At 43.1% G+C, this 144179-nt stretch overlaps 1 protein-coding gene across 5 annotated transcripts; it reads left to right on the forward strand.

The window, feature by feature from the left end:
* The first annotated feature begins 16041 nt into the window (after positions 1-16041).
* Positions 16042-91199, forward strand: LOC126036486 (neuronal acetylcholine receptor subunit alpha-7-like). Of its 5 annotated transcripts, XM_049796357.1 has the most exons (11): positions 16042-16205; positions 16421-16524; positions 41085-41224; positions 59674-59718; positions 61475-61584; positions 64034-64113; positions 66659-66826; positions 68824-69018; positions 70319-70405; positions 84436-84545; positions 90235-91199. In XM_049796357.1, coding segments are annotated over exons 1-11 (1563 nt in total). In that variant the 5' UTR covers positions 16042-16203; the 3' UTR covers positions 90757-91199. The 5 variants fall into 5 exon arrangements, with proteins under 5 accessions (XP_049652314.1, XP_049652315.1, XP_049652316.1 ...); XM_049796358.1 differs by lacking the exons at positions 16042-16205; positions 16421-16524; positions 64034-64113 and having other exon boundaries at positions 41119-41224; XM_049796359.1 differs by lacking the exons at positions 16042-16205; positions 16421-16524; positions 61475-61584 and having other exon boundaries at positions 41119-41224.
* The last annotated feature ends 52980 nt before the right edge of the window (positions 91200-144179 follow it).

Here is a 144179-nt window from a genome sequence, read left to right on the forward strand (position 1 = left end):
GGCACTGGGGGAAGCTGTCTCTCCAGCTGCCCTTGGCAGGCCAGTCTGGGAGGGAGGGATGGAGCTTGAGGCCAGCACAGCTGCAGCAGAAAGTGATGCAGCATGTTGGATGGTGTGTCCCTGTCCCGCAGGCCTGCAGAGAGCAGGGATGCTTTTTGAGCCCTGCCATGTGGCCGGGACAGCCAGGGCTGACTCCAGTACAGGGCCCCTGCCTCTGCACTGAACAGCCCCCATCTTGGCTGGGCACTGCACAAACCCCTGTCCCCAGTGAACCCTTGCCATCTGGGGTAGGGGCTGGCAGTGCCCCCTGACCGGCTGCACTTCCACCATCCCCAGCAGCACAGACCCCAGCACGTTGGCCTCCTGCTCACCTGCTGTTGCTGCAGTCCACAGGGCTTGGTTGGATGAGCACCTCAATCACGAGGGGGGCTTCCCCCTGCACAGCACTCTCCAGGCCCATGCTGCACAGCCATCCTGGCCACCTGTGTTGGGCAGTGGGTCTCCAGTCCCCACTCACTGGGCTTAGGGAGCACCTGGGAGAGAGAAGGGTCCAGGCCCACATGGCCACTGCAGCCTTCCTCCAAAGCCTCCATGACAGTGTGCACCTCCCCATGCCCTTGGCCCCTTGGCATGGCCTTTCTCTGCTCCTCCTGCCCCCCCAGCTGCTCCTCCAGCTGGAGTGAGCACTATTTCTCCTGCAAAGCAATGGGCACAGAGTGTAGGGTGGCTAGGCTGGGACCTGGGGATATATGACCCTCTCCAACGTTGGTACTGTGCCCACTCATTACCTACCCTCCTGCTCCAGGGCTCAGGGATGCCTGGTGGTGGACTCACAAGGCACAGGGAAGTGATGGACCCTGGGACTGATGCCTTCCCCAGCCACACTGCTGGCTGAGGTTGCTGGGGTGCACAGCCCCAGCACTGACACCCCATCCATGGCACTGCCCGGATGCATCTGCTTCACCCCTGTTCCTCGCCCAGCTCTTTCCACCTAGTGGCTCTCTCCTCCTTTGCTGACTGCAAGTACTCCTGCTGGAGAGGAAGGCAACTTAAGCACCAAGCAGGGCATGGGGGAAAGGGGAAGAGGGGAGTGGCAGTCCTGTGAGACCTCTGCCTGGGATGATGTCCTTGCATTTCCCCTCGTGCATCCCTTTGGGCATTGCCCTCACACTTGGGTCCGCCTCTGCCAGCCAGCTCTGCAGGCACTGGGGGTCAGGGAGAAGGACCCCTGGGCACAAGGGAGGTCCTTACCTCCAGCTGTAGCTGTGGCAGCAGCACCTCCAGCCTCCAGAGCTCCTGGCACCTGCTCTGGTACCACTGGGCCAGGCCGTGGCTCTGGGAAGAGGAGCCAGAGACAGGGGTGAGGTCCAGTCACTGCCCTGGTTGTTGTACATGGGCTGAGGAGGGGACCTCAAGCTCTGGTGTGGTGCCTTGCACCCCTTGCTTCTCTTCCTCCTGTGTGGGAAAAGGACAGGACAGGGGCTGAAACATCAGATCCTCAGCCCCTGGGGACAAGCGGCCACTGCACACCTGCCTGACACTGCTGGAACTTGTTACTCCTTGCTTTTGTCATGCAGCTCTGCTCCATATGCCATTGGAACATTCAGAGCTCCAGCAGCGGCTCCACCACCACCTTGGCCACCCACTAGGGCCTCTGCTGCCTGCAGTAACGGGAAGCCATGAAATCCCCAGTTCATGCAGACCCTCCTACCACCATCTGCCTCCCTTTGCACCAGCACTGGGGGTCACCATCGCAACTTCTCCAGCCTCCCATGCCCCAGCACCTAGCAGCACTGGGATCACCTCAACCAGATCATTTGCATCTTGCAGTGCCTTCCTGTCCCCCTCCAGCATCCCCAGCCTTGCCAGCAAGGCTGCTCAGCCTGTGTGTGCATGCTCTGCTGTGTCAAAGAGATCTCAGCACAGACCTGCCATCCGCTTTCCTTGGCGAGGAGCTAAACCCAATGAGTAGACTGTGCAGCTTGACATGCATGGGGAAACCCTGGTGACATTACTGATGCACTGGTTACTGAGCAGTGCAGAGCACATCCACATCAGCATTTGACACCTTTGCCAGACTTCCCAAAACCACTCATAACAGACCCAAACCATTCTTGGGGAAAAACAGCTTTATGAAAATCAAAGGCTTTCCTGAAGATTCAAGACAATTGCTTGTCTTTTCCAGGGAACCAAAGCAGATGGTCTTGTGCCTCTGCTCTTCCCTGGAGCCTCCAGTAGCTGACAAAAGCCGGCAGCTGCAGTTTGCAGCGCTGCCTTCAGTACAAGTGCTTTCTTCATCATCCTTTCTACTTGCTTGGCTATTAAGCGTGACTGCCTTTTATCTGTGTTGACACCCAGTCTCAGGTGCTGAGGTTCGGCTTGGAAGTCAAGCCAGTGCTGGAAGGGCTGACTGGTGAAACTCCACAGCAACCTTTGGGAGAGGTGGTGGAAGAAGTAGAGCTGGCCCACCTGCAGGCATACCCGTCTCTAGAGGAGGGATGCCCAGTGCCAAGTTTGCTGAGGTGCAGTGCTGTGACCAGCAGGAGAGGTGACCCCAAGAGGAGGAACAAGTCACATAACTTCATGAAGTCAGAGCATAGCCCGCACCTGCAAGCCCCAGACTGCAGTGGTCAATCCCAGTTTTTCACAGAAGGAAATGGCAGTGAAATAAAATGTTTGCCTTGGAGGTCTTTGGTGGAAACTCTTGATTTCTATATTAATTTCATCTGCTTCTATAGGAGGGGGAGGTGGATAAAATTAACCTAGACAGAGCTGAGGTGCAGGTGTGCATCCTTCCTGTAGGATATCAGCCAGAAGAGCCTGGTCTTATAATCTCTTGGAAAGACTTTTGCAGTGGCAGCACAGTTCAGATGAACAGGAGAGAGGAGGAGCAACACAGACTTGCATGATGAGCTCACTCTTGCTGTTTCCTTCCTTGTCAGCAGCCTGTGAGCAGGGAACCACACCTCCAGGCCCCTGCACTGATGACCAAGCTTGTGTGAACAATGAGCCTGACAAAGAGCCAGGCTCCATCTCAGGAGTGCAGTAAATTACATGCTCTGCCTCATAGCGCCAGTGCCTTCTCATGATTTTCAAAGAAGAAAACTTGTTCATGGTTTATCCTCAGTCCCCGCCTGCCAGGATCCCTGTGCTGAAGCTGGCCATCCCTGCTCACAGCTGGACTCCGTGGCACCAGGACTGGCCCCCAGCTTCCCTTTCCCCAAGCATGTGACAAAGCATCCATAAGTACCTGTCCACCACTGCCTCCCAGGGCAGAGTCAGAAAGGATTATTTTTCAGTATGATTTTCTAGGCTCCAGGGTGTATATTTGGTAGTAAGACATGCTCATTTCTGCCACCTGGCATGGTTAAATGGCTGTGGTACAAAGCAATCCAGGCATTCCCAAGGATTCACTTGTAGCCTAGTTTTGGAATGTGGTTAAGGGCTGAGGAGCACAGAAAGCTGGACTGCAAAGCCCCAGGATCCCAGCTGACTGCATCTGCAGGTTTAAGTGGGAAAATGTAGCACCACATCTCTTGCCTGCAGGCAGCCAAGGTGTAGATGGATTTCCCATGCTTGAGGGACCAACCACCCCTTCAGCCCGCCTCCCATGAGTCAGTTTCAAAATGGGGCTTCCTGGCTCTGGGAGAGGAAAAGTGGTTTCCAGCCCTGTTGTGAAGAGTAGACAACCCCGTGCTGGAGGCATGGTGCAGAGGCATGTGGGATGAAAGGCTCAAAGCATGGGAACAGAGGTTTAGCAATGGCTCCGGTTCACAAGATAAGGAAAGCTATTAAAAGCAAGGGGGACCCTTCATGCAGCTAAGGCTATGTGCAGACAGGGAAGTATGAAGGACCACAAAGTCTTCCAGGTGCAGTGTAGAGACCATTGACCACAACAAGAGGAACATCTTGCAACAGCAGAGTGCAGGGGGTAGGAAGGATGGTTGCTGCATGGCCACAGTGTAGCAAATATCTATTTGGGGATGGGGGGTGTGGCAAACAGGAGGGAAAGTGATTTAATTTCAGATAAAAACCCTCATGCTTGCAAGCACCAGATGCCTGGCTGTGGTGCACAAGAAGTCTGTACTGCTGCCAGGCATGCATCAGGACTCTGGCTCCAGCTACAAAATGCTGCCCATGCTCTAGCCTGGGCCCGAGGCTGGCCAGTGCTCTCAGAGCTGCTGTGAGAGTTGCTGCCTCCCGGTGAGCCCTCCCAACAGGTCTGAAGCGAAGGCTCCTGCAGAGTCTCAGGCTCTCAAGGGCCAGGAGGTCCCTGTGTGTCTCCCCAAAGCCAGAGGAGCCCTGCCCTTATAGAGCCAAAGGCAAGGCAAGGCAAGGCAGGGCATGGTGCTGTTGGGGCTTTGCTGAGCTGCCTCCTATGTCAGCTGAGGGGGCACCTGCAGCTCAGCATCCTGGTGCTGGGGATTTGCTCCAGGGCCACCATCCAACTCCCAGCCCTCCTGATCCCAGGGATCTCACTGGGGCTCTGCAGCACCTGGATGCCCCAGACCTGCCTGCAGAGAAAGGCCTGGTTGCTGTGGGACAGGGAACAGGAATAAATGCCCCCTATGTGGGCAGAGGCTCAGGACTGGCTCTGTCTGTCCCCAGCAGCCCTTTGCACCCTCCCTGCCCTTACTGAGCTGCCTGTCTCTGCTGCCCACCTGTCCTGGCAGTCCCCAGGGCTCATCACCTGCATGCCCACCCCAAGCCCAGGAGCCTGGTATTTGCAGCTCCTCTAACACACAGAGGACCCTTCCCATCCCCCCAAGCAGGCAATATCTCATGAGTCTCATCTCCAGGAGCATAGACAGATGTGCCTGGTGCATAGAGTGAAGTTGTCACATGTTGTGGCCTGGAAGGGAAATAATACTCCAGGGCTGTGTTTTTCTGTCTCACTGTGGCTTGGGGTTACCTAGTCCTCAGTCAAGATGGTGATGAGGCTGTTCTCTTCCTGCCACAGGGAGCATCTGCAGCTGCCTTTTACTTTCTGCTCTGCCTTGAGTGCTGATCCCCTCTGGGAGAGCTCTGAGACCCAAATTAAGGTATGGCCTGCCCAACTGCCCTCCTCGGTTGCAGCCCAAGACCTCTTAGGAGACTAGAAGTACAAGCTGATTGACAGCTCATTGCATGTAATCGAGAAACCAGTAAACTGCTTTGATTGTGGCAGGTTTTAAGCCATGTGAGTTGAACACTGATCCCCTGTGACAGTGGAGGAATCAGAATTAGCAAGCAGCTCTGGGGAGGGATGGCAGTTCAATTAGCATTGTTTCATGGTGTAGTGTTAGCAGCTGTGGTTACAGGCTGTGGTTACCCCAGGGAGAACATGTGCCCTGGCCTGTAACTGTGTTTGCATCCACTTTGGCTTGTCTTAGAGGACATCTTACCCTGTCATTACATAGTGCTACTCTTGGTAAAGGAAGCCCTTGAAGATTTGGGTTTGTGGCCAGGTATCGGCCTGTTTCTAACATCCCCAAGCTGTAAACACTCAAGGACCAGGTCTGACATCTTCATGCACAAATAAGCCTTCACATTTCACAATGGTTGTCCCCGAAAGATGCATCGCCCTAGGCTGTTCATTAAACTCTTGGCCTTCTGTCCAGGGATAAGGAGTTATTGAAAAATGAACATGTGAGGAAGCCTAGACCAAAATGGGTGAAATCAATTAGCTGCAAGTAGCTGAAAGCATAGCTTTTTGTCAACTCGTTGCTCTGGCAAAATAATTTAAGTGTTTAAATAAGCCATGGATGCATGCCACCAACAGGAAACATCCCCCAGTGTCCATGGGAGGGAATGTGCTGCAGGTTTACACCATCCACAGCGTTCAGCAACTTAAAGGTTGATGATGAGGTAGGGAGGAAAGAGATTTGGCCTTGCCCAGAGCTGCACTAGAAGTTAAATACATTTTGGGAGTCTTGGCTGGATGAAAGGAGCAGGGTGTCTCTCCTGGATTAGCAAAAATCCTTTTTCTTCCACCTCCATTAGCAATGTTGGGATTGCTCAGCATGTCACATTGCAAAGAAATCCCTTCCTTCCAGATATTGATGAGGGTAAAAATGCAGTCACCCATTGGTCTTGTCCTGGTTTCAGCTGGGATAGAGTTAATTTTCTTTCTAGTAGCTGGTATAGTGTTACATTTTGGATTTAATACAAGAATAATGTTGATAACACACTGATGTTTTCAGTTGTTGCTAAGTAGTGTTTAGACTAACTCAAGGATTTTCAGCTTCTCATGCCCAGCCAGCAAGAAGGCTGGAGGGACACAAGAAGTTGGGAGGGGACACAGCCAGGACAGCTGACCTAAATTGGCCAAAGGGATATTCCACACCATGTGATGTCATGCCCAGTATTATAAACTGTGGGGAGTTGTCTGGGGGACGCAGATCGCTGCTCAGGAACTAACTGGACATTTGTTGGCAAGTGGTGAGCAATTGCATTGTGCCTCACTTGTTTTGTATTTTCCAATTATTATTATTATTATTATTATTATTATTATTATTGTTATCATCATCATCATCTCCATTATTTTCTTCTTTTCTGTCCTGTCTTTATCTCAACCCACATGTTTTACTTTTTTTCCCTGAGTCTTTCCCCCATCCCACTGGATGGGTGGGAGTGAGCGAGTGGCTGTGTGGTGCTTAGTAGCTGGCTGGGGTTAAACCAAACCAGGTCTGAATATGTAATTTGGGAGTTGTTGCTTTTTTTCATGTAGAGGTTCAAAAAAACCATCTTGCTAATCTGCAGTCCTATGGTAATGAATTTGGTCTTTATCTCTCTCTGGATGTGACCCCCCAAACATGGTGTTATCTTCCCCTTCTGAGGCATTGCTGCAAGCAGCAGCATGAAGGCTTTGTCCAGAATGCATGGTTACTCTTGCTGTGGTACTATTGCATAACAGCCAACATGACTTCGCCATGGGCAAATTGTGCCTGACTGATCTAGTGGCCTTCTACAGTGCAGTGCCTGCATCAGTGGACAAGGGAAGAGCTACAGATGTCATCTACCTGGGCTTCTGAAAGACCTTTGATATGGTCCCCCACAACATCCTTGCCTCTAAATTGGAGAGATATGGGTTTGATGGATGGACTGGTATATCAGTAAGGAATTGGCTGGATGGCTACATCCAAAGAGTTGCAGTCAATGGCTCAATGTCCAAATGGAGACCAGTAACAAGTGGGGTCCCTCAGGGTTCTGCGCTGGGACTGGGACTGTTCAGTACCTTTATTAACAGCTTAGACAGTGGGATTGAGTGCAGCCTTAGCGAGTTTGTGGATGACACCAAGCTGAGTGGTGCAGTTGATAGGTTTGAGGGAAGGGATACCATCTGGAAGCACCATGACAGGCCTGAGGAGTGGGCCAATGTGAACATCATGAAGTTCAACAAGGCCAAGAGCAAGGTCCTGCACCTAGAGGCAATCCCCACTGTCAATACAGACTGGGGAATGAATGGATTGAGAGCAGCCCTGCAGCAAAGGACTTTGGGATATTGGTAGATGAAAAATTAGGTATGAGCCAGCAGTGTGTGCTTGTAGCCCAGAAAACTGGTTGTAACCTGAGCTGCCTAAAAAGAAGCATAGCCAGCAGATCAAGAGAGGTGATTCTCCCCATCTTCTCTGCTCTCATGAGACCCGACCTGGAGTACTGTGTCTAGCTCTGTGTTCCCCAGTAAAAGAAAGACACGGACCTGTTAGAGCAGGTCCAGAGGAGGGCCACAAAAATGATCAGAGGGATGGAATACCTCTCCTATGAGGAAAGGCTGAGAGAGTTGAGGTTGATCAGCATGGAGGAGAAAAGGCTCCGGGAAGACCTTATTGTGGCCTTTCAATATATAAAAGTGGGCTTGTAAGAAAAATGCAGAGAGACTTGTTAGCAGGACCTGTAGTGACAGGACAAGGGGCAATGGTTTTAAACTAAAAAAGGGTAGATTTAGATTAGATATACAGAAGAAATTTTTTATGCTGTGCATGAAGAGACACTGGAACAGGTTGCCCAGAGCAGCTGTGGATACCCCATCATTGGAAGTTTTCAGGGTCAGGTTGGATAGAGCTTTGAGCAATCCAATCTAGTGAAAAATGTCTCCTCTCCCCGAACCTTGCTGTTCAGCTGTCCTGCGCAGAGGTCCATGGATGTGGCTATGCCTCTGTCCTGGTTTCAGCTGGGATAGAGTGAACTGTCTTCCTAGTAGCTGGTACAGTGCTATGTTTTGAGTTCAGTATGCGAAGAATGTTGATAACACTGATGTTTTCAGTTGTTGCTCAGTATTGTTTAGACTATAGTCAAGGATTTTCCAGCTTCTCATGCCCAGCCAGGGCACAAGAATTTGGCACAGGACACAGCCAGGGCACCTGACCCAAACTGGCCAACGGTGTATTCCATACCCATGGGACGTCCCATCTAGTATAGGAACTGGGAAGTGGGGGCAGGGAATCGCCACTGGGGGACTAGCTGGGTGTCGGTCGATGGGTGGTGAGCAATTGCCTGTGCATCATTTGTACATTCCAATCCTTTTATTACTACTGTTGTCATTTTATTAATGTTATCATTATCATTATTAGTTTCTTCTTTTCTGTTCTATTAAACCGTTCTTATCTCAACCCAGGAGTTTTACTTCTTTTTTCCCGATTTCCTCCCCCATCCCACTGGATGGGGGGGGAGTGAGTGAGCGGCTGCGTGGTGCTTAGTTGCTGGCTGGGGTTAAACCACAACAGCCTCTTACAGGACTGTACTCAGCCTATTCATAGGGTGTTACATTGGGGAAGGAGAATGGGGAGTTAAACCACACAAAATTCTGTAGTGTTCAGGCTGTAGTATGTCAGTGCCAAACCCACCTAAGAAGAAAGATGGAAACATTTCAGAGAACTGTCAGTCCAGAATTGTAAGGGGCAATAGTTTTAAACTAAAAGAGGGTACGTTTAGATTTGATATAAGGAAGAAATTTTTTACAATGAGGGTGGGGAGACACTGGAACAGGTTGCCCAGAGAAGTTGTGGATGCCCCATCACTGGAAGTTTTCGGGGTCAGGTTGGATAGGGCTTTGAGCAATCCAATCTAGTGAAAGGTGTCCTTGCCCATGGCAGAAGGGTTGGAACTAGGTGATGTTTAAAGGTCCCTTCTGACCATAACCGTTCTATGATTCTATGAACTGGAGAGCCTGCTACATGTTGTAACTTGGTTTTAAATGGTCTTATGAGCAAGCAAGGCTGCTTATCTGGTGCACTTGCTTGCAGGCAGAGTGGATGTCCTTCTTTGTCCTGACTCCTGCAGTTCATCAGCATTTTGAGTTTGGCCACTGCTGGATATACGTAGAAGTAGTGACTAAAACTAAGCAGGGGCTGTCAAAGCAAGTCACTCAGCTTCAAAGGAGGCAATTAAACAGTAGGAATCAGTCAAGGTACAATTTCCTAGTTATGACTTTTGGAAATGTTTGTATGGAGAACCAACAGCCTTTCAGCTGCTCCATCAGCCCTTCGTTTGGCCTATTTACTTGTCTTCCACCTTGCAACTTACAGATTATCAAGACTGTTAAAACTGCTTAGAACTGAGAAGTGGGCCATATTATGGTGTCTTGCAGAGTAAAAGCCCAAGGGCAAGGGAAATGACAGGATGTCTCTGAACTAGACTCAGTGGATAAAGGGAAGCAAATTTCTGAAGTTTCTGACCATAAAACAGTCTTCACTGTGTTTACATCAAATATACACAAAGGAAGTAGAACCCAAACCTACAATGGGTAAAAAACCTGGGGCTGAGCCAGCAGGAAATGATTAATGCCTCACAGTTTTACTGATGCAACTTTTTGGATTTGCTTTATGGTGGAACTTGATAGGATCAACAGTTATCTTAAAGTCAATGGGTATTGCCTTCAACTTTTTGTTCGTGTTTTTATGGCAACTTTCTGGGTGGTTTACCAAACTGGTGATATTGTAATTGACCTACTAGATAAAGCTGGATAAAACTGTTGATTAATACATTGCATTTGTTTTTAGAAATACACATTACCCATGTCCTTGTGCCAAGCTCTTCCTTTTCTAGGGAAGTTTAGTAGTGAGGAAGCATGTGATTCCCTGGAAACACATCTCTCTTGTCACTGCTTAGGTTGGGAAGACTCTGCACAGGGTTGGCACTGGCAGCTGCTCCTGAGGTGTAGCTGTGGAGAGTCTCAGCACAGCCAGTTTCTAAGCTTGTGCCAGTGCCACTGAGTGTTTATTGCAGTACAAAGCTGTACCCAAAGCATATACAGTACACCGATATCTACAGTTCTTCAGTGCCAAATGCCAAGCGTAATCTCTTTACAGAACTGGTCCTAAGTCACTGTCCCTGCACCCTGCTCAGCACTGAATGTCAAACAAGTGTTGGAGAGCACAGCCCCGGGCAGCAGAAGGCTCTGCCTGCCAGAAGAGATTATACTTACTGTCTCCTCGCTACCGGCTCAGCCTGCTCTAGAGAGCAGGGAACAGCCTCTGTACATGCACAGTTGTCAGTACATCCTTGCAGTTCTGGCTCTGAGCATCAACACATAGTGAAAAGCTGTGGTTTCTTCTTTCTTTTTTTTTTTCTACACAGTCTTATTCAAAACAGTGTGTATGTGGGGAAGGAGGTGGTGGCTTTCTCAGGCTGGATGAACTGCAAGCCCTGGGGTATCACATGGAGCAATAGCAATGAATAGTATAGAATAGAATAGAATAGAAGTAGAATATTCTGACCAAAAGTTAAAGCATGTTATTAAGGGCATTGTCCAAATGCCTCTAAACACTGACAGGCATGGGGCATTGACCACCTCTCTAGGAAGCCTGTTCCAGTGTTTGACTACCCTCTCGGTAAAGGTTTCCTAATGTCAAATCTGAACCATCTCTGACACAACTTTGAACCATTCCCACACATCCTGTCACTGGATCCCAGGGAGAAGAGATCAGCACCTCCCTTTCCCCTTCCCTTCCTTAGGAAGCTGCAGAGAGTAATGAGGTCGTCCCTCAGCCTCCTTTTTTCCAAGCTAGACAAACCCAGAGTCCTCAGCTGATCCTCACAGGACATGCCTTCCAGCCCTTCCACCATTTTTGTTACCCTCCTCTGCACACATTCAGGTGCCTTCACATTCTTCTTAAATTGTGGGGCGCAGAACTGCACACAGCGACTCAAGGTGAGGCCACACCATCACTAAATACAGCTGGCTATGCTGTGATGCACCCCAGGATGCGGTTTGCCCTCCTGGCTGCCAGGGCACACTGCTGACTCATACTGAGCCAGCTGCCAACCAGCACCCCCACACTCCTTTCTGCAGGGCTGCTCTCTAGCCACTCTTTTCCCAATGTCTACTTGTGCCTGGCGTTCCTCCATCCCAGGTGCAGAATCCAGCATTTGGACTTGTTAAATTTCATCCCATTAATCATTGCCCAAGTGTTGTGGTTTAACCTCAGCTGCAACTAAGCACCATGCAGCCGCTCACTCACTTCCCCCCGGGAGAAAATCAGAAAATAAGTAAAACTCGTGGGTTGAGATAAGAACAGTTTAATAGAACAGAAAAGAAGAAACTAATAATAATAATGATAACTCTAATAGAATGACAACAGTAATAATAAAAGGATTGGAATGTACAAATGATGCACAGTGCAATTGCTCATCACCTGCCAATCAACACCCAGTTAGTCCCCGAGCAGCGATCTCCCCACCCCCACTCCCCCCAGTTTATGTACTAGATGTGACATCACATGGTATGGAATACCCCGTTGGCCAGTTTGGGTCAGCTGCCCTGGCTGTGTCCTGTGCCATCTTCTTGTGCCCCTCCAGCTTTCTTGCTGGCTGGGCATGAGAAGCTCAAAAATCCTTGACTTGAGACTAAATGTTACTTAGCAACAGCTGAAAACATCAGTGTTATCAAGATTGTTCTCATACTGAACTCAAAACGTAGCATTGTACTAGCTACTAGGAAAACAATCAACTCTGCCCCAGCTGAAACCAGGACACCAAGCCATCTAGATCCCTCTGCAAGGCTGCTTATCCCTCAGGAGAGTTAACAGCACCTCGCAGTTTAGTATCATCAGCAAACTTGCTAATGGTGCATTCAGCTCCTGCTTCCAGATCATTGATAAAAATATTAAACAGGACTGTCCCTAGAACTGAGCCCTGAGGAACACCACTGGTGACTGGTTGCCAGCCAGATGTAGCCCCATTCACTGCAGCACTTTGAGCCCTGCTGTTCAGCTAGTTCTTCACCCAGTGCACCATGTATCTGCTTATCACACAGTTGAATAACTTGTCCAGAAGGATGCTGTGAAGCACAGTATCAAAAGCCTTACCAAAATCCAGAAAAACTACACCCACTGCCTTCCCTTCATCCCCTAGGTGGCTGACATTATCATAGAAGGATATCGAATTCATTAAACAGGACTTTCCCTTCGTGAACCCATGTTGGCTATGCCTGATGATTGCATTGTCCTTTAAATGCCTCTCAACAGCACCCAGTATGACCTTCTCCATAATTTTTCCAGGTACTGAGGTTAGACAAATGTGTGTTCCCTCATGCCCTTCTTGTAAATTGGAATAACACTGACTAGCTTCCAGTCAGCAGGGACCTTGCCAGACTCCCAAGACCTTTGGTAGATAATTGAGAGGGGTCCTGCTGTAACATCCACTAGCTCCTTCAGTACTCTGGGATGAATCCCATCTGGCCCCATAGACTTAGGAACATTCAACTGATACAACTGGTCCCTTATAATTTCAGTGTCCACAAATGGAAATGCACTGTTCCTCCAGTCATGGTCCTCCAACTCAGACAACCAGGCAGCCCAAGGTCTGTCAGTAATATTATTATCAGTGCCACCCCATCACCCTGCAGACCCCAAAGGGGGGGGTGCTGGACACCATCCAGCCCCACATCTGAGCTGGGGCCCAAGCACTATGTCCACCCTGGCCCAAGGGTCATCAGGAGCTGAACACAAACACCCATCTGGAGATGTGACTGCATCCTGTGGTGTCTCCATGGGTATGAGGAGTGCAACCACCTTTGGCAAATGGACACCCACAGCTTGGAGCTAGAGGCATTGGTTTGATGGCTCAACAAGTAGAAAATCCCCAAAAGCAAGCCAAGTGCTGCCTTTGATTGCCCATAGGAGGAAGCAGGGGAGGCCAGAGGGCTGTCCAGCAGTGCTGGCTTTTTGGAAGAGCCTGTGGGACTTTGTCCTGCAGTCACTAAGGGAGGCACGAGGTGTTATCCAATTAACCCTCTTGCTGCATGTGCCTGGAGACATCTGCCACAGCCAGAGTGATCTGACAGGGCCCTGGGAAGACATAGCTGAGGCCTCGGTGACTGGCGTGAAACAGCAATGCTGAGCACAAGGCAAGAGATGGGTGAATAGAGGGGAGATGGACGGTGCCATCACCAAGCTATGGGTTCTGATGTCACTGACAGATGGGCTGTGACACCTCCAAGTGATAGACAGTGGCAGCCCTGAGCAATGGATTGCGATGACACATCCCTTGCTGCTTGTAATTGGATGCCGACTCTCACCCAGTTGGCTCATGCCCACACTCCAGCTAAGCGAGTACGCAAGGTTTGGAGCGTTGTGCAAGGCTGTTGTTGGTGCTGAGGTCGTGCCTGGGAAGTTGTTGAGTGCAACTCTCAGTGCCTGACCCCAGAGACGTCAGAGGATTTTCCCCAGCCCTTCCTCACTCAAGCAGCCAGGGCACCAGGAGGCGTGCTTGCAGCAGCAGAGGTGAGCTGTGCAAGGAAACCTCACCCTGAGGAGCTGGGAGGGTTTCCTTCTTGAGGGACCCGGGCATTTCTTCCACCCCTCATCAGGCCAGCCAACAATTGTGGCCTGTCTTCCTTTTCTAGCATGACACCCGCTGCTGCAGCGGCAGTGAGAGGGAGAGGTTTGTCATTCCCAGCTCCCCTCAGCCCACCACAGCACATGGAGAGCATGGCCACAGAGCTGGAGAACCACTGTCCAATACGCCTGGACAGCTGGGAGAAGGCCAGCTACGTGATGCCATGCCTCCAACAATTCTGTTACACCTGCATCCTGCGGTGGGCTGAGAGCAAACCAGAGTGCCCTCTCTGCAAAGGGGGGGTGAGCTCCATCTTGCACTCAGTGCAGGAGGAAAACGACTTTGAGGAGCACGTCATCCCACCACCTGTGGCACCGTCAGTCGTTGTCCACCTGACAGGAGGAGGTCCCGGACACCCAGCCACACACAGACTCCATCATGCTCCAGCACCCTGGTCAGTAGCCACAGGGCCTCTGCTGGGGGCTCCAGTAGGTGGCTTCCATGCCTATGTCTGGGCATTCCTCTTCTGTGTCTACCCCACTGTCCTCCATCCCCTGCTGCCCTGGCTGCATCAGGAGCTGGGGCAGCTCTTCGAGGATGCCCAGGAAGCAGCAGCAGTGCAAAGCCTTGTCACATCCAGCCTGCAATACTTTGGCCTGGATGAGGAGGCTCTGATCCAGCTGCTGCAGGCCTCCCTTGGCAGGGGCACCAGGAGATTTGTCCACCAGCTGACTGACACCATTGTATGCCAGTGCAGTGGGAAGGCCCAACATCAGATGGGCCTGGGGGATGGACATGCTGCCGGTGGGTGGGAGGACAGCCCTGCGGCTGCCCCCAGCCCTGCTGTCTCCCAAGGAGGGTATCATGCCCCCAGCCCAGCCCTTCATGGGGGTGCCAGCAGTCCTGCCTGTGCCCCTGTTGCCACCCATAGGGAGTAAGAAGAGCAGCAAGAGGACCCAGAGGAGGCTGTGCCAGGGCTCTCCGCTCGCAGCCGGGGCAGCAAATGCTCATGTGGGGGGCCCTGGCAAGCCCTGAAGAGGAGGGCCAGCAGCTCCAAGGACCCTTCCCAGCCACCCAGGAAGCCACCTCACTGTTGGTGACACTGGGAGGGTGCCTCAGGGGCCAGCTGTGGCACGCACCAGCCCCCTGTGGTCCTGAATCCCAAATCTATTTAACACTTAATAAAAGAAAATGAAAGCATGAAAACTGTGGAAAAAGTCTTAATATTATTAACAATGCTGGTGGTGTTGCTAACTGCACCTGTGCCTATTTTCCCCCCTTTTTCTGGTGCTACAGCTACTGTTTCCTCACGTCTGCTGGGCCCTATGGCTGCTGGGGACAGCCTTGTGAGGGAGGGGGTGCAGCGATGCAGCCCGTGGTCAGGAGAGGTGGGATTTTGATGCTGATGGGTCCTTCTACATGTACCAGGTAATATTTTGTTGTTCCTCATAAAAGCAGGTTCTGCCCAGCTCCAGGCCTGCATCTCTGCAGCTGGTCCAAGGGCAGATGTTTGCAGCCTGGGGGTCTCCAGGGCCAGCCTGTGTCCCGCTGCCTATCACCCCAGGCCTAGCCTCCTCCTCACCACACCCTCTGCCCCCATGTCCCAGGGCTCTGCTCTCCTACCAGCCTCCACTGCCTGGTGCAGCCTCGCTACAGCAGCAGCCAAATCCCTCCTCCTGTGCAGAGTCACAACTTGGTGCTGCTCTCTGCATCAACCTAGGGTTGTACCCTGCCAAGGCAGGAGCCCCAGGAAGTTCAACAAGGGGAAGTGCAAAGTCCTGCACCTGTTTTCAGTGAAAGAGAAGTGGGTGAGTGTGCAGAGTAGGCAAAAGAGTAGAAAAAAGGCCCAAATTATGAATGTCATGAAATGTATTTGAGCCTTTGCCTTGTGTTGCCTTTCACTGGCTGGTGAATAAATTAGAGTGGGGAGGTAGAGGACCTGTCCCAGGGGTGCCAGTTTGTGTGCAAAATTCCACAGTGGGGAGCCAGCAGCAGTGGGCAGCTTGGGAAGAGGGCACTTGGGGCAGTTCCCTGCCTCTGGTGAAAGTGATTGTAGGAAGGGATGCATCAAAAAGAGCAGGAGACTGGTGAGTTTCATCTTCTCCAGCTTCTGCACTATTGATGCTTCCCAGCCACCTCTGCTGGGAGAAACCACAGGTACATGGCAGAGGGACCATGCCACAAGTGCTTGCTGCAAGTTGCACTGGCAGCTGAGAGAGAGCAGAGGGACACAAACTCATTTTGCTGGGAAACAGCTCTAGAGGCACTCGAGTGCAAGCACTGGAATTGCTGCAGACGTGCTGTCTTGAGTTAGGTACAGTCTGTGGGGATGTGGAAAGCATCTCCCAGGCAGCATGCTCCCCCTTCTTGCGGTACATACACAGCTGTGTGCCGGAAAGCACTAGCATTTGTTTCTGACCAAGAAAAGGCCCAGAGTTCCTGGGAATGTGAGTCCCAAGCAAAGTAACCAGCCCCTTTGTGTTTGGATTTACTGAACCAGCACAGAGCTGATTTGGCTCCTGGGGACTGGAGAAGCACACGACCAAACGTACTTCTCTGTACTGATGGGAAGCTGGTTTGATGCCTTATTACTGTAATTGCCAGATCCATCAGTCATTGCAGGCTGTCTCCAAGACTTCATCCTCTTTCTCCCTCTGCTCAGGAAGGATAGCCAGCCTATTTTGACAATGCTCACAGAAAAGTGCTTGGGATTTGTTTATTCTGGACTATGTCTCTGGGCATCCTTGTTCCTGTCTTTCTTTAAAGGTAAGCTCATCTGTGGTTGTCCAGTTTGGGGTTTTTGTTTGGTTGGTTGGTTTGTTTTTCTTTTATTTTTTTCTAAACTCTAGTCACATCCTACCCCAACTCTGTTTTCAGAAGGGCTTGTATCTGCTTGTAGTTTAAACTTTGTTAGGGTCCAGTGCTAGTCCCACTGAGTTTTGTAATCAGTTTGAATAAGTTTGTGGATCTTACAGTGCTGGGCACCTTCTTTTAAGAAAGGAAAAGGTGTGAGAGTTTTTTAAGGAAAAGTGAGTAATTGTCATTTTCAGAAATGAATTTAAATCATTGTGTTTCAAAAGGAGTATGTTCTTGCTCTCCTTTAAAAATTTAACCTATCTGTGATTTTTTGGGATGGGAGATTATAACTCCAGGCTGAGCAGGATGGCTGTGAAAACCCTGTAAGTGTGAGAGCGAAATGGTGTTATTCCACAAAGAAAAATGACCAGAAGAAAATTCTTAACTGTTTACTTTCTATGCATCATTTGGGAAGATTTATAGCTGCAGAAATAGCTAAATTTGCTATTTCTGATTTGTTTTTCTCTTCTAACTTTTTGTATGTTTAATAAGAATCCTTCCAGGCAGTGATGGGTATAAGTTGGAAACATGCAATATAAAAAATAATGGGCTTCTGTAGTCTAAGGTGTCACCTGTGAACAAGCTATCTTCTGAAGTTTCAGCATGTTAGAAACCAAAGTAGGAACTGTGTGATTCTTCCAAAACATGGAGGATTGCAAGGCTAACAATAAAGAATTTTTAAATGAGAAGGGAGGTTGACATAGCCACAGTCCTGAAAGATGTTCAGGGTTCTACACAAAATGTGTTTTTATTGCTCCCTAACAGCTGAAATATACATGTCTGCAGCAACTATAAATTCTAAAGCTGAGTATTCCAGGTGTGAGGGACCATGTCATGTTACTCACAATTTATGCATAGAGAAAGGAGGATTCTATTTCTGAAACAGAGAAGGTGGTCTGCATATTTCAGAAGCACAGGGGCACAGGAAACTTACATATATGTGATGTTGCACCAGACTATTCATGCAAATAATTCCTCATTAGTTTATCTGAATCTGCAAAACAACTATGCATTTCATTATTACAGCTCCACATTTCAGCTGCCTAATGTAGTAATAGTATTGCAGAAAAATATTTCCCCACCATGCTAAATTAAGAACCTTGCTATCTTTGTAAGACATTTCTGTACTACTTCAGGAGCTAAACTAACAAGCAGGTGATGGCAGCTGGTTACAATATAACTCACTTCGCGTGCAGTCCAATTTTAAGCAGTTGTGTATCCTTTAAGTACTGCCTTTTAAATACTGACAAATCACTAATTCATCAGAGGGGATGCTTAGTTTCTCTGAGCAGCACATGAAGACACAAACTGCTTTTATAAATAAATCAGAGATTTTTTTTGTTAGGTGCTTTTACCAGCAGTTTACAAGTATGCACTCTTACAGACAAGTGCTAAAGCAGGATAAAATGAACCACTGATTAAGGTGGTCTGTATTTGACATCTGCTTTGTGGATAGGGTTTTTTTCTTTTTAAAGAAAAGAAAAAAAGGTGGCGGGGTGGGGGGAAGCCCCAGGAATTGTGCAGTTGGGTCACAAGAGAAAAAAGTCAAGATGATCTTAGCATGTTACCAGTAGCAGAGTCTTTTAATAGTAGGCTCCAAATGAACTCCCCCAGGATTCCTCAGTGCACCTACATGGAAGTCACAGCAAGTCCATCATAACTAACATCACTATCACATAGTGCTGAGTTGTATCAACAGAATTCTTAACAATTTTTCAACTACTGAAAAATCTTTCAGGGCTGTTTAACAAGAAAGTTGTGACAAGGACTGGGTAAAAAAGTAAAACAAAACAAAACATGAAGAACTCAATCATTTTTTCCAGTCCTTTCCACAATTTTTTGCTCGAACTTGACTCTGCTTGCACTACTGCTAGGAGCCCCAATAGACATGTTATGTTAGGTCTTTTGAAGCCTTCCTTCCTGAAAAGCCTGGAGCCAGTGATGCTTTCCTGGGACACAGGTCTTAGGAAAAATCAGGAAACGGGCTCTCAGCCTCCCTGGATCCCAGATGAAATTTTTCAGAGCCAGATGTCCCTTCCTGACTAGGTGCAATCCTTGAAGGACCACCCAGAGGATGGAAGGACCCTGTGGGTCCCAGCAGCTACATAACAATCTCAGGTGGGGGGACTCAAAACCCCTGCTCCAGAGAGAGATTGGAAGGGAGGGGTCAGACCCACTCCTGCTCCCTTCTCAGAGCATGTCACAGTTTGGGATCCAGGGTGCAGGTGACCCTGCAAGGGAGTTCTCCTCAGAAACCTGTCCCAGTGACTACATGGGCACCTAGCCTCTCTGAGGAGCATTACCTTCAGCTCAGTGCACAGGCACCTGCTAGGTTTGAACATCCAGGGAAGTTAAGCGTGCACTTTCCTAGTCTCCAGTCAACCCATGCATTCTAATTACTGTGCTTTTATGACCTTTTTTTTTAAAGTGAGGCCACTAAAGTGCCATACATGTCGCACAGAGCAGAGTCAGACCTCTTAGTTTGTTTGCTCTGTGCAACCTGACATCAGGGTTATACTCTGGCCATGTGGCTTTGAAAAGCCCAGCAAAGGCAAAGGCAAGCTGAGGACAGAGCACCTCCTCTGCTGTCTGGTGGGAATGTAAGTGCTCAGCAGTATGGGACAAATCCTATGGCAGGGGATGCTGCAAGCGAGCTAACCAGCTAAAAGATGTAAATTATGAAGTAACTCAGCCTGACTTGGTATACCCAGCTGGTGCAAAGCAGCTGTTCATTGGCTTAAAATACAGAGTTGACTTGCTGCGCTACACTCATTTCATGCCTTCTCACAGATTTGCTGATTTAGATGAGCTCTAGTGATCATTTCAGAACACAACTGGTGATCTCTAGGACCAAATCCTCACAAAGATACTGTTCTTGGTTCACTTCCATGCAAGCAGCTGCTGTTTCTGCAGCAGCAGTAGCATTGGCAAGACAGTCTCAAAAGGCCAGATTCTGCTGCCAAGCTACAATTTCTCTGATGTGAGCTAGTTAGACTGAGGTGACATGAGTTTAGAGATCTCTGTAGCAGGAAGAACCAAGCCTGGTACTTCGATACCTATATATGGAGTCTAAACTTCAGGCCTTAGCTGGGTAGGACTGATGGAACTGCAGTGAGCTGTGTTAATCAATCTGCTTTACTCCAAAGAGACACTGTTGAACTGATGTGAGAAGTCCTGTGCCTTAATAGAGTACAATGTAATGTCATTGGTAATTTAGGTGGTTGGTGAAGAAGCTCCGCCTTTAGATGTCATAAATGTTACCAGACTAGAACCAGGTGTTAAAGTCAGATCCTTTAGAATCTTTCATACTCTTAATTTGAGGTCTGAAGGTTGCATTCACCTCAGTTCCCCACGTTCTCTATGTCAATGCTCTGAGTTGTATCACCCCACTGTGTGATATACAGTTTCAAAGATAACAATGCAGCCGATGCAAGTTTAAAATAGAAAAGATATGAGGAAGACCTTTGCTTGTTTAGTGAGCACGGTTGATGGTTGGCCTCAATGATCTTAAAGGTCTTTTCCAACCTAAATGATGCTATGATTCTATAATTGTGCAAGTAGGACTTTTCTTGCATATTGGCTAAAAAGATGCCACACATGCACCTTTCAGAGATTGGAAATTACTGCCAGATCCCTGCCATTACTACAATATCTGGTAGTACAGACACCAAAGTCTGGTCACTCTGGATACTGAGAGCATGCTAAGGCATCACATAAATATGGAGTCAGATGGGATTAAATGTTCTTGTCATAACACATGTCTGTTTATAGGTGTCACTCTGTGATCAAGATCACTAGTGCAGAAACATGTGTCGACACATATAAAATGGGCAGGCAGAGTCCTAGGCAAATCTCTCAGATTATTTCCTGTGAGTTACTGTCTGCTACAGTAACTTGCTGTACGTGCTTGCCTTTTGAGATTGACTTCTCAGTTCAATGAACCAGACTTCATGTTCAGTTGCTAATCTTTGTGTCTTCAGTGGCACAGCTCTAAGGCTGCTCTGTGTTATTGTAGGCACAGCTGCAACTGTGGAGCTGGCCCAAGCTTGTGAGAAGTCGCCAGGCTCTAGGAAAGTTGGAGGTGTTGCCATGCACACTTGCTGATAGTGATCTGGGCTAAATCTTCTTGTGTTAACTCTCCTCAAATCTTACTAGAAAAAGTAGGAAGGTCCAGAAAAAGCACCTGGGCCCTGACTTCACCAGCACCTATTGTTATATGCACATATTGCTATAGCATTCTGCATGGGGGGGTGTGTGGGGGGGTGGGGATCCAGAAGCAGATACAGTGCATGAGAAAGTAGCATCCATCTGGTCTTTGGGATGATGCCAGATGGTGCCTTGTGAGCCTTCAGCCTTGTTCCAGTGCAGGGGCCTTCCGATGGTCTCAGAGCAGAAGTTCCCATTCCATGCACAGGGTTCAGTCCTAAAGACAGCTCCACACCTTTTTTCTCCATCTGGTTTATTCTCCTAAGACATGTGGCAGACAACATGAGTTAGTGATGGCAGTAACATATTGGATGATTTTGTCAGCAACTGTGAAGTTCCAAGCAGTGAAAGAGGTGTTTTATGTCTCAGTGGTGCAGTGAGAACAGTGAACAGCAGCATCCCTTCTCACACCTGCATGATGAAGTAACTGTTTCCAGAGTCTAAGATTGGGTTACATCAGTCACAAAACAGGAAGTATTTCCAACTGAACATGATGGCTGTGATTTTCAAGGGAACACGTCTACCCAAATACCATTCAATTTTATTGTACATCCTGAACAAAGGGTTAATACAAAATTTCATTTTTATGTCACAAGCAAGAAGGGAGATATAAAGTCTCTCCAGTTCCAGGGTGTGATTAAAGAAGATCAAAACCCTTTGCATAACTCCTGACATGGTTGTTTGAGGATGTGTACTGCCTAGAGATCCTGTGTAATCTAAGAAAAAGAGCAAATCTGCCTGAGACAGGTAGGGATAGCACTGGCAATCAGTAGCATCCATGGGAATGAAAAAGCTAGACAGGAGTTTTTTGCTGTTTTGGGACACACTCCTGAGCAAATATGGCTTGAAGAAAGAGTTTTTCTTATCAGCAAAACTGCTTATATTGCATTGAGCAAAGCAGGTGATAACAAGGCTGAAACCAGAACCAGATGATGTGTTTGGAAATAACAGTCTTCCCACCTGGGGCTTGCAATTAAATCAGTAAATTGCAATAGAAAGATAATTTGTAGTCAGCATGAGTACTTATGCATGTCAACAGTGAGGTGCAGGTGACTCTGTCCTGCCTTGCTATCAATTGGCTTTGCTCAGTTAGAGAAGTGATGGTTACCAGAGCACTGAAATGGATGTCTGCAATCTTTATCACCTTCCAGAAATGGATGTCTTCAGTACTTACTGCATTTCAGAATGTTGCAGAGAAAGCCACAGTCTTCATTTCTGTCCTTAATGCAACATAGATTTGGGTAGAAAAAGGACTTGGAGGAAAGAGGCAGGCTTGAGGAGATCTCATTTCACATTGAGGACCTAAACAGCCTAAAACCAATTTGACAAGACTGTATGCTGTGTTCCCTGAAGCTCAGCTGTGGCTATGTGGAAAAGAATCGCCGGTCACTTAGTTTTCCACCATGCCAAGAGAGAAAATTAAATTGGAAATTGGAAAAGATATGTCTGTGGTAGCTGAGGTGAGAGAGGATCTGATCTATACATGTTCATAGATTGGTAGAATAATTTGGTTGGAAGGGTCCTCCAGAGGTTGCCCAGTCCAATCCCTTTTCTCAGAGCAGGGACAGCTCTATTATGTTGCTTCTTGAGCAGTCAAGCTGGGAAGATCTCCAAGGACAGTGGTGTCCTCTATGGTGAGTACCCTTCAGAGAAAAAAAGGCTCCCTGATGCCCTGGCAATGCCCCATAATGCAACTTATGTCTAATTAGTGCTAACCCTGTGCACCTCACAGACGAGTCTGGCTCCTTCATCATAGACCCCTTCCTCATGGCAGCTGAAGACAGCCAAAAGAGCTCCCCCTTGCTTTCTCATCCCCAAGCTGATCAAAGGCATGTCTCTCCATGTCTCATCAGACATGCTGTGCTCCAGCAGCCCCTTGTCTCAGTGGCCTCCACTCGACTCACTCCACAGGGTCAGTGTATATCCTTATCAGGCACAGAGCTAACTGTGTGTCATGCAGTGGGCCTCACTGATGTTGATTATAGGCTGGCTTTAGAAGAGATCACTGCTTAGTGTTTTCATCACCTTTGAGTCTGTAGGTTTGGGAAAAAAAACAAACGTAGGAAGTCATATAATGATGCAGAAAATACATTCTGTAATTCTTAGCCATCTTGTGCTCTTTTTTAAGAATTTCATCATGCTGAGTCTGCAAAGTGGCTGAGCAAGTCATGACAAATGATGGAGTACATTCCCTTGAATATTGTGGAATTTTAGAAAAGTCATCAGCAAACTGAAATCCAGCTTGAGCATCTGTAACAATAGGAAGAGGAGATAAAAAATGAAATAAATAGTTGTTAGATGGTTTGCAGTTGTCAGTGTTTCAAGTGGCAAATGGACAGCAACTTTGATTTGCACCCATTCTTGTTCAAGGCTTCACACACAATTCATAAAAGGCAACTGGACAGCTTCAAGAGCTCTAAGCAAAAGACTTGCCTTTCTAATATAGCCAAACAGCTATCCTGCAGCATGCTGTCTGCAGCAGTGTTTCGTTCAAGGTCTAAGTCTTCTAATATAGTCTCCAAATATGTTAGGGTCCCCAGTTTCCATTTACTTTATAATTCAAATTTGTTGGATTGATATCTCAGCTCAAGCACTTCAGCACTCCTGTCATCATCAGATCTACTTACACATTGCCTGACAATGACAATGAGACGGTAGGATGAGAGAGAAAAGATAGATCACATGCGAACAGGTCTGTGGGTAAGGAGAGGAGACATCCTTCTCCAGAGGAGGCCTCTTCATAAGTGGGCAAACCATTTCCCCTTCGGGTCAAAATGCTCTAGCAGTCTCAGGAAGTCTGTATGCTGGGGAATACAAGAGAGCAGGCCAGACAGCACAGGATCGCTTTCTGCTTTTCAAGCATCCTGCATCCACAGGCATTGCTACTGTATCACGAGATGACAGCCATACTCCACCTGGACATGAGGGGCACCAATGTTGTTTAAAGTATTTTTGTTTGCACTGACATAATTCAGGAGCATTAGATTGAAGTTGCCAAAGCTTTAGATCAACAGAGTAAAGCTAAGACAAAATCAGGCACCCCAGATCATCATTGTCTGGAAGTACCTCATTTTCACTGTAGTTCATTTCTGCTCTTAGTCAGGATCAGTGACTCAGCCAATGCAGGTTTGGCTGGCAGGGTGCAGCAAGGAGACCCATATATTTCGTATCTGCACTTATCCCAACAAAACCAGGACTCCAGGCCTGTGCCTGAGGAAAAGGCAATAGCATCTAGCATCCTGAAAACAGACAGATCAAGGCTAAACAGCGCTCAGCTGTCACTGAGACCTTGTGACATTCAGAGTCTGGGGAAAAACCCCCACCTGTAAACTTCATGATACAGACCATGCTCAGCCACTTCAATCAGCCAAAAGAAAGCACTTCTTACAATTTCAAGTGTCCTAGGTTAGATGTCCACAGACCTTTGATTGGTGACAAGTCTAATTTGCTCAGAGCCAGTCATTTACCTCATCAGGACAGTATTAGAAGCAGCTTTTGTCTTCCGTGTGGAATAAATTCAGACTCCCTGCTGAGAATTTTCATGCCTCTATTTACAGGTCCCTGGATTTTTTCCAAGGGAAAGAAGTCTGAGGCTTTGGTGGTCTAGGTCTTCAAAGGTCCCTGGAGGACCCTTCTAACCAAATTATTCTACCAGTCTATGAACATGTATAGATCAGATCTTTGAAGACCTGGACCACCAAAGCCTCAGACTTCTTTCTCTTGGAAAAAATCCCTTGATAGCAAAAACTTCTGCTGCCAAAACCTATAAATTATCACCAGCCAGCTAGCAGCACAGCATCTTTCACATAGATAGGCAGCAAGTTTAGCCTGGCCTAGTGAAAGCTCAGCAGTACTGCTTAAAACATGGCTGAGTTTCATCTATAGATGTTTCATGTAAGTTTTGCTTCCCAAGTGGGAAACCATTTCAGATTTGGAGAAAATGTATCTTCACATTTCCCAGTTCAGGTACTAAGCACTGAAAAGGAGGAAAAACAAGCAGCCATTCAAGATGCAGCCACAATTTCCATCAGGGTAGCCCATATTCCTTTCATTGGGCTCTAATACCATGTTTCACATCATCCAGCATTTGTGTTTCAGATACTGGAAAGACAAACTTGCAACTTTCTCTGCATTCCCAGATCCATGTTCACTTTGGACATTTGTGCCTTGCCTGTGCCTTGCAGCCAGGAGGCTTGAGAGATGCGGGAAGAGTGCAGGAGGAACCATCACTAGCCTTGCCAATTGCATCCTCAGTACCTTTGCTGCTTAGCATTACTATGCAAGTACAGCTGGCAGGCTGGCAAGGCAAAAGTTCATTGTTCAGGAAACTAGCCATCTCTGGGATCATAACTATTGCCACTGACCACCACTGCAGAGGGGGAAGGGGAAAGAATCACTGCAATGTCTTTGGGTATACTGGATGGTTCATTTCCATGGTATTACTGTCTGTTACATTTCCACTCCAACCTGTCCTCTGCATTGCACAGAGAAGTTAATATCACCGCTCTTCGGTAACAACAACACACTGAGGCAGTGGTTTTGAGGCAAGATCACCTCTGAACTATGAAAAAAGGAACAAGCTTTCTCTGCCTGGTAAAGTCATGTCTGTGACTAAGGAATAGCACTTGGGAGAACTAAGTTTTGGGTTTTATCTTTGCTCTCTTCATGTCTTGGGGACAAAATTTCTCTTCCTAAGGGGTGCACTTATCTTCCTCCTCTTCCAGGGTCCTGCTGACCCTGCTATGGGCTTCTTTATCATTATGTTGGAACATTTTTGGAGTGGGAAGTAGAGCCTGAAGAACTGTGTTGCACAGTAAACTGAAGATTTCATTGCAGCCTCTATCACTGCTATTACCTGCACTGGGTTTAGGAAAAACACCTTCTTCCTACCTATTTTCTTCTCAGCCCTAACTAGACTTGCCTATTCGTTATTATCATTATTATACCTGTCTGTTCACATACGGCTTTCCCAGGTCTGAGCTGTCCACATGTGCCTGGCATGTTGTTGAGTGGGCTTTTGATGGGGAGCTGCAGATCCCCTGGGACCCTTTTCAGAGCTGTCTGTGAATGCCATGCTGATTGCCATGGCTACCTCATTGACAGCACTTGGTTAGTGAAGTTCATAGTGGTTTCCCAAGAAGACTTTCCCTTGGTTTACTGGTTTGGGTGCTGAAACATGTAGAGCTGAAGGGATGTAACAAGCTGCTCTGCAAACCAGTGAGAGTGGGGAATCCAGAAGCCCACTCCAGTACACTGATGACCATATCACTGGTATCTCACTTTTGTCATACGATTTTGTTTCTTTCTGTTGGCTTCCATTATTGCTCCTCCCCACAAATCCCAGGATGGCTGGCAAGACTCACTTTCAGACAGCCACAGCTCTCTCTGACATGTCTAGCAAGGGGACTCCCCCTCTTCACTAGTGCCCCAAATCCCTCCTCCTGTGCTCCCTTGACATAGAGTATTGTAATAATTACAGTTATATTGCACGGAGCTAATGTAAACTAGCATTACACTAATTAGCCAGTTAAACTAACTAGCCAGTTATGTTTCTGACCTGGAGCAATGAGGCAGTTTAGATAACTATCATACATTTGAGATGTATCCCACTGTTAATATCATAATATGTGTCTCTTCACCTTACACACATATCTCAGCCTTTAAAACATCTGCACTAAGCCAGCAGGACCAAAAATATAATCCCATCCTTTCATTATGTAATGGCCTATATTCTCTTTTTAGCATACTGTCATGTGCCTAAAATCTTTGAGATGAAACCTTTCCTAGCATACACTTTAATACCCCTCTCTGCTGGGAGCTCTTTATCTGCTGTGAAAGAACAGAAATGACCAATATCAGGAAGATTAGGTCCTTTTTCCTTATGAAAACATGGCATTTCTCACATTCCTCTGGGTATCTAATGAGTTTTGTGTGTAAGATGCAGAAACAATCTGCATAGTGAGAGCCGAAGATTAGAGTCAAAGATTACCCAGAAGGGAAGTAGATTAAAAAGAGGTTTTAAATGAAAGAGGTATTCAAATACACAACACAAACACACAGACACAGACACAGACACACACAGGGTTGAGGCAGCTGATGTGATTCCATTGTTTCTCATATGACTACTCCTTCCTGAAGGTGTGATGGCATGCATTTTAAATCAAAGGACACTGAAAGAAATAATGCATTTGCAGCCACAGATAAAAGCAACAACACTGCACATAAGAACAAAAGCAGATGGGACACATTTGTGTCTCTGGGGATTAAGGGACATATGGTAATGACATGCTTTACATTCTTTGAAATCTGCAAAATACACAAAATAAGGTGCGTGGGTTTTTTATAGCTACCAAAGCATTAGAACATGCCACATTTTTGTAGGTGCTGTTGCCATTCCAATTCTTTATGCCAAAGAAGTTGCCTATGAAACAACCTGCTTTTTTTTCTGATACTATTCCTGTTACTTCCCCCATAATTCATAATTGCAAATAGAGCATGTCTGTGTGTCTTCCTGTGATCGTTCTATTTGCATTCCCAAAGAAATAGCTAAAAATCCCTGTAAGAGTACAGTTATAAACTAAAAAGAACATAAATAAGAGACAAGGAGCTATGGCAGAAGAGTTTGCAGGTTGTTAGGAAAATACTTGGAAGTTTTAGGATTTAGCTCTGATACCCATAGGTTTTCCTAAAGGCTTTTTGCTCTGTAAATGTTTCAATTATAACAAGATTGTATACAAACATTACACAACCAAATATAACAATACCTCTCAGTATAATGACCCTGTTTTTCAAAAAAGGCCAGAACTCCACTCAATTTGTTTTAGGAAACAGTAAAACAAACAGGCAAACAAACCAACCAACCAAAACAGAGGGAACGTGGCAAAGTAACAATACAGGGAGAAAAAAAATGACATAGATGTGGTGAAACACCTGCAGAAGGTACAAGGGGGGTGAATAACTACCACAACCACATTATTGCTGCAGTTTAGGTCCTTTTATGAAGTATCAGGGGACAAAATATTTAAAAGCAACAATGTGATGGCTCAGGAATATGCTGTTGATTTTAACTTACTGTGTTCTGCAAAGAGGTTGCATGTGCAAATGATTCTAGGAACTGTTTTTAAGAAGGGAAGAAAAAAAGGCATGTTTTGTAATTCAGAGACATGTTAGCATACCTATGTGTGAATATAAAGTGATAGTGGAAGTATATGATATTTGGTCTGAAAACCATTGGTCCTTTACATACCAGTAACTCCCATAATCTTGTATAAATAAAGTAATAACGTGTGTAAGGCTCAGACCTCTGCCAAAGGAAATGAGCAACAGCTAGAAAACATTCAGCTAGCAGCTGGCCCAACAAAAAGTTCAAAGATTATGAAAATAAAATCAGGGATCACTATGAACCAGGGGTGGAATGGTCAGCAAATACAGGTACCATGGCTGAAAACCTTTTGGAAATCCATGTCCTTCCACCTACCCTCTAATGAAATAATATTTCATTATTTATTCTTTACTGTGCACAGCAAGCCAGAATGTGGCCAACACCAGGAATGCTCAGTCAAGGAGCTGACCGCTTTTGGAGCAAACCTGGGGAATGGGCAAAGGTTGGACTCTTACCTTGTAGCTCAGGGAGCTCTGCATGCAAAACAGCAGGGGGATCAACCAGCCAAGACCAGACATGACAGCACAGCTCCTAGGAAAGGAGGGAGCATCTTGCCTTCCTAGGGATGGCATATAGATAGTCTGTCCAGAGCTAGCTGCAATTTTGACAGCCATTCCTACCAGATGACACTGAACAGCCTCCAACCCCAACAAACACTTCTCTAGATCTGAACCCAAACCCACAGAAGAAACAAGAAGTATTATGGTGGCACAGTAGAGAGAATGGGATGATGCTCAAGCATGGAAGAGGCAATCCATACCCAGAGGATACCACCCAGACAGAGAAGGTGGAAGAGGTTTGTTGTCAGCTTGCAGCTATATGCCTAGAGCCCTGTGTTTCCTCAATGGGCCAAGTAAAATTCTAAAGGAATAAACCAGTGCAACCAGTGAAACAACATGAAGCACACGAGGAAGGGCTTTGCTAGTTTTAGTCAGGTGTTTTTCTTCTTTTCCTTTTTTTCTTTTTCTCTTTTACTTTTTCTTTTCCTTTTTCTTTTTCTTTTTCTTTTTCTTTTCCTTTTCCTTTTCCTTTTCCTTTTCCTTTTCCTTTTTCTTTTCCTTTTTTTCTTTTTCTTCTCCTTTTTCTTCTCCTTTTTCTTCTCCTTTTCCTTTTCCTTTTCCTTTTCCTTTTCTTTTTCCTTTTTCTTTTCCTTTTTTCTTTTTCTTTTTCTTCTCCTTTTTTTCTCCTTTTTCTTCTCCTTTTTCTTTTTCTTTTTCTCTCTTTTTCTTTTGTCTTTCTTGTTATTTATATTTTTATTTATTTATTTATTTATTTTTCTCTTTCTCTTTCATTCTTTTCCCTACCCAGTGTTTTGGGGTATTTGTTTTATTTTTAGCTTTGCAGCCGGAGCAGATATCTGAGTTACACCAAGATCAGCATGTGTTAGGTCACCATAAAACATGCAGACCAATTGAGACAGTTCTCCTTGCCATCGCTGGCAACAGGACATGAGTTCAGTCTGAGCTTGAGGTTGGGCATGCACAGCTGCTGACTTGGAGCTGACATCAGCAAGTACCAGCTTGATCTAATTTAATTGCAATGTCTCAGAGAATTCAAACCCCTTTATAGATATCATGCAGGTTCACAGTCAGGGTGAGACACCGCCTGTGGAAGCCTCAACAGAGGTGCCTCTCTGCTTCTAGCTATGAACCCACACTTTGTCCAAATACATGGATGCAGTTATTAACATGCTTCTAGGCTTGCTCTGAGGAGGTCTTTGCAAATTTTTTTTTAATATACAATTGTCCTGTGTTTCAGTCCTAGTGTCTTGGCCTAACCTGTCTGGGACATTGCAACATGTCTGCATTTAATAAACAGGATGAAATCTCACATGCAGACTATGCGTGTGAAAGGAAAGACAGAGCTCAGAGTGTAAGCTAACAGCAAGATATCTTGCTTTATTTCCTGCTGAAATAATTCAAGGCAAAGATGATGCAGGGGAACAAAGGAGGCAAAGGACAGCTTTTCAGATACATTTCAGAAATAAGACCTTAGGGAACCTGCCATCTTCTGTTTTCTTGCTGCAGGTTCTTCGTTCACATCATAGGACTCCCTGATCCAACACAAAGGATACCACACAGTACCACCCTACTTGGGAAGTTCCCTGGACTCACAGCAATGCATTTGGAGGGACCGACATTTTCTTGTATCTCGTGTGAGGGGAGGTGGTAGCATTCTGCAATAAAGAAATAACTCCTGGGCAGGTTACCTTGCTGTGCAATTCTCAGAAATTCCATCCTAGAAAGAAAGATGAAGTTCAGCTAAAGCATGTATTCCCAAGAGATTGGTAGCAGTTTGTAGGTTGTGTTGATCAATCAGTGGGCTTCTTGCAGACTTCTTTGCACATGCAGAAGCATGGAAGGAGATTGATAAAGGTATTTAAGAGTTGAATGTAGTGCAGAAATACCTCTGTTGTCCACAGAGCTCTTCACAAAACTGCCAGAGGATTGCTTTGCCTTGTGCCTCCCAATTGCCTGCAAACTCCAGGAGCAGTTTAGGGAACCATTTTAGATTATTCAGAAAGTAAAGCTTGAGGGACAATCTAGTCCTTGGTCTAGTAACTCTGTGTCTCCTTTGTACTGAGGAGCCCAGCACTGGACCCAGCACTCCAAGTATGTCTCACCAGTGCTGAAGTAGAGAGGAAGGATCACCACTCTTGACCTACTGGTGAGGCACTGTCTGATGCAGCTCAGGATGCTGGTGGCCTTTGCTGCAAGGATGCATTACCGCCTTATGGTCAGCATCATATCTAGAAGGACCCCCAGGGCTCTTCTGCCAACCTGCTCTCCAGTCAGTGGGCCCCCAGCCTATCCTGGTGCCTGGGTTTACTCCTCCTCAGGTGCGGGACTTTGCACTTCCTTTAATCGAACTTCATGAGGTTCCTGTCAGCCATTTCTCCAGTTTTTCAAGGTCCCTCTCTCTGAATGGCAGCAAACCCATGTCCTGTATCAGCCACTCCTCCCAGTTTTGTACCATTTGAAAACTTGCTGGGGGTGCACTCTGCTCCATCATTCGTAATGATGTTGAACAGCGTTGGCCCCAGTATCCACCCCTGGAGTACTCCAGCGCTGGCTGGCCTTCAGCCAGACTTTGTGCTGCTGACTACAACCCTCTGAGCCTGACAGTTCAGCCACTTTTCAATCCACATCACTGTTCATTTATCTAGCCTGTAAGGCATAGACAAATGTCTATGAGGATGTTCTCGGACACAGTGTCAAAAGTCTTGCTAAACTTGAGATAAACATCATTCACTGCTCTGCCCTCAGACTGTACTGAGATTGTATTTTCCTACTGCTTCCAAGATAATCCAGAAACAAGGGGGACACTGTCTGAGGCAGTGGGACATAAGAGGCTCTCTGTTGCTCAAAGATCCTTTATCTTTGAGGGATCATGCTCTTTGCCAATACTTTCCTGTAACATGCTGTCGTGGTTTCAGCCCAGCCAGTAACAAAGGACCACGCAGCCGCTCACTCACTCCTCCGCCCCCCTCCGGTGGGATGGGGAGGAGACGGAGGAGAGAAAAGAAAAAGGAACTGGAACCTCGAGGGTTGAGATAAAGGCAGTTTACTGGGACAAACACAAAGAAAAAAATTACAACAACAACAACGGCACTAATGAAAAAGTATACAAAAAGAGCGATGCACAGTGCAACCGCTCACCACCCGGGACCCAGCGCTCTGCCACTTCCCCCACCGAAAACAGAGACCACCCCCTGGCCCACTCCCCATTTATATACTGAGCATGATGTCACACGGTATGGAATAGCTCCTTGGCTAGTTCAGGTCAGCTGCCCGGCTATGCCCCCACCTCCCAGGTTCCTGTAAAAATTAACTCTATCCCAGCTGAACCCAGGACATTATCCACCCCTTATTCTATACCATCTACATCATGCCCAGATCTTACATTTTTTTCCAATCAACCACTACTACTTTCCTGGTCTTATATATAAGTATATGGACTCTGGCCCGCCCCGACCTCGCACACACACACACATGGTGTTCCTTTAGCCTATGGGCTATCCCTCTAATGTGTCCGTCGACTTTGGGGCTCTATCTGTTGTAACAGTTCTTCAGGATAAGAGAGAGATGGTGAGATGTTGGGTCATTGATGTTGTCTCTGGAACTTGTGGCTAGTACAGTTGGTGCAACTCATGCCCTTGGTCTGCAGGTCGAAGATGTTGATCTTGAGGAAATTGCTGGGTGCCAGTTCAAGTTCTATCGCTGTTGTACTTGGCTCAGTTTCAGAAATCCATCCTGTAGTCATTTGGATAATTCTCACAATACCCCTTGATATGGCATATAGACACTATGGATAAAATGACATGCATTGACAGGTTATTTAGCAGTTAAATATCATACAGCCCAATTCACTGGCTATTCTCTCCCAAAATCAAATCTCCCTGAGGTACACATCGAACTTCCCCATCCTTCTGCATCACCCACCAGGTGTACCCAGGTCCTTGAGCAAAAACAACACCTTGAATGGGTTTGCTTCTGCTTGAGGGAGGACTAACCCAGACTGTCTTTCCTAACATACTCCTCATGCACACTACAGGGACTTTATCCCCTTCTACAGTACGTGGAACTCTTGGTTGGGCAGGGTCAGCCCGATTGGCGGATCCTCTAGTATTAACTAACCAGGTGGCTTTTGTTAAATGTGTATCCCAATGCTTGAAAGTTCCACCCCCCATCGCTCTCAATGTAGTTTTCAGCATGATATAGTCAATCTGCCAGGCCTCCCACTGTTTATATTTCAGCCATCGCCCTCCATGCGACAGGGGTTTTTGCCGCTTGGCTTGCTTAATTGCAGCACATGTTTCACATTCATGGATGACCTGTGCGATAGTGTCCATGGTCAAGTCCACCCCTCGATCTCGAGCCCATCTATATGTTGCATCTCTTCCCTGATGGCCTGAGGTATCGTGGGCCCACTGAGCCATAAATAGCTCACCCCTACGTTGCCAGTCCAGGTCCACCTGAGACACTTCAATCTTGGCAGCCTGATCTGGCTGCTGATTGTTTTGATGTTCTTCAGTGGCTCGACTCTTGGGTACATGAGCATCTACCTGATGTACTTTTACCACTAGCTTCTCTATCCGAACAGCAATATCTTGCCACAGTGCGGCAGCCCAGATGAGTTTACCTCTGCGCTGCCAATTGCCCTTCTTCCATTGCTGTAGCCACCCCCACAGGGCATTTGCCACCATCCATGAGTCACTATAGAGATAGAGCACTGGCCACTTTTCTCTTTCAGCTAGCTGGATGGCTTTCACCTCTGCAAACTCACTCGATTCACCGTCTCCTTCAGCAGTTTCTGCAACTAGTCGTGTAGGACACCATACAGCAGCCTTCCACCTCCGATGTTTTCCCACAATGCGACAGGACCCATCAGTGAACAGGGCATATTGCCTCTCATTTTCTGGCAGTTTATTATACAGTGGGGCTTCTTCAGCCCGTATGACCTCCTCCTCTGGCGACATTCCAAAATCTTTGCCTTCTGGCCAGTCCGTGATCACTTCTAACATTCCTGGGCGACTGGGGTTTCCTATGCGAGCCCGCTGTGTGATCAGTGCAGTCCACTTACTCCACGTGGCGTCAGTCGCGTGATGCGTAGAGGAAACTTTCCCTTTGAACATCCAGCCCAGCACTGGCAGTCGGGGTGCTAAGAAGAGCTGTGTTTCAGTACCAACCACTTCTGGGGCAGCTTGAACTCCTTCATATGCTGCCAAAATCTCTTTTTCAGTTGGAGTATAGCGAGCCTCAGATCCTCGATATCCCCGACTCCAAAACCCCAGAGGTCGGCCTCGGGTCTCCCCAGGTGCTTTCTGCCAAAGGCTCCAGGTAGGGCCATTCTCCCCAGCTGCAGCGTAGAGCATATTTTTAATATCTTGTCCTGTCCGGACTGGCCCAAGAGCTACTGCGTGAACAATCTCCTGCTTAATCTGTTCAAAGGCTTGTCGTTGCTCAGGCCCCCATTTAAAATCGTTCTTCTTCCGAGTAACTTGGTAGAGAGGGCTTACAATTTGACTGTAATTTGGAATATGCATTCTCCAAAAACCCACAACACCTAAGAAAACCTGTGTTTCCTTTTTATTAGTCGGTGAGGACATAGCTGCTATTTTGTTGATGATGTCCACAGGGATCTGACGACGCCCATCTTGCCATTTTACTCCTAAGAACTGGATCTCCTGCGCAGGTCCCTTGACCTTACTTTCTTTTATGGCAAAACCAGCCTTCAAAAGGATTTGGATTATTTTCTTCCCTTTCTCAAAAACTTCTTCTGCCATGTTGCCTCATACGATGATGTCATCAATATATTGCAGGTGCTCTGGAGCTTCACCTTTTTCTAGTGCAGCCTGGATCAGTCCATGGCAAATGGTGGGGCTGTGTTTCCACCCCTGGGGCAGTCGATTCCAGGTGTACTGGATGCCCCTCCAAGTGAAAGCAAACTGAGGCCTGCACTCCGCTGCCAAAGGAATGGAGAAAAATGCATTAGCAATGTCAATTGTGGCATACCACTTAGCTGCCTTTGATTCCAGTTCATATTGAAGCTCTAACATATCTGGCACAGCAGCGCTCAGCGGTGGCGTGACTTCATTCAGCCCACGATAATCTACTGTCAGTCTCCATTCCCCATAAGATTTCCACACGGGCCATATGGGACTATTAAAGGGTGAGTGAGTCTTGCTGATCACTCCTTGGCTCTCCAATTGGCAAATCAGCTTATGGATGGGGATCAGGGAGTCTCAGTTGGTGCGATATTGCCGCCGGTGCACCGTCGTGGTAGCAATTGGCACCTGTTGTTCTTCAACCTTCAGCAACCCCACAACTGAAGGGTCTTGGGAGAGACCCGGCAGGGTAGACAGCTGTTCAATCTCCTCCGTCTCCAATGAAGTTATACCAAAGGCCCAACGGTACCCTTTTGGGTCCTTGAAATACCCCCTCCTGAGATAATCTATACCAAGGATGCACAGGACCTCTGGGCCAGTCGCAATGGGGTGTTTATGCCACTCATTCCCAGTTAGACTCATTTCAGCTTCCAATACGGTTAGCTCTTGGGATCCCCCTGTCACACCAGAGATACAGATGGGTTCTGCCCCTTTATAACTTGATGGCATTAGGGTACATTGTGCACCAGTGTCCACTAGAGCCTTATATTCCTGTGGGTCTGATGTGCCAGGCCATCGAATCCACACTGTCCAGTAGACTCGGTTGTCCTTCTCCTCCACCTGGCTGGAGGCAGGGCCCCTCTAATCCTGGTTAGAATATCCATTACTCACTTTCTGCACACATGAATCAGAAGTCCCTTCAAGGGGATCAGAAATGAGATCAGCCCATCTACTGCATCTGGGGGACTGCTCACGGGAAACTGAAGCAGCAGTTTTCCAAGAAGAATTCTCTTTTCTGGTTGCTTTTTCTCGCAACTCCTGTACCCGTGCATCCAAGACTGAGGTAGGTTTTCCATCCCACTTCCTCATGTCCTCTCCATGGTCACGCAGGTAAAAGCACAGGTTAGCCCATCGTGTGTACTTTCTCTCTCCTCTCTCTTGGGCAGAGGAACGCTTACTCCCAATAACTGCGATGCAGGCCTGTACAGGTGAGGAGGAGGACAGAATTGCTGGAACTCTCGGGACAACTCCTCTATGGCTGAGACACAGGCCCGTAGGGAGGAAGAGAGACTTCCTTCGTATTGCCGGAGTTGGACAGCCAATTCATCCACTGTTTGTCTGTAGCCTTCTTTCCAGGACATTACTGCCAATGAGTTGGCATAAGTTGGTGGTGCACTTCGTAGAAACTTCTGCCACATGGGTTGTGTGCATTGGACCTCATCTGGATCTGTGGGTGACTGTGCATTTTCTGGATCATTATAAATCACCTCCAGCACGGCTAATTCTCTCCTGTACTGGATACCTCTCTCCATGGTGGTCCACTTGCCTTGGTGACATGTAACTTCATCCCTGAAGGGGTATCTTTCCTTTACACCTAACAGAAGTCGCCTCCAGAGGCTGAGGACTTGTGTTTTTCTCCCAATCGCGTTGTCAATGCCGCCTTCCCTAGACAGAGATCCCAACTGCTTGGCTTTCTTACCCTCTAATTCCACACTACTAGCCCCACTATCCCAGCATTGGAGCATCCAGGTAACAATGTGCTCACCTGGGTGGCGGCTAAAATCTTTTTGCATGTCACTCAACTCACTCATGGATAGAGATCGGGTAATAATTTCAGGTTCTGCCTCTTCTTCCTGTTCTCGCGATGATCCTGGTTCATCTTTGTTGGAGCGGCGGAGGAATGCACATAGGTCAACCCAATATGAGTGATAGAAGTGATTCAACTTTATTTGCACGGATAGCTCATATTTATACAGTTTGCGATAATTATGCCTACTAGTCCTAATATGATTGGTACATTGCTAATGTTTATTCATTAATAAAACACACCCACTTGTGATTTGCAGCTATGCGTGTTCTGTAACTTTCTCATGGGAACTTCTTCAAAAGTTACTTATGAAGTTATGCCAAGGTCACACCGTCCCTGTCTTTCTCCTGATAACAGCGAGACCAGCTGTTGTTTTTCTCCTGATATCAGCAAAGCCAGCTATTTTCGGCCAAGGCCTAATCTTGCTGCTCAGGCTGACATGCTTTCACACAGAACTCTGCTCGCACAACTTTTCCATAGACCCATGTCCTTTCTCATCAAGCCAATTCCCAACACATCTTCATCTCTTGCTAAGCGAACTGATTTCTTTGTGTGTTTCTTTTTCTGTACAGGGGCGACTGATACTGGCACAGGTTGGTTCTCTGGTTTAGCTGAAGTGTCTGTCACCGGGGTAGGGGTAGTCACAGTACCTGTTGTCATGGTAGCGGCAGCCACGGTGCCTGTTGTTGGGTTTGGGGTAGCCACGGTGCCTGTTGTCGGGGTTGGGGTAGCCACGGTGCCTGTTGCCCTGTTTTCCATCTTTTCTCCCTGAGGGTGCTGCCTAGTATCAAGCAGTGTTTGGTAGATACTGGCCAGGGCCCAGCACAATGTAGTGAGTTGTGTGTCTCTGGGTTAGCCACAGCATTTTTCTTTCAAATACTCTATCACTTCATGAGGGTTCTGTAGTTGTTCAGGAGTGAACTTCCAAGTCACTGGCGGTGAGAAGTTCTCTAGATACCTGCCCACATCCTCCCACATGCCGTGCCACCCATGAGTATCCAGCTTTGGGGAAGATCTCTGAGTGGTACTCTTAAAGAGCCTTTTTGTAGCCCTAAGCAAGACCTGAAAAATATTCAGGAGGCATAGCACTAACAGCACACTGGCTTGCGCATCCCAAGGATATTCAAAATTCTCAAAAGCTGTTGTAATTAGTCGGAAGGAGAAAAGGGAGGTGAACGGACGGGGGGAGGTATCCCCCCCTAATTTCCCCATGGATTGGGTGTAATTACCAATAAAATCTGACAGAAGGTGCCCAAAGTATGGAAATGATATCACTGCCTCATACAGATACCAGCTTAACCTCATGACCGGTGAGTACAGCAAAATGATAATCCCAATCACTCTCCCAGAGATGAGATACACAACTACAGGCAATACATAGAGCATATAAGAGTTTACAAAACGCCACCATGTAAACAAATGAAACAACATTGTGACTAACATCTATTTATCTAAGAAATGCGTTTGGCAAATTTGTTTCAACACGCTCTGGCCAGATCTGTCGTTATCTCAACCCTTCGTGCCCCACGTTGGGCGCCAAAAAGGACTGTCATGGTTTCAGCCCAGCGGGTAACAAAGGACCACGCAGCCGCTCACTCACTCCTCCGCCCCCCTCCAGTGGGATGGGGAGGAGACGGAGTAGAGAAAAGAAAAAGGAACTGGAACCTCGAGGGTTGAGATAAAGGCAGTTTACTGGGACAAACACAAAGAGATTACAACAACAACAGCGGTACTAATGAAAAAGTATACAAAAAGAGTGATGCACAGTGCAACCGCTCACCACCCGGGACCCGACTCTCCGCCACTTCCCCCACCGAAAACAGAGACCACCCCCCGGCCCACTCCCCATTTATATACTGAGCATGATGTCACATGGTATGGAATAGCTCCTTTGCTAGTTCAGGTCAGCTGCCCCGGCTATGCCCCCACCTCCCAGGTTCCTGTAAAAATTAACTCTATCCCAGCTGAACCCAGGACACATGCATAGGCAAATAAGTCTGGCATTGCTTTTGGGAGACTGACCTTGCAACCTCAAAATATTGATGTCCAGCTTCCAGCCTAGTTTAAAAGACAAAACAGTGCCACTGCTTTTGGTTAGATTTCTGTGACTGTGGGATAGGCAGTGGTAAAACTTATTCTACCACTACTCCTGAAAGATCCAGACTTCCCCATCACCAGCTAACACTCCATTTAGCACATAGAGTTATAGTGTCACAATGCATTAGCACAAGCATTAGAGGGGGAAAAAAGCAGAAATCTCTCTGGAGTATGAAACATTAAGTATTTGAAGACTACAATTTAAAGAAAAAGTCTATGAAAATACAAGTCTGACTTGTCATCCACCTTGGTTCCTTCTCCAAAGCAGCTAGAGATGGCAGTGTGACTAGCCTAGCCAGGTCTTTGTGGTACCAACAGTTGCCACCCCAAAGGCTCCGCTGCTTCTGAATCTATGTAATTTTGTGAGCAAAACCATGCAGCACACAAATATGTGGTCACCAATGCCAGCTCAGCAGGCTAAGAATAGATCAGCTAAGGCTATGTTAACAATTTCGGATACAAGAAGTCGCAAAGTAATATAATTACATTACAGAAGGGAGAGTTGAAGAACAGATGGAAAACCAGGGACAAAATTGCAGTACCGGGCTACTTCAGCTCACAAAGTTTAACAGAGAAGGGGGCCTGGCTTCAGCATGTTTGGAGCACACAGTACAAAAACAGCTTTCTGAAGCACACAGCAAAGGGTTATGCTCAGACCTCTCGTGGGGAGGCTGCTTTAATGCATCACAACAGTGATGGTACTAGGGCAATCTAGCAGCCCAGCCAACTTCCAGAGAGTGGTGAAGGGCACTTTTCCCTTGTAAAAGATGAGACAGCCAGTTTAAAAGGAAGGTTAAAAGCAAGTATTACATAAGTACTCAAGATGAGAGCAATAGTGCAGGTGGTCATTTCTTCCCTAAAGCACAGGAACATGGTGGAGGGTGGAAGGGGGGGTGAGCAGGTGAGTGGAAGGACAGAAAATTTGCTCAAAACACAGAGTGTCTTCCCACAGAAAAATGTGTAGTGATTTTACTGGTTTCCTTTCCACAGAAGGATCTTGCAAGGAAATTGAGGTCTGCTGAGGCACTGGAAACAAGCACTAAGGCCATAACAGAGGACTTCTTAAATCATTGCCTTGCAGGGAAGATTACTTAAGCTGGTGAAGGAGAGATACTGTGGCCAGAGCTTGTCTTTGCTGATGGCGAAAACATAACATCCAATATTGACATGTCAGCAAGGGCTATTGGAGCAGTGCTTACAGCATCCTCAACCATGACCATGTAGTGTATTAGGCAAGAGCAGAGAGGGCCCATGAAGATGAGTGTTGGTGTAACTTACCAAAATAAACAAACGTACTCTTCCTTCTTGTTCACCAGGCACTGTCATACCTGAAAGCCACAAAGCTCCCTTTAGCATCAGGAAAATTGAAGAGAACACAAATTAAACAGACTTATAAACTGTTCATAAACTAAATTTATTATTAGCTTTAAAAGGCATGGTTGCTGTGTTGGACAGCAGCTTGTTCCAGGCTTGCAAGGTTTGCTGAGCACAGTAAGAGTCTGGGGAAGGCAGAACTTGTTGTTATGGTTTGTTTGCATTGTCAAAAACGTGTTAATAATAACTGTGAAAGCAGTCCTGGTGTCAAAGTGCAGAGCTTTACTCAAGAGTTAAAAAAAGTCACACACAGTGACTGGGAGCTGCAGTGCATAAAAAATGCTTCAGTCCAAAGTAATAATAATTTACAGTGCAGATACCCTGCCAGGGACTGGATTTCTACAGTTCAGGGAATATGCACTCATGCTGACAGAACTGGTTTGGCCTCAGGGAACCTGCAACCCATGACCCTCACACTGTTAGATGCAGCTTTTAGGTAGAGCTCAGGCTGCCACTGGCCAGAGCACCAACACCTACACTGTTTTGGGGGACCCAAGCACCTGGGCAGTGTCCCAGCAAAGTACTCACCTTCCTGTGGGAAGAAACCCAAGCCATCACTGCTACTCTGCCCCATGCATGGTTGTTATGGCAAGGAAACCTGGTCACACAGGTTAGATGGATGCTCTCCATACCCATCCCAAAGCTGGGGAACAGGGGCATCTTGCAATTTAAGCATAGACTGAAATTCTGCTAGCCTTTAACATGCTCATGTATTTGCATGACAGCTTCTGTGTTGAGGCTGTTCCCAGTAGCAGCTGAGTTAAGCATGTAACACCAGAAATTCAATACCATTATACATACCTGTCAGATACTCTAGTCTTCATACCACCACCTCATTAGGTGTTAACAAAGTGTGCAATCCTTTCCATCAGAAGGAAAAAAGGCAAGGGAAGTAACCCTAAGCCCAGAAAGACTGCCACACAAAATTGAAGAGGGTATGAAGGCTTGTTACTGTTTCTTGAGCACAGAAAAGGGGCTGATACATCAGGTCCAAAAAGTAATACCTGTTACTCATACTGGGTAAACACACTATATGTCCAAATAATATCAGCACTGGCTTACAGCAGCCAGTCTCTAGGAAATAAGAGCAAGCAAATAAAAGTGCTCTGACTGCCTTCCAGGAAGCTGTCTGGTGGGTTTGGAGCCGCATCTCCACTTACCATTAGCAGGAGGGGCACCAAGGAAGGGGGACATTTACTCAGAGCCACAAAGGCTGTTCAGTAGATTCTGAGTGCTAATAATGAGTTAGAGTGTTAGTGGTTAATATTTTAAGAGCTCATCAGTCATGTATGCAGAAAAGCTGTGTCTATCACACCCATGTGCAGAATTTTGGGAACTTTGGGGGGAAATGCTTTCAAATTACAAACCTATTAAGTGGGGGTTTTCAGCAAAACAGACCAGCCCGAATGACAGATGCCTTCTTTCTTTTTCACTAGTCTCTCAGCAGGGCGAAAGCCAGAGACACTTGTACAGAGAACTGCTGAGAAACTACAATCGTCTTGAACGACCAGTAGTGAATGACTCCCAACCCCTTGTAGTTGAGCTCCAGCTTTCTTTGCTGCAGATAATTGATGTGGTAAGTTACTTGCTATTCTGTTCTCTACCCATTTGGCATAACAAATCTGATCTCTTGTGTAGGGACCATATTCTTCCTCTTAAGCAGGCTATCAGAGGTGAAAGCAGACTGTCTTTGGCTAAGCATCCTCTCTAAGTGCTGGAGTACATGCTTTGACACTTTGGAGGAATATCCCCCTAAAAGCACAGCCATCTCTGATACAACATGAGCGGCAAGGAGATTAATTATGTAGTTTTTTCTATTTGTTTTAAACAGGAAAAAGAATGTAGTAAATTAGAAGCCACAAATACTACAAATACAAATACTACAAATTATTAATAATACATTCTTCTCAGAGCTATGCGGGATGCAATAACAGAAGACCATGTGCAGCATTCAAAGCTAGCATCACTGCACGCACTTATACTTTTTCATTAGACGTTATAATGGCATTGGCCTCTTCTCTCATTATGTCTTTACCATGCACTGCAGTTGAAGGAGCCGGCCCTGAGATGAGGTTAGAAATAAGTAAAAGCAAAACCTGGAGGCACAGCCCTCTAATTGTCTTGACTGCAACATGCTTTTTCAGAATTGGAGATTTGACCCCTGGAAAATTTTAACATAATAATCCAAATCCCTTTTTTCATCATGAAGAGGATTCTGTATGATAAACCATGATATATAGAAAGAATTTCTTTCATCTACATGGAAAAAACAAGCCAGAGGAACAAATTTGACCACCTTCACCCTGTCAATACAGCAAACTGCTGAACACAGTAGTGCTCCTTTCCTCATCCTACCCTTTCCATAGTCAGTATTATGGGCTGCTTGCCAATAAACCATCACTGTCATAGAGGGAACAAGGAACAGGGAGAGAGATGTGCAAAATTTTGTGCAATTGCAAACCAATTTGACAGAGGCCTCAAATATTTAAACTTTTTAAAGCTCTCACAATCTTTCTGAAAATGCATAGTGCACCCAGTGTTCTCCCTGGGGGGGTAAGCAGGAGCCTGAAAGTATAGCCCCCAGCATCATGCTGTACAGGTGGCAGGTCCAGCCAGTTGCGGTGCTCCTAGAGGCAGGCAGCAGCCAGTCAGGCAGGGTAAGCAGCTTTCTGTTTTGAAATGTTAGCAACTGCATTGAGCTGGAAGAGAGAGGAGATCAGTGCTCTCAACTAAAGTCACTCATTCACGGCAGGAGGTCACTGTCCTCCTCATGAATGAAAGAGCAGAGAAATCCTCCAGCTAATTTCAAGTAAATTTCAGCAAGAAATTCCAGGTTTAGCAGAGGCATCTTAGCTCCAAAGATCTTGCTCCAGCCCTTCTTTTTGTGATGGCATTTTCTTGTAGTAGTTTGAAGGTTAGGGGTGGTAAAGGGGACTTTTTAGCCTTAGGGCTGTGACTGTACATTTTCAGAGTCAGTTAGTCAGGAAGAGAGACCCGTCCTTTCAGGAAATCAACATTTGTTTAAGCACTTTATCTACATTATGTCAATGTCCATTACAACAAATTTAATTCCAGTCTTCCCTTTTGATTGTCCACAATAGGAAAGAGATTATCTAAATGGTCATACATACCAGAAACAAAGTTTTGCTTCCCTTCATCTCTACACACACTACAGATGCTAGAAGTTAATCAGCTCCAGAGTATTAATGACTTGTCCCAGGCTCATGATCTTGCAAACTGCACTCATGGTGTTTTTAAAAACCATCCAGAGTCACCTGAAGTGTTTATCTTGCATGATGCAAAAAGGTGCCTGTCTTCTCTTGGCAGGGACAGAAAATCCCTTGGCAGTCAAGTCCCTGTAGTAGAAAGGTCACTGCGGCATCAACCAGTGGCTAAACCAACTGGCCTGAAAATCCACTAAACACTGCTCCCATGGGTCCCTAAATCAGGAAGCAATGCAGGAATATGCCAGCAACAAGCAGCTTGTGAGCATGGACACAGGCCCTCAGCCTCCATGGCTGGCTGGACAGACTGCAGTTTCTGGATGCTCCAGCTGCTGAAGAAAATATCTGCTTAAAAGGAGGGTCATGATAGCCACAGTGATGTAAAGAGTAGCAGGCAAGGTACAAAGGAGAGGTAACCTCTATTAGCTGACACACCATAAGGCAAATCAAGCAAATGTCTCTGTTCACTCAGATGGGAGGCCAGGCATGAGCAGACTCTGACTCCTTCAGCTGCCCCACCTGGCACAAGACAAAGCAACTGGAGCACAGTTGCTTCTTGCTCAGGGAAAGGGCTAGACAGCATCACAGTCTTGGCAATAGTGTACGCACTAACAAAGCACAAAGCTGCTCTTTGTGAGGACTTGCGTGTCCAGCATGCTGCATTACCATAACAGAGCAGGGTGCTAGGCAAGGTTCCAGGCTGAGGTGACTTCATGTACCATGCTCCCTGGGAAGGCAACAAGGACTCCGTGCTCAGGGGAATATGGTGTGCCAAGGCATACAACAGTACTGCTGGACTCACTGGGATGCTTTGCAAGTAGTCACTGCAATGGGTGTGAGACAGTGGACACTGGACTGGTTTCTCTGCAGGAGGAAATTATGTAAAGAGGATTAAAATAAGTGTCCTGTTTTATTGTTGCATGGAAGGAAGAAGGGGTCTGCCACTAAGACTCACAGCAACTCAATCCTTACCCTTGCCAAGAACTGGCATTACATCTGATGCACTTCTACATGGGACAGGCTCCATGACAGGCCTCCATAAGTCTGTTTCCTACACATACTGTAATAATGTAATAAAATCTAAATTCATCATTTGCAGCCAGCCTACTGAGAACAGGTCTCTTCTGTCAGGTGGCTGGAGATAGGACGAGAGGAAATGGCCTCAAGTTGCGGCAAGGGAGGTTTAGATTAGATATTAGGAAAAATTTCTTTACTGAGAGGGTTGTCAGACATTGAAATAGGCTGCCCAGGGAAGTTGTTGAGTCACCATCCCTGGAGGTATTCAAAAAGCAAGTAGACAGGGTACTCCAGAACATGGTTTAGTGGGTATGGTTGATGGTTGGACTCTGATCTTGAAGGTCTTTTCCAACCTAAATGATTCTGTGATTCTATGATTCTATGATTCTAACAGCATTGATAACAATCTAGATTCACTTTGCTACATAGAGAGGAAAGACAGCTCTGAGGTCCCTGTGGTTTGCCAAATAATAGTGACAAGTGACTTTACTTAAAATCTCACCTCCCTTTCTCACATCCATTCAAAGAAAATTTCAAAGCATGACTACCTTGGATAAGGTTTTCTGCTCCTACCAGCACGTCTTTGCCTGCACAGGATCTGTGTGGTTTTTAGTGCTTAAAGCCAGCCATCACATTCAAAGCCATGAAGCACATGTTCTCTGTTTGTCACAGTTGTGGCAGACAAATGCAACTGAAGGATTCCTTGTCATTAGGGTTAGGACGTTTTCCAAAATTATGTTAATTCACAACTACAGCCATGACAGGCCTCTTACATCCAGAAAACAAATGAGCAGAAAGAGGAACAGTTTATACCCCCTTTAGCAGTAGGACTCAGTTCAGTTTGCCTTGTCCTCTATGTATAAAGACAACTTCATGCTGAGCTCTCTCACGTGTATGCTGTTTCTGAGCGTCAGTTTTGCTTGGAGCCTGCCCTCCACCCTTCCCTGGCAGAAGCCATGCACTCCTTGTGCATCATCAGGGCATTTGGCTGGTGATCTTTCCCTCAGAGCACTGTCAGGCCCTGCAAGCCCTGCCAGCCCAAGCAAGTGTAGACCACATCCAAGAGTACTTGGAACAAGAATTGTCTCTTATTTTGTCTAAGAGCCCAGCCAGTGGATCAGTGTAGACCAATTATGAAATGAAGCAAGACATATTTCACAGCAGAGGAAATGGAAGTATTTTTCCCTTGGCTTAATGTGATAGGACCCTGCTAGTTAGAAACAATATGTCATCATGAATGATGATTTTCATTGCTCCTATTGGCATTTGCAGGGGTCATTATCTGAAGGGGTCTACATCCTTCTTGTGGAAGCACTGGTGAGGTATTTAAAAAAAAACCAGTCTTTATTTTCCAGCTTTCTTTCTGCTAGTGATACTATTTACCATTGTCTTTGTGTCAGTGCATCAGTACCACTGCAACAGTAACCTCACTGCACTTGGTGGTCCACAGGAAAAGCTTGTTTTATTATCTCTCTAGCCTGCATGTTTCCTCAAACTTCAAGTTTAAATGTACAAAGAGAAAAAGAAACCAAGCAGTCAGTCAGCAGACGAGTATGAAGAAAAAAACATAGCCAGATGTGATGGGTTGACCCTGGCTGAACACCAGGTGCCCACCAAAGCCATTCTATCACTCCCCCATCCTCAGCTGGATAGGGGAGAGAAAATATAACAAAAGGCTCGCGGGTCGAGATAAGGACAGGAGAGATCATTCACTATTACCGTCACGGGCAAAACAGACTCAATTTGCAAAACATACTCAATTTATTACAAATCAACCAGAGCAAGGTAATGAGAAGTAAAACGAAATCTCAGAACACCTTCCCACCACCCCTCCGTTCTTCCCGGGCACAACTACCCTCCCGGATTTCACCACCAAGCCCCCCCAGCGGCACAGGGGGACAGGGATGGGGTTTATGGTCATCACACGTTATTTTCTGCCGCTTCACCTCCTCAGGACGAGGGCTGATCACACTCTTCCCCTGCTCCAGCGTGGGGTCCCACCCACGGGAGACAGTCCTCCACGAACTCCTCCAACGTGGGCCATTCCCACGGGCTGCAGTTCTTCACGAACTGCTCCAGCATGGGTCCATTCCACGGTGTGCAGTCCTTCAGGAGCACACTGCTCCAGCGCGGGTCCCCCACGGGGTCACAAGTCCTGCCAGAAAGCCTGCTCCGTGGGCTCCTCTCTCCACAGATCCGCAGGTCCTGCCAGGAACCTGCTCCAGCGCGGGGTTCCCACGGGGTCACAGCCTCCTTCGGGAACCCACCTGCTCCGGCGTGGGGTCCTCCACGGGCTACAGGTGGAGATCTGCTCCACCGTGGACCTCCCTGGACTGCAGGGGGACAGCCTGCCTCACCAGGGTCTTCACCACGGGCTGCAGGGGAATCTTCGCTCCGGCGCCTGGAGCATCTCCTCCCCCTCCTTCTTCACTGACCTTGGTGTCCGCAGGCTTGTTTCTCTTACATGTTCTCACTCCTCACTCCCGCGGCAGTTTCTCTCCGTCCCAACTTTTTCCTTCTTAAAAATGTTATCACAGAGGCGTTACCACTATCACTGATTGGCTCGGCCTTGGCCGGCGGCGGGTCCGTCTCAGAGCCGGCTAATATGGGCTCGCTCTCTCTTGAACACAGGGGAAGCTTCCAGCAGTTTCTTACAGAAGCCACCCCTGTAACCCCCCCCCGCTACCAAAACCTTGCCAAACAAAACCAATACACCAGACTAGAAATTTATCACACATTTTTGTAAAACCGTCTAAATAAAGATTCTAATTTAAGAAGAGTGCTACAAGGTGGATGCACAATGTTGCAGAGATAATAAATGCCTCAAAATCCCCTTCCAAAAGCAAACACACCTCTGAGGTTTCCAGTAGCTAGTGAGTTGTTGGCTTTCAGAGGCTGTACACTGCTAAGCATACTCATTAGCCTCGTGCAGGAAGGAGGGCCTAGCCACCACGCAGCTCCTGATAACGTTGTCTTCTGCAGAGTCACCCCGAAGGTCTGGCTGATCAGTTCCCTGCTTATGGCAAAGTCCTGTACTACTTTTCTCCTCCAAGTTCACCTTCAAGCTGCCACTGACCCCCCAAACCACCCCAGGAGCTGACAGATTGTCTGAGTATGTAATGCCACACAGTTGTTCAGGTGCTCTTGTGGAAATTTCCTCCTGTTTCAGAGGGCATAATGACTAGAAAAAAGGACTGTGAGTTCCCAGTGGGAAGCCACAAAAATAGTAAAAAAAACCCCAACCACCCATGAGTCATTTTGCACTTCCAAAAGCCAAAAAATACATCATTTTACTCTATTTTGGGCTGCAAACCTCAAACAAATGCTGTATCTGAAAAATATAGTATGTACTGTTTTGATTTGAACAGTGCGTAAAATGATTGTACATCCTAGGGACTGAAGGATCATCCCAAACCTGATCACATGCTTGCAAATAGTCTCATTTAAACTGTAGATTTTGTTGCTGCAGTGTGTCAGAGCTCTTGACATGTTTGGAAAGCAACAAGACAAAGTTTCAGAAGAGTTTAGTGGGGTAAGAAAGAACAAAGATTCAGGTTTTCTCCTGAAAACTGGGTCTGTGCCTTGCTGTGAAGGGAAACTAGGGGAAAAGTTTTGCGCATACTTTCCCTGAGCCTTCAGATGCAGTCATTACCACTATAAGCAGCATACTAGCTTAGCACACAGCAGTTTTGATCTTCTCTACCAGTAACTTACCAAAATGTTGGGGTCGAGCTTTAGCTTGTACTGGTTTTCCCCTAAATCAGAGACTGCAGCCCTGAAGGGGTTGGGTTTTTTTTGATTTTGGGTTGGTTGGGGGGCGGGTTTGAGGAAGTGTTTGGTGAGAGAACAACTTTTAAATGCAGGCATCTCTTCACATCAGAGACACCCTCATCAGCCTCCTCAGTTTCTGGGTGATCTGCTCCTCAATCAGCAGGATGCTCGAACTCAGTCCACAAAATTTGGTGTGCAACAAGGTCTTTGCTGGAGAGTTCTCCATCTGAGTGAGAATTGCCAAAGCTAGAGGCTGCCTGTCAGTAGACTCTGTGCCATAAGGTGAAGGTGAGAAGGCAGAAGGAAGGTGATGCCCCACCCTGTGGTACCTTCTGTCTGACACAGCCCTTGTAGTGTCTGTAAGGTATGAATGCCTTTAGCAGTTGATTTATTTGCTTTTAAGTGATTTTGTTTCATAAGCTGCAAGGTAGAGAAGGGCCTTGTTAAACTCCACCAACTTGTGAAAATAACTCCGCCTTCTCATCTGAATAGGTGCTTATTAATACCGGCAAGCGCTAATGTAGCGCAGGCACTGTTTCCCCCTTTGCAAGGTATGACTGGAGGCAAGAGGTGCCACAGAGCTGCGAGAAAGACAGTGCTGGCAGTGGTCCTGCCAGTGGGGCAGAGGAGGGTGGTAGCAAGGTGCGCTGGCCCCGGGTGCTGCCCCCAGGCAAACCAGGCTATCAGCCTCCTAACCATCCTCTCCTCTAGGACAGAGGTTTCTAGGTCTGGCACTGCAGGTGAACTGAAGTGTTAAATTTCTAGCTCTAATTCACATCTTCCTTCCTAAACTGACTTTACAGCATGCCCTCCCACCCTTCATCCCAGCACCATCACACGTCCAAATCTCTGCACTGGGTGTTACATAGCAAACCCAGATCAACAGAGAAGTGATTCAAGAAAACAAATATAAATACGCCAGTACACATAAGCACCTGTTCACATATTATTCCCAATGTAGTATCGGTATTCACTAGATTAAACCATAATCATGGTTTAATGATAGTACGTCCTGTACAAATCTTTTATGGATAGATAACTTCAACTTGACCACTCAAGAATGAAACACAGAGTATATGAAAGAGAGAGAAGTAATAAAGAAAGGATTATGAAGCAGGTATTCTGAATTTTATTTAATTACAAAGCATGAATAAGTGCTAGAGAGAGAAACTGACTCTTTCAACCCTTTTAGATTGAAACATCTTTCTTTTTACTCTCCTAGTAGTACCTTTGCATTTATTTGTGAGCTTCCTGCATAGCCTTTGTGAGCTATGTTTGCTCTGTTTTTCCTTGTATAGACCTACTCTACCAAACCACACATTTTTCCAGAAAGTTTTTTCCCCAATTTGCAAGAGCAAATTCAGTGAGATCAGAGCAGTGAGACTGATGCAATATTGTGTAACTGAGAAGGAAAACAGACTAGACATCATTATAAAAGCTGAAAATCAGTAATTGGTGATCATGAATAGTAGTCGTTAAAATTCGAGGCAGAAAAATTACAGAAAGGTTGCTAGACCAACAGATTCATTAAAGTTAAATCCCAAACTTTCTCTCCTGGTCATAAAACTCAGTATGACCAATTCTGAACTCTGGGAAGAAAAATTAAATAAATTGGCCTCTTCATTAGCATGGAAGTAGCTTGAAAAGTAGGAAAGCCAGGGCTAATTGAGCCATGAATTATTATTTTTGCTGCCTTCTAAGTGCCAGACATTATCAAAATGTCAGTCTTACTAAACCAATTAAACACAATGTGTGAGTTTGCTGTTTGCTAGCACAATGAAGTTAGGCACCATGGCTATTATGGCTTCCCATCTAATACCACGTTGTGCACACACTTGCATGAAGCATTATGATGAAACCTTAACTACCTGAATTTTACCTACAGCTTTTTTCATTGGCTTCTGCCTGGCTCAGGGCAAAGAGTGGAGGGGGCTCACTTAGTGAGCAGCAATTCAATAGTTTGTTTTCTCTCAGCATGGTTCCCCAAGCTATACTTGGTGTCTGTGGCTTTAGCAAAAGATTGGCTGATTTTCTTCTGAGGTTTCCAGTGGTGGTTATCCAGTTTGGGCATTTCACAATAACTAACCAATTTTCTGGCTGCCTGGTGAAAAGGCTGTACTATGCTCTTTGAAGATGTGGGAATTTAAATCTTGAGCCTATGGATATTCCTTAATCTTGGGTAACTAATTTGAGCTATCAAGGTTTTTTAAGAGACTTTAGTACTTTCACATCAGCTTCCCAAGGTGCACAGGAGCAAAATTTATTTAAAGTGAGACTTTTCTGATTATCACTCAGGAACTTAATAGCAGTGGGAGGGAAAGAAAGTCATCCTGTGGTGAAGTACTCTGCTGCTTGAAATGGAAAACATTTTCCACATCTCCTTCCAGGAAAAGCAGCAGGGTCCCCAGAAATCAGAGACCTCTCCTGGTGATGCCTCACTCTTGCCAGGGGACTGTGGAAGCTGTCATGGGGCAGGGGCACTGCAAACGGTCACATTTCTAAAGCCACCAGCTGCAATAAAGCAGTTAAACCAAAGATGTTGGGATGGCCTTGAACCTAGTGTTCTTAGTTTCTCAGTGTTTGGAAGGTTAGTATCTTAACACTGTGTTCTCTGGATGTAACTCCTGAGAGACAGTGACTTCAGCTCCTCAGTGAAAAACTTTTCCCCCATTTTCCATCCCTGATCACAGGCTTTAAGAGCTCAGTTGAGGTTTGGAACAGGCCTATGTCCCCTGTGCTGTGCTGTCACAGCAGTGTGCAAATACAGGAAGAAAAAGCAAAGGCAGCCTTGCAGACAGCCTGAGTGTGAGTCTCTGATAGGTACTCAGGGTTGGGCTCTTTGGGACCTTTCTCAACCCTCTTCCCACTGCTTTCCCTGTGATTTCAAATGCTGGAAAAGGCAATGAATAATTAATAGCTTGGAATAACTATTCTCGTCTAGTCCTGTTTATTGAAACACCGGCCCACTATGCCCAAAACACATTGGGGATGAGGTATCAGGATGGGGGATGATATTTCAGGATGAGGTATCCACCCTGGAGAATATACAAACCACCTACATGCTATGTGTGGATGACTTGGGATTTTAATGGAAGACTGTCTGCTTTTGGATGGTGACATAACATCCTTTCTCCCAGGAACCAAGCAGGTATGTTAGTTCATCCAAGCAGTCAGACAGTAGTGCTGTGCTGGAAAGCCATGTCAGGCCCTCTGACTCAGCTCCTGGGGTTTCCATGAGAAGCATGTGTGAAACAGTGGGACAAAGCTGGTGACTTCATTCTCCCCAGGACCTCATAGCAGTGTGGGGATAGGGAGTCCCTGGAATTTGCAGGCCTTTGTTGAAGGGCTTGAGGTCAAACAGTCTCAAAAGCAGTGCTGGAGTCTATAACGTGACACACTTCACAACAGTCCTGATCTTCAGGCACTGCTCAGAAGCTACATCTTGGAAAAGTAAAATTAGTTTCCTAAAGCAGGTACTCACAGTCCCAGGCTGTAGTCGAAGGTCATGTCACATGTGCAGGGCAAGAACAAGTCTGCCTTTTTCACCACAGTGGCAGTGTGCATTGGAAAATGTGAGCAAAAAGGCAGAGCTTAGCAGACTCTCAGTCACCAGTTGTGGGACTGAGTGGGAGAGCTGCCTTCTCTGACACCCTGGCTGGCAGCAGAAACTTGCATTTTCTTCCCATGTTCCTTCCTCCTGTTCTTGCCTTTGGGGAATGCACAGGTTCAATACTTCCAGCAGCAGCTTTTGCATCCAGGTCTTTGTATTTAACATCTGTACCAAAGCAACTAGTTGGTCTCTGACATACAGGGAGTCAAGGCCTTCACAAGGAACACCTTTCACAGACTTTGTTGGCCAGGCATTTTGTTTCCTGAGGAACATGGCTGGCATCCCAGTGTTTGCAGGCTGTCCTCACACAGCGTGTCGTGGTTTAATCCCAGCCAACAACTAAGCACCACGCAGCCGCTCACTCACTTCCCCCCATCCAGTGGGATGGGGGAGAAAATCGGGGAAAAAAGGTAAAACTCCTGGGTTGAGATAAGAACTGTTTAATAGAACAGAAAAGAAGAAACTAATAATGATAATGATAACACTAATAAAATGACAACAGTAGTAACAAAAGGATTGGAATGTACAAATGATGTGCAGGGCAATTGCTCACCACTCGCCGACCAACACCCAGCTAGTCCCCGAGCGGCCATTCCCCGCCCCCCACTTCCCAGTTCCTAAACTAGATGGGACGTCCCATGGTATGGAATACACCGTTGGCCAGTTTGGGTCAGGTGCCCTGGTTGTGTCCTGTGCCAACTTCTTGTGCCCCTCCAGCTTTCTCGCTGGCTGGGCATGAAAAGCTGAAAAATCCTTGACTATAGTCTAAACACTACTAAGCAACAACTGAAAACATCACTGTTATCAACATTTTTCGCATACTGAACTCAAAACATAGCACTGTACCAGGTACTAGGAAGACAGTTAACTCTATCCCAGCTGAAACCAGGACACAGCGCCTGTTTGAACTCTGTACCCCTCCCAGTACAGGGTTCTCTTAAACTCTCCACTCCCACCACAAGTGATTGCTTCTGGCTCCAGGGATTTGCAAGTGGAGGAGTGTGATCTGACAGTGGCTGGACCCTCCAACATGTAAAGCTCCTGCTACAAAAGCAAGTGTGCATAGGGCTGCTGTAAGCAGCAGATTAGGGGTGCAGTGATACTGTCTCCAGAATGCTCTTCTGGGGAGGAGAATGCTGTGGGTGGTTAGAGGCAGTGGGACCAGGCAGCTTCATGCTGCTACCCAGTGCAAAGGCCAAAGGCAGATTGCATTGCCTACAGTGAAGGGACATGTACCTCTCCAAGACAGAAGAGCGACCAAGAAAGGCATGACCTCAAGGAGAAGCCAGTGGCAACAGATGGGAATGTGGCTCAACCTTAGGTGAAAAACACCTACAAGACATCACCTTCAATCATTCATAGCAGAAAAAGCCCAAGCAACAAAATAAGGCATGAGGGTGTGGGTGTTCAGCTATGAGCTCTTAACTCCTTGGATAACTATATCCTCCTAGGACGAGAGTAAATAACCTCAAGTTGCACCAGGGGACGTTTAGATTGGATATTAGGAAAAATTTCTTTACTGAAAGGGTTGTCAGGCATTGGAACAGGCTGCCCACGGAAGTGGTGGTGTCACCATCCCTGGAGGTATTAAAAAAACATGTACACAAGGCACTTCAGGACATGGTTTCATGGGCATATAGGTGTTGGGTTGACAGCTGGGCTTGATCATTTTAAGGGTCTCTTCCAACCTAAACAATTCTGTGATTCTATGATTCTGTGATCTATGATTGGCTTCACAACACTGGCCTGGATGCATCTCCATCCTGATAGGCAAAGAAATGCTCAGCAGGCATTGGTGGATATTTGTTCATCCTTCGTTAATCAAGCCTATTTTTGTATCTCTCCCAGCATTTCACCTTTACTCTGGGCCATCCCCTCTGATTCCCATCTTCCTCCTGAGGGTGCTTTGTTAAAGGTATTGAGATGAAGTCTTGAACTTCAGATATCTCTTCAAAGTTGATGTTACCATGGCAACATTTATTCCAACTTTTTAATGAGACCCTGAAATACAAAGTCTGTCCAGAGATGCTTACTCAATGTTGCCAAGGCAACCTTGGGTTTTCCTCAAACTGTCTGGTTTTGTGGGACTTCAACCATACTATGCATCTAAGCTAAGTTTTAGTTAATCAGCTGAAGGTGTGGGCAGATGGCTGTTTCAGCAATGGAAAGGACTGCCTGCTGCAGTCGTAGACTAAGCGTACAAGCATTTGAAAGCCTCATCATTTCCTTTTGAAACTCGATCAAAATCCCATGTGGAAACCAATGCCTTTGCTAACAAAACTTTCCAAGTCTCCATGCCAATATCTCCATGTCTCTTGAACATATCCCTCCTTATACTCAGGCACAAAACCAGTGTTTAAAAAAAGAAAAAAAGAAAGAAATTAATGAAAGTAGCTACTTATGGCCTTTGGTGACCTCTGAGAGTTACCTGTTCAATTTGGGACTTTTCTGATCAGTGTCTTGCAATAAATCAATAGCTAATTCAACTCCCAGTTTTGTGGCTCTGTGGGAGGGCAAGGATTGATGATACATGTCAGTCACCTGTTAACAAGGGCTTTGCTACAGAGATGACGTGTTACCATATTGATGTGATTATGGAACCAGGAAGGGCTTTGTTTTTTTTGTCCATGTGCTATGACCCAGGTAATTATGTGGCTGAGGGCAGTTATATTTTATCTAGGTGTTGGCCTGGAAAAGGAGAATCTGCTGACAGGCAGTGGTGCAAAAGGCAGGCAGACCTACGTACATTGCAAGCTTTGGATTGAGAGCAAGGAAAAGAAAACCAAACTAAATCATTCAGATGTCACTACATGTGCACTGGAACAAACCAAACTAACTCTGTCACTCTCCATGGGTCAAAGGTGGCTGTAGGAATAAGCAGATATCTAGGGCAGAGGATTAACTGGGGTCAGGCAGGGATAGAAGGGGTAGAAATTGACCCAGATAAAGTCAGGAAGGATTTAGAGGACAACTGCTGCACTAGCTGGTGACCACAGAATTAGCTTTTCCAGCATTTTTGAATACCTGAAGCAAACTGATTTGTCTGAGCTGAACATCTGCAGCCCAGGGGAACTGCCAGAAGACTGCTGGAAAAGCGTCTCTGGGGGCTAGTCATCTCCAGCCTCACCTGGGATCTTAGAATGGCTGCTTTGGTTGCTTTGTTGCAGGGAAAGCCAGGAGCTGAGACCCTGCCAAACCTGGAGGGAAGGTCATCCCCAAGGCTGACAATGCCAAGTGAGATAGAAACCTTGCATAGGAAAAGCAGTGTCATCAATTGTTTGTGTTTTCTCCTGGGAGGAAAGGCATCCTCACAACTAACCTTAAATCTCTCTGCACAAACCAATGACACACAGTGAGGGAACTGCCTCCAGCACTGCCCAAGCTCTAGAATTAGCTTTTACTTAGGCAAAGCAGTACCAGCCAGTGACCTCCTGGGACAGAGTAAGGCACACACACTCTCATGGTTGTCTGTAAGTATCTTTGTAACAGACAACTACGGTCCTTCCTGTGCCCAGGTATCTTAGAGATGCACACAGTCTACAGGTCATGGTGAAGAGAGCAGGAGCTGTGATTCCTCTGCAGCTCTGGAAAGGCAAAGCAGCCAGCCTACTCCAAAGGCCAAACTATTTCCTCACAGGATACATAGCTCAGTGAACGACCACACCTGCAAAGATGGAAGGCTCCATAAACACCTCTGCCCTTAAAAGACTCTTGCTCTAACAGGGGATGAATTCAGACTCTAGATTCCCACAGCTCTCATCTTTTGGGCAGCCCCAGCAGTCACTCTTCCCCTGGCCAGGCTCCCCTGGGTCCTCCTCTAGAAGGGGCTTAGCAAAAGAGATACACCTGGACAAATGCCTGCCCAGTGTAAAGTGAGTTTTGCTGCTCCTGCAAACCAGGCACTTCCAGCAACTCAAATCCTTGTCTGGAAAACTTTCTGTTCCACCCTGCGATAAGAAGGACCAACCCATCAGGCTGGATCTGTTGATCAGCGCTGAATATGGAAATAACGTTTTCTGTGTTTTGCTGTCCATAAAGCCAAACACCCTTTGAAAGCTCAACAGCCTGAAGGCAAGGATGAGAATAGACTCTGAATGGCCATCAAAACATCCTGAAGTGACATTTTTTTCCCCCAAGCTGAGAGAGACATAAGCAGCCCAAAGCCCTGGTTAGACATTGTGCTCCTGCTGACTGCTGTTAGCAAAAGGCAAGACGTGGAAGCATGCAGGGCATGGTTACACTGTAGATAAACCTGTGAGAACTCTAATAGACAAGCTTTCCTTGACTGCAAAACAAATCTGAGAAGCAGGACAAACATGGTAAGGACAGTAGCCCTGTGAAAACGAGCTAAGCATACCCAAGGTAATAAATTTAACACTACCTGAAATATATGGCTGATGAATTGTTTGGAGTTAAAGCTGATTATCAAGGTCATTAGCATCTCACTTTGAACAAGGAGCTCACAGAGGTGTGACAGAGGAACAGGTAAGGGCAACAGACTGTTTTGTGAAATACAGGAGTCAGCCCTAGATGTCTTCCTTTGCATTCTGTCAAGTATAAACTTACTATGCCAGGTAAAAGGGATTTTTCCTCATAAATCCAGAGTCACACATAAAAGGCTCCTGACAAGAGGCATCTCCACATGTAGGAAACCCATAGGGTACCCAGATCTACATTGCACTTTAGTGCATCTCCATGTGGCTCTCAGCCAACAAAAAGAGGAAGGCCCCCTCCCCCCCTTCCCTATAGGGTGCAATGTAGATGGGGAAAGACTTTGCAAGGAGGACATGTGCAGTACAAGTATAAAGCAAATATTGATTGGCTAGCAACATAAAATATTGCTAAGATTTAATGAGCAATTCAGATGAACATCATGCTCACCATCCCTAGAAGACATCTGAGGAGTCATTGGTGGCCAGGAAGGCATCAGACAGATGGGGAGAGCTGGCCACTGAGGATTCCTGGGCCACAGCCTATGTGTTGCTGAGTTGCTTTCATTTCCCAGGTCAGTTGACACAGATAACTCTGATGACCCTATCAAATACCAGCTCTGTTTTTTCTCATTTTAGGATTTTATACCTTTCCAAGTTGGTGTTTATCCCTTTGAATCCTTCAGCATCTAAAAAACGTGTCTCAACAAGCTTATTCCTGCATGTGATTTTTCTTTTCTTATTTTTCTGTGGACTTTCTTACAACTGCTTTAGCAATTGCAACCAAAGGGACAAAGGGAGTTGCAGATGGACAGGATCTCTCAAGGCGGCTTGTAGATTGCACAAAGAGAGGCACATATTTGCTGCCACACTTTGGGGATCAGCAGAGAGGTGAAAGGGAAATGTATGAACAGTATAACATGATATAAAATCCCAGCTGATTTTTGTGTGGCATCTCCCAGCAGCAGAAGCAGTTTAGGCAGGTCTCAAGGGGACTCAAGAGGAGCAGAAGGGGAGGTAGTGGAATAGACATTTTTGCATGGAAGGCTATGACAAAGGCCTGTTTCATGCCTTAAGTTTGGTTTTCCTAGGACTGGGAGCCTGGCTGTAGAGGATAACTCTGCCTACAGTGCCAAAACAACCAGGAATCCTCCCAATCACTGATGTCTCCTTTTCTAGGTTGGGGTGTTTCTGCAGCTCCAACAACCCAAGTGAGAGAAGAGAGGACATCATGACACAGACAAAGTTCATGCTGAGGGTTCAGCAGTACCAGTGGTCCAGTATCGTGTGTGCTGGGAAGTTAGTAATTAGGAGGCTTCTCCATGCAATTCTGCTTCATGAATTAGCCAGAGAGTCTGCAGTTCCTGCATGGGACAAACAAGAAGTAAACCCAGAGGCCTCACAGAAGAAAGCACACACCTAGTGATGCAGCTCAGTGTGAGACGATGCAGTTTGCTTTTGAGCCGCTCACATCTTTTCTGATGTTTCTGTGGTAGTTTCTTTGCATATATACTGTGAGGGTAGTTCTGGAGGGGAGGAGGGGAGGAAAGAGAGCATGAACTTAACTGGAGGTGAGCAGACTGGTATTTGAATAAGGCAGTTTTGGCTTTGCTATCTTGTTAGCCAATAAGTACTACAAAAAAATAGTGTAATTTAGGATCAGAGTGAATCAAAAAGCCCAGGCTACTTCAGGACTGCGGTTTAACTTGTGATATTGGAGACCAGGCTTTTTGGATGTTGAGTGTCAATGAACAGTAGATGTGGCATGGACTCAAGTGGAGCAGGAGAGGTGGTAGTCAGATAGACATTTGGCATGGAGGAAAATGGCCAGCACATGTGTAGACATTCGTCTGATTACCCCGTGGGACTCGGCACAGGGTTCATCATACCCTGGGCCACCGAGCACTGACACCAATATGAGGATGCTGCAAATGGCGTTTATTCAACTGCGTCAAGCCCTTATATACTGTCTGTCGGTCATCCCGCCTCCTTTAACCGTTCTCTTTCCGTACATCGCGAGATCTTCTGAGCGCCAATCCCTACACACATGCTAACTTGTCTTTTACACTGGGGACATATCCAGGGAGGGCCTGCATGCCCAGGGTACATTGTAAGGTTTAAATGCCTGCCCAGCAGTCTGCAAGTGCAACATCTCCTGCTCCAAACACTGCAGACAACCATATGTGCTTCTTAGGGCATGAACACACACAGAGACACATGGCTAGGTAGCTCAGCCTTCCAGAGGAGCTAGTTATCATCAGGAGCCTGGGAAGTAACTTGATCAGGAGACAGGCTGAGCCTGGACCCATGGGTAGGCAGTGTAGATTCTCCTTAGAAATTTGCTAAGCCAACACATCATCTTGTCTCTTGGTGAAGCTCCCTGTCTGGCTGTTCTTACAGCATAATTGCCAGGAGTGTTTGCATCCTGTTGGTGCCTCCATGTTCCCATACTTCTGCGTTGTGGTTTGATCACTGCAGTCCAGCAATGATGGGCTGCAGCTCGCAGGGTTTGCTGCAGAGTTTCATGGTGGCTTTGATGCTAAAACATCAGACTTCTGTCCTTCAGAGATGTCTTTATCTTCTTTGTAATGTAGCTAATCTTTGGTCTCTGCATGAGTGCTATGTTTCCCCTTGTCTGTGGAAGAATGTAAAGAAAACAATCAAACAAAAATTTTGCCTCTAATTAAAGAAGAGAGGTGTTTCAGAGGCCCAAATTATAGTTTATCTCAACTAATCTGTAGGAACAGGAGTCAAGTCAATGCACCATAGTGTGGCAATCCAGGAGAAAACAGGTTGAAGGTATTCCACTTTTTGCTGTGGACAAGTGAGTCACCTGGACCAGGCCAAAGCTGTGCCTTCCAAGAGAGCTGAGCTGAATCAGAGAAGGAAAGTGTTTCTTCCTGTTATGCCTCTTGGCCAAGAATGTGGCTGCATTATTCAGGCCTGCCCCCAGCTACAGTATCAAAAGAGAGCTTCAGGATGCACCTCAGTCAAAGCTAGGTGCTCTCTGGAGAGGTAAGAGTTGAACACAGGTGATGCTCTGAGGAGGAAGAAACACCTCCCCACAGTGTGGAGACAGCTGGGCATACTGTTAGCCAGCCCCACTGAGTACCTCAGCCACAGCTCCTGGGAAGTGGAAGGCATGCCTGTGGTGGTATTTGAAGCTGTGGCAGGCAGGGGTGTGGATCTGAGTATCTGCAGCACAGTAAATCTGCAGCCCTGCTTCTCCATGCTCTCTGTGGCAGTAACACCACAGGGTCCTGCTCCTGCAGGCTAACTGCAGCACACTGGGCACCCTGTGGCTCCTCAAAGCACTTGGAGACCAGCTAGGTGAGGGCTTCTTTGTTTCTGTTGTGAGTGAGAGCTTCTTCCCTGTGTCTGAACCTACAGACTCCTGCTCTGTGTAGGCACCACATGAGCTCCCTCTCAGGCAGCATTTGTGTCCTTTTACCATGTGCTAGCATTTTCCCATGGACATTCCTTCCCTTTCAGCCAGAGGTAAGCTACATAACACCAACACTCCAAAGGCACAGCACTGCCAGCACCATTTCACGATTGTTCTGCAGTGGCAGCAAATATGACATAAAATCTCTCCAACTACTGCATGCTGTTTGGTACTGGAAATTATCTTGTTTTGACTAACTAGCTAGAAGAAAAAACCTGTGCTTTTGGTAAGATGTCTGTGCCCGGCAAAATAAAAGTGATTATCTATTATGTTCACTTTTGTTGTTGATCAGTTATGATAAATGCAGGAGGTCTGTAGGTTTAAAAGGTAGATAAGAGTCTGGGCCATATAATGCAGTTCAGTGGTTTTGCACTGAGCTCACAATCTACTCCATAGTTTGTGTTTATTTACCCCAAGAGTCTGTGTTTTCTAAAAGAAACAGAAACTCTTCCATCTGTAATCAAACTATACTTTGAGTCTCATCCCTTTTTCTCTTCTCTTCCCTTTCCTTCCTGCTTTTGTTCAAAGGACGAGAAGAATCAAGTGTTGATCACAAATGCTTGGCTGCAGATGGTGAGTAACCTGTGTCAATAAAGAAAAAAGACTCCTTTCTAATAGGAAACTACTGAATGTGATTTCTTAGCTGAAAAGCAAGACTCCTGTCTTTTAACTTGTCTATAATGTGAAACAAGCAGGCATTTTGAGCCCTTTGAAATTTCTCTAGTGCTCCTTTTAACATTGAAAATGAAACACAGGAGACTACATTAATTCTTTGAGCAGACCTGTTGACCTTTGAAGGTTGAAAACAACTGTGTTGTTAGGCCAGTGGATGTAGGGACCTAGTAACAGCCAAAAGTTAGGGTCTTACTGTAGCTGAAGGAGAGATTCTTCAATGGGTTCAAGGCCCTCACCAAGGCCAGTGATGGGGTTTGTTATGAAAGAGCCAGACATCCAGTAAGATCTGGGCACACTGCACTCATGGCTTCTGGGAAAATCCCCACCTCTGTCTGAAACGATGAGCCAGGGGTGCCCCTGTGGAAGGCAGGGCACAAAGAACCCCCGCACTTACCCCCAAACACAGAAGTGATGCAGCTATGCTGTACCACGTGGAGACTACTTGGTCTGGGTGGTATGGTAGCCAGGGACTGCAAGCATCCCCATGCTGCATTGCTGCTGCTGGCAGTGCCCACGCAATGTCAGTGGGAACGTTGCCTTCCCTTGTGCTTTACAAACCTCATCCATAAACCTTCCTCCTCCTTCTTCTGCAACCTGCTTCAGCTGAGGAGTGACTTGCAGTGGTCATGCAGGATAAGCAAGACTGATCTTCACCGAGGGCTTTGGGGGAGGGACTTTCCTGTCAGGTCTGCTTGCTTACTGCATACAGCAAGAGATACGGTGTTTTCTTACAGTATGTAAACCAATCTCTTTAATGACTTGTGCTCAGTAAAGATGCAGCTCTCAGGGAAGAAGCTGTGGGAGACTTGAATGATTGAACCAATTCTGCTTTGACTTTAGCAGCCAAACACTACCTCATGTTAATGGGTGCAGCTGAACAGGCTGTTTCTTCCTCAGCTACCTGCTAGATTTGCAGCAGAAATTAGTTGTTTTCTACTGCAAAAACTAACCCAGACCAACCTATAGGTCTACAGGATTGTTAGGACAGAGCCCGTGGGTGTCCTGTCCCTTGCAGAGGTGTTATTCAGTTATAGCACCGATAACTGTTTCCCTTGCAGCCCTCCCACAGTGCTTTGCTCTAAGTCACGAGGTTCAGCACAAAAGCTGTGCCTGCACCTTTCTTGAATTAATTATTTGTGTTGAGGTGGAGGAGAGGGAATCAGAAACAACCCCTTGGGATATAAAGTTCACTTGCCTGCCTCTCATAGCAAGGTGGTTATTAAAAGAATTACCCAAGCTTTGTAACAGATTAAATTGTTTCCACCAAACAGGGACTCTCAGACCGTCGTCCACATACCACTGATGATACCCAAGTAATTCAAACCACCTCAGCTTAGAACCAGCATGCCTCATGGAGGTGTCTACTGCTAGTGTTTCTGCCAGCCCACCAGGAAAGGTTTGGGATGCCTGGCTTCAGGCCACAAGGTGAAGAGATTAGACACTAAATTAAAATACAGCTCACAGCATTCAGTCATCACACTCTGGATCCCTCAGTATATATGCCAACCTTTCTTAATAATTAAAGCTGAGCATTAAACTATTATCATGCTTCTGCTATTGTTACTGGCAAAATCCATTCTGTTCCCATAATATTGCAGACAACTTAGAAGACTTTTACCAGCTCATATAATCTGATGTGTGTATTTGCCAACAGTACTGGGTTGACGTTTACTTGTCTTGGGATCAGTATGAATACCCAGGAGTGCAGAACTTGCGATTTCCAGCCAACCAGATTTGGGTACCAGACATTCTTCTGTATAACAGGTAAGCAATATGTGCAACAGCCGGTGGGAGCCTAGAACCAGAGCATTAGGTGCTGGAAATCAGCCACACTTCACTAATATTCTGGGGCTTTTGCCATCTGGGTATTTGGCTCTTACTCTTGAAACAGTAACAATAAAAGCAAACAAGTGCCAGCTAATAGATTTTTCTAATAGCCAATCTAAGTCTCCCTTGCTGTAGTTCTGCAGATGCCTTCTTATCATTTCCCAGTGAATGCAGAGAAAACAATCTATATTCTCCTTATAATTACCATGGCTCTCCTGGAAAATTATTATCATGTCTCTGCCAAAGTGTTCCTGCCTGAACTAAACAAACAGATTTTCTTCTCACTTTCCTCATCACTCATATTTTATAAATCTCTTCATCATTCCTTTTTCCCGTCTAAACACTCTCTAATCTGTTTTTCCTCCTCCAGAGCTGAATCCAGCTCTCTAGCCAGCACTTCTGCACTGTTGAATGGAGGGGAAGCTATTTAGACAGATGTTTCCTTAATGCTTTCCAGGAGGAGGGGATTTTTGGTTTGCTCTGACTAACATCTTAGCCTTAGACTTATTTTTTGATCTATCACAAACTCCAGACAATGAACTTCAGCCTTGCTGTCTTACTAGATTTTCACTGATCTGTCTTTCACTGACATTTTTAAGGGTAATACTTTCTAATAATCTAGATTGAATTTCATTCTGTTGGTTTCCCCAGTGCCCCAAGATCCATTTTCTGTTCTAAGACCTCACTAGAAGATATCTGAAGGAGTCTTGGAGTGACCAGGATTGTTTAAGTGTTCTTCTTTACCTCAGCTTTACTCCTCACAGTCTCTTTATTCCTTTTTAGTCTCCAAAAAGGAGGCTTATAGCCTGGGCTATATTACTGTACCTTGTTCATAAAAACATGATGTGGCAAACGCTTTGTGAAGTTCAGATATCTCACCTGCCTCCTCTTACTCAGTTAGTCAGTAAGAAAATTAGATTGATTTTATGCCGTTGGCCCTTGACAAATCTATGCCAGCTGTTTCCACCTCATTATCTTTGAAGTTAGGTTGATGTGTCTGTAATTTCACCTTTACAAAAAACACAACAGAATTCTCTTTGATCTTCCCTAATTCACCAAGCCCTTCCCAGTCCTCCATGAGCTCTCAGGGATAATTGTTAACGCTTCAGAGAGTATTTCAGCCAGTACCTTCAGTTCTCATGAGTAAATTACATCAACCCTGCCAACTGGAATCTGTCTTATCTACACTTCTTTAACCTGTTCCTCCCTTATTCTGCCCTGATCTTCTGCCACTGTGTGACAATTAACTGTGGTGAGCCACAGTTTGTGAAGAGTGAAGCACAGAGGGTGCAGGATACTGCAGTTCTCTGCACTCTGTTGTTTCCTTTCCGTCCACAGCAAGTAATGGATCTTTCTGGTCCTTTGTCTTTTCCTTGTTTCCTTGCATTTATAAAAAACCTTCTTGCTGCCTTTTATGTCTTTTGACAGTTACCACTCAATCTGTACTTAGCCTTCTCAGTTTTTTTGCCTTTGTTTTGTCCTGGGGACGTTACTAAGGACTGAGGACTCAGACCTGAGTAAAGAACAAGTCATAGGAAAAGCGGAGGTTCTGAATTTTCCACATCTGGTTGTGAGACAGGGTGTGTAAGATGGTGTAGTCATGCAACACAGACCTGGACATAGCTGTGACAGGCAAGGCTCTACAGCATCAGCCAGGGGAACCCTCCATAGTTAATCTCTTCCCAAGAGACCCTCTGGAGCAAGCCCCCAGGCCTGCTCCCTTGAAGAATTCTTGTCCTCACCCAGCTCATTACTCCCTTATTTTTCTCAGAATTGCTGGAATCTTAAAGAAATTCTCTTTTCTTGATCCCTTTCAACTAGTTTCTGCTCACAGAGTCTCAATGAATCTCCTCCTACAAGCCCTAAATCTAAAAGAACTTCTCCCCAGTGCCTTCCTCCATTGCTTGAAGCAAACTGTTGGCCCATCTGCATTCTAAGAGACTGCAGAATTGTTGCCTCAGGCCACCATTACTCTTACAACAGATATCTGGGTAACAGATATCTTGATTTACACCGTGACCTGCTTGATTCCGAGAGCAGCCCCAGAAAAGCCTCATTGTCCTGACTGTCTGGTCTTTGGGTACAGCTACTGTGATGCTTTTGCTCCTTTCACCTCTGCCTTTGCTCTGAGACATCCAACAGCTCTGCCTCTCACTTCTTTGAGGAGATTGCAGCATGCAACCAGCATGCCTGGGTGCAGGCCAACAGTGTCTATGAGAAGCCAAGATAGTGATCGAGGGTGGACTCTTCATCCAGGTGTCGGGCCTTAACTCAGACATTCTGTGCATTAAATTCAGCCAAAAGATTATTTTTATGTTGACAGTTACTACATCTTACCTCAAACATCAGTTTGCTTTTTCTTTGTTTTGTTTATACTGTGTTATAGTGCGGATGAAAGATTTGATGCGACATTTCACACAAATGTGCTGGTGAATTACTCTGGATCCTGCCAATATATTCCTCCAGGTAGGGCACAGAGAGCATTTGTTTGCTTTAAGTCAAATAAGTACAAGCAGTTCTCATTCATGAATGAAATCAAGGTGTTTAGAAAAAGTCTGTGGAAATTTTGCAAGCTGTGTAATTATGGGACAGACTCACTGAAATAATTAAGTCCATTATTAGTGGTGTACTTCCACTTCACAAAGCAGTAAATCAGTCTCCTGAGCAGTTTGCTTAGAACACTCAGAGGCCCAGCTGAGATGTCGTCTAAAGCAAGGTGGTGCGCATCCTCACATCACATTTCATGTGCAATCCAATTAGCTCTTTCTTGAGAGTAGAGTCGTGTGACCACCGGAGAATCCAAGAGCAGCAATCCCTCTGCAGTGAAGTCCTCCCTGCCAGGCTGAAGCTACAGCTCCAGGTGAAAGGACAAACTAAGTCCAGTCCCAGCCAGTCAGACTCAAGTCTCAGCCTGCTTTTCAGCTGTATTGCTGCTTCAGTGCCTGTAGGGCCAGCAGCCAGGACCTACCAGTAAATACCCATGCTATCTCCACAGTTGCTCACGGTGGTGGACAAGAAATGCCCAAAGTTTTTGTCGTAGCTGCTGGCAGACTTACCCCAAGCATGTCCACACAGCCCACCAGGGAACAAATGGGTCTCCCCGATGGCTGGTCCTCTGTTGATCCCTATCCCTGAGACCACTTAAAGCATCCCTGTGGTTTCACTTGGAAAGACCCATGGGCAATGTTGCTCTCCAGGGAGCAACATGAGAGAGGAATAAAATTGGCATGTACCAGAGCAGAGCCTTCTCCATCCCTCCAGGTAGGGAGGTTATGCAGAGGGTACCTATATGGGCAGATCTGGTGTCCTGCTCATCCTTTGGTGATCCATAAACTCCATAGTGAATTGGTTACTCAAGAACCCAAGGAAAGAGTAAAGAGAGAAAAAGTAATAACAGAAATCTCTTCTGTAAAGCGCAAGAAATCCTTTGTTACAGGGATTTAACTGCTACCAAACTACTTTGCAAAATTTTAGAAGGAAAAAGTTGATAATCAGGCTACTGACTGGCAACAAGGGCTCACAGAAGCAGCTAGATTAATCAAGATGTTGGAAAGCACGAAAGAGTGGAAAAGATGGTGTTTCCAAAGCTTCATGAAAGTTTTATTTCCCTTGACTCTGAAAGCAGGCTGTACTCACTGCTGCTCTCCATTAAAGAAAAGATAGGTGGAGGAGGAGAGAGAAAGGACAAGAGGGGGACAGCTGTCTGCTGTTAAGGAAAGGAGCAGAGCCAAGATTCAGGAAAAACTGGGAGAAACACCTCCATGTAGCCCATACAAAAATGGCCATGATGGTGGGAGTCAGACCTCCCAGAATGTAAAGGGACAAATGAAGGGAACCCAGCCACACCAGAGAAGCAGTGTTTGTGCAGGGACATGGTCTTGCACACATGGTTATGCCACAATGCCCTCAGCCTTCACAGCAGCAGGCAAAGACAGTAACCAAGGATCTCTGTTTTGGGGATATTACCATCAAAAGTCATAGCTCAAGAACTTACTGCAAAACACCAAACTCTGCTCAGTTAGGTGACTCAGAGCTGGGATTCACATTAGCTAGTGTTTTAGGGAGCACATAGAAACAATTACTGCAAACAGGTAGTCTAAGTGCAGCATTCAAGATAATTTTCCAGTGAAGCAGAAGGTGCCTCTCCTTCACATAGTGCTTCCGAACTGGACAGCACGCAGTGAGCTGGTGAGGTAAGGTGAAGGCTGCAAAGCCGAAGGCCTACAGGAAAAAGGGTTTGCAGGGATGACCTCTACGCTTCACCACCAGCTGCCAGTGATGCAGGCTGCGCAGGTCATCTTCCCCACTCTCCAAGCCCTCCATGCTGCTGGACGGCTGGGGAAGTCCCGCAGCCACAGCTATGGCCCCAGTAAAAAAAGTTTGGAGCATCCATTAGATTGGTTTTTTTCCTTTCTCAGCTGAATAACAAAAAAGAGGAAATAATTAGTTTGCAAAAATATATAAGTATTAATCTCTTAAACTGCTGAAAATCTCACATGAAATAATGATAGTGGACTAGACACATCTAGAGTAAAATTCAAGGCCCAGGTTAACATACAGAAGATAATGGCCAGCACCATGCAAGGGTTTGTGAGTCTAATGCAGGGCCTGACAAAGAGCTCCTTTCAAAGAACTTGTCACAGTACTTCCAGCCACAGTGCATGGACATCTAGGTACCCTACACCCTGTCAGGCCCTCCAGCACTGCCTGTGATCTGGTGGGGCCAGCCAGCACTAGGAGACAGGCTGGGCTGCTCCTGGGTGGCCAGAGTGTCCTGGGCAACCTACCTCAAGGATGCAGTGAAAGAGAGAAGGATCTTCACTGGTGCCCCAGGAAGGGAAGTTATTCCACTCATGGCAGCATCTTCCACCTGTACCACTTGTTTGGGTACCCCATGACTACATCACACAGAGTTTTGGAGAAGAAAGTTGCTCACAATTGATTGGACAGATAAGGGTAGAGGTGAATGGCATCCTGCAAATGTTTGATTCTGACTGTTTTCTCTCCATAGGCATTTTGAAGAGCACATGTTACATTGACGTCCGCTGGTTCCCCTTTGATGTGCAGAAGTGTGATTTGAAGTTTGGCTCCTGGACTCACAGTGGCTGGTTGATTGACCTGCAGATGCTTGAGGCTGATATTTCCAACTACATCTCAAATGGAGAATGGGATTTAGTGGGTAAATCATCTGTCCTAAAAATTTTCACTAGTCTAATTTTCGAAGGCAAACCCCCAAAATATAGAAAATGATCAATCCCACTGGGACATGAAATACAGAAATTAAAAGTTTCTATGTAAGAAGCAGAAACCCCCCCCCCTCACAGCTCAGAGACAACCTTTCAGGCGCACTCATTGAACTGTGTCTGAAAACACTGTGTTCTGAAGCAATTACCTGCAACTGTGTACATAAAAGAAATCTACTGGTCCCGATGCATCCGAGCAGTTTGTCGATACTAAACTTGGATGTGTCTCATGTAGGTGCACAGAACACTAATGTCACATCTACTCTAACACATCAGCCAAAAAATTGATTGGTGTAAAAACTACTATTTCAGCAAAACTGGAATGAGCTTTTACAGAGATGAAGCTCTCTGACCCAGAAAACCATCAAACTGTCTACCAGTTCATAATAACTGTGAATAACTGCAGTTCAGTATGTCTCTTTTCTCTTCTGTGCTTTGGAAGAGGAATCTATGTCCAGAACTAGTTATTCAGAGTGAGATCTTGTGAGTTATTTTGAACTCATTTATATAGCTGTAAGTCAGAATCAATGCTATGTAAATTGATAGAGCTTAGACCACTCTAAGGAGAGCTTGCAGAAGAGACATTTCATCTTCTGGTCTGGATATGCAGAAAAGGAAATAACTGTCACTGACCAACTGCATGCAGTAGTTTTATCATTCAGGGCATCTGAGAAATAATACAGTAAGAAACATAATGGTTCATGAGAATCTGAAGGACTCAATAGGGAAGTCCTCCTAAAGTCCATCTATTTCAGAGCACTACTGACAGTGCTCCTTTACAGTGGTTATTTCTGTCCAATAACTTTTCATATCTGGTTAAGAGACTGGCCTGTGGTTTATCTATCGTCAACCCTGACCAGGGGCGGACAAAACAGGCCCTTGTCTAGGCCATACAGCAAAAGCTTTAAGTAACACCTCAGGCAAAGCTGTGGCCATATCCTTTATGGAGACTTTGCCACGCTTCTGCCAAAACGTACATATTGTCACATCTGTCATGTGCACAGAAAAAAAACAGGTGAGCAGTGGTGGCATGCAAGATACAAGGTGCTGAGTTCTTCCAGCTCCCCTGACATGTCCTGTGCTGCTGCAGTCCCTGCCACGCAGTATCTCAGACAGTCTACTGCAGCTGGGTCACCATGGCCAACCCTGCAGTACAGCTATATTGGACTACTATGTCTCTTAACCTTCAGATATGACAGACTTTAAGCTTAATTTGACACCCCTTTTTAAAATTAAGCCACATCCTCTTTGTTTTTCCTGACAAAAAAAAATAATCAAATATGTATGAGAGAATGATAGAAAAGTAAGAACTGGTGATACTTGTCACACAGAAGATCTGCTGCATGGGCTAAAGAACATGACATCAGCTTTTTGTCACCATTCCCTGGATGCAGGAAAGCAGAATGTACGTTTTACTGAGTTAATCTTTGGCCACTGCTTGAAAATCTTTTCTTATTGAGGTTCGGATGCTCAGAACAGTTTTGATCTGGCTCAGGTGAGCTTCCTTGGCTAAGCCAGTTTCTAATGACTCAGATGGCATGAAAATAAACCCTAGAAAACACAGAAGGTGAACTACGAACAGCAGACATCTTGCACTGTTGCCTCAGACATTGCTGAAGACACTGACACTAAAGTTACCTTGGCTCATTTAACCCTGTAGTGATGTATTTCAGCTTTCAAACAACATTGAACTGAAGCAGATTGTCCTTGTCCCCTTTATTCATCCATGTGTGCATCATTGGCCACAAGTGTCAGAAAATTACTTTTGCCTGGTAAATGATTTGGGGGTGTCTTTTCTCCCTTATCAATTGCCACAGTACACTTCAAAGCACTGCCACACATTGTCTCATAAATTATCAGTTCTTGGCCCATTCTGAGAGGTCACCCAGGAGTCCTGCACCTCTCCCCACTGCTCTGATCTTCCTCTCTGCAGGTGTCCCAGGAAAGAGGAATGAGATGTACTATGAATGCTGTAAAGAACCATACCCAGATGTGACGTACACCATCATCATGCGCCGACGCACCCTCTACTATGGCTTGAACTTACTTGTTCCCTGCGTTCTCATATCTGGTTTGGCACTGCTTGTTTTCCTTTTGCCAGCTGATTCAGGGGAGAAGATTTCTTTAGGTAAGTGCTAAAGAATTAATTTCTTTTGTAAGTACTTCCTATAAAATGGAAAATAAGTATCTCATGGCACTTGATGAATAAAGATTTCCCTAGAGGAGCAATAGAAGCACTTGTTTGGTTGCAGAAGCCAGGGTAACAGCTTTCTGTATGGCATTCACATAACCTGTGCTAAATACTTCTCAAATCTTTTGGATTTTACCCTGAGATGAGGTAGAACTTGTTGCTGGCACAGGCAGCAGTGAGAGTACTCTCTCATCCCTGTTTTTCTGTTCTTTAGTATGTCTCAATGCATTTCACAGCTGATTAACTCTGTTTTTCAGATAGGACGTACTAAGACATAGAGAGTGAGGGGCTGTAGGCAGAAGCAGCTGGGCATTGGATTTTCACCTTCCAAGTTCAGCTCCCAAACCACCAAGCCATGAGCCCCCCCTGAACGCAAAGCAGTAACAGCCAAGGAAGGTCTAAATGAGGTTTACTATTTTGTGTGTCAATAGAGACAGGAAGGGTGTTTCCAAGGGAAGACAGGGGAGAGCTGGAAATACACAAGGCTGGCCCAGATGAGACCCTAAGAGTTAACTGTGCACCATTCCAAACAGGGTAGGGACCTTTAAATCATATGAAGTGCCCTCAGTATTAGAAGAACAATCAGGAATCTGAGCAGCCTGTCTTACAAGAAGTAAAACACAGGCTATGGGGGATACAATTGCTGTCTATGAAAGATAGGATGGAGACAAGGAAAAGAGTTATTTAAGCTGAAGTACAATGTTAACACAAAAATAGGAGATAATGTTCCTGTATCAACCTTATGATTTCTCAGTACCAGGGCAGTTAGGTTTAGCAACAGTCTTTCCAGATAGAACAAAGAGATTCTTTAAAAACAGGCTGCAGCTCTTTACAGGGTGTTATATAATATGCAATAACCAAAAACTAGACTCATGTCTGTGCAAATCTCTCCTAGCACTTAATAACCATCTGGGCTTTGTTTACGCTACGTTTTGGAAAAGCAATGTAGTTTACTGGTTCTGCAAGCTTCATTTCACTTGGCAGGAAAGTTTTCTCCATTAATTTAAGAGGAGCAAAGGTTTGGGTGTAATTGAGAAACATGAAAAGACAGCAGGTAAAGTTGCATCTGAAAATACTCTCCCTTTGTGGAAGTTCTCATCTGCACTGACAGACATGAAGTCATGGGTTTGGCTTAGTCATAGATTAGGACAAGGTTATATTTAATAGCAAAGACATCAGAGGAGTAGCTGCAGAGTTCATGTTCCTTATCCTTCCCCTCCATGTTCACTCCCTGCAGGTATCACTGTCCTGCTTTCCCTGACTGTATTCATGCTGCTTGTGGCTGAGATCATGCCTGCAACTTCTGACTCGGTCCCACTAATAGGTAAGTTGATTTTCTCTGCTCTGTGCACAACATAGGATGATTCTCAAGAGTTGTCCAAAGCCTGTTTGAGAACTGACTCTTTTTGTTACTATAGTTTTGCATTTCAGTAATGTCAGGAATAAATCTCTGTCTGGGCTTTACTTTTTGCATGTATGAAAAGAACCTACATGAGGGATAAAAAAGGGCTCTGGAAATATCAGATAAGATGGTAACTTCAAGGACTGAGGGGGACACAAAATCAACACACAGCATGGAGGTTTGGGTAGGCAAAGCACAAAGCCAACATCACCAGTGCACAGGCATTAGTGGGAGACTGGGATAGACAGAGCCCTGGCTCTAGATTCATTGAACCTGTCCATAAAGTCCCTTCAACAGCACTTTGGATGAAGCTGTGTGCACAGAGAGCTTTTGAAGATCTCAGTGTTCCTGGCTGGAGAAAATTCATCTTTTATTCTTCCGCATCACCCACCCTCCATGCTGTTATGCATCTGTTCCCTGCCTGCCACCTTCTACTCTTCTCTCTACCCCAAAAGCAACACAGGATACTACAGTCAAAATTCAGATACATCACTGGAGCATTTTTAACATGTGCTGAAAACTATGGGACAGATTATCATCTTAGGAACATGGGCCAGACAGGCATTGTTACATCCTCTCTTCTCATAGGACCATCCCTTTACCTTGATCTCATAGGGCCTCAGTTTCTCAACTGTAAACTGGAGAAAACATTATTCCCTGACCTTATAGCAGGGTAGAGAAAATAAATCTGTTCTGGTTTACAAAATAAATAAGTATGAACACCACAGGAAAACTCAGAACCTGTTTATTTACTATCTCCTGAGCTAAGGTCTATCTTTGCATACAAATCATGACTGATGTACATATTCCAGACAGTAGAAACAAACAAAATATTCAATGATATATCTAGGTGCTGATGGACGGTACACCTCACCATTGTATAATTTAAGCTTCACACAAGTTATATCATGAATAGGACAAAAGAGCATTTACTTAGACAACCTCATTATCTCACTTCAAGGATTAAAACATCAGACAAAACTCTGGGGAAGGAGGGTGACTATGCAACACTAAGGGCAACAACTCCCATAAGCAAGAGTTTCTGAAAGCCTCCAAATAACTTCATCATCTTATTGAAAGTCAGCAGGAGTCTTGCCTCTGAGTCACACAGGAGCTTCCAAAAAACTAACAAAACCTCTCCCTGAACATATACGTAGTACTCCACAGAGGCAGATACAATTTTAAGAGAAACTTCGTGTGTAGGAAGGAGGCACAAACCATCTTGGACCAGTCTTCACACAATTTTGCTCTGTGTAATACATAAAAAAAGCCGTTTGGAATTAGTGAAGGAATGCACTTGCCTATGCCCAGTCCACTAGCTTTAAGCAGACCAGTTTCTACTGATTCAGTCCCCTATCATAGAAGGTAAGATTTGTAACAGGAAAAGCTATCGATAGTTATGTATTATCACAGATTTTTGATGCTGTAATAACAGATTAATTTCTACTTATCACAGCATCACTATGTGAACATCACATGTCAGGAGAGGGTGAAGGGTGGTGGTGTTGGAGAACCCTGTTGTATCAAGTCCCCCTTCTCCAGGTGAATATTGCCTCAACTATTAGAACCTCTCACATCTTTTCACTCTTTTTGGATCACAAAGTGAAGGAGATAATAAGGGACTCTCTTCTCATGAGTATGCCTTATTAACAGCATTGTTGCCAGATTTTTCCTAATGCCCAAATAATTAGAGCATATCAAATGTATTAGAAACACACCTCTCAAAGTTGTCATGTAGGTTAAACACAGTCTGTTTCTTTCATCTGTTCATTAGACAAATTTTATATTGTGAAACACTGTAAAAGAATAGTATTTGCACATGGATGCTTTGTAACACCCTGGAGACTGACTTCAGGTATCCAGATGAGGGATGTCTAAACCAATCCTGTAGCTACTGTCATCTGATGCTTCTTTATTGCAGCCCAAAAGCAAACTGAATCTTGACACACTGGGGTGCACTGAGGCTGCATGCTTTGAAACTCAATCATTCCCAGCCAATGTAATCTCCTGTTTTATAGCGTCACAAGATAGTTCATGTTGGAAAGGACCTCAGGAAGTAGAAGACTGTGTCAAAAACCTTGCTAAAGTTGATGTAAATGACATCTACTGCTCTCCCCTTCTCTGCAAATATTGTCATTTTATTATAGAAGGCAATCATGTTGGTCAGATATGATTTATCCTTGCTACCTGTTTGCAGTCCCCACCTTCTCCTTCAAGTGTTCAGAAATGTTCCCCAAGGACTTGCTCCCCAATTTACCTAGGGACCAAAGTCAGAATGACAGGGCTGTAGTTCTGTGGATTGTCCTTTTAGACTCTTTTGAAGATGGGTGCATTGTCTGTCTTTCTCCAGTTGTCAGGGATCTTATCCCATCTCCATGGCCTTGCAACAATACTCTCAGGACTTTTGGTGAAACCTATCTGGTCGCGTGGACTTGGGCACGTTCAGATCTCACAATCAATCCCTAAGTCCAGCCTCATCCACTGCTGGTTGTTTTCCTCATCCTTGAACAATGTCTCTAAGCACAGAGACATAGGAGACCTTGATGGCAAAAGCTGAGGCACAGTACACAGTGTCTTGGCCTTATCTCTGTCTGCTGTCACTAAGTCATCCTCCCCATTCAGCAGCAAGCCCACATTTTCATTGTTCAGCTTTTTACTGTTTGTGTAGTGGTAGAAATTCTTCCTGTTGCCCTTGACTCCCTTGGCAGCTTCCCAATTTTCCTTTTGCAGCCTGCCCCTGCTTTCTGCATCCCCTCCTCTTCTGCACTGGAACTTCACCATGAGTTCCTGGCTTAGCCACGCTTATCTCATGATGTGTTTTCTTATTTTTCTGAGTAATAGAAGAGACATCTCTTGCACTTGGAGGCTGCTGTACATTAAACCCTCACAGTTTTCTTGTACTGCTTTATCTTTCAGAGGTTCCTCCAGTGGGATCCCAGCCACTGGTTCCCCCCAAAATGAGAAGTCTGTTCATGTTAAGTTAAAGGTCTACAGTCTGCTGTGCTCATTGCTCACTCCCTTCATGGTCTTGAACTCCACTATTTCTTAATAACTACAGCCTAGGCTGCCAATGATTATCATGTTCCCAACCAGCTCTTCCTTGCTAGTGAATAGCAGAGTCAGCTGTGCACCACCTCTGGTTGGCCTGTTCTGTACTTGTATCGAGAAGTTATTGCTGACATTCTTCAGAAATCCTCTTGACTGCTTGCATTACCCTGTGTTGCCTTTTCAGCAGCCATCAGGGAGGTCCAAGTCCCCTGTGGCAACGAGGATCTGTGATACAGAGCCTTCCCTGAGTTGCTTTAAGAAGGCCCCATCCTCATATCCACTGTGTTTGGGTAGTCTATAATGCAGTCCTACCACAGCATCAGCTTCATTGGCCTCTTCACTGAGTCTGACCTGTAAGCTCTCATCCATCCCACAGAGGAGCCCCTCACATCCAAGTGGCTCCTTCACATAGAAGGCAACCCATGTTGTCTTCGCTGTCCGTTCCCCTTAAAGAGCTTGTACCTATGCATCAGAGCACTCCGGTAGTGAGAGATGTCCCTCCACATCTCAGCTGTTCCAGTTTCACGATCACATGCAGACTTCCAGTTGCTCCTGCATATTTCCCTGACTTCATGCATCTGCTCACTCTGGAGGTGAGCCCTTCTGTCTTGTTTCACCATTCTTGAAGACTTTTTTGCTCTGGCCACCCAGCACTATTTTCTTTCCATCCTTGTCTAGTGGAAGGTGGCCCTGCCCGTGGAAGGTGGCCCTGCCCATGGCAGGGGGATTGGAACTGGATGATCTTTAAGGTCCATTGCAACCCAAACCATTCTATGATTCTATGATTGCCCACTGTTTCTCCATTTAAATTTGGGCTGTAATCTCCCTTCCACAGTATTCCTAGTTTAAAGGCCTGCTCCAATCCAAACAGGCAGGGAAAGACTGCTCACCCATTTGGCTTCTGCACCCAAACAGCCCTTGTTCAGGAAGTGCTCAAAGCTGGGCTGTGTGGTTTTGCATGATCTTGAGCTCTGAAAACCTTATCCTTACTCTAACAGGGTAGCACAGTATAATCTCTCCACAGTGATCTTATAGGTGATCGCAAATGGGGTATTTTGGCTGCTGAACTGGATATACCAGGTCATGATCACAGTTCTTCAGTGTGATCTCTTGTTCAGTTGAAAATCCTCAGGAATGAGTGTGAGGAAAAGGAGGACAATTGGACAGCTTGTTCAATTTTTGGAGAATCAGCACAGTTAGTGCCAAGTTACAGGAATAAACAAATCTCCTAAAGCATGTGGTTTGAGAAGGATGCAAGTAATTTGATCTTGAGGTGGAAAGGCCCATTGCTGGTTTGCAGAAAAGCCACTGTTGCTGGTCTTCATGCATGTGGGAGCAGATATCCTCTGAAAACGTGACCCCATGCACTTTAAAAATCTGCATTATATTCTTAGGATCTGGGTTTTTAGGAACAAACATGCATCCACACCTAACTGGACCTGGATGAACAGTCCCAGCCTTTCTAGTACAAAACCACTAGCACCTAATATGCTATACCTCTTGTGTTTCTCCACCTTCTGACCTCAGCTTTAACTACTGAACTGTAATAACATGGGAAATTCTCACAGCTACTGTTTGGAGTATCTTTGTTGAGGGAGCAAAGGAAGGCTGGTCTAATATGACACCAAGAAAAGAAGTAGCTTCTGAGGTCTGGTATATTTGCAGAGAAATGTGGGAATCATATCCTGATTCTTCTTAGTTGAGGCTACTCCCTCTTGACCTCAACTTACATTTACAGTAAATGAAGCACCTCTCAGCCTAAATAATCACAAGGAGGCAGGTGGGGCAAGAGAGGTAGAAAAAAGCAAAGTGGTTCCCCTCTTCCTGCATTGTGTATCTGTTCATGAAGCTGCCCAGAGCAGAGACTTACTTCACACATGAAACTTCCCCAGACAATGGACTCCCATTTCTATGTAACCTACTGACTGTTGTGTTAATACACGTTAAAAACAAGCCAAATTCTTTTCTGTAAAGAACAAGTAACAAAGTTTGGCCTAGAAATCAGCAGCAGGCTGCTCAGCACATTTGAACACCAGGACCTTGTTGCTCCTCTACACTGCAACATGGTGGGTAGAGCTTTCCTTTCCACAATGAGCCAGCCACTTTCCATGCCAAGAAATGTTCCAGTTGGACAGGCTGGTCACCACATTTGCCTCCTGCTCTCATTCGGTTTTGCTGGGGCTTGCATTCACATCAGTAACTAGCCACTCCTTGCCCAGCAGCGTGTCTGCTCCTGTCCTTCTCCAAGAGAGCCTCCCTTTTTGGGGGAACAAGATATTTCCAAAGCCCTGTTTTCAGCAGCATGCTTATGTGTGGAGCAAGGCACCATGATCTTTCAAAAGTTGAATCCTGCCCTTCTTCAAACTCATCTGTGATGCCAAAGAAAGGAGAAGTCTGTGAAGGAGAGCAAAGATACATCTCTTTCTATTTAAAACATTAACCACCCATAGCAACAGAAATGAGCTCAGCCATTTGGATCAAAAGCATTGCAGTCTCATGACATCTACAAACACGACAGTTTGGCCAGAATCCAACAGAAGTCAACTAAATGAACAAGGCTTGTTTTACTACAGGGTCCTGGAGGTCCCTCCTGGCACTTAAAATCTCTAGAGGCTAGCTCTGAAAAGACTTTCAGACCATGACTATACAGCAGCAGCTGTGTCCTAAACTTACCCTTTCTAGTATAGCTTAATCATGCCTCACAGGAAGTGTGTCTGGCTGCACTTCTGATTTGACTTACTTTTAATTTCTCTCTTTAAAAATACTTTTATCAAGAGTCTATGTAAGTAGACAGCTGGAGTTTATTACTTGAGGAAAGGATATACAGAAATGCACAGAACTCCAGATGTGTTACACACCTGAAATTACTGGCTTGAGTGCACTAATCACTAGGTAAAATCATAAAGCCTATGTGAAACAGCTCAGGTATATGACAATAATTATTCCTCCTGCTTCTAAAAACCTATGCAATTATGCACAGATTTGTTTCACAGTATAAATGCCAATAATTTCAGGGGGATTTCATGCATCTTCCTACCCCTACCACACAACACCATTGCACCCAGTGTCATGCGTTACGTAAGAAGGGATATTCATGTCCCACTAAGTTGATTTCCTGGTTCAGTGACCAAATCAAAATTAAACAAATACTGTTATTTCAATTAGAGCTTTTGTACAAGCTCAAGTCCTGCCCACTGAAACTAAAGGCTTAGGTAATTCATCCAAGAGCAACATTTGAGGCATTTAGATCTAAACTGTAAGGACTATTTTTATTTCTATAAAGACAATGTGATACATGTAAATAGCACTGGGTAATCAGATCCAGTTTTGGTAATGGGTTTATGACCATCTCTGAAGAAAGGATAACTTCCTTCCTTAGGCAATAAGCATATGCCTGAATTATTTTTTTTAAAGAGCACTGTGGCTCCCTGTTTACAGTCTCCATATCCCTGACCTGTTTCATTAAACTGTGTTTTGCATTTGAAAGTAACCTTGTAATTAAGACTAGGAAATCATGCATTAAGAAGTCGAGTTGGAAGGAACGAGTTGTCCTAACTCAAGACAGATTCCTACCTGTAACTCTTCACCTTCATGACTAGCCTTTGACTAGAGCCTCCTTAAGATTACACAGTTGGTGATTATGCTTAACCACCACCAGTGGTACCTGATAAAGCAGTGACCAGAATCTCATTCATCTTGCACTGTTGTAGGAGTGTCTTCAAAAATCAATGTCTCAATACAAGCTGCTAGTTCAGACTCATGGGCTTAAAAAAATTCAGCTCCTAATGTAATGTTTAGTTACTACCAAACCCAGCCAGTTTTTCAGAAAGGCAGATCAAGCCACAGCTCATGTTAAAAAGTCAGATATGGCCAAAAGCCATTGCTTTGGAAAATTGAGAGCAACACAGTTATGAGCATAACCTGCACAGTTTCTGCACTATTCTTTCTCCCTGCCTGCAATATCACCTCCAGAGAGGGAAAACATTCAGGGCCACATGGCACTGGAAAGTTTGTTGCTGTCCCCACTTTTCCCTCTCCCTCCATGATCCTGGCTGCTTCTTTTTTAAAAAACACCCCAGCCCTAGTACACAGCAGGTTCACCTCTTGTTCCACTCAGCAGTGAGACATAGGCTGTGGGGTCCCTCCTCCACCCACCCACATCCACCTTGCACTCATCTCTGGTTTACTGTGCTGCAGTCCCACAGCTGTGAGAACAGGGTGACACCGTGCAGAGACAGACCCTAAAATGCTTACTTTGAAAACGCCACCCAGTTCTTTAGTCTCATATTGGTCCAAAGCTACTGCAATCTTTGAGTTCAGGCCCCAGGTGGCACAGAAAGTACAGTCACATGAAGAAACAGCTAGGAGCACCCACAGCAGGATGCTTTGACCTTGAGATCAAAGCTGCAGTAAGCTCTGAGTTCACTGCTCTCCCTCTACCCCACCTAGCTCTCGAGGTTGCATCACTTTCAAAGTATTTTGTCAAAGCAGATAAGGCATGCTTCTGCCCAAAAGCCAAATCTTGCAATGAAATATTCAGACCTCTCAGGCCAGTTGGACGATTTGTTTCTTCCATAATCACTTCTTACACCTGGAAATTCAAGGTATCCCTTGCACAGAAGTGCTACATAATTTCTGATTTTTTTTCCATGCCCAAATAAATCCGAAGTGCTGCAAATCATTGTTTCCTTCCAGCTCTCTCCAAAATAACACTATTGGTTTTGGATCAAGAATCTGTATTTTGCTGTAAGAGGAGTTTTGTAGCAGAAAGTGTGGAATACCTGAAAGCTGGCATGTGCAGAGAGTGATTGAAAGAGGAGCACGGGACTCATGCATATGAGGAACTGTCACTTCCTATGACTAACATGTAGATGATGCTTGACTCTTTGGCTGGACATATCAAATAGTGCATAATAAAAATGAAGTTATCTTCACCTCCAGATAATAAAGCTGCATTTCGCTCTTTCTTCTTTTGCTGAGTTCCTCTGCTTGCTTCTTTAAAAATCACAAAACTTACTTGCTGCTTGGGGCTCTAATATCATGACTTATTTTCAGCTGTGTCCCCTCCTTGCCATTCTTTATCATGCCTATGTTATTTCAGTAGAATGAAGGTTTTATGGTGTACATCTGCAGCAGATGCTTGGGGTGACTTCTTACAGTTAGTCATACAGAAACAAGACTGCATATTACTAAGACAAGGAAGAAATGTGGTTCTTTGCCACCTCCAGGAGTTACAGATTGAGTTATGAGCATAAGGCATTAGTCGTTCTGACTAGAGACAAAATGAGATTAATCTCCTGTTATATTTTCTGTCATCTGCCTGTATGTTCTCAGCTGCTGCCACTTCACTTTGCTCTATCTTTTTTTGATTTTGTGGAGTACTTTTCCCCTCCTCCCTTTCATGTTCCTGCCTGGTGCCTTGCTGGCACCAGGACCCTGCTCAGCCTCTTCCATGAAACAGAAGTTCTCATTCACATCAGCTCTTACAGTTTCATGCCCTGTGATCAATGGTGCTTTTCCTGAAGCCATGACTCTTGGATGCTTTTTCTTTATTAAAAAAAAGAGAACAGTTTCACTTTTCAAACACCCAGTTCTATTTTTCAAAAGCACGTGGGTGGAGAAGAGTTTGAAAACACTGTGAAAGCACTGCCCATGCCTTCTACAGGTATCATAACCAAAATGTAGACACAGCATGCAATCCTGAAGTCTCTCACTCTTTTAAGACATTTCTTTGAGGGACTAGCTGGACTGAGATGATGCTCTTTGCTTTCTACTGTCAATGAGAGCTAATGGACAGCAAACGGTGTCCCATCTTACAGCAAATCTCAACAACGATGGAAATTGTTTTCCAGCTTACATCCTCTTCTGTATTTCTTTGCTGTCTGTGTACAACAGTAAATCAGCCAGTGAGGGAACTTCCTACCTTTTCATTTCCCTGGTCTCTGAGAAACTCTGCCACCACCTGCTGCAGACTGCTACAGCATCTGCCCAGCACCAGCCCTTGTCCCTGTCATAAGAGAAAAGAATCATAGAATCATGGAATCCTTTAGGTTGGAAAAGACCTTTAAGATCATCGAGTCCAGCTGTCAACACCAGTATGCCCATGAAACCATGTCCTGTAGTGCCTTGTCGACACGTTTTTTGAACACCTGCAGGGATGGTGACTCCACCACTTCCCTGGGCAACCTGTTCCAATGCCTGACAACCCTTTCAGTTTTTTCCTAATATCCAATCTAAACCTCCCCTGGTGCAACTTAATGCTATTTCCTCTCTTCCTATCAGTAGTTACCTCACTAGAACCTCCTTTCAGGTATTTGTAAAGGGCTATAAGGTCTCCCCTCAACCTCCTCTTCTCTAGACTAAGCAGCCTCAGTTTCCTCAGCTGCTCCTCATAAGACTTGTGCTCCAGGCCCCTCACCAACTTGGTTGCCCATCTCTGGACACGCTCCAGCACCTCAATGTCTTTCCTGTAGTGAGTGGCCCAAAACTGAACACAGTACTCGAGGTGCAGCCTCATCAGTGCCGAATACAGGGGACGAATCACCTCCCTGCTCTGGCTGGCCACACTCTTTCTGATACAGAAGCATGGTTGCAAGCCCCTCTACTGGTGTCTGAGGTTTCCTGCATCCTCCTCATCCAGGAGGTTTCCTGCATCCTTTCCTGCATCCAGGTTCATTAACCTGGACCATTTCCAGAAGGGGGAGCAGTGAATATCTCATTCTGTACATGCTCTGGGGCATTTCTACCATTTTCTGAGAGTTCACCAGAAGCACAAAGCACTCAGCACTGAATGGCTGAAATGACCTGACTTAAAGCAGCTCTAAACCAGTCCATCATTTCACATGCAAAACCTGACATCTTCTGTAAAGAAGGAATACAAACAGGAACACCAGTGGGAGGTATCCAACTTGATCACTGTGAATACCCGACCATGACACACTCCTCCTTCCCCCACTATTTCATAGGAACAACAGGACTGTAACTGGTCACAATGGAGAAGCTCTGCCTTTCCTATGATTAACTCTATGAACAAATCTTGGTAATATACTGCTTTCTGAGTCAGTGGTCTGTGATAAAATCAACAAAGCAAAGCACTCATCTGGAATCATCTTGCTCCTCTCAGTGTTTCTGTTTTATTTACCCTTCTCCTAGTCAGTCCTTAAAGTTAATCCAGTTCCACTCAAGCAGCTTCTCTAACACCAGATAGTGGCACAGAAGGTCCAAAAATGGTACTGGAAGCCCCTCAAGTTATGAATTGCAAGTCATTGCCATCCTTTTGATACAGGTGATGCCAGACAATGCCTGCAAGAACAAATAGCTGTTGCAACTTACTGGATATCTGTGGTTTTATTAGATCCATATATACTATGTCAACAGGACCTAAACTTCTTCTGACAGTGCTGAGACAAAGGCTGACAACTCCCAGATGTTAAAACAGCTGTCCAGGTAGTGTGTTACATCATGCCTTCTTTGGCAAACAATGGGAAGAAAATCAATTGTAGAAGCACAAATACTTCACACAACTTGAAAGAGATCAACCCATCACCCAAAACAGCATTTCTGTTCACACAGAACTGCTGAAGAAAGCAGCATGTAGGTTTGAAAACACATGAAGAGCATCTAGCAGTGACCAGTGCAGACCTTGGTATCCATGGGGAATGCTGCTGTGTAAGGCACATTGAGGGGCTCCAAACACAGGTCTTCTGGTCCCTTTTACTGGCTTGTGGCAGCTGTCCAGGGCAGAGAGTGTGAATGAGCCAGCTCCCCTCCAGAAGGGGTCAGTCACTTCCCAGCTGTGCCTTGGAACAGCTGACATACAGCAATGGGGCCCCTGCTCTTTCAAATGCACTCCAGTCTGAGATTGCTGTTCCTGACACTGCCCATGGTGAAGTAGTTTGTTAAAGCCTCCAAGCTGAAAATGAAAGGGGCTGAATGTCTGTGTAAAATTGAATTTGCATTTACCCCTGCCAACAGACATATGTGGGGGTAGACTTTGTGGGAGTGGCAGCTTCAAAGCCCTACCTGCCTAAGTGCTGTAGGCTTTAGGATGGACCCTAAAATCCTGTCAAAGAAATTCTGGTGGCTGGGCTGTGGCTGCCACTTGGGAGACCAAAGCTCAGTTCTTACTCCACTGCTTGTGTCCCATGCCACATCTCACAGGAAGCATCCTATTTCTGTGCTCAGCAACATCAGTGGAGGCCCAGGAGTAGAGTTTGCTTTCAGGGCTGTGTGGGGGTAGGGTAAGGTGAGTGAAGACTTCAGTCCCATGGCTCCAAGGAAAGTATTTTCCATGCACATTGTATCTTGATCCTTTCAGCAGCTACGCTCCTCTGCTCACAGCGCTGCTGGAGAAGATTGTGTCGTGGTCATATCAGAGTGGGTGCTAGACGTGAAAATGGACGTCAAGCCCTTGTGGCTTTCACCAAGTGATGGGTTTGATCTGGCTGGCATGAGGGCTAAAGACTGCCAGAATAGAGATGGCAAGACAGCAGACTGGAGGAGGATTAAGCCATGGTTTTAGGGAGAAGCATGGGAGTCAGCACAGGAATCTTTCCCACCAGTTCTCCTAACTGCTGCCAGGAAAGAGAGGACATAGGATTAAACCCTGGAAGGAAAGATCAGAAAATGCTGGGTGGTTATGGAAACTGTTTCAAAGCCAGTACCATTTTGCCTTATGGACTTACCCACTCAGTTCTGGGGCCTTTCCTTCCCTTACAGGTGAACTGTTACTGAACACAGGCCCAGCTAGGTCTTGGCCATCCCTGCCTGCGGCTCTGCCCCAGTGCAAGGTCTGGATTGTAAGCACAGAGTCATGTTGTCAGTCAAAGAGTCCCATGTCCAGAAGATCTAGCAATTCCTTTGTAAACAATGGCTATTAGGTCTACCTTGTCTTGCCACAGGAAACGAGGCAACAGCTTTCATCATATCTCCAACTGGAGAATTGAAAGGCTTACGAGACAAGTGTGCCAGCCTTTGCTGCTTCCTTTTTCCCCTTTCATTGCTTGTTCTTCAGGGCTGGCAAAACCCAGCCATAGAGTAGGTCTGGGCTGCTCCAGGGCTTTGGGTCATTCTGCCCCTGAAATGAATATAGCACCTGCACCTACCAGGGCTGCGTAAGTCTACCTGCCAGTTCTCATTTCACAGATATCTTGTGACATTTGATTGCCTGAAACTGATAATAGGGCTGAAGTACTATGCCCTATTTCCTCCATCCTTACTTTCCAACTGAAAACCTCACTGTACTTTGAACAGAAGCACACACACACACCCCCCACCACAAAATGCAGGTGATGAACACCCAGCCATCTTTCTTGCCTATCACCAGGCAAAAACATAAACCATCTTTCTTTATGGGTCCAGAGGTCCCCTACTGTTCCCAGTTTGTTCCTGAGAGAACAGTTTTCCCTGTTTACTAGCAGGGCTCCATGGCAGTTTCCTGACCTTTGCTCCTTGTCTTAACGCAGAAAAAACTCAGTGTGAATTCATCTGCAAATCATTGGCTGGGATCTTGAGTCAGATGATACCAAGTTGTTTCAAAGTTCAGCCAGGTGACTAATTTTCTAAGGATCTGTGAAAAATCCCAGCAAAAGCTATTTTAAATGGACCACTTCAGGCCTTTGAAGTCTGGTGGCACCAAAATGCGTAGAATTTATGGAATTTGTTTAGTGACTTATGGCAGTAATTAAAGCAGTGATATCAATACTGCTGTGTTTCTTTTACATGGGGCATACTGGAATCAGATCAGCCAGCTTTCCTGAAACCTGAGCTCCTGGTTTGCTCTGTTTCTGCCTGGCTGTCGGTTCTGTTCTCTCATGACTAAATGCAACAGAGACCTTTTAATTCACCTCACCCTTGGGACTATTCTTCTAATCTAGCTGCATAATTCACTTTGCCACAGAAAGCCATGCCTACCTCTTGAAGCAATTGCAGCATTGGTTTCAGGAAGGTGTGAGAACCTCATTATTATGAACAAGCTTTTTGCTGCTGAGGCAGTAGGAATTGGTATTAAGAAATTGAGCTGGAACAAAACTTGCCTTGGAGCTTGTGTTGAATTTTTTCCTTTTCCTGCAAGGTGCAGAAGGGAGGGCAGGGGGTGGGAGGAGGCTGAAGTCTTGGGCAGTGTCTCTCCCACATCGCCCCTTTGTATCAGCCAACAATAATGCTCCCTGGTATTTTGCCACAGCAGCCTTCAAATGTCATTAGCCCTGTGGGTAATTCTGCTTCACACTCCAGTGCATCACGTCAATCCTGGCATGAGGAAGCTGTACTGCCACTTCAGAGATAAGGTTTCAGGTGTAAGTTCTGGCTTTCAAGATCTTGATTTCTTTCCTGCATGGCAGGCTTAAATTCAGCAAGGGTGTAGTGTGCTTTTGTAGGAACTAAAAGAAGTGGTTTTGAGATCTGAGGAGGGTGATGAAAAATATGCCTAACCCCTTGTGAGCAGTGGTGGGGCAAGGAAGGAGGTCTGATGACACTGAGGGTGTCCAGCAACATCATGAGGACAGCATTTTCCTCCAGCAGCTTTGCTGGTACTGCAGGGTGGCACAGGACTGGTGATGCTGGTGTTCAGTGGGTCTGGTCAGCTCAGCTTCTTGCCGTCCTGGCAGCCAGCATGGAGCTGGTCCTTAGCAGCAGGCCCTATATTCCTCTCTGGGATAAGAAAAACCCAAACAGTTTATGCCTTCCACTGGTTCTAGCCCTTCCCTTGCTAGAGAGGAGGGAGCTGAGCAGATACACTGAAAACCTCAAAGGCCTCAAATGCTCCAGTGTGAAAGACGAGAGAAAAGGATGTTTGAACGTGATGCAGAGCTTCTCAAATGTAGATCTTGAGGCATGGCCAAGGAATATTATTTGCCTTTTGTTTGTTTTTTCCTCTCCTAACCAAGTTCTCCTTTTAATTACAGCTCAGTATTTCGCTAGCATCATGGTCATCGTTGGTCTGTCTGTGGTGGTAACAGTGCTGGTTCTGCAGTTTCACCATCATGACCCACAAGGAGGAAAGATGCCCAAATGGGTAAGCAGATTTGATGGTAAATATTCAACAGCCAACTGAAAGAAAAAAAAATAATCTAAAAGCTATAGTAAACTAATTAGAGATGAAGGTCAGAATTTGTTCCCCATTAATCTGAAGAGTCAGCTACAGACAGTACGTTTGACACTTAGGTTAGCTATTGGAGGGAAAGAACAAGCACACTAAATCAGGTTTTCTATAAAACCAGTATCTGCTATTTGGGTTTTTTATTTAAACTTACAATAGGGTTATTGAGTCATGGCAGAGTAATCTTGCTCAGCACCCACTTTACAAGTGCTAACGCCATGGGCAACACCTTTGATTTCTTATCCAGCAGACACCAGTACTGATAAAACGTGACATTTCAAAGCACTAAACAAACACTTACTGATTTCTGCTGGGCAGTTTGTCTGCTTTGTTCCCTTACAGCAGTTCTCACTGCAGTTCATGACAGAGCTGTAATCTCCCAAAACAAAGACAGAAGGTGAAGCCAATTTACTTCTGTCTTGCAACTGTTCTAGTTATGAACTGGTTCTCAAGTTGCTGGAAGATTAGGAACTCCAATACTTCAGTGTAGTGAAGGTGTTGAATGCTGAACCCAGCTATGCTTCTCACAGCTTGGAGCTTACCACCCGCAGAAAAAGAAAGGCAACACTCTTGGACTCAGGCTGACTCAGGCTGAAGAGACCAGTGGAGTTCCCTGGCTTGGAAATCTGCTTTCTGCTGAAGCCACGTCCACTTGTCTGTATGGAAAAACAATTTTGTCTGGTGCCATCTGATTAATTCTCAGTGCATTAGCATGTGTCCTCCCTCTTTTCTCTACAGCAGCAGTCTCTGTTAGCCCAGTGAGGTCTGGCACCAATGCCAGCTGACTTTCAGAAGGAATGTGTGTTCTTTAGATTTTCAAGTTAAAAGAAAATGATACTTTTTTTCTCTCCTTTTCCTAAGAATAGATTTTAGAATAAGCAAGGTATGCTTTGTATTTACAAAAAGAACAGGAATGAAAGCAGAAGCAGGTACAAATAGTCAACTATCCACCCATCATGGTTTCACAGAAGTCTGGTTGTACAGCATCTTCTGGTATCTCATTCACCACATTTGTCATGCTAGACAATTATCCTGACATGATGTTGAATCATGTCAGCCAGAGTACAGACAGCTTTCTAATTTAGCCTCTCTAAAAATGGACTGCAGCAAATTAAAAGAAGAAGTCCAGAGAATTAAGCATATTAACAATTATTTCTTGCAGTGCTGTATCATTTAAAATCATCTTACTTTCAAGACAGCAGAGCACATGAATTCTGGATGAACCTGCATGTAAACAGGACCTGAGGGCACAAATCTGGATAAACTTAATTCAGATGTCTACATGGATGGTGTATGCAGCAGCATAATAGTCCCCATGGACAATTGTATTGTTTCATCTGCTTTTTGAGGAGCCTAGACACAATGGCATATGTTAAATCTGCCCACAGGCCCTGCAAATCAGTTCCTGCTCTCTACCAGTGTCTTGCTGTCTTGGCTGGAAACACAGCATGCAACAATTTCTCACTTTTGAGGAACCTTGTTCAATTATTGGACAGCTGAACCAGCATACATTAAAAAATACCATCAGGAAGCAAAGAGTGTGGAAAGCATTACTGGGAAGCGTAGATGACAGACTGTGAAAGCTGTAGACCAGGCAAGCTGACAGGGCTGAATGATCTTAAGAGAAAAAGGGTGAATGCCAAGAGTGTAGAGAAGAGGCTGACCCCACAAAAGTGGCACTAGTCCTCTTCAAGGCACAGGCAAGACTCAGTCATTAGGATTCATGGCAAAGTCTTCATTTTAATTGTTTTTTTCCTGTCGACCTATATCAGGTGTTTCATACAGAGACACCCTAAAAAATTTTTGGTCAATAACAACCAGGAATCCAAGATAGCCGTCTGCAGAAAGAAGGAAATTGCTTACCTGAAATTTGCTCTCTGCAGTTACCTGTCCCAGAAGATACCCCTACCACCTACTTACTCGCCACACCCTCCTTATCCTAGCAGAGTCAGACATCAGTTTATTGCAAAGCGCTAACCCTTATTAATTGGATATTGTTACAGGATTGTTCTCACCTCCTGCTTAAATGGAATTAGTTGCTGGAGTAAGTTGCAGAGGAAGGCATTGGGCTTGTGTGGGAGCAGTTCCAGACCTAGAAGATTTAACTGACCACATTACCTAAACACTCACTTTCTAAACTATTTACAGTTGAGCAGCCTCTTTTCCCTTCCTCTTAAGGGCTCTGTGCTTGGCCTTTGAATCAGAGGAGCGAGGACATGTGCATATTAGTATTTAGCATCTCTGTAGGTGCTCATTTCTTCTCTTACTCCACTGCTGATAATTGTGCCTTCCTTTCTATTAATCTTTGGTGACTTACTAAAGCCAACTTTTTCCAAGAGGGTTTAAATCCAAGGTGTTCTGTCAGGCCATTTGTTAGCTACTCAGTTGAGAAGTGAGAGCTGCTGACTACTTAATATTTTTTATGATGTCTGCTGAGCTAGCATGGAAAAGAGCCCTAAAGAAGGTCCAGCTAAGGAGAAGTTTGGGAGTGGATAACATCAGGCATGGGTTACAGCTCCATCAACCTACCTCTGCTGACAACCAAGACTGTTGCACAGGTGAGAGATATGGAGACACCAAGCATAGAGAGAAGAAAGAATTTCATGGGAAAAGGCAAGAGCACTCTGGCGCTTTGCTGTGCCTAAATCAGGTTCATTAGGTTTCAGGCTTTTCTTTTGATGTGCTTTGAACGTGGACGTGCACAGATTTGCTCAGGTGCTGATGCTCCTGCTCAGGACAGCTTTAATTGGAGACTCCCCTCTGGACTAGGACAGGCAGGTGGCTATGATGGGAGCTAGAAGTACAGCTGTATTATGGTTAGGGGGGACCTCCGAGGTTAGGGTGTTGAACTCTGAGGGCAGCTGTACCTATGTCCTTTCTTCACAGAAACCCAGATATTTTAACACAGGTGAGAACATACCATCATGACTGGGCTGTTTTCCAACAACCCCTATGCTGCAGCTGTCTCCTGAATTAATTGGTATGACAAGAACAGATTGATGCCTGAGTGTTTGTGTTTTCAAGGAAATAGGGCATTTGGAAGTCCAAGCAAATTAAAAGTTGTGTTGCTGTCTTCTGTGTATTTATTATGCTATGGGAAATGGGTTTGGCTGTATTTATAAATGTAATTTCTCTAAGCAATAAACACTTTGTCTTGAAAGAAAAAGTAGCATTCCTGTAGAATAGATCTTTTCCACCTCACATCTCCTTCCAGAGTTAAGGCAGACATATTAAGAATTTCTAATAAGAAAGTTTTGCTGGCTTAGTATTTTCAATTTCACAGTACTGCAGAATTAATGTCTCTCTCCCTTTTGCCACAGACACTGTTGAAATATTCCTAGTAATTAAGACCTTTATTATATTCCATTTTATGTCCATAAGCAGTCAGATGACATTGTAATTAAGTAAGTTCAATTAAATGCAGGATCGACTTTTTAGGCTGCTATGTTATAGTTTTCTATTTGTCTGTGGTGACCACAGAGGAAATAATGAAATATTTAAAGACCCCAATGAAAAGAGAACAATATGAATCACAGGAAAATAGTCTTTCGGGAGGAAGAAGAAAAGATTCATCAGTGGGAGAACAGCAGAAAGGCTCACAGAAAATGGCATGGGGCTGTGACCCAGAAGAGCTCACACTGCAGAATTTAAAAATTGTATAACCATCTTCCACTGGTCATTGGTTTTGCTTTTGCAATTATTATTCCCACCTGTGGTAATTAATGCCGCCTCCTTTCTGAAATTATGCTTGTCATTACAGCAGCAACTCAAAGTGCTAGCTGTAATTTCCCCATCCCTGATCTGTACTGTGCAAACACAGGAGACAATTCATCCCGCTTCTAAAACAACCTTGGAGGCAAGGTGTGGTCCTGAGTCAAACATGGCCGAAGTGACTGGAGCAGGATCACACAGGGAAGCATGGGCCAAGGCTCAGAACTGAAGCCAAAGACCACGTCTGTTCTCTCCTCAACATCAGATTATTTGATTGGCAACCAGAATGATAAAGTCATTAAAAGGCCACCAATCAGAGGGACTCTCACAAGCACATCGCAAATGTCCATTTTGCATATACAATACCTGAAGGACTTTATAATTACAAGATTTTACTGTAGGTTGCTGCCTTTCACACAAGATGTGACGGATTTCACAGCCTTTTACTACCTTTCACAGCAAACAATGTTAACAGTAAGTATCATAGCAGGCTCAGATTTCAGACAAGACATCTGAAGATCAATTCACCGGGGGGGGGGGGGGGGGGGGGGGGGGGTTGTAATGCTGTATGTATGCTGGATGCTCTCTCTGAAGTTAGCCCATTTGATGACCTTGACAGGAAACTTATGGGGCACAATCTACCATGTGCAGGTTAGAGCACTCTCATGATGCACCAGAGCAGTTGTACACCACAGTACAGGGAAATGACAGCAGTTTATAATAGCATTCAGATTTTGAACTGCCCAATTTAATTGATTTACTACTATTCTTTTGAAAAAAAGGCCTGCTGTATTATGTAGCTGAACTCTTCAAATGGCTTTCAAACTAAAAACCAAACAAACAAACAAAAAAAACCAAATCAACCAAGGCTATTTATTTAGACTTAAATAATAGAGATGGAGGTGGAGAATGTGCTAAAAACAGCTGTTAGTCTGTTGTTTAGGTTTTTTCCCAGCAGAATCTAAACATTGGCCCTTGAAATATTTAAGTGTATTTCTTTCCATGCTATCTGAGAAATGGTTGAAAATCATGCAGCCAATTTTGTGCCCTCTGCTCAATTACAGATCTGGGTTTGCTAAAGATCAAGAATCTATTGTAAAGTAGGAGTTTACATTTGTCCTGATTTCAGCTGGGATAGAGTTAACTGTCTTCCTAGTAGTTGGTACAATGCTATGTTTTGAGTTCAGTATGGGAAGAATGTTGATAACAGTGATGTTTTCAGTTGTTGCTCAATTTTGTTTAGACTATAGTCAAGGATTTTTCAGCTTTTCATGCCCAGCCAGCGAGAAAGCTGGAGGGGCACAAGAAGTTGGCACAGGACACAACCAGGGCACCTGACCCAAACTGGCCAACGGTGTATTCCATACCATGGGATGTCCCATCTAGTTTAGGAACTGTGGGGGTGGGGATTCGCCGCTTGGGGACTGGCTGGGTGTCGGTCGGCGGGTGGTGAGCTATTGCCCTGCGCATCATTTGTACATTCCAATCCTTTTATTACTATTGTTGTCATTTTATTAGTGTTATCATTATTAGTTTCTTCTTTTCTGTTCTATTAAACCATTCTTATCTCAACCCAGGAGTTTTACTTTTTTTCCTGATTTTCTCCCCCATCCCACTGGATGGGGGGGAGTGAGTGAGCGGCTGCATGGTGCTTAGTTGCTGGCTGGGGTTAAACCAACACAACATTGCTTTTGCTTTGTAAGCTAAGTGGGCATTGAACACCTCTATGTTCAAGACATATCCAAAAAAAAAAGTCATTCTTAGGAAGAAGCCAGACCCCCAAAAACCCTATTTGAAAGCAGATAGCTGGAAAACACAGAGAGCAGTCAGTCTTTCTAAAGGACCATAATGCAGAAAAGTTCCCTTTATTTCTATTTTGATCACTCTCTTTCAGGTCCATGTCATTCTGCTAAATTGGTGTGCTTGGTTTTTACGAATGAAAAAACCTGGGCGAAAAGTAAAGTCCCTCTCTTGCAAATACAGCTATCCCAAGGAGCATCTGAGTGTAAACAGCATGGAAATGAATGTTCTGCCTGGGCACCAGTCCAGCAATGGCAACACAATCTATAGCTACCACACAATGGATAATCCATGCTGCCCCCAGAAGAATGATCTGGGTAGCAAGAGTGGAAAGATTACTTGCCCCTTACCAGAAGATATGGAGCTTGTTCAAAAGAAAGCTTTAATGGATACTATTCCAGTGATTGTGAAGATCCTGGAGGAAGTTCAGTTCATAGCAATGCTCTTCAGGAAACAAGATGAAGGTGAAGAGATCTGCAGTGAGTGGAAGTTTGCAGCTGCTGTCATAGACAGATTATGCCTGGTTGCATTTACCCTTTTTGCCATCATTTGCACATTTACAATACTCATGTCTGCTCCAAATTTTATAGAAGCTGTTTCAAAGGATTTTGCATAAGGATTTCAAAGATGAGCACGATAATTTAAAAGTTAGTATTGCCAGTAATTTTGCTAGGTAATTTATCAAAATAGAGAAGTGTACTTATATGTGCTAACATACACAGATGGGGATGAAAATAATTTCAGGAGGTAATTATTCCTGATGTTAGTGATTCTAGTTACTGAATAGTAAACATATTGAGCTCTGTTACTTATTTCATAGACCAGTGCCCTGTGTACTTATGTCATGATCTGTGACAAATGATAGACAAGAATTCAAATCTACAATATTACAAGTTAACACTAGTATCAATGTGTTACTATGAATTTGTGAACTTTTAGATACTGTTAATAATTTAAATGGTCATTGTTGACTATAAGCTTTACAGCATTTTGTTGTTTTCAGTATATTTGTGGTTTACCATTTTTGTTTATTGTGGCTGTGACATTCACTTCTCTGATTTGACATATCTCCACAGTCTTATGATCCTGTATATTGTATTTATGAAAATAAACTATCATCATGTTAGATCTTACTAGTGCATTGACTGGAATGTTTTCTCAGTAAATATGTTAACAGAATGTATTTTTCCTAGACTATCACTTTTTTTTTTTCCTCTTTAATTAGGAAATGTTGGTTGTGAGGTTGGAAAAAAAATTCATTCTCCATGCTGACAATCATATATATCATTAATGGTGCCTTCTTAGCTCTACCGCTGCTTAACTGTTGCTGTCGTCTTGAAACTCTACTTAATTTGAAATATCCCTGATCTCCTGGGACAAGGTTGCCAACCGAACACTAACTCTGTGTAATTAGGACAAAACTCTTATCTCTGCATAATGTGTAGAAAATTTGCCACTGATTTCACTGGGCTCAGATTTCATATTTAGTCTACACCACTAAAGTAGTACTTTTGGAAAATTCTATTAGTACAGTCCCCTTTCCAACTGGGTCAGTATGGCTCTGTTAAAAGGAGAGTGTAAAAGAATAATTTCACTTTGCTCTATTTTAATGTAGAGCTCTATTTTAATGTAGAGATAATGTTTATTATCAATTTGCTGTCCATAAGTACCCTGATATAATGTCTATATATTAATTAAAAATAATACAGTTATGCCAATTCCCTGGAAGATCAGGACTAAAAAGCATCATTCTCAACAGCAGCTTCTTTCCACTCAGTACTGTGGGTGGGAATGACACCTCTGTCTGTGTGGTTTTATTTTGCTCACTGAGCACAGCAGAGCTACAAAAGGACATGGTCTGATGTAGACACCTTTCCTCTTTGGGCTAATGCAGCACTTCTCTGAATGTTCACTGAAAGAAAACAACAACTATCTTCTCTGGCTGACTTTCAACTTTCTGTTCTTCCAGTGTTTGTATACCAAAATCAAGATTTCCCATATCTGCATGATGGGATCCTTCCCACCATCACTGTCAAAGAGAAAGAAGCAGATCAGGGTGCTACTACTCAATGGAAAGTAATTCCATCTAAAAGGTGATGGTGAAGTGTAGTTCTACAGACTGAAGGAATATGCAACTGTATCTTTTAGCATAAGGTGCTCGAGCTCTTCCACTGTTGCTCTTCATTAGGTGGTGATGGTTCCCTTTAAGTAGAGATTTCATTCTAATGAATGTTACCTCTGTAGCTGTGTCCCGATCCAATATCGGGGAGGTTTGTTAAATGATCCCGAGGGCGAGATTAAGACACAAACAAGGTCAGATGCTGTACAACCTTATAACTTTTATTTCCTACAATAACCAATAACTGCGATAGAACAGAGGGCAGAAGGAGAAAAAGAGGCAGACCTAAGCAAGAGAACGGAAGAGAGGTAGCAAGACTCGTTACCACCACCACGAAGCCAGCCACGTCCCGCTGAGTCAGTCCCGATGCCGGTGATGGAGGGTCGGGTTCCTCTGCTGCCAGTCAGGTGTCTCTCCTTCAGAGCCAGGTGTCACAGTCCCTCTGATGTTTTCCAGGTTCAGGTCTTCTGTCTGTGAGAGGGGAGTACACAGTTTTCTTATTGTCCCAGTCCCCAAAATTTTTCGGAAAAGTCCACCCATTTCCACAGAACTCATTACCCTATCGGGCAAGCACAGCTTGGCAGGTGCGGGTGTGGTGGTTTCTTTGGGGATGTCTTTGTGCGTACTCTCCCATACAACAGCAGGACATTGAGGCAACATCATCCTGAGTCAGCAACTCAGCACAGTTCCTCACATTCTCCCGTACAACAGCAGGACATTGAGGTAGCATCACTGTGAGTCAGCACATTCTCCCATACAACAGCAGGACATTGAGGCAGCAGCAATGTGAGTCAGCAATTTAGCACAGTCCCTCACAAGCTGTAAGATTAGATCATCACTCCAATGGATTTATCACACTGCTTGGAGTTATGTTCAAAAAAGCATGTAAAAGCTATTGGAGGTTCTGACTACAGTGACCTGTTTTGTATTTCACTTAGCTTTTGCGCTTCTTGCAATTACTTAGTTCTGCATGCAGCTCAAAGGGTTAACAATAGCTTATAGCCTTTACTGAAAATTCAATCCATATTTCAGAGAGATCTTGTTTTCCTTCATAGAAGCATTAGTGCTCTAAGTAACTCTTTCTGAGCCTGCAGGAGAAAATTCCCATGATCTCTGCTTCTTTCTCCTGCCCATTTTGCTGCTTCTACTTAAAAAATTGGGCTTGCTGTGGTACAGAATGCAATTCAAGAGGGGTTTGCCTAATAGAAACATTTAACTGAACAACAGAACTGGTCTGGGGGTTTGGTTTAGTGATATCAGACTCTGCCCTTGAACAGCAGCTAAAATGCTCTTTGTAATTTATTGCTTTAGTTATGGGGACAACCAGTAGATAAAAAGCCTAAATACCCAGTTACTTCTGCAGCTTGTGATGCAGGATATTAAATGAACTTTGGAACTCTTGTTCAAGGGCCACTAATATTTCTTCTTGAAAATCTCTATTTTTGAAAGTAATCTCCAGTGACAGGATAAAAAGATAAGAGCTAATGTTAAAGTACACAGTCATAATAACGTAGCATCCTAATGCAAAGCATTTTTCATTACTTGAACACAGAGTTGTTGTGTAAAAGTATTTTTAACTGGATGCATACATCTTAGGATCAGAAGGAGGATGGAAACTGTCTGAAAACAACAGTGGAAAATTAATTTCAATCACTTTTTTATCTTATGAAAAAATATTTGCCAGTACAAATAAAAAAATCCGTTTATAGATTACTACCTTCTACTGTTAAATTGCCAGGGCTGGGTTGTCTCTTACAGAGATGTCACAAATCTCAAATTGTGTTAGGGGTATGCAGTTCACAAGTCCTTACACTGGATTGAAACTGCTTGTTTCTTACTTTTTCAGATGACAAATTAAGGCAGATCCTTTTGATATCCAGTTGTCATTTGGCCTTTTGGAAGGTAATGACACTGTTACCACAAGTAGAATGACCTTGTATGAAATGGCACAAATTTTTTTTTGAACTTTAAAGATTAGCATTTTCAGGACACATGCTTATCTCATAGAAGCATTATATATTTTTGTTTTTTTAAATCCATTTATCAGAGAAAGCAGGCTCTAAATTTCAGCCCAAGGACAGGAATATAGCAGTGTGGCTTTAGGAGTGTCTATTTCCTTATATAGAAAATTATTTTTGGTGAAATAATTTGCATGGTTATATAACAACCAAAAAGTGAAAGTATACAGAACACAGTACAGTGAGATGTCCACTGAGTTCTAATCAAAATAATTTTTAAGATCATATTTGTGACATACTTGACTTTTAGACACTCGACATTGCATTCCAGAATTTTCAAGGCACAACCATTATCTACATTCAATGATAGAACATACTTAATCAGGGGAAGGTATGCTTAGGAATCCCAATATCCTTTAACTGTCTGCATCCCTCAAGATTACAGCTGTATATTCAGCTATTCTTGCAGAGTTTTGTCTTTTAAAAAGCCAACAACTAGCATTGGGGGTTTTTGTCAGAAATTTCACATCAAATAAAGGCATGAAAAGGCCTTTTTTCATTTAAAAAACCCAACCAACGAACAAAAAACCCCCATGAAAAGTACAAGCAAAAAGAGCCAAAAAAAAGTTTATGTTGTGATGTTTTGTGAAACTTCCAGGAAAAAAACAGTAGGATTGAGGGTATTTCAAGTACAGGTTTCTGAAATCTATGAAGTACAAAGTTACAGTACACACTGATATAAATTTAACTCTGACCCCATGCGGCAAGTCCTGAAAGCAACTTTAACACCACTCCCATTCTTCTGTGTCCTGATGTCCAAAACTGAATACTATAGTAAATGTATGCCATATTTCTAGATAATTCATACTTACAACTGTACTTTGTCTAACATGGTGCAGTTAATTCTAAACTTCACTTATGTCTCACCTTGTCACTGAGAAGACCGATGTGCAGCTCTCAGTACAGCTCACATAGGTGAGTTCTTTAATGGAGAGGAGGGAGGTCTCACATATACTTTTGCCTTTTATCACATGCTTGGTAGTTGAAAAGGATCATGCCCTCACAGATCACTTTGTATCCCACTACTTCTGTTAAGCTATTTGGATTAATTTCTTCACTATTTAATGCAGCTACACTACCAGTGAATGCAGTTAGTATACTTACAAATAATTCTTAACTATCACCAACTCTAAAGCAACACTGATAAGGTTTAATACATCTTAATTGCGTGCTTCCTTGATTTTATGCATTCAAGTTTCATTAAAACCAGTATTATAGGAAGAGCATACAGCTCCAGTCCATTCATCAAGTTTTGTCCCTGGATTATTTGCTTAGAATAAATCATTTCAGGGAAAACAGATCTTGAAACGAAACCATCTGCACCCTTCCCAGTGGTTCTGAAAAGCCTAATGAGTAGTCAGCTGGTCCAAACTGGACATTCCCAGCATCTTGGGGTCCTTAGAATAATGCACAGCAGCAGCTTCTGTCACAATGCCTGGAGATTAGCACCAGGGAAACAGCTAAGCTGTTTTGAGAGAGAGGTCTAGTATACGTATTTCTCATAAATAAAGAGATGTCTTTGGAAACACTTATAGCATGGTTTTCATTCAACATCCTACGGAAGGTTTAGATTTGATCTTTTGTGCATTAAATATGTACATTTTACAACTGAAGGTTTTGAACAGAAAAATGGAATTTCAAAGAAATGCTTACCTGTGATTGACAGTGTACTTGCTCTGGCCCCACTCACAGAGTGCTGAATGGTACTGCTGTGGATCAGCTTCATAGTTCTGCAGTTCAAAGTAGATCACTGGTAACAATGGATTGATTTGCCTAGGTAAGGCATATCATGTAACCATTTCTTCATCATCCCAAGGACTTGCAGTCAAAACCATCCCATGAACGAACACAGTATCTTCAGGACATGGCCACTGATGAGAACATCAAAAAGTGGAAACTATGAGTAAAACATCACAGTCAAAAATAATTTTTAAAAATGCACTCAGAATAAAACACTGAAGTTCATGAAGGAAGGGAAAAGGTCAAAGCCACAGAAACTCTGCAAATAGATTTACCAAAATTATTCAAAATTTCATTTTAGTTAGAAATAATTCTGATGAAAAACTCTCTAAAGATGACGTGATCTGGAGTTAAGAATTTATTTTTAATTGATTAGCACTGTCAGTTTTATTTTATTAAGAATAATTACTCCTTGATAACTCTGGTAACAAATGTCAAAAGTACCTCCAAAACTCACAAATGCCTATTTTTTCCTGAGGAAAGGTTCTTTTGAATTTCTAAGCAAAACCCCAAGATTTTTCATTTTAGAATCAATAGAAGAGTGGTGCAGAATGGCCTTTACATCTCTGGAGAGTCTGTCAGGCCATGAGGACTATCCAAAATGGCAGCTGCTGGCTCCCTTTTTTCCTCTTAGCTAGGGACAATGAAAAAGAGGCATCCTGTCAGAAGAATAATACAGACAGCTAGCACCCATGACCCAGAACTCTGTGGCAAACAAATGTATTTCCATATAGGATGTTGGGGTTTCTTCTTTTTTTTTTTTTTTTACCTGTCAAAAATACTTGTGGAAAAGAAAAATCAGAGAACCAGAAAGACTTTAGGTTACCTTTTTTTGATCCAAGACTATAAAATCTGAGCATTTTAGTTAATGTTAGTTGCAAAATTTAACACTTAAAATGTGTACTTAAATCGTACTTAAATCACTTGCTAAACTTAGAAGTTTATGGCTAAGTTTAGCCCATCTGAAGTACTTTTAAAAAAGCCTTAGTGAGGTGGATGACAGTCCCTTTTAGCCCAGTATCCAACGTCTAATGGGACCAATAATGTCTATGATCTGACTATGCCTTCCTAAACTGAAATTTGTTTCTACAGCTTTGCAACTAATAGTCCTTAATGAATCTAACAGGCCACATGGTACGTGTTGAGAAGCTGAGAATATAAAACATGTTCATGGCTAATGTGAACAGTTCTGCATATGACCAGCATATTGTTATAATGCATTTTCTCAGCACTCTGACTCCTAAGATACTTTGACTCCACAAGGAAGTGGAGTCTGACTGAGGCACAAAGATTTTCAGCAGTTCTGAAAGCTTCCAATTTTATAATTTTGTGCAATCAAATGTCAAACTCTCATTGTGGAAGTGTGCTTAATGTTACATAGCATAGGCACACAATAATAAGCAGAAGGAAGTGGAAGTGACAAAAGGGAAGTTTCTACATTAGTGATAGGGTGGACAAGACCCTGAAGAGGAGAAGTTGAGGTTTTAGGACTGTGTAGTGTGTTATAGATGCTCATGACAAATTGGAGGAGCCAATTTGTATTAAATAAAGGATTGAATTTATTAGCAAGTGATAAGAGAGCAAAACAGCACTGGGCAGCCGGGGAGGCAGTGCTCTGCCACAAGCTCGCAACTTTCTGTTATAGTTACATTCCTTTTATACAGTTTATGCACCCCTCCCTTGTCAAACTTCACCTTGTCTTGTTTCTCTTTTTTTTTTTTTTCTTTGCTCGTGTAGGTTCATTATTGGGCGGATTCGGTCCATCTTCTCAAGAGGAAGTGTCTTTTTGATGTAGAATGTCTTTTGTTGTGGAGATACGTAGTCGTGGTAGAGTTAATCCCCTTATCTAGTAAATTATAGCTGTTGTCTTTCTGTTCCTTATCTAGTAAGTTATATTTGTTATTTTTTCCCTCGTGACTTTTACACAACATTTAAGCAAGCCCTGCTTTTCTTGTTTTTTTTTTTCCTACACAAAGCATTCATTTAATCACAATGTGTGTCTTCCCCCTTCCCGATTAGTATGTAAGTAAATTATCATATTGTTGTTTTAACACCATTAGCCGAATTGATTCTATTCTGCTTTGAACAAGGGCTACAACTTTTATCTAAAATACATGGACCAAAGGTCAAGATTAGCAGTAAGACTTTTAGGGGTAATTGTGGAGAATGTCTCTACCCCCACGTGCGATTTCATGAACAAAGTTAACCCGTTCATTACATAGCGTACAGAATTTCAAGCACTTGCCCAGCTCCAAATGCAACATTTGAAATGCCCTCTTTGTCAAAGACCCTTGAGTACTCTTTGAAGATGTGTCCACTGCATACTGCCACTCTAGCAAATCTCTCTGCTAAATTCCTGCTGCTGCTGAATTTAAAAAGAATGTGCTCTGCGATTAAGTGACCCAGTACATGCCAGCATGAACAGATGTAACATCAGCAGAAAAGACAGACAGAGTTTCAGGTTGTCAACAGGGGATGTTTGAAAGGCAAGCAGTGTTTGTGGTAACAAGGAGGACATCTGGAGACTTAGTCCTCTCTAGTTATCTTAAAGTGACATCAGTGGAAATTGGAATGCTACTGTCAGAAACCTGCTAGACCACAAGCCTGGGAAAGCACTATTAAGCACATGCTATTCAAAGAGGAAAGGGAAACCATAGCCCCTGACAGGTCAGACAGATGAAGGGAATGACCTGATCTCAGAAATTGGTGCAGTGCAATCGCCTGAAATTGCCTGTAGAGGTGCTGACTACCACATGGGCCTCAAGGGCCATGCTTCAGCACGTTCTTCCCACTGCCCAGAAGTCTAAGCCCTGAAGAACAGCAGCAGATTGAAACCAAGTGTCCAGCAATAGACTAGACTAATGTAATGGTAATAACAAATAGCAGACTTTTCAGTGGGTGTGCTGTGTGAATTTTAGATTTTAATTCCAAATTATCTTGGATAAAGGACTACACAGCAAATTTGGGCCAGCCTCTTCTTTCATATCTCTGAGCAGCTCCCATAGTTAAACCTGAGAGAAATCAAGTTCAGCATGAAATTCTCAGGCCATCTAGAAAGGGTACCCTGAGGACAAGATCTTGCACCCAGCTTCCTGAAGGCTTCAGAGAATATGCTGCATTGGCCCACAGAGCAGGAACCTGATTGTTTAGAAAACTACTGTAGGTGTTCTCTGTCTCTTCTGACATAACCACAAAACCAGCAATAGCTTCTTTGAGGGTTTCCAAAGAGCTCTAAAATAAAGATCCAGAAATGTTGTCACAGAATCAGAAGTGGACCACTTATCCCTTATTTGTAGCTATGTTTTTGCAACAGTTGCCTCTATAGAATAAGAATAACATGCTGCTTATGCAAAAAAACAGTCTCAACTTTTGGTATTTGTGGGAGGATGTCAATGGCACAAAGCAGACAGATTTACACCATCGGCAACTAAGGTTGCGAAGTGAAAATCTGGGCTTTTGGAAAACTAAGGGTCAATGATAAGCATCTGCAAAGCACTGAAGATTCTTGTGAACTTGGCAGCGTTCAGCAGTGAGAGAGAGGGACACCTGTTTTGTAAGGAGAAATGTCTTTTCCACAGTTCCTGGGGATGCATGGCAGGGCCTGTAGCTTGTCTGCACATAAAGAAAGACTAACTGATCTTCCAAAACTGGATGAGACAAAAAAACCACAAAACAAACAAACAAACAACAACAAAAAAAAAAACCAACACCTGAACCATACATCTATCAGTGCTTTTCTTCAATGGCTGTTAAAAGATGGAAGTGGTAGGCACTGTGGATGATTGGACAGCAACAACCTTGTTTGTCATTTTAGACAGGTTTTGGTGTAAAAATACTATACAGTGGCTTTTGTCATTATTTTTATTCTTAATTTTGGAGATGAGCTTCCTTCCCATGGACACATCAAAAAAGCCTGGCTTTTGTCGTATTGACCGACCAGCACAAAATAGTTCCAGTTTTTGTAGCTCAGTGACCATATGTTTTCTACCACATATTAGTAGAGTCTTCTTGGCAAGATGACAAAGGGTTTTGCTCTCAGACAGACTGTGTAGTTTCTCTCAGTTGAGATATGTTTTTCCAAATGGCAAAACTGAAGTCTGTCTGATGGAATTCCCAAACAGACAAACGTGACAAGTGAAACAGGGCATTTGGCTAGTGGCAGAACCAGCTGTTCAGGGTTCAGTGTTCATCATGGGCAGCATCTTGCCATACTATTCACCACTTCTAAAGGGCAGCGGGCAAATAAGTTATTACACCTTGCCAGAAGTGCAACATACTAACTCCCTTACAGTAGGAACTCCCTGGTGTGCTCCTAAAGTTCTTCTCTGCATCAGAGGAAATCTTACTCAGAGTTCTGTATTATCTTGAGCTCAGAGCTGAGATTATGGCAGGTACCTGACAGGGGAGTACTAATCTGTTGCACAGTGAACATCTTAAGTACAGGGTGCATCTACTGAATATGTAGCAGCGGTTCACTGTGCTTACGAAACACTGTACCGATCAAGGCAGTGACAAGCTGCCTTGGCTGACATCGGATTTTATTCATAACCAAGCTCAACACCAACATACTGAGTATCTGTAAACCTTCTAAGGAGTAAAGGTGAAAGTTTCCTGACAGGAAAATCCATTAAGAAATGACACGTCTCTAAAAACGATGAGTTGTGGTTAAATCTGTTGTCCTGTTCAGCCATCCTTTCTAGGCCTTCTCTGAGTTTATGAAATAGTCTCAGAAGTAAGGCTAAAAAATACTAGTTGTGGTTGTAATTTTTTTTTTATCTGGACAGGTAATTCTTCTCCCCACAACATACACAGAAGTAGAATACATTTCTTCGTTTCTGACTGCAGTGTAGGGTTTGGTGTTGGCTTGTGCACTGCTCTGTTTATACTTAACATGGAGAACATTAACTGAGAAAGACTCTATCGTGGTGACCTGTGATTCGGTTTGTCGTGGTTTCAGCCCGGCCGGTAACAAAGGACCACGCAGCCGCTCGCTCACTCCTCCGCCCCCCTCTGGTGGGATGGGGAGGAGACGGAGGAGAGAAAAGGAAAAGAAACTGGAACCTCGAGGGTTGAGATAAAGGCAGTTTACTGGGACAAACACAAAAGAGATTACAACAACAACAACGGCACTAATGAAAAAAAGTATACAAAAAGAGTGATGCACAGTGCAACTGCTCACCACCCGGGACCCGACGCTCCGCCACTTCCCCCACCGAAAAAAAAAACAGAGACCACCCCCCGGCCCGCTCCCCATTTATATACTGGGCAGGATGTCACATGGTATGGAATAGCTCCTTGGCTAGTTCAGGTCAGCTGCCCCGGCTATGCCCCCACCTCCCAGGTTCCTGTAAAAATTAACTCTATCCCAGCTGAACCCAGGACATTATCCACCCCTTATTCTATACCATCTACATCATGCCCAGATCTTACTTTTTTTATTTTTTTCCAATCAACCACTACAACTTTCCTTGTCTTATATATAAGTATATGGACTCCACCCCCTGACCTCGCACACACACACACGGTGTTCCTTTAGCCTATGGGCTATCCCTCTAATGTGTCCATCAATTTTGGGGCTCTATCTGTTGTAACAGTTCTTCAGGATAAGAGAGAGATGGTGTGAGATGTTGGGTTGTTGTACGCTGCCTCTGGAACTTGTGGCTAGTACATTTGGTGCAACTCATGCCCCTGGTCTGCAGGTCGAAGATGTTGATCTTGAGGAAATTGGTGGGTGCCAGTTCAGGTTCTATCGCTGTTGTACTTGGCTCAGTTTCAAAAGTCCATCCTGTAGTCATTTGGATAATTCTCACAATAATACCCTTGATATGGCATATAGACACTATAGATACAATGACATGCATTGGCAGGTTATTTAGCAGTTAAATATCATACAGCCCAATTCACTGGCTATTCTCTCCCAAAATCAAATCTCCCTGAGGTACACATCGAACCTCCCCATCCTTCTGCATCACCCACCAGGTGTACCCAGGTCCTTGAGCAAAAACAACCCCTTGAATGGGTTTGCTTCTGCTTGAGGGAGGACTAACCCAGACTGTCTTTCCTAACATACTCCTCATGCGCACTACAGGGACTTTATCCCCTTCTACAGTATGTGGATCTCTTGGTTGGGCGGGGCCAGCCCGATTGGCGGATCCTCTAGTATTAACTAACCAGGTGGCTTTTGTTAAATGTGTATCCCAATGCTTGAAAGTTCCACCCCCCATCGCTCTCAATGTAGTTTTCAGCAGTCCATTGTACCGTTCAATTTTTCCGGAGGCTGGTGCGTGATAAGGGATGTGATACACCCACTCAATGCCATGTTCTTTGGCCCAGGTGTCTACGAGGTTGTTTCGGAAGTGAGTCCCGTTGTCCGACTCGATTCTTTCTGGGGTGCCGTGTTGCCATAAAATTTTCTCTTCAAGGCCCAGGATAGTGTTCTGGGCAGTGGCATGGGACACAGGGTATGTTTCCAGCCACCCAGTGGTTGCTTCCACCATTGTAAGCACATGGCACTTGCCTTGGCGTGTTCGTGGGAGTGTGATATAGTCAATCTGCCAGGCCTCCCACTGTTTATATTTCAGCCATCGTCCTCCATGCGACAGGGGTTTTTGCCGCTTGGTTTGCTTAATTGCAGCACATGTTTCACATTCATGGATGACCTGTGAGATAGTGTCCATGGTCAAGTCCACCCCTCGATCTCGAGCCCATCTATATGTTGCATCTCCTCCCTGATGGCCTGAGGTATCGTGGGCCCACTGAGCCATAAATAGCTCACCTCTACGTTGCCAGTCCAGGTCCACCTGAGACACTTCAATCTTGGCGGCCTGATCTGCCTGGTGGTTGTTTTGATGTTCTTCAGTGGCTCGACTCTTGGGTACATGAGCATCTACGTGACGTACTTTTACCACTAGCTTCTCTATCCGAACAGCGATATCTTGCCACAGTGCGGCAGCCCAGATGGGTTTACCTCTGCGCTGCCAGTTGCCCTTCTTCCATTGCTGTAGCCACCCCCATAGGGCATTTGCCACCATCCACGAGTCAGTATAGAGATAGAGCACTGGCCACTTTTCTCTTTCAGCAATGTCTAACGCTAGCTGGATGGCTTTCACCTCTGCAAACTGACTCGATTCACCTTCTCCTTCAGCAGTTTCTGCGACTAGTTGTGTAGGACTCCATACAGCAGCCTTCCACCTTCGATGTTTTCCCACAATGCGACAGGACCCATCAGTGAACAGGGCATATTGCCTCTCATTTTCTGGCAGTTTATTATACAGCGGGGCTTCTTCGGCCCGTGTCACCTCTTTCTCTGGCGACATTCCAAAATCTTTGCCTTCTGGCCAGTCCGTAATCACTTCTAACATTCCTGGGTGACCGGGGTTTCCTATGCGAGCTCGCTGTGTGATCAGTGCGATCCACTTACTCCACGTGGCGTCAGTCGCGTGATGCGTAGAGGAAACTTTCCCTTTGAACATCCAGCCCAGCACTGGCAGTCGAGGTGCTAAGAAGAGCTGTGTTTCAGTACCAACCACTTCTGAGGCGGCTCGAACTCCTTCATATGCTGCCAAGATCTCTTTTTCAGTTGGAGTATAGCGAGCCTCGGATCCTCGATATCCCCGACTCCAAAACCCCAGAGGTCGGCCACGGGTCTCCCCAGGTGCTTTCTGCCAAAGGCTCCAGGTAGGGCCATTCTCCCCAGCTGCAGCGTAGAGCATATTTTTAATATCTTGTCCTGTCCGGACTGGCCCAAGAGCTACTGCGTGAACAATCTCCTGCTTAATCTGTTCAAAGGCTTGTCGTTGCTCAGGCCCCCATTTAAAATCGTTCTTCTTCTGAGTAACTTGGTAGAGAGGGCTTACAATTTGACTGTAATTTGGAATATGCATTCTCCAAAAACCCACAACACCTAAGAAAGCCTGTGTTTCCTTTTTATTAGTCGGTGAGGACATAGCTGCTATTTTGTTGATGACGTCCACAGGGATCTGACGACGCCCATCTTGCCATTTTACTCCTAAGAACTGGATCTCCTGCGCAGGTCCCTTGACCTTACTTTCTTTTATGGCAAAACCAGCCTTCAAAAGGATTTGGATTATTTTCTTCCCTTTCTCAAAAACTTCTTCTGCCATGTTGCCCCATACGATGATGTCATCAATATATTGCAGGTGCTCTGGAGCTTCACCTTTTTCTAGTGCAGCCTGGATCAGTCCATGGCAAATGGTGGGGCTGTGTTTCCACCCCTGGGGCAGTCGATTCCAGGTGTACTGGACGCCCCTCCAAGTGAAAGCAAACTGAGGCCTGCACTCCGCTGCCAAGGGAATGGAGAAAAATGCATTAGCAATGTCAATTGTGGCATACCACTTAGCTGCCTTTGATTCCAGTTCATATTGAAGCTCTAACATATCTGGCACAGCAGCGCTTAGCGGTGGCGTGACTTCATTCAGCCCACGATAATCTACTGTTAGTCGCCATTCCCCATTGGATTTCTGCACGGGCCATATGGGACTATTAAAGGGTGAGTGAGTCTTGCTGATCACTCCTTGGCTCTCCAGTTGGCAAATCAGCTTATGGATTGGGATCAGGGAGTCTCGGTTGGTGCGATATTGTCGCCGGTGCACCGTCGTGGTAGCAATTGGCACCTGTTGTTCTTCAACCTTCAGCAACCCCACAACCGAAGGGTCTTGGGAGAGACCCGGCAGGGTAGACAGCTGTTCAATCTCCTCCGTCTCCAATGCAGCTATACCAAAGGCCCAACGGTACCCTTTTGGGTCCTTGAAATACCCCCTCCTGAGATAATCTATACCAAGGATGCACGGGGCCTCTGGGCCAGTCGCAATGGGGTGTTTATGCCACTCATTCCCGGTTAGACTCATTTCAGCTTCCAATACGGTTAGCTCTTGGGATCCCCCTGTCACACCAGAGATACAGATGGGTTCTGCCCCTTTATAACTTGATGGCATTAGGGTACATTGTGCACCAGTGTCCACTAGAGCCTTATATTCCTGTGGGTCTGATGTGCCAGGCCATCGAATCCACACTGTCCAGTAGACTCGGTTGTCCCTCTCCTCCACCTGGCTGGAGGCAGGGCCCCTCTAATCCTGGTTAGAACATCCGTTACTCACTTTCTGCACACGTAAATCGGAAGTCCCTTCAAGGGGATCAGAAATGAGATCAGCCCATCTACTGCGTCTGGGGGACTGCTCACGGGAAACTGGAGCAGCAGTTTTCCAAGAATTCTCTTTTCTGGTTGCTTTTTCTCGCAACTCCTGTACCCGTGCATCCAAGACTGAAGTGGGTTTTCCATCCCACTTCCTCATGTCCTCTCCATGGTCACGCAGGTAAAACCACAGGTTAGCCCGTCGAGTGTACTTTCTCTCTCCTCTCTCTTGGGCAGAGGAACGCTTACTCCCAATAACTGCGATGCAGGCCTGTACAGGTGAGGAGGAGGACAGATCCACTTTGAATTGCTGGAACTCTCGGGACAACTCCTCCACAGCTGAGACACAGGCCTGTAGGGAGGAAGAGAGACTCCCTTCGTATTGCCGGAGTTGGACAGCCAATTCATCCACCGTTTGTCCATAGCCTTCTCTCCAGGACATTACTGCCAATGAGTTGGCATAGGTTGGTGGTGCACTTCGTAGAAACTTCCGCCACATGGGTTGTGTGCATTGGACTTCATCTGGATCTGTGGGTGACTGCGCATTTTCTGGATCATTGTAAATCACCTCCAGCACGGCTAATTCTCTCAGGTACTGAATACCTCTCTCCATGGTGGTCCACTTGCCTTGGTGACATGTAACTTCATCCCTGAAGGGGTATCTTTCCTTTACACCTAACAAAAGTCGCCTCCAGAGGCTGAGGACTTGTGTTTTTCTCCCAATCGCCTTGTCGATGCCCCCTTCCCTAGACAGAGATCCCAGCTGCTTGGCTTCCTTACCCTCTAATTCCACACTACTAGCCCCGCTATCCCAGCATCGGAGCAGCCAGGTAACAATGTGCTCACCTGGGTGGCGGCTAAAATCTTTTCGCATGTCACGCAACTCACTCATGGATAGAGATCGGGTAATTATTTCAGGTTCTGCCTCTACCTCCTGTTCTCGCGATGACCCTGGTTCATCTTCATCTCTCGCTAAGCGAACTGATTTCTTTGTGTGTTTCTTTTTCTGTACAGGGGCGACTGATACTGGCACAGGCTGGTTCTCTGGTTCAGCTGCAGTGTCTGTCACCGGGGTAGGGGTAGTCATGGTACCTGTTGTCGTGGTAGGGGCAGCCACGGTGCTTGTTGTCGGGGTAGGGGCAGCCACGGTGTCTGTTGTCAGGGTTTGGGTAGCCACGGTACATGTTGTCCTGTTTTCCATCTTTTCCCCCTTTTCCCCCCGAGGGTGCTGCATAATATCAAGCAGTGTTTGGTAGATATTGGCCAGAGCCCAGCACAGTGCAACGAGTTGTATGTCTTTGGAATAGCCACAGCATTTTTCTTTCAAATATTCTGTCACTTCATAAGGGTTCTGTAGTTGTTCGGGAGTGAACTTCCAAGTCACTGGCGGTGAGAAGTTCTCTAGATACTTGCCCATATGCTCCCACATGCCGTGCCACCCATGAGTATCCAGCTTTGGGGGAGATCTCTGAGTGGTACTCTTAAAGAGCGTTTTTGTAGCCCTAAACAAGACCTGAAACATATTCAGGAGGCATAGCACTAACAGCACACTGGCTTGCGCATCCCAAGGATATTCAAAATTCTCAAAAGCTGTTGTAATTAGTCGGAAGGAGAAGAGGGAGGTGAACGGACGGGGGGAGGTATCCCCCCCTAATTTCCCCATGGATTGGGTGTAATTCCCAATAAAATCCGACAGAAGGCGCCCAAAGTATGGAAATGATATCACTGCCTCATACAGATACCAGCTTAACCTCATGACCAGTGATGTAATCATTTCATAAGTCGACATTGCCCAGTACAGCAAAATGATAATCCCAATCACTCTCCCAGAGATGAGATACGCAACTACAGGCAATACATAGAGCATATAAGAGCTTACAAAACGCCACCATGTAAACAAATGAAACAACATTGTGACTAACATCTATATATCTAAAAAATGCGTTTGGCAAATTTGTTTCAACACGCTCTGGCCAGATCTGTCGTTATCTCAACCCTTCTGCCCCACGTTGGGCGCCAAAAAGGACTGTCGTGGTTTCAGCCCGGCCGGTAACAAAGGACCACGCAGCCGCTCGCTCACTCCTCCGCCCCCCTCCGGTGGGATGGGGAGGAGACGGAGGAGAGAAAAGGAAAAGAAACTGGAACCTCGAGGGTTGAGATAAAGGCAGTTTACTGGGACAAACACAAAAGAGATTACAACAACAACAACGGCACTAATGAAAAAAAGTATACAAAAAGAGTGATGCACAGTGCAACTGCTCACCACCCGGGACCCGACGCTCCGCCACTTCCCCCACCGAAAAAAAAAACAGAGACCACCCCCCGGCCCGCTCCCCATTTATATACTGGGCAGGATGTCACATGGTATGGAATAGCTCCTTGGCTAGTTCAGGTCAGCTGCCCCGGCTATGCCCCCACCTCCCAGGTTCCTGTAAAAATTAACTCTATCCCAGCTGAACCCAGGACACGGTTCTAATGGAGATGGACCCCTTCTGACGGATGGACCCAGAGGTACCTGACAGAGACTGACTGACACAAAAAAAAAAAAAGAAAGAAAAAAGAAAAAAACTTTCTATACTGTGATAGACATTACTAGAGAGCTGCAGTTCAGAAACACGTACAAAGACACAGGTGCCATGCTTTCAGCTGATCCTGTACTTGTGGTGAGTGTAGTTTCCAGGTAAAGACAGACAGACATGCAAGACTGTGTTGTCTATACTCACAGCAGAATTAGACATTACTTCAGTAAAAACATTACAAATGTCACGTTACTGAATGAATGATAGAGTGAGTAATTTGCACAGTGAGAAACACTGAAGCTCACAATACCTGCCAGTTTATTCCTGTACTTTTCTATTTTAAGAAACATTAATGGCAGATCATTTCTATGATTCTTACCAATTGAATGGATGTAATGAAATCCCACTTGTTTTGTTTCTTACAAGCAGCATTGCTAAAATAGCTTTGAGATCAAGGATGATCAGCTACCAAAGCACAAACATATCGAGTGAAATGTGGGTCCTTGCTTTCCCTTCTTAAGGGCATCAGAAGGGTGATTTTAAATAAAGACCTTCCAGACAGGTGTCTACATTCACACCTCAGTATCTAAATGCAGATCATTTTTGTTCTGAATGATCTTCAGAACCTTTGCTTTCCACAGGTCTAAACTAATGGTTTAAGTACTTGGACCTCCAGAAAATGTGCTAGATCTAATTTACAGTTTTGTATGGAAACACTCATCTTGCATTTGCAACAACAACTTATGGAACCCATGCAAGATCACATTAGTAAAATTAACTTGGAACATTCAGTGAGTCATTGCAAAACATAAGTGAAAATATTTGTATAATATGCAAGCAGTAGACTGAAATCATGATGTACTTGCTATGGAGACTGAATGAAAGAGCTCTTGGTGTCCGTTGGACGTTGAAGTTGCTAAGACAATGAGTTCAAATGACTACCAGCAGCAGAAAGCTTTGTATAATAGCGGAGTAATATAAAAGCATCTTCCACTTTCCATTTTGCTTTTCTTCTATTTCAGAACCATACTAAAAGTGAGAGATATCATATTCATAGGCTTCTCTTAAAGAAAAAAAAAACACATAAATTTGAAGGCAATTCAGATTTTCATTATAGCATAGTAAAAATTTCTAACATGAGGATGTAATGAAAATTGTTAACTCTGTGATGAAGTGCAGCTGGGAATAATCAAACCTAACAAATAATTATTTGCAGTTCAAAACTTATCTCCAGATTATGACACCTACACCAGCTGTCACCCAGTGCAAAATGAGCTACTTGACTGCCATACTTTTAACAGTTCATGTAGATTGTTCAATCTATCCACCTCCTGCCCAAGCACAGTGGCTAGTAGCTCTCAGCACTCTCCTTTCCATCACTCAAGGAGAACAGCTGATGGAATACCAAGCTATCTAGCTCCCAGCTTCACTCTGCCTCTGAATGTCTGCTCAGTATCTGTGTGCAGAATCCTTGCATGCATCAGGGACTTGTTTCCTATGTGGTTGTCAAAAGCTATGTTGTTGTAGGGAAGCACAATCTCTGCTGAGAGATATTGATCTCTCTCATGTCATGTACAATAAGACAAAAAAACCACCCAAACTAGATCTCTCATACTGTGTCAGCCAGCAACTAAACATCAGCTCATGGAATCATACCAATTTATTTCAGCAGTGGATCTGGCAACTCTTGAATTGCATTTAACACTTTACAAGTTATACAGTGACCAGAGAACTGGCTTTAAAAAATTATTCTCTAAATAAAAGATAAACTTGAGGGACATTCCCTAAAGGTGTTCCAAAATTAATGCTTTTCATCATGATCTAAGCAGAAAACATTGAACTGTTAAGATTACACTCTTTCAAATGCATTACAAGACAGAAATAAATTAAAAGCCTTCAAAATTATAGTAAAGCCAATAATAGTGTTCCTGTAGGCATACAAGGGCAAATGTTCACAAGAAAAACATGGCGTGATAGTGACTGTACCCGACTTGCTTGTGTATTGACTGTACAATATTGACTGCACAATATTGACTGCAGTGCCTGCCTGTGAAAAGAAAGCAGTATTTCTAAATGGATTTGGATGCCTTAAGTGATAAGAAAAATCATCCCTACTGCTCAAATAAATTTTCATTTTGAGGTATCATAGCAGCAATATACATCTTTTGTTCCACTAGGGAAAATACCATCCTTTTCTGGCAAACAGCTTTTATTACCCATTCCCTTAGCTCTTATTTTAATTTATTTTCTAAAAGAAAGTTTTAAGGCTCACATCACCTAAAATGCATAAATCTCACAGCTGTTTATATGCTCAGCCAGGAGCCAGAACTATGCGGGTGAAATGTTTTGCCTGCTTCAATTTACACTGATGTATTACAGAGACCTGGTGTTTGACAGCATCCATTTTCACCTAATTTGGTGGGAATTGTTCCATTAGCTTGCCAGAATCCAGCACTAAGACTTTTATTATTGTACCATAAAATGCCTAGTGCTTGCTCTGGCCCCAGGAATCCATTCCCCCTTCTCTCTTCCCATACAGTTTGTGGGCGCATCAAACGGTAGCTTCTGGAAAACAGAAGAGATGGGAAGAGCTCAGCTAATGAAGGAGTTGAACCTAAGTTAATCACATTTTTCACACACTTCCCTTTTCTAAGAACCATTTTCTCAAATGCAAGGAGGTTTTTCTGAATAAGGAAACTGAGAAAATCCCGAAAGCAGGTGCTCAACAAACTGAATTTACCATGCATTGAAATTCTCTCCTGATGCTTTTCTAAGTTGTGATCTGTTGCTGACTATGTATTCCCTGTTGTACCTGCAAGACCAGCAGGTCAGCAAGAACCAACGCACTGCTTTATCCCACCCACCTATTTTGATGGTTCCATCTAGCCAGATATACTGTTTGCAGCACTGGCCAGCATGGGGCATTTTGACAGAGGCTTTCAACAACTAAAATTTGTCCCAGTAGTATGCTTTTAATCATAATTCTTAACCAGTTACTCCCGGGAGGTCTTACTTCCTGAGGCATTTGAATTGTTACTCCCAAATCTTTATGGTGTGTAGCCGTTGTTTATACTTAGCAAAAGAACACTTTTCTTAAAAATAATTTTAAAAAACCACGTTTTTAAAAAATCTTACATGTTTCATATTCACTAGTCAAAACACCTTTGTGAAGATGTTCAAAAGCACAAATGAGAATTTGTTGCTTAATGATGCTTTATGCAACAACTTCCATGGGTTAATCATGAATTATGTTCAAGGTTTTTTTCACTTTTTAGCATTCAAAGTAGAGAAAATTTACATGAGTATTAGAAGCTTTGACTTTTTATATGTTATATGTATATTTACTATTTCATTGGATAATGGCTTTACCACAAGTACTCTTTTGTTAGAAGTGAGTTTATTAAAAAGTGAACCGATTTTCACTCTTTTTAACCAACAATCTTTACAATATAGAACAGTAGCACTAAGAAGGATAGAATTGACACTGTTATACCAGGAAGTTTGGACAAGATATGTTAGCAAGTGCTTGAAAAATATCATCACTGCTTTTTCCCGATCCTTATGCTGTTGTTCATGGTTGCAACTCAAGGATTATTATAATTAAGGTATTTATCTCTTTACACTGAATAGAAGGATGAAAATAGAAAATAAGAATCCTTCAGAGCACTTTACACTAGAAGCCTTATTTTGTCTTTTCTTTTTTCTTTGCTCGTAGGAAATACTTCCACAGAATAAGCATTATGAGCATATTCACATGGCTCACTCCAAAATTTAGTTCTGCTATTCTGCACCAACTGCCTACTTTCTCTCAGCTAGTTAGTAAAAGAATAACTACACAGGAAAAATACATTTCCCAGATTTCATTTCCAGGAATTAATATACAATATATTTTTAAATTCTGCACAGTATCTATTACATTGAATTGTAGACTATGAATACTATTTAAATTCAAGATAGATGCTTAAAATTAGATTAAAGTGTTTATTAATACTTTATGATGATCATTCTAAAGACAATTTTCACTGTTTCCTACATAAAGAAGCTTATTCTTCTCAGTATGCTTCTAATTTTGCCATTAAACTCCTTATGCATATTCCTGAATGAGACTTTAAACGTAAGAAAATGAATTAAAATTTTAATGCTGTTAATTATCTTAGTACTAGGTGTTATTAAGTCCTTGTTTCAAGCCCAGAGGAGCAAAGTTTATTAAATATTTTGTTCTTTATCTTCCCTATATTGTAGGGGAGGGATCTCCTTTATTTTGCTAGTACTTCCGTTTATTGCTATAGAATTCTAGTTTTTATAATTAATGTTATACTACTTACACAAACTGGAGTTTTTTTCCCAAACAGAGAGCTATGATGCAAGTAAATTGTTTTGGTTCAAAAACTGGTTCTAAAAGTTGAAGTTGATACCATCTTCACAAATGAACTCATATGTGTTTTGTTGCCTGATGGATTTAGAACAGAAATGTAAAGAATTAGAGATGTTGTAGAAACTGGCAGATAAATAGTAAACGTATGATTTACAGATCACATTACTCAGAATGACACAGGGCATATTAACAAACATGTATTTCTAAACTCATGGGCTGTCATTATTGAAGACAGAAGCACTCAGAGCAAACAATCAAAATTAGTTTCTTACGTACTTATTTCTCTACAATCAATGTGAAGAGTTTTCATATTAAATAGAACAGGTATAGGAAGAAGGTAAATCTCGTCATCTATTCTGATGAGAAGAAGCAAAGATAAAAAGAGGCCAAATAACTTGCCCAGGGGATCTGTGGCACAATCAAGAATTGTAAAAAAAAAATCACTGCAGTTCTACTCCAAAACCTTAAGCATAAACTAATTTTTTTTTCTGTCTTGTTTATGCATCCATTAGTTTGTATTGAAAGTCTCAAATTTCCTTATCATGAATGTTTCTAAGCATATAATATTATTTCAGTTCAGCTGCTATAAATGTCCTGCTTAAGCAGATTTTAGAGGATTACTGGGGTCCCCCTAGGAAAAATGAATAAGATTTAACAAATATAATATTGAGAACTTGGATCTGAACAGGTTCTTGGTATTCCTTTAAAGTGTTTGTGAAATCAGAAAGTATAAAACCACTAGCCCATGAAAAGTGATTAGTTGTGCAAAACCATGAATAACATATATAACATAAAATGTATAAATACTAAGAAGTGATTTACTAAAACATGAGTTAATAGGAAATGGGTTGAAGAGAACATCCAAGAATTCTGTGTTACATACCTACACAACAGAAACCAGATCTAATGGGTAGTACAGCCATTCCTCCTTATTATTTTTGCTTAACAGTGATTGTTAAATCAAATTTGCCCTTTAAGCTACAAAGTATAATTAATTTAACATAATTAGTTTAGAAATGTATTTAAGAAAAACCTACAAACCTGAAACACTAAATTGGCATTCCCATGCATTCTGAGGATTTCTGAATCAAGTCAGAGGAAGGCTTCAATATATGCTTTAAAATCTTGGAAAGTGCCATCCACATGGGCAAAACACACACCTGTTGCAGAAATACGTGTGTGTACACATATATATTAATGACATACCTATTAAAATATTTTCTTGTGACTTAAATTGTTAAAAATCAAGTATCAGGCTATACATATAACTTCAATATAAATGAAGGATTGTGTTTAAAGTATCTGAAGATATATGTAATTCACCATAAGAAAACATTTGTAGGAAGGCACTTGCAACTGCACATGGATGTCAAACTTCTTTCATACACAGTGACAGATCCATATCAGCTTTTGACATATTCAAGTTAACATAAACAGTATGTAAAAAAAAATTTAAAAGTTTCATATTCACATGTAATATATTAGCATGCGTTAGCATTTCAGGGAAAAGATTTTGAGACAGAATATTTCCTCCCTCTTTTTACACTTCTAGCTGAAAACCAAATTGTTGCTTGAGGGAACAATATAAAAATAATAGCTAGATGCAAGATGTGGTTTGTGATACCATTTACACAAACCAAATCATACACAAAATAAAAAGAACAATACAGCTTTCCAAAGCCTGACTGCTGAGCTAAAAGCCTGACAAGAATCAGCTTATATATCTTGATCATTCATCTGCCTTGCCTTCCAGATGAGCTGCATTATTCTGACACATGGGTAGGGAAGTTTAGAGCACCTGTTCAAGTACTGGAAGACACGGACCTGAAACTGCTCCATCCCAGGCATCCTGGATAACTTCATAACTCAGAAGATGTGATTTTCAGCAGCCACACCAGATAGTGGAGTTCCCTCCTCAGCCATCTGTCATTGCTCGTTTTCTCCCTTTTGCTCTATTCTTCCATAACACAGGCTGCTGTCCTATCTGTTGTGCCAAAACAACTGGATGTGTTATAATTACAGCCTGTCATATCAAAGAAAAAACCCATACTAGCTCATCAGACAGTAACCTGCAGTGGATCAGCAACTGCTGTGGGATGGGTAGACAGCTGCTGGCAGGAAGCAGTAAAGCTGCTCCAAAACAAGACGTTGCCTTCATGATCCACAAATCCTGTTCTTGTGTTCTAGGCATTATTTCACATACAGAAAGTCAACAATGTGCAGTGACTGCAGCTCCATGCAAGGTAGTGGAGTCCACCTCAGCCACCTGCTGAATGTGCTGTTATATACCATGTCATTGTTTTGTGGGGCTGTGATTCTTTAAGGGTATCATCTCCCTCTGAATATGGCCAAGTCAAAGAATAGATGTATCAAATGAATGCACTGGTAGTAGGATACACAGAACTCCTGAACCTTGCAGAAATATGTAATCTTTATAGTTGTGCTAAATCCAACAGGATCTCTAAGGACTAAAAAGGACGTGTAATATACAATAATCTCTTTAGTATCCATACAGCCTGAAGATCTGTTAACTTTTTTCCTGATTTTCATATGAGGTTCACTCTGATCTAAAATATTGCTCTGTAAAACCATCAGTGAAGTATCATACCTGCTGCATACCCTTTTGAGTTTTCTAGAACATTCTCAGAATGCAGCCTGAAATGGAGGGTTTTGTCTTCATTTCCCACCCCAGCTGTCATTCTGGAATACTCTGCCTTGGCTATGGAGGACAATACAAAGCTTCCCACTCTGTCAGACATACCAACAGTTCTGCACACAAAATACAGGTACCAGAAAAGATTTAGAAATCCCAGGATCTGTTTCAAGTTTTAACACTAAAAATTAAAACCCACAGTGCAACTGAGCCAAATGAACCACCTGCTGTCACTGAAAAGGAGGGGGTTTATTTGTTCTTCTTCTACTCTCTGACATGAAGAAAGAATTAAGTAAAACAATTAGGTCAGTTTAGCTGCTTGCAGATTATGCTTTGTAAAGTAATGCTCAAAGAATCTACAAGCAAGATTCATGATAGAAAATTACTAAATAATGCCAAGCTTGAATCAAGAGTGCCTTCTTGCAATTATGCCTACTGATCAGAAAGCTTTGCATGTGGGAAAGGAGGGACACCACCAATATAATTTACGATAGAAAACAGCAGTTTTCTCCATAAATAGCTATAAAGACTCAAACTGAATTTTAGCATATTGCTTAGATGCATGGTGGTATTGGGTCTGGTTGAGATGGAGTTAATATTCCCCATAGCAGCCCTCGTAGCACTGTACTCTGCATCAATAGCTAGAAAGGTGTTGATAGCACACCAGTGTTTTGGCTACTGCTGAGCAGTGCTGGTACAGCATCAAGGCTGTCTCTCCAACATTTTTGCCCCACCCCCCCTCAATGGCAGGCTGGGGCATGGCAAGATCTTGGAAGGGGACATAACCAGGACAGCTGACCCAAACTAACCAAACAGATATTCCATACCATATGACATCAGCTCAGATATAAAAGCTAAGTAAAGGGAGATGGAAGGGGGGCGGTTTTGTCTTCTGGAGCAACCATTACGCATACTGAAGCCCTGCTTCCCAGGAAGCAGCTGGACAGTGCCTGCTGATGGGAAGTAGTGAATAACATCATTTGTTTTTCTTCGCTGTTGCGCACGACCTTTGCTTTCACTTTATTAAACTGTTCTTATCTTGACCCACGAGCCTTTTTTTATATTTTCTCCCCCTGTTCAGCTGAGAAGGGGGAGTGATAGAGCTGCTTTGGTGGGGACCTGGCACCCAGCCAGGGTCAACCGACCACAATGGGTTGAGCTTGATCCTAGCTGAAGACTCTTGTTTCTGTATATCACATAAAACAAACAAGAAAATACACAATCATTCACATTTATGGAGCACAAACATAATACCTGAGACTGAATGAATTCTTCTACTCAGATTTTCAGTGAACTGAAAAGCTTTCATCCTTTTTTTTGAGATATATTTATCTGATTCTGTATATTTGTCACCATCTTTCAATGTGTCAGAAAAAATATCTCTTTAATACTCTACAAAGATATCTCTGATCCTAGCTACAGTGCCATGCCCTCCCTAGCTCAGGGTAATTTCAGCTACAGTATTGACAGATTTCTACTGAACATTAAAAAGACCAAAGAAATAATATTTTGTATTTCCAAATCTCCTGTTTTCTAGAATCTAGGTGAGATGAATGATGTTTTTTGATATATACATAGAAGTGGAAGTGCTTTTATATCACAATCAGTTCCTTTCAGTTGTTAAAGTACAAACCAGTACTAGTAGTACTAGAAAATATTTATGTCAAGCAGTAAAAAAGCATGTAGATATTGAATTTTCAACATCATACATAAGAAATTGCATACCTGATTTGACTATGGTCATTGCTGCAGCTGCATATGTATACTGTATATCCTTTCTTTGCCTTATTACCTATGTGGATGAACAGCTAATTTTGCCCATCTACTTACACAAGTGCCCAATTTCCTATGTAAACAGAATTAATGCATGTGCAAAACAAACACTTGTTATCACTTTTTTCACTTGCAGCCTCAAATTGTGGTCCTTAGCATGATTCAACATTCTTGAACTATTTTTGTCTTAATTTCAGATAATGACTTTGTAGAAAAAGGGTTTCAAATTCCATACAGAAATACTAGTTTCTTAGTAAGAGATAAATAAAACTTAGCAGGCATACAAACCATCTAAAACTACTGTTACATCATCACTTTTTAATTACATATGTGGACACGAACAGACTCTATCAAAGACATCAAAAAGCATTTTCATTTAGCTTGCCAAATTAAAAGCAGAAACATTTTCAAGGGAATGAGAAAAATGAAGACAGGTATTATTATGTGCTCTGACTTTTATCTCAGAAGGCAAATATCTGTGACACAGTAAACAAGAAGTAACAGTTAATAAATAAGTGAATATGAGAAGGCTATAATTCTACCTGCTAAATTTGATAGAATTAATTTGCTTTCAAGACTAGTGCTAGAAGCAGAATGAAAACCAAGCCAAGAAACCTTTACATGGTATAGTGAAGGAATATGCAGATGCTTTGCAGAGTTTGTCTTAAAGGGCTGATACATCTGCTTCTTACAATTTAATTCTGTGTTACCTTGTGGTTTTGCTTTTCCACACTTTTTTTTTTTTCTGGCATTAGTAGATTTTTCATTTTTTAGGGTCTGATAATTAACAAAAAAACCCAGATTAACAGAGTTGATATTCTCATGGATGTAGCATCTCTTTGAAATACTTGGATAATGCCTGGGAACAAAAGCTATACTTTTTCTCTGGACTAGTTTAGGATTTGGAACTACAAAACTCCAAAGTAACACAGTTGGCTAGTCATATTTCAAAAGGGAAAGGGACAGAATAGAAGAAAAAAAAAAAAAAGCAAAATTTTAAGATTTTAACCAAGGAGACAATTCATTGTGCATAAAAAATATCATTGGAAGAATCAAATATTCATGCATATACCCTAATAGAGTAAAAATATTGTCAAAAGTATTGTAATGTTAATGTCAAAAAAAATTGGTCATCTGTAAACAAGCATTGACTATCTGATGGTGAATGAACAAATCTTTTGCAACTCATATTGGGCTACAGTTTGCAAATCAAAAAGGATTTTATTTAGGAGAGATGCTCGAAAGCACTTGTTTTCATTTCAACAAATATATGAGTCTTAATCTTCAGCTTTGCAAAAGAGTTCAGAACAATATGCCCAGTTTTGGTTCGTAATTCTTAGTGTATAGGGAAAGTAACTAATATAAAATATGTAAGACAGGGCAGAAATAGAAGTTTAAGTGTCATACTCAGGTATCTATCTTTTAAAGTATTTGCTTAATGAAAAAAAGCAATTTCAGTGTAATGGAAATACAGACAAATTACAGGGCTTTTGATAAATACAAGATCATATAAAAAGGTATAAAATGCAACAAAGTAGATTTGGAGAAAGCACTTTCATATTTAAACAGAAATCTGGGAGACATATTTGAATAGAAGATCTGTCTCATCAGACAAATGTGCATTGCCCTAAATCTTTGCAGCTATTTTTATATGTTACAGTAAATTCCTTTATATCACATCTCACTCTCCTCTTATTATCACAAGTTGCTGAATTTGTTTCCTGTGTTTGATACAATGCAAAGTAAAATCTATTAATCACAACTGGTCAGGATTGTAAAAAGATAATTTTTTTTCCCCCACAACTAAAAATTAATTAATTAAAATTATAGTTAATTAAAAATAGAAGTAATCTAGAATCTACAAAAATTGAAGGGAGTATGCACAACAATGATACTTCACTTTTGTGCCCTAATAACTATGAGATCAACATAGTGATTCATGGGAGATTCAGGATTCTATGAATTATGGAAAACTTTTCATAACTAGGTAGAATGCTTCTGCAGAGAGGAAAAACAGCAGTAGCTAAAAAATGTAGTCTGCTGTGAATTTCATACCTGACAAAGGAGAAAAAATCTTTTTATACACTCATCAAGGCAACTTAGTGAATACAAAAGAAAGTGCAAAACATTGTATTAGGAAAACTGCCACATTCTGCAAACTAATGATGAATTGACTAGTAACACCTGGAGGGATAATTTTGAAAGTATGCTAAATAATAAGAGGTGATAGAGAAATTAGGAACAAGAATATGCTGAAAAGAGGTATGCAGAAAGTAGAGTTTGCAGGAACGCTTATGAACACAAAAAGGCAGAACAACCTTTGGCCATGTAAGATGTTAGGAGATGCACAGAAGATTAGGGAAAGAAAGCTTGTCAGATATCTTATGAATTCTGCAACATTTTTCAGATGGGAAAAATGGGGAATGAATGGGGTGAAGGTTTTGCAATGTCTGTTTTTCAACATATAGCAAATATCAATGAGGGAAGCAGCCATCTCAGACTCTCCAGAAATTATAAAAAATGTTCTCAGTGGAATTGCTGAAATCTTAAATGGCTAAAGAATTTAATCCCGGGCAATCAGCACCTTATATGTACTATGCATTCCTATTGACAAGACTCACAGACAGGCTGCAGTGGGTTAATGCTTTGAGAGAATTTGTTAGAGACATACAGGTATGAAATTAGAAAGCTAGAGAAATGTAATGGAAGAATAAGTCTGCCTTAGCTATATTTTAAAAAAAATAAAAGCAATGTTCCAATCAAAAGAGTAGAAAATATAGACTAAATGATGATAACATATTCGAAGTCAACACTGAGTCCTTTTAGTGTTTTCATGATGGTAGTAAGAGAGAGAACAGTTACCTTGGATTACAAGATTCACTTACCATTAGTATCATAGGTGGAAGCTATAACTGAATTTAGCATCAGTGTTGGCAGGTACAAAGACTGTGATAATTGAGGGGATTAGTACACCACCAATTCTGCAGCAGAATGTAGGAGATGTGTCTGTAAGAATGAAAAACTGTAATGACCTTGTACAAGTGACTGCGGTACTATGAGTGCCTTCTTCAGTGACTTGTGGTACCAGAAATAAATTGTGCAAATCTGTTCATTGACTTCCTCAATACAAGGAACAGATGCCTGGGCAGCCATGGGGGAAAAAACTTCAGGCATACAAATAAGCAGACAGCATTTCATTGTAAATACAGTGAAGGTATGAACTCAAGCAATTGTTGGTTGCTTCTGTTGCAGAGGTTGTACTGCTGCTATCTGCTCTGAAAAGACATGAAGATTATGCTACATGGTGGCTCTTTCAGTGAAAGCAAGAAGAAGATAATCAGCTGGGTGATGGCTAACACACTCAGTGGACAAGATAATAGCGGAGTTCAAAGAGAACAGCAGTATGGACTGTAACTGAAAACTGTGAGCTAGGAAAGCGGCTCACTGTTAGAAAGAGAAGACTCTGCATTTTGTGTTAGAAGATAAAAAATGGGAAATTTGTTTTTCATCTTGGAAAAGTGATGGACAGGGTATAATCTGAAGAAATGCTATCTGTTAATGTGAGAAATTTAAATTTTTAAAATATTTTTGGATAGGAGACTTCAAGAAGAGTACCTATGAGTTCACAGGTAGCATGAAAGAGTCTTGAGCTGTGTATGAGGACTACATGTCTACATTGAATGGAGTCTTAAGGTTAGAAAGCTCTTTGCTTTAAAAAGGTTTAAAAACAAAAACTTTGAGTGATATTAAGAATATTTCAAAGATACACAATCTTTGCTCATTAATCTATGACTCTGAGATCAGTAGTGATTGCAGGCCCTAGACTTCACTTATTACACCTTTGTCTCACTAGGTGCTTCAGTTTCATAGAGTAAGTACAATCCAGTGCACCTAATTTTAGACTTCAGAAAGTAAGTTGCCTTCTGTTAACCTGCTATCTTGAATCCTCCCCAGTCAATGAAGTAAGAAGGGTACCTCGCTAAGGTCATTATCTGATAATAAAACAGGAAGAATATCTAAAACAGATGGAATAAAAGTGTAAAAGAAATGGAATAACATTGTGCCTAGAGAATAGTTGTCTTTCCTCCTTCTGCTTTCTTCCTCTCCCTCCTCTTACCATGAATCCTAGAAGCACAGCTCAGAGACTACACCTCAAACTTGATGCCACAATTGAGTGAAGTAATCCTGCCTGTTAGTAACTAACACTCACACTACCCTTGTTTTCCATGACAAGCCATGTTTAGAAGACAGAAAGGTCTTTGGCTTCTGCAAATGCTTTTCAGCTTCAGCTGGCAGCCAGTTGGCTGTGTAGATTCTGGGTCATGTTGTGTAACACGCAGCCTCCAAAATCCTTCTTTTCTGAGAAATGCTGGAAGCAGACAGCCAAAGACACCACACCACAAGTGCTGTGCCTGTTATCTAAGTGAGGGCATCCCATGGCATCTCCCCATCTTCACAATAAAGGTTTTAGTAAAGTATCACTGCCATTAAATTCATACCAGATGTTCCAAACAAGAGATGCACACTTCTTGCTTTCCTTCTACATTTAATATAAAATGTAAGTTGTTCTGTGGGTTTGTTTTCATCCAATTCTGAAAACATATAATGACAGAAGCATAGATCATACCTTGTCCCCTAAGGCAGAGAGAAGTATAGCTGATGATCTCTTCATTTGCTTTGGCTGAAAACACTAATGCTCAGAAAAATTCCTCTGAATTGCAACTACATTTAGTCTTGAAAAAGCAGAAGCTAACAGTTCAGCACTAGCAAAATTGCTTAAATGGGCCATTGCACTGTGGAATTCCTCAATCTCTACCTGAATGCTGGTCGCTTGGATTGGACTCTGAAATAGTTCTTCATGATTCTAAATAATGTTTTTTTCTCACAATTCTAGTCATCCTTCTTGGAAATCTTCTGTACATTTGTATAACACTTTTTTTCCAAAATAGACTCTAAGATTTTTTTCCTAGGTGGAGTGAATGCAAATGAACATGCAAGCATTCATTAAATGTGACAGTAGCAACTTTCTGAAGAAAACATAAAAAAAAAAAATTTAGAAAGAAAACAGATTTTTGCTTCCAGCTTCTAAAAGCCTTCAGTGCACAGTGACTAAGCAATGGGACATTTTTTGAAAAAAGTATTTAACATGAAACAAAGGGCTTTTTATTATCTATTTTCTGTCTTAAACCACATATTTTAGTTTGACAAGCTTTCATTGCATCACTGAAGAAAAATAATTTTGTAACTATGAGAATTAATAAATTGAGAGAAATTCCTGCCAGGTTGGGATGAAGCTTAGTATAATTACATTGGTTCTTTTACAAGTAAACTCCTGCTGGCTTTAGTGGAAATGGGTATAAATACTTACTGCAAAAATCAGTAAAAGAACATTAATGGTATTCTTATTTAAACACACTTTCAGCAATCAGGATGAAAATAGACATTATGGAAGCATATATAACCATGTGTCCACTCACAATCTGTGAGGCTAAACTTCAAATATGTGGTTATTCATCGAACTGCTTGGAAACAGAGAGATGACTTTTTCCTTAAGTGTTTCCTTCCTTTGTACTGCATATTTAAAAATTAGCTTTAAGTTGTAACAAGTTTTGCATGGACCTTTCTGCTGAGTCATAATTAATCCAGTTGATGAGCGGTTTTGTAGTAACAAAATAATACAGTACTGATTCCATTAAACTAGTCACTATATAAACTTTGCAGAAAATGCTATTATGATTGTGAAACACTCTTTAAAGAAATATTCTAAATATGTAAGACAGGCAGAACAACTGTTTTTTATAACTGCCTCTTCCTATGCGCTCCAGTACCATCAGACATACCTGGATAACAGCATGAAAAAAACAAATGCCAAAAATTTTTTTTTTCTATGTTTGCCAAGGATATTTTCTTCAAAAAATGTAGCTGTCATTTGTTTGAATGCTCACCTGATGTCTGCATGAAGTGCTTTTGCAGGTTCATTGGTTATCTGAATCAAAAGAAAACATGCTGACTATATATTTAAATTTGCTTTCTGTTTTTTTACTGCAGTGCTGTGAAGTTAACAGATGGGCTTTAGCAATATGTCAACTATGTTTCTCAGTGGAGCAGATTTATCTACAATAGGTTTCAGTGTTTAGTCAGATGAACGTACTGATTATATAACAAGTGAAATTAAAAATTTGTGAAATTTGAATATGGAAAAGAAGACATTTGGAGCAGGAAAAGATGTAAAAGAAATGGTCTTGCAGAAAAGGGTATAACCATGCAGTAAATTAGCTGAAAGTTGACTGACTACATCTTATTACAATTTAACTGCTTTGTTTAGCTATTATAACATCCCATTTTCAACTGCTGGTTGAGCACCTGTCTCTGCTACCTGGCAGAAAGAATGGTCAGCCAGGAGAGGTTAGCATCTTGGTTAAAAAAAGGTAAGCAAGTGCCGTAAGTATGAAGAGACAGTATAAAATCAGAAAGATCATATAATATTTGTTTTTCATAATATTCTTCTAGGCACTCATGATTTGTGCCTTATGTTTTCCTCAGCCCGAGGTGGCTTCTTTGCTTTTTAGATTTCATGTAGTAGTTGTAAATGGACATTTTTCCCTGGAAACATGCCCAATTGCTTTTAGAAGCCATGTAAACTTTCAGCCTTCACAATGTTTTCAGCTAAAGCACCACTGAATTTTATTTTTTTTTTTTTTTTTTTTTTGCTAGCTTTTGGCTTAATTTGATGCCCAAACTCCATCTTCTGGGGAAAAGTGTTTATCATTTCAACTACCCTGCTGTTTCTCTTCTGACTCCCTTGATTTTCTCATCATAGAGCTCTCTTACTTCTTTCTCATCCATCTCTTTTGCAGCATGAAGTTTTCTAGTCTGTTTAAATGGTCCTCATTAAAAAAGCTGTTTCATACCTGTGATGATGCTTGTTGCTCTTTTCTAAACCTTTTCTAATGATGCAGCTTTTGACAGGGGAGGACCAGAATAGCACACAGGACTCAAAATGTGGGACCACCACTGATTTGTACAGTGGCATGGTGTAGATCTATACTCATTTCAATTATTTTCTCTTGGCTTTTTTGTCCTTTCCTGATTGTTGCTCTTATGTCTTCACAGAACTGCAAGTCACAACATCCCGATCAGATTCCTTTATAGGCAGAGTTAGAATTTTTTCCCACATACATTATTTTAAGTTTATCCATACTGATTTACATCAGCCACTTTATTACCCATTTTACTGCACAAGGTTCTTCAGTTTGCTTTTGATTTTATTTCTCTGAATATCTTCAATAATGTCACCTCATTGATCATCACCTTTTACAGAGCAGTTATAAATGTAGTGAATGGCACTGACCTTAGCAAAGAGATTAATGGGGTTTTCCTACTTACTTGCACCACTATAGATAGTATATATTTCTGTCCTCAGTTTCTGGTTTTAACCAAGTACAGACATTCCTTCTTATTCAATGGTAGACTACTTGCTTTACCAGTCTTTGGTTGGAGATTTTGCTGAGTATTTTGAATGCCAAGAGTATTACCATCCAACCACTCTGCGCTTCTTGACTCTTTCGAAGACCTCCAATAGATCTGTGAGGCTTGACTTCCCTTTACAAAAGGGAATTCCCTTACACCGTGGCCCTTCCCCAGTGTACTGCCCTTACCCATTTTTCCCACTAATTCTATTCCTTAAAATAGTTTGTTCATATTCTCTGCATCAACAAAGACTGGTTTGTAGCTCCTGAGAATGCCCCTTTGAATCCTTTTTTAAAAATTGCAGTCACACAACAAACTGCTGGTAGCAAGGCAATTTGAGCTTGTTTATTTGCATGTAAGAGAGTAGTATACTTTTTTCATCCTTGCATTCCTTTAAAATTTTGGGGTCAATACTACTGTGTCCTTGTTACTTGCAACTCTCAAATATATCAATATGTTCTACCCACATCACTTCTGCCAATATTAAAATTTGAGACACATCAGAGAGGTTTTAGGTTGGAATTACTTACAGTTCATCTGCTGTAAGTACAAAACCAAAGTGCACTTTATATTTTATGTCACAACCATTTTGTTCTTTGATCATTTACTTGAGTGGAGATTTCCAATTCTGTCTTTTGGTGTATTGGAAAAAGTATCTTCATAATTTTGTATGCCTTTGCAGCTTCCTCTGTGGTACTTTGAGTCACACCCACAACACATTTTTGAAAAGCAAAGAGGATAGGTGTTTACTATACATTTCCTCAGAACCTATATTTCCATTTGTAAGGCTTGATACAGGTACATGCTTAACAGTCATATTTACAGGCACCACAATGTAAATAAAACACTAAATTTGGAAAATATTGTGATTTGTTGAAACTTTGGATTCTTCAAGTCTTGACTACCAGTAATGCTGCCAGTCAGTTCATCCTATTTCATGTATTTATGAATAGGGTGTGTCTTACAACACAAAGGAAAAGAACCAAAGACACAAATATACCAGTGTGTAAAATCATCAACCACAAGTATATTAATAAGAAAACAACATAAATATTTTGAGAGATTCTATAAGGAAATTGTTTTATATTTTGTTGTGTGTTTTCTGAACATATTACCTTGGCAGGATTTGGCATCACAGAGGTAGGAGAGGTTTCACAAAACATAGAGCTTAAATGGAGCAGGAAGTTCCCACGAACTGAAATATCTGAAAAAAACAAATAACATGAATAGATTGCTCTCTTGGTAACTTTGGTTTAGTGCACTAACTCAATTTTAACCAACATGATATTACTAAATAAATTACATTATTAGAGTACTTTAGTAATATATGGTAAATTCTCTAGCTGTGATCTGGGAGACAGAATAAGCAATATTGTAATTGCACTTTGAAAGCCAATTGGAATTGGGCATTTTGGAATTGCTTGAATATCCAGGATAAATAACAAAGAGTACCAAAACCACAGAAAACTTATGGGAGACACAGTTAAGAATTAAACTTAAAATCAGAAGGTAATTACTGAGAATTGCAAAGACAGTAATTATGAGTTGTTTGTGCAATTATATCACAGCATAAATGATCTTTCTTTTGTATATAACTGTATCACCACCAATTGAATACTGTCATCCCGTTCAGATGTCACTGATACCTATTAAAAAAAAGTATAAAATTATGAAATTAATAACAAAGGAATCAGAGAATATGGATGTGTAAGCAAGGTAAGGTGGTGAGGGCAGGCAAAATTAGCACCTGATACATTAGTGAAAGTAAATATCAGCAGAAGAGCAGATCTTGAAAAAATGACAGTTTGCTATATGTCATGTCCTCTATTTCAGTACCCAGGCTTTAAAATGGGATAACAGTTCCCAGTTTTCCAGTGGATTGTCATTTATTCTTTGATAATAAAACACAGGTAAGTAACATGGTATATCTTTGAAAATCACAAAAATGGCAATGACCTGAAGGCCAATCTACAGTGTAGATTACATTTTGCATAACACTATAGCAAATGGAAACTTTTTAATCCTAATGCATCTTTCTATTTACCCCATAATACTATATGTGAGAACTACAAAAGCACAATTCTGATCTGACACAAACTTTGTGAAAACAAATTATAATGCATCATGAAAATTACATACTTGGTTCCATTGAACTTTTTACAGGCTCTCATAGAGCTAACATCCATGAAACTGCAAGATGACAGTTTCTGGAAATAATCAATTTCCCAGTTTTATTGCATCCTGTATCATCTTTTCTGCAATAGATCTTTGGCCTTACCCCAGTGAAACTGACTTCAGTCTGCAACAGAGAGTAAATTTTATGAGTGTTCATACTAAGAACAATTTCATATTTGGTCATTTTTTAAAAAAGTAGAAGCTTTGGGATTTACCATTTTGAAAAACACTGACATGGTTTAAGCCCAGCTGGCAACAAACCACCACAAGGCTGCTCACTCACTTCTTTGGCCCTGGTGGGATGGGAAGGAGAAAATATAAAGAAAAGCTCGTGGGTTGAGACAAGGACAGGGAAGAACCACTCACTGATTATGGTCACGGGCAAAAACCAGACTCAACTTGGGGAAAAAACAAAACCAATTTAATTTACTACCAATAAAATCAAAACAGTATAACGAGAAGTAAAACCAGACTTTAGAACACCTTTCCCCCAGCCCTCCCTCCTTCCTGGACTCAACTCCACTCCCAAATTCTCTACCTCCACCCCACAGCAGCACAAGGGAACAGAGAATGGGAGTTCGGGTCAGCTCGCCACACCTTGTCTCTGCTATTCCTTCCTCCTCAGGGTGGAGGACTCCTCACTCTTCCCCTGCTCTCCCGTGGGGTCTCTCCCATGGCAGACTGTTGTCCATGAACTTCTCCAGCATTGGTCCTTCTCGCAGCCTGCAGTCCTCCAGGCACAGGCTGCTTCAGCACAGGCTTTCCCATGGAGTCACGGCCATCTTTGGGGGCATGGGGTCCTCCATGGGCTGCAGGTGGGCATCTGCTCCAGCACTCAGCTCCATGAGCTTCAGGGGGACAGCCCGCACCAGTGGCTGCAGGGGCATCACCTCCTCCAGCGCACTTCCTCTCCCTCCTTCTTCACTGACCATGGTATCTGCAGAGGTGTTTCTCTCACATCCCACTCCACTCTCTGCTGCAGGTTCCCCTTTTTGAGTAAGTTCTCGCAGAGGCAATACCACCGTAGCTGATGGGGTCAGCCTTGGCCAGCGGTGGGTCTGACTTGGAGCCGGGGGACCCTCTAGTAGCTTCTCACAGGACCGACCCCGTGACCCCTCCCCCGCTACCAAAACCCCACCACACAAACCCAATATAGATACTGACCACATTTTTGGTCTTGAGTGTTGAAATCCAGTTTCTCATATTTAGACCTAAAATGAAAGTGACTCAATTTTCTGAAGAGCTAAGCACCACCAAATCTTTAAGCCCATCACTTTGGCTGTAGTGGCTTAACAACCAGAAACCAAGGCATCATTAGGCATTTAACTTTTGTATATGAATTTAGGCATATTGTTCAAAAACTGTTACTGTTCTTACAAATATAAAGAAGGACACAGCATACGTAAACTAGGTAGAAGTATATATCTACACTTAGACTATGCAGATGAAATCTTAGCTTCTTCTAAGTCAACAGTATAATCTCATCAATTGTTACACAGCTAAGACTTTGTGCATGGGTAATGTAGAATTAAGTATTTTAGCAGAATAAAGATATGTTTAGAAGAGACTGGTATTTCAAAGAGGCCTACAGGAATTATTTTTAAAATAAGCCTAAGGAATTAATTTTCTAAATATCACTAAAATATTTAGATATTTGATATTGATAACTGAAAATACCTGCCCAGCAGCACGTGCAATGAAAAATTGCAATCGATACCATTCTGAATACCCTTGTTCTTCCTCAAACTGCTGAAAAGCGCTTATTGAGTCAGAGCTTGTGCTCAAAACAAGCACTAGTGCAGCTGAGGCAGACACGTCTTCATATAGAGGTCCAAGTCCAATTCTCTATGAATTGTTTTCCAAGATTCTCTATTACAAACTCAGCAAGTAGAGATGCCACCAGAGAAAATAATGATGCAGTAGTATATAAATGTAGAAAAGCTGAGAGAAAACAACTGTACTTCAGTAGCAAATCCACTGCTTCTTGCATAATACCTGACAAAATCGGATGTATCCTATTTTTTCATCAAGGTACAAATAATAAATTTCAAGAATGAAAAGAAAAATCAGATATCTAGGGTACCTATCTGAAAATTTATCATATCTAGAAATAACTGCCTCAGTGTATCCACAAGCAGAAGAAAGAGCTCTCTGCAAGCTACTTATTCTAATAATATTATCTTTAGACTATAAATGCTTCAAGAAATTGAGGGCAGCTTCTAGAAGCTGGAACTGTTCCTTAACACAGGGTTGAACTACAAAAGAGAAGTTTTTCCAAGTAGTTTTGCTGAAGCCACGATTCCCACTGCATTCATAAGAAAAGACTAAATGGCACTGGTGGTATTTAAATCTGCAAAAAGCCCAATTATTCCTCTTGGCAGGAAGTACAGACAGGAACCATCCTGCACATCTATGTTCCTTCTTAACAGCTATGAAGCTAGAAGATAGTCTGGCTTAACACCCAGCTTGAATTAGCTCATAGAGAGCCCATGTCTCACTGTTTCAGAACTCCTATTTCATGATTCTTCTCACAGACAATTACTAGAGTTTTGGAGCAGGTAGAATTCAAGTGGAACTATAACTTTTGTGCAAGAACTTTACCACAGTTAATTTCTGAAACATGGTCAGTCTCAAGTCTCAGGAAGCTTTTGTCACATTTTCAGTTTTTTCTTCCTTGTGTTGCTCCACATGAAATGGTTCCAAATCATAGTGTCCCCAAGTTTCTGGATGAACATGAATTTCAAGGTACTTTATATATGAAACTACCATTATCTGTGCTATGAATTTGTAATCCATGCCATGTCAATAATCCAGCACACCTAGGTCATATTCATGACATGGTGTCTTCAAGCCATGGCACATCCAGTTTAAGAAGGCATTGCTTTTCAGTAGAGAGAATAATCAGTGAAAATAAAATTAAAAGCAGACAAAGGTTTAGGAAGTGCATGACTTTCAATAGGCAAAATACAAGTGCTATAAAACAAACAGCCTAAACAAACAACCTATTTCAAAAAGGCATTTAAATACATTCTTAAAGTAACTGCTAAGCTGAAGATACCTTTTAAGCATATCCATAAACATTCTTACACTCCACTCACATGTTGAAGTGCTAATCTGAGTATAATTTCCTGAACTCAGGCCAGCAAATGGCAAATAGCTTAAAATCATGCATGCCTTAGAGGATACCATATCTTGGAAAAGTATTAATTGTGGTCCTACATATCAATATTTTTAAGTCTAAACTGTGGAAAAATATCTTTCTCCCCTACCTACAATACTGTTGTGAACCTCAGATATCTAATCTCTGACAATTGTCTTTGACCTGAGCCTACTGAAGGGTACCTTAAACCAAGCCAGCAGGCCCCTGGAGGCAGAACTCCATTCTGCATCTCTAATCTCTTCTCTCTGCCACAATGGTTTCAAGACACAGCATAATGCTAGACAGGAGTTTGTGTTACTTTTTCTCTAGAAGTAGCAGTGTATTAGATGCAAAACTCATGTCACAAGATCACTAAGGAGGCAAGATGGCAAGAAAATTAACTTGTTTTAATATGGGGACAGCTGCAAGGTTATATATTCTTATTTTTGTTTTGATGCGGATAAATCACTACACCACTGGAGAGAAACAAAGAGAAATATTGGGGAAAACAGGAGCAGAAGAACCTGGTCCGTTCTAGAAAGTTCTTGTGTGACCTCCGAGAAAGTTGATTTAGTCAAATGTTACTTGATACTTGGCTTAAATTAATTCACCTCACATTAAAAAAAACTGATTTTAAAAGGTGATGAATATTAATCAGGCATGGCAATAGATGGTGTGAGGAACTTGCAGAATTTCTGTCAGTGAAGATTACTAATAACAGCTTAAGTAAATGCCTGTAGGAAGAGATCTAGTCATCTCCAGCCCTGCTTTGGAACAGGAGATGTGCACCCAAGGTCCAAGAGCATTTTGTAAGGTTTATTTAAGTATCTTGACCTTAAAATGTAATTTACATATATATGTATATATGTATGTATGTATGTATGTTTTGGAAATGAGGGAATTTTTATCTGTCACCTAAATTAAGGCTCAATAAAGAATATGCACTTGGAGTAAAGCATAAGCATTTTTATAACTTTCATGAGTTTTATTAATTTCAAAGAGAATGAATGCTTTCATGAGCTATAGAACAAAGTAGTTTCATCTACATTTCAGGGTAAATTCAAAAGATCCATATAATCCCATCTTTTGAGAAACACTTTTAAATTTTTTTCTACAAATATTCTAGTTTGCAACTGTGGAATTTTTAGTGCAATTTAATAATATACTATTTTAGGGCATTTTAAGTATGTGTAATCCAAAATACTATTTTCTTAAAAGTTGTATTAACCTAACCTGCTTAAAATACTTCAAAGAAACCTGATACATGTGATCTGTCTCTGGCAGACTTGCAATTACAAAGTACATGACAGATCCTTGAGTTGCAACAGCCCAGTACTGCTCATGAGCAGCACTTGTTTTCTGTTACACTGCTTCTGCCTCTTGCAGCCTTGCCATAATAGCACCTGATGTAACCTAAAAGGTCAGGTATTGGAATAGGCTGCCCAGGAAAGTGGTGGTGTCACCATCCCTGGAGGTGTTCAAAAAACATGTAGACGAGGCACTTCAGGACACGGTTTAGTGGGCATAGTGGTGTTGGGTTGACAGTTGGACTCAATGATCTTAAAGGTCTTTTCCAACCAAAACGAGTATATGATTCTATGAAGAAGTACATTTTTCACAGCATTTTTGCAGCATTTCTGCAACTACAACTGAACACTAGGAACAATGGAGAAAACTTTCTTCTCTCAATGCTCCAATAGCTACAGGACAGCTCATCTGGGTGTAACTCCCTAGTGGTCTGTAAAAGTTATCTCATGCTGAAGTAGACCTCACTCCACTTCAGCTGCTGTCTAGCTCTTCTGTTTGCCACAGGTGGAAGCTTAAGACCAAGGGATATTCCTGTCTTGGATACTGTGCACTTTTATTACATAATAATAATAGAAACTTAAAAACAAGAGGTCTTTCTAGCATTTTGTGCCTTCAGAGCCACACAAGTTAATCCCAAGAAAAGGGACTAGTTAGCATTTATTCTACAGGCACTATCCCAGCAGATCATGAAAACTGAGTCTGACTCTGATCAAAAATTCCAACTGGAAGACAGGAAAGTATATAATATGTTCAGAATGTTTTAAAAATAATCAGTTGATGACTGCTAGTCAAGCAAAGCAACTTCTCAGCTCCGTTTTCTGAGCAGTGTGGAGATCTCAAAGTTCTTTTTAACTGCAGAGGGGCAGCACAAATTCTCAAAATGTCAATATGCCAGATTCTACCAGTTGAGAAATGCCTTCTATGGAGAAATCTACGCAAAATTATCTACAAATATGAATGATTTTCTGGGAAAGGGAAAGGTACTTAAGTCTTTAGGGCTCCCTTATTTATGTGGAGGCTACACACAAGCTGGCTACCTTTTTGGTTGGAATGACTTTGTAGTGCAGACCGTTGGTCTATTAGGAGGTCAGCATAAGAGTTCTATAGCAAACAGCCATCTGTATATCATAAATACCACAAAAATGTCATGATTGCTCTTATTTTGTCAGAAGTCCCATGTGACCAATAAAATAAAGCTAGCAATGAACAAGCATGGCAAGAATAAAACTTACTGAGCCTAATAAAGCCACAAAATAAAACCATTAATACAAATAAACAAATAATATGAAACCGCAATTCAGATATACTCAAACTGCCTATACAGAAAGTTTGTGGTTTTGAACAGGCTTTACAAAATTAACAGCTTTTCTCTGTTCTGGGGAAGAGCCGTCTTACTGCATATCATAAGCTACTGTAGCCACAGACAAATAGTGGTTTTAATGACAACCATATCAGCATAACATTTAAAGCCTGAAATGTGACAATTTGAAAACATGAATAAAATACACTGTAAGAAAGCACTGTGTGCAATTCATGTCAATTTTCAAAGAGAGTTTTATTCTAACTAGTGGTATTAATGGGTCACATTTCCGAAAGCTGGATGATATTTCCTGTAGAAACAATTGTTTCCAGGAGAAACATGAAACCAAGAATCAGCACATCAATCATTTATTCTGATTTCTGACCAGGAACTGCAAGCATGTCTCCCGCATTTGATTCCTGCAGTGGGTTGATGAGTTCTTCGTTGTCCAGGACATTTCCACAAGAAACAAAAAACTGTCTGAGAATTTTGTCTTCAAGTTTTATATTCTTTTTGTCATCATTGGTGCGTAATGATTTGAGTTCTTGGATCTTCAACATCACTATGCATCAGATGCACAACATCACTAGGGAAAGATTTTAATTTCTGTTGGTTGCTTTGTCACTTGTGATCACTGCTTTCCTTTTCTTTAGTTCAGGGCTCCAGCAAGTCTCACTCTTTCCCACAAAAACTAAATCAGATTATTTTCTGTTTATGCACCTCTTAAGTGTCACAAAGAGATCACAACAGGGAGTCTCTCACCACCATCACTTGTTACTTCATCTTGGTGCTGTTGTAGAGCTCAAGCTCAGCCCAACTGGAAGCTTCATTTGACAGAGCGGTCAGCCCTTGACAGCTACAAAAGCATTGCACCTACTCCGTATTAGCAAATTTGCAGATGGAGTAGAAGCCATCCTTCTGATGCCAGAATTCTTAAACTTCCACCCCTTGCTGTAATAAGAGTGTCTATTTCCCAAACCAGTAAGTACAGACCCTACCTGCGCTGCACTCAGTACACTTAGGTTCAGGCTCTTGAAGCTGCAGACTCTTGGAGAAGACCTCTTTCTCATCATCTCTGATGCTGCATAGTCTGCTGACCTCCTCCGACAGCTTCTTTATTTGGCAACAAGGGCATACCTCCTGCAGCCTAGGAAGCCTTCACCCACTGCCCCAGCCTCAGCAAGAGGCCTCAGGCTGTCATGGAAGGCAGCATCCAACCTCCAGAGCTCCAATTGGCTCAACAGCTCAGATGCTGCAGGGACAGTTACTCCAACAGCTGTTGGGGACCATGCTCTGTGGTGCAGCAACACCATTGCTGAGGACACATGTGCTTTTCTAAGCCAAGTTGCTGACCCCCATTTTGCGCAGTCTGCTGTGCAAACTTCTGCATCTGTTGGCTGCCTCTCAACTGTTCCTGTTAGCTGGCCTCTCTTATGCAGTATTTGTAAAAAGCACATCAACTAAACAATAGCCTGGCAAGCAGCAACTCTGTGAACTACATCCTTCATACGCATAGGAAACCTATGTCAATCGTACTAAAAATGACACAGCATTAACAATAAAATGAAAAACAATTAAAATTCCATTAAAAAAATTAGAAATACACAGCATTAAGAATCATCCGTAGCAATGGCGTAGGAACAACCAATATGCAACATGTCTCAGACTTAGAAATTAAGAAGTGATTTATGGACAACAGGCATAAATGTGCTGCAAAATCTTTACATAGAATGGACTTCAAAGAGTAAACCTCATGATGGAAACTGCTTTACAGTAGACTTTCATTTTCTGTGTAAAATAAATTTAAGGTAATAAATAGGGAATGAGCTCTGGTACTCATGTATTAAAACTACCTAATCAAACATTAGTAGCCTGGTTGACATAGAACTTTTTGCATGTTTCCAAAAAGGCAGAAAATATTGTTTTTAAATTTCATTGTATTTCAGCAGATTTATTTTCATTTATTTGGCTGGACAGGCTTTCTCCCCAGGCATTTGATATAGATATCTATATAGATATAGATAACTTAAAGTAGTTGGCTAATCCCAGGCTGGGACATAATTCCCAGCAAACACAGCCTTTGTTACAAATTGCATGTCTTCATTAAAAAGTTAGCAATTACCAAAGAGAAATTTCTCTGAGTACACAAATTATTTCTTTCTGATTTAAAGGTGTCAGTTCATGAGGCTTTATCTATGTATTGCAACTACCAGAAAAGGACAAAAACTGTGCAGCCATTTGTTATGAATGAAAAGCAGGTGCGGATCCCTCAGTGGCAAGGCACAACACTCAGCAAGTAAAAGCTTTGGCTTTAATGAAAGCCTACTGTTATGACAGTAGGAGCCCCGGGATGCTAATTCAATCATATGGGGACCCAACCGGAGCGGAGCCCTGCTTAGGAGTGAAGCTCAAGGGAAAGCACCGCAGGGGTGGATAATAAAACTTGTGCCAATTAATATATCGTACATATGCAATGTCCTGTTTTGCTCATCAGCAAACTCAGGTGATGTAGTAGTGCAGCTTCTGTTGTCCAAATTTCAAGATCTGCAGCTGGCTGCCATTGTTGGCACCCATGCAAAAATAGGTGCAGATGGGGTGGAGGGGAATGATCCTGGGTTACCGTGACAATGGGATAAAATGTCCTTGGGACTCTACATACTCAGATATGGAACGTGAATTATCTTGGGTTACCGTAACAAAGTCCACTTGCGCCCTACACCATTTATGATGTTTTTGGAGTCTCTGGAGAATACTTCATATTTTTGATCCCAACAGTGTTTTGAGAGGAAGTGCTTTTCCAGTATACACCTACCACTACACCAGTTGCAAGGTGAGCATTAGGATGCCCATTTGTATAATGTTAATCTTACTCCAGAGAGGAATTTTTTTTTTTCTTTTTTCTTTTTTTTGATAACTGCTGTGGTACAGGTCACACAGTAGACAGTCAAAAGTTCAGTCACAAAACTAGTTTCATCTCTCCCCAAGGAAGCAGGTGAAGACAAAGAGTTGAAGAAGCAGTTTCTTAGTGTGGTTTGGAAAAAGAAACTAGAAACTGGATGTGATTCGTGTCCTCCTGATGCCACCTGCTGGGTAGGCAGTGAAAGAGTGTGAGTTCGCTGCAGCCTGTCTAACAGGTAACGCCAGCGCAGAGACCATCATGTACTGTTTGCTGTTCATTCACTCCTTCCAAAAGTCTTTCCTTGGCTTTCATAACTCTGGCTTCTGTAGTTTCTCTTCTTCTGCCTCTTTGTCCTCCTCAGAAGGTTTCAAGAGGCTTTGTCACATTTTTCTCTCTCTGTAGTCTTGTCTCTGGGGATTGCCATCAGCAACACAAAATCAAACAGCACTGCTGTGCTGTCTTAAAATTAATCTTCTTCTTCCAAGTCTGTTTCCAGAATAACAGTGTTGAGCTCTGGTATTTTCTCACAGTTGCCTCATGGTCTGTTTGATAAAGCATCAGGCTTCGGGTTTTCTTTCCCAGTGTTCCCTCTCTGCTACTTACTTTGCCACTTCCTGTGGGGCCTACTTCCCATTGATCAGACCCTTAATCTGTATTTTCTCTCTGTCCTGGTTTCAGCTGGGTTAGAGTTAATTGTCTTCATAGTAGCTGGTACAGTGCTATGTTTTGAGTTCGGTAGGAGAAGAATGTTGATAAAACACTGATGTTTTAAGTTGTTGCTGTGAAATGTGTTCATCTGATTCGTGTCAATATAAACAATGCTAGGGCCACATAATAAAATGTGACGCTCACTGTCTTTAAGCATTTTGTTGGTCCTCGTATAACCACAGGCCAGGAGGAGAAAACCAGTTTTGTTAACTGCACAGTGTTAAACAAGAGTTCCTAGGGGAGAACTGAGGATATTTAGCCTCAGAGATTGCAGTACTTAGGGTCTTGGTGGGCCATTTGTTGTATGCATTTGTTGAGGGGGAGTTGTCTGTTGTGAACTTGTTTGGTTTCTGGTGATGGCAGCTGGTGCTGTGCAAGGTGTCCAAGGTGTCAGTGCTGTGCAAGGTGTCAGCTGTTACACAGGATGTCTGCTGTCTGGCCTGAGCAGTGGGGAGCCTGGTCAGATATAAGTTTCTAGGAGAACTACTGCACCCACACAACCAGGAGGTGGAGTTTTTTGGAAAGACACGCCTAGTATGAATATGTAACTAATGTTAGATTATAAAAGAAGCTGTTTTGTTTTTCACAGCGCGCATCTTGGTAGAGCAGAAGCTCCTGGCGTGCCCAGCACTGTTTGCTTGCCTTTATTCATTTAATAAATTGTAAATTTTGATTGGAATCCTGTTTGAGACTAAATTCATTTATCACATTGCTAAGTAATGTTTAGTCTAAAGTCAAGGATTTTTCAGCTTCTGATGCCCAGCCAGCGAGAAAGCTGGAGGGGTCCAAGAAGTTGGGAGTGTACACAGCCAGGACAGCTGACCCAGACTTGCCAACAGGGTATTCCATACCATGTGATGTCACATCTAGTATAGGAACTGGAGGGAGTGGGGGTGGAGGGATCACCGCTCGGGAACTGACTGGGCGTTGATCGGCGGGGTGGTGAACAATTGCACTGTGCATCATTTGTATATTTCAATCCTTTTATTATTACTGCTGTCACTTTATTAGTGTTATCATTATCATTATTAGTTTCTTCTTTTTCTATTCTATTAAATGTTTCTTATCTCAACCCACAAGTTTTACTTCTTTTCCCAATTTTCTCCCCCATCCCACTGGGTGGGTAGGAGTTAGTGAGCAGCTGCGTGGTGCTTAGTTGCTGGCTGGGGTTAAACTGCAACACTCTTCAATATCGGACCTTTCTATAGATGCATATCTTATAAGGTATGCTTAAGTCTTTCAGATTCTTTATCCTTAACATCTCTAAAACAAGGCATTCTTTTTCTACTCGTACATTTGAGTTTCTCATCTGGTACCTCAGCATTCTTTTCATGAGCTTGATGACTATGATCTCTGAGGACAGCAAAGGAAATTAATTGGCATTCCCATGCAAAACCAGGTAGAATTATGATGAAAAAGTGGTAGTAGAATTTTTAAACGCAATAATGTGTTTTCTGAATTTTTCAAAACCGCCTTGTTCTACTAACAAAATTTCCTGTGCTTATTTCCCACCCATATCAAAATTCGAATAGAATATAATGTCCTAAAGGGAAAACAGAACAAAACAAAAAGATATTGAGTCATGGTTCTGTCTAAGTTTTTCTCACATAAAATAATTTCTGTGCTTTATAAATTTCAAAAATTTTTGCCTGCTTTTTTGAAATACCTTCATTTATTTTTTATTTTTGTTTCAGTCTGATACATCTGAAAGGAATAATACAATTAAGATGAAGAAAATTTTATGTGGTGATTGTGGAATTATATATAAGAGAAACTATCAACTGCAACATATTATTAAAAATTGAAATACAAGAACAATAATATAAATTTATGGACAAAAAATTCTTCCGGGAGAACAGGTCAGCCCAAATGAATCAAATTCTTAAGAGTGCACAGAAAGCTAGAATTGCTAAGATTATTTATCTTTAAGCCAGTTTTAGATTCTTTGGGTTTTATCCAACAGTTTGCCTTCATAGAAAACAGAAGAATCATCACTAAAGTCAGGGAAATTATCATACTGCCACAATTATCAAAATTTCAATTATTAAAATGAGGGGGGTTTATCAGAAGAGTACATCACTTCTTTGTTAAGCATCACTTCTCTGTTAAACATCACTTCTCTGTTAAGCCTTCTCAGATGATACAGCCTCTTTTGGCCTCCCTAAAATCTACAGGTTTTATCCTATGCTTTGGGATCTTCAACTTTCTTTATATTGCCTACATTTTCCTTTTTGCAGACTCAGATCACCAAAATCATGTAACAGATCTAATCTGAAAAGAGAATTGTTTTGAGGGGAGTTCCACTGGACCATGGTTTCTGAAGTTAACACATTATGATAGTGGACACACTAAATGATGCAGTTAATTCTTCAAATGGACATAAAAGTAGTAGGAATTTGCATGCTACTTTTGAAATGATTTGTGCTTATGAACATACTACCCTAAGGCAAATCTTGTGCCTTTCTGCACATATGCAGAACTCTTAGCTTAATGTATTTTTCCATTAATATTGGAGACCCTCTAGATGCAACCTGGCAGAGAGGGGGAACATAGTGTTTCAGAACTCTTTGGTTGAAAGCACATACCATTCCTCTTCTAGGGCAGGTAATTTGATCCTAAGAAAATTTATATTAGCTGGGTTTTGGAATTCATAAGATGGAAAAAATACATCATAGAATTTTGTTCAGTTTGTTGAGCCACTTTTGTCACTCATCTAGTATTTTAAAAGTATGGTCCTGAAAATTCAGCTGTTTTTAATATCCACAGTTGAATTCACTTCACTGGACCTCTCCATTATGTCACAACATCTAAAGATCTGGGCTCACCTGACTTTTAGAAACTCTCAATACCCTGTGATGGGAGTCCAGCTTTTGACTAAATCAATTCGGCTTTTTTATACATCTCACCTGATCTGGAAGATCTCCCAATATGTTTATAAGACTGAAATCCAGACTTCCTGCAACCTCTACATTTTGGCATTTCTTGATACAGCAGTCTATCAGCTGAAAAATATTAGTTGTTAAACAAGATGTGTAGGTACTCCTTAGAGAGATTTGTAACAATAAACAGTTGAATACGAGTACATAGTGACTGAAAACTATTGCCATTGAAAGGCCATGAACAGGACTAGAAAATTATAAGCTTGACCTCATTTCAGAGAAGATATCTGGCTGAGACTGTATTATTAAGAACTAATAGCAGGCTGAGGAACATTAGGTAGATGGGTAGGACTGCTTAGTGTTGTACTGGGTCTGGCTGGGATGGAGTTCATTTTCTTTATAGCAGTCTATATGGTGCTGGTTTGGATTTGTGACTAAACCAGTGTCGATAATACACCAGTGTTTTGATTGTTGCTGACAAGTGATCTCGTACAGTGTCAAGGTTTTATCTTTTGGGTTTGGTTGTGTTGTTTGTTTCTTTTTCCCTACTCTGCCTCCACCCTGAGCAGGCTGGGGGAATTGGGAATGGACACAGCTGGGACAGCTGACCAAAGAGATATCCCATACCATATGACCTCATACACAGCAATAAAAGCTGGGGGAAAGAAGAAAGGGGGAATGTTTGTGGTTATGGCATTTGTCTTCCCAAGTAACCATTGCACATGCTGAGGCCCTGCTTTCCAGGAAAGTGTCTAAACATCTTCCTGCCGATGGGAAGTAGTGAATAAATTCCTTGTTTTGCATTGCTTGTGCATGCAGCTTTGCTTCACCTATTAGACTGTTTTTATCTTTACCCATGAGTTTTCAGCTTTTGCTCTTCCAATTCTGTCCCCCATCCCACTGAAAGGTGGGAAGTGAGTGAGCTGCTGTGTGGAGCTTAGCTGCTGGCTGGGGTCAGCCCACCACATGTGGATATAATAATTCATTTTAAATGGATACAAACTGATCTTGGATACCTTTCACAAGAACATTCTAGAAAGAAAGAAAAGGAAGATTAATTTTACTTATAAGCTTCCTCTGTAGTGTTTTAAAAGCTCCATAATAGGCCACATAAGTGGCTGCTCTGAACACATTCAATTATGATATTTGAAATTTCATCTTCAAAATTATTCATGCTCTCCTCTCATCAAACCTGCCCACCTCCAGCACAGCTATAAGCTCTCCAGCTCAAGTCAGGTGAGCTTGAGTGAGAGTGGTGGTTCTTGGTAACTAATTGAAAATTACAAGGTTTGGATTATTTTCTAAGAGATTTTTTTCCCCTGCTTAACTCCTTTTGTATTCTCTATTTCCCTAATGTTTATTCCCGATCTCATTAGTAGGTTAGTGAAGGGCACTGCTGACTGGCAGTTTTCCCTTACTTGTTATGGAGAAGGAGAGACATACTTGAGCCAATATATAAATTTAATCTCCTCTTCACAGTCCTAGCAGTTTCATTCAGTCCCTAATATACAACAATATTTGCTGAGGGGATCCAGAAGAAGTTGCAAAACTGTTGGCTATTGGATTTCTCAAATACAGTAGTGTATATTTTTAAAAAGGGTAAGGGCCAGTAAAGTACAACACCAGTGAATTCTTGGTGTCATGCATGCCATTTTACCATTGACTGGGTATTCCAGATATCATAGGACTGCCTGATGCTGAGCACTTACAGCCATATGTGAGCATGGCCAGCTAGCTCTATGCTGGCAGTATGAAAATGAAAGTTTCAGTTTTCTGGCTTAAAGAAAAAAAAGATCACCAAGTCTTGCTTTCTCTTCAAGACTTTTCTCATACTGGCCTTGGAATGCTTTTTTCTGATCCTTCACCTGTCTCAGCTTCATCTGTTCATCTTAAAGGTTAGGCACTGTAGCATTAAGTTCAGCCTAAGATGGCAGAGCAAACATTTGGGATGAGATATCCCAGACCATTGACTTGATACTTAGAATTTGTTAATAGGGGTGACAGGTCACATATACAAACAGTATATGTAATTAGGAGCCTCATGCCAAGTGAAATAAATCTGCCCTCAGTCAAATGGCTGTAATATCGACAGTTTCTGTCCTGTCTGTAAAACAGACATAATGTTCTCATAATGAAAGATGTCTTTTCTCATGCTTGTATTTGTCAAGGTGGTTTTTTCAATAGCTTATTGAAATTTGGCATAGAGGTAAGGGAGAAAGTCTCTTCTGGACCACAGATCTTCAGAAGCTTATCCTGAGATCATTTTGTCCACCCAGCCTGGAAAAACTAGCTCACAATGTCACTGCAAATACACGGGTGGATTGCTGTGGTGATTCTGTCCCAATCATAAAGCTCCTCCATGGCTCCTCATGCAGGCTCTTACTCTGTACAAATGGGATACATGAGGCTTAGAACCAGAATCAGCTTCTCTAGCTGGAGAAGCCAGCAGCCCAGGGATGGGGTCCAGGGCATGGAGAAAAAGCAGAGGTGAGAATGTCTGTGTTTGACTGTGACCTGCTTCATTGAAGAATGACAGATCTGTACTTGCTCATGCAGGCTTGAGTAAATGCTATCTTAGCCTTCAATGTGACCATGCTGCTAAATTACACAACTAAATGTAATAATTCATCTTTTAATGACTAAAAAGTCATGAAGTCATGGAAGAAATAAATCATATGTAAGATAAATGGAGTACCTGTGCAGCATTAAATTTTTGTCTTATTTGATCAACTTCTTTGAGTATCTGACAGAAAAAATTCATAGCTCTCACCCACATACACATGGACCTGCATGTTTTTTAAATCCTTTCTACTTTTTCAGGTACAAAATCTGGTTTATTGATGTATCTCTGCAGCTTTTGACAATATTTGAGGCTTTACATTTTCTTTATCCTATTCTAAAAGCTTTCTAAGAAAATCAGCATAGCCAAGAATTTGGATAAGAGGCTTAAGAGATGAAATTAAAAACCCACTGATATAAAATTAGAAAACAATGTTTTCACTAAAACAGACTTGCATATTTTGAGTGATTTCATGTATAGTGCTTTGAAGTGATTTACCACAACAAATACTTGATAAAGACAATGGGCCTTTTTTTTTTTTTTTTTAATTATTTTACTGTAGATATAATATAAATTTGCTAAAATTGCCTCTCTGCTTTAGGACACCTGAAAGCTGAGGAGCAGCCCTCCTCCTGAGGAAAATGGAGGTTAGTATATGCAGCAAGAGAACAGATGTGCAAGCAGGGAAAGATTTCAGACATTACTGCTTCATAAAAGCATGAACTGAAGTACAGTCATCACCTCTCTAGTTTTAATTAATCAATGCAGACATTTCAAGGGCAAAATTCCAAAATTGCTAGCTCACTAGCAGAATGGGCCTTAATGGCTTTCTGATACTGAAATTTCAGGCAAGTCACAACAGGTTTGAACTCTCAAGACAGTCTGCTAACCAAAGAACTGGACTTTCCTTTTAATTCCAAAAATTTCATGAATGTCTAATCATGCTTGCCACAAACAGAAAATAAACAAGCCCTCTTCATACTAAAAATTATGCATTTAGCCTTTCTTATAAGTTCTTGAAGACATTTTAAAAACTTAATAGGTTTATGTGAAAACAAAAGTCCATCCAAATAACATTGGCCAAATAATGAGAAATTGCTAACACAGTAAACAGTGTAAACAAATAACTCAGTCAAATTAAATACCACAGTTGTTGTATTTAAAAACACTTGCAGTATGTAGTTTATGAACAGGTAAACTAAAAAATTATACCAAATTTCAAGAAACGAAACCCCCTACTGCTACACGTGTTTAAAAAAGGGTCTTTTATTTTCTCTGGTTTCTGTTGTTCTCAGTTTTGTAAAATGTGTATTATTTACAATATCATCAACTAGAAGTTATGCCTGCACTTTGTTTTTTAATGACACTTCCCTGACAGAAGAGGTTTCCTTATCTCTCAGATGCTGGTTGTAATTTTTTCCTAAGACATTCTGTCAGTACAGTCCCAAATGACCGCTGATTTAGAGCAAGAAAGTGGAGCTGAGTGCACACAGATCAAAGTGTGAGACTATTTGAAAACGCTATGTGTGAAAATTAATCAATATATGACAAACCAAAATGTAGCAGACATCAATGCATGTCATAGACATTTAATTTTTTTTTAGATTACTCTATCTTCTTGTTCCTATTTAGTCCTAGAAATTAGAAAGGAAGGTAAGCCACAAAGTTGGCAGCTTGTTCTGAATGTCTGTGAAGTTCAGAAAGCCTGCATATCTGAGTGAGGCCAGTTAGATGTGCTGTCAATACTAAATTTCTTTTAAGTTCGAAGGTATTCTTCACAGGGTTTTTGGTCCAGGAACATCCATTCATAAATGAACAGAGCATGGTGAAAAAAATCCATCTTTCATTTTAAATGGCTAGTGGGTATTTTGCTTGAGGAAAAATAAATATAGGATGAGTAATTTTTGCTATGAAAGGTGTTGATAGACACAAGCAGCACACTAAATGTAAGGGTGATTGGCGAATAGGAAAGACAGGAAAGCAGTAAGAAATGTTGAACAGCTTGTTTGGCATTTAAAAGAATACAAATAGCTTACATCACCGTCATGACAGGTGGTTTCATAAAAACTCCAATTTCAGAAATGCATGCTTTCTCTAAGGAGTCAAAAGCCATATTTACAGATTCTAAAGCTGAGAGAACTTCATCCAGGTTTCTCAAAGAATCTTTAGCTATTGCTTGAGTCTCTTCTGCTTTCACTTTAGCAATAGCTTCATCTTCCTGAACAACACAACAAACCTGAAATTAAATGTGCAGTCAAGATTTCTCAAAATGCAGTATTTTTTAGAAGAGTTTATTCTTCACTGTTAATGTTCACTGCTTCACTTAGAGTGTACAGAGAGAGACGGGAAACAATTATTTATTTCCTTCCACATGCACAGCAGCAGCCACTAGAGAATTAGAAACAGAACCATAGAACTCCCCAGGTTGGAAGGGACGTCACCTAGACCACCCTTTCATGGGAAAGGGAGCCTGGATGAAGTTATCTAGCACCCCATCCAGTTGCATCTTGAAAGCCTCCAGTGATGGGGAGGGACTCTACCACATCCCTTGGGAGGTTGTTCCAGTGATTAATTGTTCTCACTGTAAAAAATTGCTGTCTTTTATCAAGATGAAACTTTTCCTGCTGCAGCTTGCACCCATTGCCCTTTGTCTTCTCCATATGGTGCCTTGTGAAGAAAGAACCTCCATCCTCCTTGCAGCCACCCACTAAGCACTGAAAAACTGAGATGAGGATTAGGATAGAATGTTGTTATTTCACAGCATTAGCAGCTGTCATTCTTGTTAGCTGGTGGGCAATACCAAAAGTAAATTTTGCTGTATACTTTAGGCAAGCATGTGTCCTTGCATATAAGACCATGGAAATAGAAGAGAGCAACATTACATAAAACAAAAAAGGTACAAGTTATGAATTTCAGGATCATATTAGCAAGATGACAATATTTAGTTGTTATATGCTGGACAATGTAAAAGAATTACCCTTAGCTGGTCTTATAACTTTCTCCTATGTATCCTTTTTTTCATACTCAGTCTGACTCGACACAGGTGAATTTCCACAAGCTTGGGGTTAGCCAGTCAAATCCCCACTACACAGACACACAAAAATAAGAGATGTAGGTAAGGGCTAGTTGAAAAAACAAACAAACAAACAAAACCCAAACAAACAAACAAAAGAAAGCTATGGATTTTTTAAAAACAAATCTACATATTGTAAATAGCTTTTTCTTCTTGTAAATTATTTCTTGTTATTTCTGG

This window comes from Accipiter gentilis, chromosome Z, assembly GCF_929443795.1.
Source record: "Accipiter gentilis chromosome Z, bAccGen1.1, whole genome shotgun sequence".
Taxonomy (NCBI): Eukaryota; Metazoa; Chordata; class Aves; order Accipitriformes; family Accipitridae; genus Astur; species Astur gentilis.

Excerpts from the sequence above, each read along its gene's own strand:
- LOC126036486 (XM_049796357.1), top strand. Across the intron at positions 59,719-61,474 it reads CAAATGCTTGGCTGCAGATG|TACTGGGTTGACGTTTACTT; the intron begins GTGAGTAACCTG and ends ATTTGCCAACAG. Across the intron at positions 64,114-66,658 it reads CTGCCAATATATTCCTCCAG|GCATTTTGAAGAGCACATGT; the intron begins GTAGGGCACAGA and ends TTCTCTCCATAG.